The 138,803-nt window shown below is 43.2% G+C and overlaps 14 protein-coding genes across 22 annotated transcripts; 4 read left to right on the top strand and 10 right to left on the bottom strand.

Annotated features, from left to right (window-relative positions):
- Positions 1-10,854: 10,854 nt before the first annotated feature.
- On the bottom strand, positions 10,855-14,403 carry LOC133960762 (uncharacterized). The gene is made up of 2 exons (XM_062395599.1): positions 11,364-14,403; positions 10,855-11,033 (listed from the first exon to the last, which is right to left on the bottom strand). The coding sequence occupies exons 1-2, from the start codon at positions 14,191-14,193 to the stop codon at positions 10,855-10,857; spliced, it is 3,009 nt and encodes a 1,002-aa protein (XP_062251583.1). The 5' UTR covers positions 14,194-14,403.
- Positions 14,404-17,081: 2,678 nt separating this feature from the next.
- Positions 17,082-19,303, bottom strand: LOC133961068 (zinc-binding protein A33-like). Its single transcript, XM_062396013.1, has 2 exons — positions 18,942-19,303; positions 17,082-18,854 (listed from the first exon to the last, which is right to left on the bottom strand). The coding sequence occupies exon 2, from the start codon at positions 18,835-18,837 to the stop codon at positions 17,455-17,457; it is 1,383 nt and encodes a 460-aa protein (XP_062251997.1). The 5' UTR covers positions 18,838-18,854; positions 18,942-19,303; the 3' UTR covers positions 17,082-17,454.
- Positions 19,304-24,195: 4,892 nt separating this feature from the next.
- On the bottom strand, positions 24,196-28,752 carry mettl13 (methyltransferase 13, eEF1A lysine and N-terminal methyltransferase). Its single transcript, XM_062395085.1, has 9 exons — positions 28,493-28,752; positions 27,841-28,113; positions 27,279-27,747; positions 26,986-27,185; positions 26,713-26,902; positions 25,774-25,938; positions 25,429-25,641; positions 25,193-25,324; positions 24,196-24,664 (listed from the first exon to the last, which is right to left on the bottom strand). The coding sequence occupies exons 1-9, from the start codon at positions 28,643-28,645 to the stop codon at positions 24,375-24,377; spliced, it is 2,085 nt and encodes a 694-aa protein (XP_062251069.1). The 5' UTR covers positions 28,646-28,752; the 3' UTR covers positions 24,196-24,374.
- Positions 28,753-28,813: 61 nt separating this feature from the next.
- Positions 28,814-30,638, top strand: itpa (inosine triphosphatase (nucleoside triphosphate pyrophosphatase)). Its single transcript, XM_062395086.1, has 8 exons — positions 28,814-28,958; positions 29,147-29,204; positions 29,288-29,352; positions 29,436-29,509; positions 29,593-29,624; positions 29,734-29,846; positions 30,096-30,172; positions 30,363-30,638. Exons 1-8 carry the CDS (start codon positions 28,896-28,898, stop codon positions 30,496-30,498), a joined length of 618 nt encoding a protein of 205 aa, XP_062251070.1. The 5' UTR covers positions 28,814-28,895; the 3' UTR covers positions 30,499-30,638.
- Positions 30,639-33,272: 2,634 nt separating this feature from the next.
- rangrf (RAN guanine nucleotide release factor) lies at positions 33,273-35,713 on the bottom strand. 3 transcript variants are annotated; one of them, XM_062395082.1, is made up of 3 exons: positions 35,585-35,713; positions 34,553-34,751; positions 33,273-34,393 (listed from the first exon to the last, which is right to left on the bottom strand). In XM_062395082.1, the coding sequence occupies exon 3, from the start codon at positions 34,389-34,391 to the stop codon at positions 33,822-33,824; it is 570 nt and encodes a 189-aa protein (XP_062251066.1). In that variant the 5' UTR covers positions 34,392-34,393; positions 34,553-34,751; positions 35,585-35,713; the 3' UTR covers positions 33,273-33,821. The 3 variants fall into 3 exon arrangements, with proteins under 3 accessions (XP_062251066.1, XP_062251064.1, XP_062251063.1); XM_062395080.1 differs by having other exon boundaries at positions 33,273-34,416; positions 35,457-35,624; XM_062395079.1 differs by having other exon boundaries at positions 35,457-35,624.
- vamp4 (vesicle-associated membrane protein 4) lies at positions 35,697-45,832 on the top strand. Of its 2 annotated transcripts, XM_062395083.1 has the most exons (9): positions 35,699-35,838; positions 36,294-36,405; positions 37,828-37,929; positions 40,237-40,283; positions 40,482-40,532; positions 41,857-41,957; positions 43,967-44,046; positions 44,310-44,361; positions 44,471-45,832. In XM_062395083.1, exons 2-9 carry the CDS (start codon positions 36,403-36,405, stop codon positions 44,494-44,496), a joined length of 462 nt encoding a protein of 153 aa, XP_062251067.1. In that variant the 5' UTR covers positions 35,699-35,838; positions 36,294-36,402; the 3' UTR covers positions 44,497-45,832. The 2 variants fall into 2 exon arrangements, with proteins under 2 accessions (XP_062251068.1, XP_062251067.1); XM_062395084.1 differs by lacking the exon at positions 36,294-36,405 and having other exon boundaries at positions 35,697-35,838.
- Positions 45,833-49,576: 3,744 nt separating this feature from the next.
- On the top strand, positions 49,577-57,231 carry myoc (myocilin). Its single transcript, XM_062394879.1, has 5 exons — positions 49,577-50,309; positions 53,336-53,401; positions 53,485-53,577; positions 55,804-56,015; positions 56,098-57,231. Exons 1-5 carry the CDS (start codon positions 49,823-49,825, stop codon positions 56,677-56,679), a joined length of 1,440 nt encoding a protein of 479 aa, XP_062250863.1. The 5' UTR covers positions 49,577-49,822; the 3' UTR covers positions 56,680-57,231.
- A 422-nt stretch (positions 57,232-57,653) lies between these two features.
- Positions 57,654-80,344, bottom strand: prrc2c (proline-rich coiled-coil 2C). 3 transcript variants are annotated; one of them, XM_062394877.1, is made up of 34 exons: positions 79,933-80,344; positions 74,469-74,638; positions 74,165-74,339; positions 73,916-74,025; positions 73,478-73,603; positions 73,090-73,370; positions 72,343-72,422; positions 71,837-71,982; positions 71,490-71,577; positions 71,095-71,266; positions 70,370-71,012; positions 70,105-70,277; positions 68,710-68,962; positions 68,395-68,605; positions 65,780-68,311; positions 65,013-65,176; positions 64,756-64,910; positions 64,247-64,646; positions 64,055-64,140; positions 63,766-63,960; positions 63,426-63,680; positions 63,241-63,333; positions 62,995-63,096; positions 62,718-62,889; positions 62,321-62,527; positions 62,039-62,160; positions 61,751-61,959; positions 61,391-61,622; positions 61,190-61,300; positions 60,793-60,987; positions 60,597-60,724; positions 60,301-60,427; positions 59,967-60,209; positions 57,654-59,871 (listed from the first exon to the last, which is right to left on the bottom strand). In XM_062394877.1, the coding sequence occupies exons 2-34, from the start codon at positions 74,581-74,583 to the stop codon at positions 59,620-59,622; spliced, it is 8,553 nt and encodes a 2,850-aa protein (XP_062250861.1). In that variant the 5' UTR covers positions 74,584-74,638; positions 79,933-80,344; the 3' UTR covers positions 57,654-59,619. The 3 variants fall into 3 exon arrangements, with proteins under 3 accessions (XP_062250861.1, XP_062250860.1, XP_062250862.1); XM_062394876.1 differs by having other exon boundaries at positions 79,955-80,344; XM_062394878.1 differs by having other exon boundaries at positions 60,597-60,694; positions 79,955-80,344.
- Positions 80,345-84,973: 4,629 nt separating this feature from the next.
- LOC133960544 (flavin-containing monooxygenase 5-like) lies at positions 84,974-91,011 on the bottom strand. The gene is made up of 10 exons (XM_062395225.1): positions 90,934-91,011; positions 90,380-90,757; positions 89,633-89,821; positions 89,291-89,456; positions 88,793-88,935; positions 87,761-87,957; positions 86,678-86,825; positions 86,372-86,579; positions 86,218-86,290; positions 84,974-86,112 (listed from the first exon to the last, which is right to left on the bottom strand). Exons 2-10 carry the CDS (start codon positions 90,509-90,511, stop codon positions 85,698-85,700), a joined length of 1,671 nt encoding a protein of 556 aa, XP_062251209.1. The 5' UTR covers positions 90,512-90,757; positions 90,934-91,011; the 3' UTR covers positions 84,974-85,697.
- An 850-nt stretch (positions 91,012-91,861) lies between these two features.
- LOC133960243 (flavin-containing monooxygenase 5-like) lies at positions 91,862-99,301 on the bottom strand. The gene is made up of 10 exons (XM_062394724.1): positions 99,043-99,301; positions 98,083-98,232; positions 95,882-96,070; positions 95,080-95,245; positions 94,816-94,958; positions 94,494-94,690; positions 94,189-94,324; positions 93,585-93,804; positions 93,291-93,363; positions 91,862-92,302 (listed from the first exon to the last, which is right to left on the bottom strand). Exons 2-10 carry the CDS (start codon positions 98,212-98,214, stop codon positions 91,927-91,929), a joined length of 1,632 nt encoding a protein of 543 aa, XP_062250708.1. The 5' UTR covers positions 98,215-98,232; positions 99,043-99,301; the 3' UTR covers positions 91,862-91,926.
- An 882-nt stretch (positions 99,302-100,183) lies between these two features.
- LOC133960712 (flavin-containing monooxygenase 5-like) lies at positions 100,184-110,957 on the bottom strand. Of its 4 annotated transcripts, none has more exons than XM_062395520.1 (11): positions 109,905-110,957; positions 108,188-108,331; positions 107,835-108,023; positions 107,577-107,742; positions 107,301-107,443; positions 105,558-105,757; positions 105,001-105,234; positions 104,178-104,299; positions 104,023-104,095; positions 103,821-103,890; positions 100,184-103,740 (listed from the first exon to the last, which is right to left on the bottom strand). In XM_062395520.1, exons 2-11 carry the CDS (start codon positions 108,317-108,319, stop codon positions 103,384-103,386), a joined length of 1,686 nt encoding a protein of 561 aa, XP_062251504.1. In that variant the 5' UTR covers positions 108,320-108,331; positions 109,905-110,957; the 3' UTR covers positions 100,184-103,383. The 4 variants fall into 4 exon arrangements, 3 of the variants coding, with proteins under 3 accessions (XP_062251504.1, XP_062251502.1, XP_062251503.1); XM_062395518.1 differs by having other exon boundaries at positions 108,188-108,344; positions 110,006-110,957; XM_062395519.1 differs by having other exon boundaries at positions 110,006-110,957.
- A 145-nt stretch (positions 110,958-111,102) lies between these two features.
- Positions 111,103-115,435, bottom strand: LOC133960713 (flavin-containing monooxygenase 5-like). Its single transcript, XM_062395521.1, has 11 exons — positions 115,414-115,435; positions 114,745-114,887; positions 114,319-114,503; positions 114,062-114,227; positions 113,649-113,791; positions 113,351-113,550; positions 113,074-113,209; positions 112,762-112,981; positions 112,603-112,675; positions 112,104-112,356; positions 111,103-111,975 (listed from the first exon to the last, which is right to left on the bottom strand). The coding sequence occupies exons 2-11, from the start codon at positions 114,878-114,880 to the stop codon at positions 111,826-111,828; spliced, it is 1,662 nt and encodes a 553-aa protein (XP_062251505.1). The 5' UTR covers positions 114,881-114,887; positions 115,414-115,435; the 3' UTR covers positions 111,103-111,825.
- A 176-nt stretch (positions 115,436-115,611) lies between these two features.
- On the bottom strand, positions 115,612-121,984 carry plpp6 (phospholipid phosphatase 6). The gene is made up of 2 exons (XM_062395862.1): positions 121,353-121,984; positions 115,612-119,344 (listed from the first exon to the last, which is right to left on the bottom strand). Exons 1-2 carry the CDS (start codon positions 121,831-121,833, stop codon positions 118,977-118,979), a joined length of 849 nt encoding a protein of 282 aa, XP_062251846.1. The 5' UTR covers positions 121,834-121,984; the 3' UTR covers positions 115,612-118,976.
- Positions 121,985-122,806: 822 nt separating this feature from the next.
- prdx6 (peroxiredoxin 6) lies at positions 122,807-128,245 on the top strand. Its single transcript, XM_062395572.1, has 5 exons — positions 122,807-122,980; positions 124,135-124,291; positions 125,535-125,678; positions 126,919-127,065; positions 127,922-128,245. Exons 1-5 carry the CDS (start codon positions 122,889-122,891, stop codon positions 128,045-128,047), a joined length of 666 nt encoding a protein of 221 aa, XP_062251556.1. The 5' UTR covers positions 122,807-122,888; the 3' UTR covers positions 128,048-128,245.
- Positions 128,246-138,803: the final 10,558 nt, after the last annotated feature.

The following is a 138,803-nucleotide window of genomic DNA, read 5'->3' as shown; positions in this document are numbered from 1 at the left end:
CTTGTGGGAGGAGAGCAACACGGTCCCTCGTCGTACCACACAGAGTCTCCTTGCAGAACACGCAGACTCCGCCACAGGATGCATCATTTCATTTAATGTCACTTTAGAGCTGTAATTTTTTCCACAGACTATTATGAGTTAGTGTGTGGTGTGTTGAAAAGAGGATATCAGAGCAAAGAAGTGTAGCAGCAACATATGGATGATGTCATGATTCATGATTCATTAATTTCGCAAAACACGACTAGTGAACGCAGCTCTTGATCCACTTTGTAATGGAACAAGATGGCCTTGATTTGTAACATGTGAAAACGTTGCTTATTATTAAATTGACATTGTGAAAAAAACACAGTTGAACACAGTCCTAAAAACTCACGGCTGAGGCCCGCCAGTCCCCTTAACCTCAATCAAGCTGCACACACTAATAGATATCACTTATATAGAATTTTTTTTTTTTTTCATAAAGATCCATGAATTTTTGAAGGGGAATCAAATTGTCACAACCTGGTCTAATATACTTACTTTAGAAGTATTCGAGTGGTGCACTCCACAAGGTTGAAACGGATCATTGGCCTTTTAATAAAATCCAGTCGGTCTGTTTGGTGTTTGTAACTGAAAGCAGCTCTTTGGTGGTATTGGTCAGTCTCCACTAATTCTGGTATGTTATCATGTATGATCCAGAATAATGTAAAGAATTGCATTCAGTCAAGCTCGTACCTCTACCAAGGCTCAACAGTCACAAACTAAAACAAGCTTCATAGCAAAGGCTACATTAACTACACTGGTGGTAGTCTCAGGTTAACAGGATCTGCATGAATTACATTCATTTAATGATGTCTGAATCTTTACATCAAGAATCACACGTTATTCTCTGAGAAATTAATAAAATTCACTTGGATCCATTTCTTGAATTGGATTCACACCTAAATGTCCTTCCACATTCTTCCTCCAGGTTCTGTGGTAACCCGCCTGGTAGTTTTTGCATAATCCTGCTAAAACATAAAAACAAAGCACTAGGGACCTTCAAACACAGACACACTCACACACATGCTCTCTTAAAAAATAAAATGATTTTCTCCTAAACTTTTATGATTGAAATGCCCTCCGTCTCTGTGACTAATCCCCTCATCGACTCTCTCACAGTTTCCCCAGCCTCTTTTGTTCTTTCTATCTTTTCTCTCACTTTCCTCCTCACACCATCTCTGCGTGTGCTTTCGGCTGTGGAGCAGAGTGAGAGACAAAGCGAGGGCTCTGGAGCAGGCTGTGGCCCATCTGTTAAACATTTTTCTTTAATCACTCCGTTGTTTCTTTCCTCCTTTTGTTGTTGCCTTCTCACATTCAGAACACATAGCAATTAACCTAAAAAATGTGAAACCTTTGTGTGTGTCTGTGTGAGAGAGAGAAAAGAAGAGAGAAAACAGACGGACAGCAACAGCAGAGAGCTCTGCAGGAAGATCAAGAAACCGGCTCAAATTCAGTTTGGGAGCTTATGGCCGGGCTAGAATGGGTGAGGCTAATAAGTCAGGGCGTGGTGGCCAACAGAAAGGGAGCCAGGCCAAAGATTACAATACTGGAGGGCTCTTACACCAAGATCAGGACACCAACGTTTGTGAGCACACGTTCAAATTGTTCTCGTTGCTGATTATTCACTAAACATCAACATGTTTTTTCTCTGGTGCGCTTTTGTCATCCTCTCACCATCTCACGGCCACTGTGACTTTAATCTTTCACTCATATTGAGGCATTTCAGCAGAGGCCTGACTGCTTTAAATTTGACTTTCCTGAGGTTTTTGATTACTGTCAGACAGGGACAAAAACCACTGCAATGTCTGCCCCACACACACACTCTCACACACACACACACACACACACACACACACACATGTACATCCACACACTCACACACATGCACACAAGCACGCACATAAATACAGAAAGAGAAACAGAGAGTTAGCATGCAGGAAAGGGAGGGTGGGTTGGGGTTGGGGCTGGGGGGGCGCCATAGGACAGACTTTGACACATTCCTGGCCGATGGCTCTGATACTCTCTCTCTCGCTCTCTTTCTCCCGCTTCCCCCCCCCCCACACCCCCCCTCTACCCTTCCAGTCCTTCTTTCTCCCTCCTTCTTGTGGTGAGTCGAGCAATTCTTTCCAAACAAGAACAGCCTCATCTCTGATCCAAACTCTCTGGCTTTGATTAGCTGCTTAATGAGCCTGCCGACGGTATGCTGTGGTCAACACACACACACACACATTGGTGAAAGCACACACTAATACACACAGACACACAAAGCCAGTTTGTGCATCTGAATGCAGCGTTGCACAGAATTATAAACAAAGCCCACATGCTCCGGTACAATCAGCCGGGCTCTGGGGCTGCTCCAGCACCTAGACACTCTCTCTCTCTCTCTTTCGCTCCTTCGCTCATGCTCTCTCTTTGTCTCTCTGTCTTACTCAATCGGCTTCACACACAACCAGCTAACTCAAACCCTGGCTTGCCTTTATTGGCCTGGCATTTACTCTGAACACACACAAAAAAAAGCACAACACCCACTTCAGTACCCACTGGATATCCTCTCAGTCCTGGTGGCGAAGTTGAATGGGAGAGGTCAAGGGAAGTGCAAAATCTCTTTCCTCTCCTCCTCCAAAGTGTCCACCCTTGTAAAATATCACTGAGAGAAGGTGACAAGAGCACTACTCCCTTTTCTGTCTCGTGCACGTACGTACACACACACACACAAACCTTAACTCGGCGCAATGAGAAATTTGCTGGACATGAAGCCCCTCTCCACATCCCTGAGCTGTGATTTGTCCAGAGGAAGCAAACACATCTTCTCCTTCTCCTGGAAGAGACAGAATAGAGAAAGATAAAGTTTGACAGAGGAATGCAGAGTAAAAAATATGAAATCACAGAGAGGTGTTGATACAAGGAAACCAGCAACAGAGACTGAAGATGGTTCACTAGGGGGCTTTAGCTGAAATAGTTGTATGTCTGGTAGTACCTTTTTTTCCGTCTACATCTAAAGAGGAACGAGGGGTGTGGGACAGTGAGGCGAACAGGAGTTGTGGAGCGCAGAGCGAGCAGACCATCCCAGTTCAGATGATGCCTGCAGACTGATTCATGCTAACAACCCACTAACCAGTGACAGAAAGACAATGAAAGAGAGAGAGAGATAGAGAGAGCGACAGGGAAGGGGACAGAGATACTATAAGTCTGTGGTCTGTGACCTCCACGGGGACTTATGAATGACTGAGAACGGCCGGAGTGAGGAGAACCAGACAGTATGGAGGCAGGGTGCAGAGAAATGAACCAGGGCGGGAGGGAAGGAGAGAAGGAGTATGAAAGAAGAAAAAGGAGGGAGAGAGTCCGGGCCCACATGTGAAAGTCATTACTCAGACTCAAGCTCTAACACAACATTTCTGCTAAAGTGAAGCCCCCCCCCCCCCCCCAATCTCTCTCCCCTGGCCTGCTCCCTCGCTCTAGCCTCTGAGAAGGGGGCTTCCAAACGGTTGGTTATAGGAAAGGCCATGGATGAGGAATAGAGAAGGAAGAGATGAAGAAGAAAGGTGTTTTCCGGAAAAACGAAAACTAGAGTGTGCCCGCTGAAGGGAGCATCCGTAAAGCCCTGGATGCTGCTCGTGTTGTGCGCCTGCGTTAGAGCACGTGCACACATGTGGTATTAGATGTGAGCGTGCCGCTGGTAGTACATTTCCCTCTCCCTGTGCTCCCCTGAACCCTACGACTCTCGTCCTTCGTTCCTCTTCCCTTTTTTTCCTGAAGGGGCCCACTTCCTGTAACAGAGGATGAAAAAAAAAATGACAGAACGCGATTGGCGCCCATGGAGCAACATCTGGGATCGCTTTAGACGGAGGGGGAGGAGACTGGAGAGAGTACAGGGTGCTCTGATGGGGTAGAAATAGAAAGTTGAGATGAGGAAGAGAGGAAGAGGAGGGATGGAGGTGGACAGAGGGAGGTGATTTTTGCTCGAGCAGATGAGGAAGGGCTGAGGAACATGGAGAGCGGGAGAGAGTGTGTGCAGGAGAAGCGGGGAGAAACTGCAGACCACTCCAAAGTTGATTCCCAAGGGTCCCATCAACCCATATATGGCTGCTAAGTTCCTCCCTAAATCGCTTTGCTTCTCTCACTCCCCTTATTTCCTGATGCCTTCCCCAAGTGAACAGGCAGATCCCTAGCTGAATGAGTGAGTGTGCCACGTCAAGACTGGATACTACGCCGCAAGCCCAGCGGACGGCCGACCCGAGGCCCAAGAACGTCTCCACAAGGAGGGACGCCGGTTGGAGTGGATGTCTGATGCACGTGTGAGACCCCTCGCCCTGCGACCCATGGCTGACACAGGATAAGGGAGAAGAGAACGACGGAGGAAACCTTTCGCTGGCTCGGCCGCCGCCACTGGCAGGACTGCTAGCAACCAGAGGTGGAAAATGTGAGGAATGGTCCTGCTCCGTCATCCCAGTGTTCAGACTACCTGTTCAGGATCTTACTGGTGTACAGTAGTCTGCACATTGGTTAGACTGTGCAAGGAAGAGCTACCGCAGCGAGACTCAGGTCAAGATTCAAACCTGCATGTGCATTCTACTCTGAGGCTATAACGGTCTATCATAGGGTTCTTGTATTTTTCTGATGATTCTCATTTGCAGATGTGCAAACGTCATTAAATATACAACCAGCTTTAGTGTTTTCAAACAGTTATACCTCTACCTTAAGTCACACTTTGTGCCATTCATTGTGTAGCATTTGTCAGCTCTAATTAAATTATTGGAAGGTGATATATACATTCAAGGCAAATGTATATATAAGCTTTAACTTGTTACTGATGGGAGGCTCTACACTTTCCGTGTTCTGAATCTCTGCAGCTGTAATTGTGTTGATAACTCTTGTGTTCACAGGCATCGCCGCAACGTGTGTGTGTTTGTGTGTAGGTCATATTCCCACTGGTGTCAGGGTGGTCGTGAAGCATCATACATCAGAGCTGTGGTGTCTGAGGCTTCGTCTCCTATAGACTAATGGATTAGAGATATGGAACAGGCCTCACATGCACGTGCTCGAACACGCACACGCACACGCACACACACACACACACACACACACACACACACACACACACACACACACACACAGGGGAGTGTAGATAAAGTGTATGGGCAAGAACTGTCTGTTTTTCTTCAGGCTGCCTGGCGGAGACCTGGCAGTTGAGGGGGAAAAAGGAATGTATGTCTGTTGAGTGTGCTGTGGAGATTTAACTCCAATACGAGGTCAGTGCAGGGTAAATGTTGTAGCACACAGAAAGGTGAGTGTATGGATTTGAAGATGATAAAAAATAACGGAGTGTATAGAAGCGAACCACACGAGGATGGAGAGAGGAGTTGGGAAGGGGATTTGATGGGGGAGAGGGGAGAGGGGCATTTGGTGCGGAGGAGTTGAGAGGGTGGAGAGGAGGGGTGGTGGTGGGGGGGAGTCAAGGGGGGAGGTCTGCAGTGTAGAAACAGCCATGTGGGATTTCTCTGGGCAGATCTTGGAAGCTGGTGTTTGGACAAAGCTTCAGATTTTCCAGCCAGGAATGTGCACAGTCCCAGGGAGACTGCCAACCACAGAAAAGGGGGAGAGAAATTAAGGGAGGAGGGGGCTAAGACAGAGCGAGGGAGAGAGAAAGAAAGAAAGAAAGAAAGAAAGAAAGAGACAGAGGGAAGAAGAGAAGGAAGGAGGAAAAGCAGCAGAGGTAAAGAAGGAGAAAATAAAGGGGAGGAGGGCAGCAGTCAAAAGAAAAAAGAAACGTCTGTAGAGGTATAGCGCGGGCGGAGGGAGAGAGAGAGAGAGGGAGCGGGAACTGTGAGAGAGAAGAAGCAGGCGCTCAGTGTTTGACTGCGTATGTGTGTGTGTGTTTGCACAAACACAGATGCATGTGGAAAAGCAGCCGATCTGATCTCCTGTGATAGTGCGGGTGACTGACGATGCACTCAGGCCTCACAAACACACACACTGCTGATAAATCTTCCAACACACCATAGATAATGATGATTAGTCCCAATTAACCACAATCAAGATTTGCACTTTCATCCTCGTGGTGAAACATACAGCGTCCCCGACCGCAGACCGCCAAACTCTGATGTGGTCCCCAGATGTTTACTTGCCTGTCTTTGCGTTGTTTGTCACAGATGTTGCCGAGTCTGTGTGAGTCGATTTGTAAACGCTTAGTGAGTGGATGACACAAGAGGAACCCTACAACACCATGAGTGTACAATCTGCATGCCTGGGGGCTGTGTCTGGGAACACTGTGTTCAAGCGATGCACTGTTTGTCTGAAAAAGTCCCCATGTGTCTTTCTGAGTGCGTGTATATTTATTCTTTACTTTTTTTGCGTGCCAGTTTGTTTACATCAGAGTGCTAGTGTGTACTGCCTGATGTATATACAAGTCCATCCACTGTGTGTGTGTGTGTGTGTGTGTGTGTGTGTTTGCTGCGTGCATGTGTGCGTCTTTTCGTTTGGCTTGGGACAGCTCCAGCTGTGTCAGAGTGAGCCGCTCCAAATGCCTGAACTCCCAGAAGAGGAAAGAAAGGGGGGGAGAGAGGGGGAGAGCGAGCGGAGAGCTGGACGGATTGGGGAGGGGGATCGGCGGAGGGATGAATAGGGGAAGTGGAGGGGTTCGGTTACAGGTCCAGGTGGCGGGAGAGAATTACAAAGAAAACAGAGGACCGGGGTTAAAGATGCTCTCTTGAATACGCATTGACCCGTGTCACATGACACACAGCTTCCACGAAGACTGGGCTGTTTATCTTTAGCCACAACATGGCCCTCGAGTCATTTATTTACATGCTACAGCTGCATGTCTACAGGGTTGGGATCCAGGTACAGGTGCTTGTTGGGATCCATGCGCCACCCCCTTTCGCAGTGACAAAAAGTTGTGATGGGATGAGACTGTTGTGGTGTGTCTGCCTGTCTACACTTGCTGTGCAGACCTTCTGCTCCTGTACAGCAGGCACAGACAGGCAGACACATGGCAGCCCCACTGACGTCAGAACAGAGGGACACATCTGCTGACCCCCCCAAAAAACTGCCGAAGCCATCACGAGATTCTCCTTTCTTCCTGATTTTCAGATCACTTCAGAATCACCATGCTGAATTATGTGTTAATAAACTTTTGACCACCCTAGTAAACTGCTGTGTTACAATTTTGCTATATTCTTATAGGAGTCAACATTAAAACTCATCTTGGTGTCATCCTTTGGTTTTAAAGCATGATAAAAAAATAAGGAGACTAGAATGACACTCAGAAGAGCTCATTCCTCCACCAAGACCCAACAGTTATCTTAATGTAATCAGGCTGCACCACATTACACACACACAGATATTAGCCCTCTAAATATGCCTAAATATGATTGTTTAAGAAAGTGAAAAATTAAAGGGATCTACACCAAAATGTGATGGGTTCATCCCTAACATACACATGCACAAAATGTCACATTCTTGTAGACATCAATTCCCTAAACATGTCAGATTTGTTCACCACGATCCATTAATTATTCTCTGATAAATGAATGAAACTGTTGAAAAATGTACAAAAAATACAGGCAAAAAAAAAAGGGATCCAAGCAAAAATTCGGTCATGTCTCACCTCTCCACAAAAGTTCATGGAAATTGGTTGAGTCATTTTTGGTGGATTCCTGCAAACTAATGACAACCCACAACCAGCTTTGTCCCTTCCCAGTGCCCACTCATATTTCCAGGGGTAGTGAGGCAGTAGTGAGTGAGTAGGTTAACAGAGATTGGTCGCCCACTAGCCTTGAAAGAGGGGCCACACCATACAAGTTTTTTTGTTCATCATATTTATAATAATTATTATTATTATTTTCACCTTGTACACTTTTATTGTACTGTTTTGTTTATGATTTATAAGAATATGACAGTATTATGTTTTTTTCTACCATCAACCTGCAGATAAAAACTAGCATGCATCATTAAATCTGACCCATTATATGATGGACTCCACTACCCTTTTTAATTAATGTGCTCATTATACTTTTTAAATGCATGAATACGAAAATGCAGAAGTTTGTGTGGGTGAAGCTGCTGAAGTGAAGTTAATCCAACCGCTGCAGCGAACAGACACCAAAGATGAACTTTGTATTTCATCAATTAAAGATAACACAGACAAAATAAACAGTAATTATATGTTCAAAAGACGTCGTAGAGACAAAAGTGAGAGTATCAGTAACACACAGCATGGAACATGGTCAAGTTCAAATCAATTGTTTTTGGTATTATCATCATTGGTGAGGATAAGGAAACTACAATAATGAAATCTTCCATCTCACTTTAGTCATCAAAAGTTAATTCATATAAATATATAATGATTTTTCTAAAGATTACTTACCCTCCTTAGTTGACTACAGGTAAGACATATGTTTCACTTTTAACACTAAATATATAGAAATAATATCAGTGATACTTGTGATTGTGTTTGATTAATTAAACTATAACACTTGGCCTGTTTCTAGATGAAACATGGAGAACGTCACTAATTCAGCATGTACTTTATTATTTGTTGAATTGTGTGTCAGCTATGACCTTCACTTTAACGCACTCAAGAATGGTGGCTAGTGGGTAATGTTAGCTAACAAGGCTAATCCTAACATAGCTTATGCTAGCGCGGCTAATGCTACCCAGCAAGCTGATGCTTAGTTTGCTCTTTAACCAAACGATGTGAGACCAGAAACATTACAATGAGGTTGTGATGGAAATTCATCTTGAGATTTGAAATAATGAAATTCTCAGACCGGAGTTGCTTTTGAGTCTTTATAATAATAAGCTCTGCAGAGTTTACACAACAAGCACGGGTGCTCAAAATGGAACAACTGGCTGTAAGTTCACAGAAGCCAGAACTTATACAAAGAGGCGTTTCATAAGACATGATATGAAAAAAAAAAAGAAGACATGAAAGACATGAGATCATCCTCTATCTTATCTGCTGTGTCCTTCCGTCCCCGGTACCAGTTAGATGAAAAACCTCACCCTACCGTCCCTGGTACCAATTAAGGAAAAACATCAACAAATAAGGGCTCCATCCTGTCAGGTAGACAGTATCACAGCAGTGAGACACTTAGTAAGGGGATATCCAATACCTTAGACACTGGTCAGTGATATTTTCCATTACACTCCCCCATTTGATCATCAATAAAAAATATGATCACTAACGAAAAATAATCAAGAAACATCATAATCAACATCAGTAACAAACATCAAATCATAGAAGAAAATCATAGAGTCTGCAATCCTATATACAGAGTCACTGGCGATGAGGCCACAATAGGTAGCCGTTGCTGTTTTTGCGGAAAGGAAACAAAAAAAAGTTATTTTCCTGTAATGGAGCAAGCGTTTAAAATGAAAAAATATGGAAGGAAATCAGGTCAAACAAAATCATTTTCTCATTAACCATTATCAAAATGTAACATACTGTATTGATTGGCAAAAGTAACTCATATTAAAATGTAATAAAATGTTAAATGTCAACATAAAGTATATGTAAGGTTGAAAATATCATAGGCCTTAAACATGGGGTGACAACCTCTGCCCTAAACCCTCATAAAGCGTAAGGAAGAAAATTACTAAAAAAAAACCCTTTTCACAGGGTGAAAAATAAGTAGAAACCTTAGAGAGATCCACATGTGAGGGATTCCTCACCCAGGACAGACAGAAGTGGTATGTATATATTATTAAGTATGTACAAACTTCATAAAGTAACACATCAACCTTAAAAATTCAGAGATTTAAATTAAGGCATCATAAAATATGAAGTTGAAAGGATAATTGCAATAGCTGTTTTTGTCTAGTGAAATCACTCAGAAACACATACGCAAGCTGGAGGGAGAGTATCAGTGTGTGTGCTTTCAGTTGAAGGCGTCAGCTGGTCCGATGGAGATGGTACTCGTTTGCAATGGCTGGCGTGGATCCAGGTGGCTCTTTCAGCAACTTTCACGGCTGTGTAGGTTGTGAGCAGTATCTGGTAAGGCCCTTGCCACCTGCGTGAGCGCCAATTCTTTCTCCGGAAGTCCTTGACCACCACAAAGTCGCCTGGCTGGAGGTTATGAAGCGGTTCAGTAGCTGGATGAGGAAGGGAGGAGGTCACCTGTCTCCTGATGTCTGAAAGAGACGAAGTTAGGTTAGCACAATAAGACAACATGTTATCATCACACAAGTCTGTGGATGGAAGCGGAGAAGATGGAGGAGCCACACCAATGTGGGGAGGAGTTGCAAAAAGAATCTCATAAGGTGAAAGATTAGACCTTGTTCGTTTTCTCATCCTCATGTACATCAGCACCAGAGGCAGGACTTTTGTCCATGCAAGACCTGTGTCTTCACAGCACTTTGCAAGTTTAGTTTTGAGTGTGCCATTCTCTCGTTCCACAGCTCCACCACTGGCTGGATGATATGCACAGTGTGTTCGCACATCCATACCTAGATGAGAACCGAGTTGTTTGACAGCTTCGTTTACGAAGTGTCTGCCGTTGTCACTGGAAATCCTGCTAGGAATTCCCCATCGTGGAATAATGTCTCTTAACAATGCTTTGGTGACCACACTTGCAGTTTGTTTTGAGGCAGGGAAAGCTTCAACCCATTTTGACCACATGTCGACCATCACTAAGCAGTGAGATTTACCTTCTGATGGTGACAGCTCTATGAAGTCCATCATCAGATGTTCAAAAGGTCGAGTTGGTGGTTGGTGAGCTGCCTGGCTGGTTACAGCCACTGGCCTGCCAACGTTGTGTGTGGCGCAGATTACGCATGCCTGACAGTACTTTTGAGCATAGGTGGAGAAACCTTTCGTGAACCAATGTTCTGTTATCATAGATAACTCCCCATTTTAGATGTGTGATCTTTGCCATGAGATAACTTAGCATAATGGGGAAAGAAATGTTTTGGCAAACAGGGTTTGTTGTCAGGACCATACCACACACCAGCTTGGAACATAGCACCGGACTTCTTCCATAGGGAGATCTCAGGAGGAGTAGCAGTGGACTGTACTGCAGAAAGAGAGGAGGACATGTCAGATGTGAGTGCAGCCAATTGTTTGTTTGAAAGAGGAGGTGGTAAGCGAGCTGCAGCTTTAGCCGCTGTGTCTGCTTTGGCGTTTCCCCGAGACACCACATCCGTAGCACGTGTGTGTGCAGCACATTTGCATACAGCCACCGTTTTTGGGAGCAAAATCGCAGATAGAAGATCTGTGATGAGACCATGGTGTGCTATCTTTTTACCAGAGGATGTGAGGAAGTTTCTGTGTTGCCAAACGGCACCAAAATCATGAGTTACACCGAATGCATATCTGGAGTCAGTGTAGACTGTGAGTGTTTTACCAGTAGCCAGTTTGCATGCTTCCGTGAGTGCGATGAGCTCTGCTGCCTGTGCTGAGAGGTGATGAGGAAGAGAACTCGAGACGAGGACTTCGCTATCTGAACAAACAGAGAAACCAACACAGTTAGTACCAGAGACAGGGTCACGTGAGGCAGACCCATCGACATACAGAATCAAGTCAGAGTTAGAAAGAGGTTCGTCAAAGAGGTCAGGTCGTGGGGAACACTGGACTTGAAGTTCAGCCACACAGTTGTGTTCTTCCCCGTCATCCGGAAGCGGAAGAAGCGTGGCTGGGTTCAAAGTTGAACAGCGTTTCACTGTGATGTTGGGCATGTCAAGAAGAACAGTGTGATACCGCAACCAGCGAGCAGCAGAGAGATGTGAGGTCTTCTGTTCTGTAAGAATGAGAGACACAGCATGAGGAACAAGGAGTGTCAAGTCAGAGTAACCTACTATGTCTCGTGAGGCAAGAACGGCTTTTTCACATGCGGCCACTGCACGCAAACAACGTGGAAGGCCAGCTGCCACCGGATCAAGTTTGGCAGAGAAGTAGGCGACAGGGCGAAACTTGTCACCATGCGACTGAAGGAGGACGGAAGTCATGCAGCGGTCTCTCTCATCCACAGCCTGAACAAAAGGTTTGTCAGGGTTAGGGAGAGCAAGAGTGGGAGATTGCTGCAGCGTCTTCTTCAGTGTGACAAATGCCTCGTCTGCCTCTGGAGTCCAAACGACACGTTCATGAGGAGTGAGTGATTTGCCGTGGTACAGAGCACCTAAGGGGGCTTCAAGAAGAGCAAAGTCAGGAATGAACGTTCTACAGAAAGAGCATGTGCCGATGAATGACATGAGTTGTTTCTTCGTCAAGGGTTTTGGCATGTTAACAATAGCTTCTACTCTCTTATCAGACAGGGATTTGCCATCTTTGGTGACGACATGACCCAGAAACGTGACAGTTTGTTGTACAAACTGTAGTTTGCTGAGACTGACTTTATGGCCCTCACGAGCCAGATGCCTCAGCAAAGCGATCGTATTTGTTTCACATTGCTCCTGTGTGGGACTGGCAATTAGTAGATCATCAACATACTGCAAGAGAGCTGAACCCGGAGTGAGGATGAGGGGTTCAAGACTGTTCCTGAGAGCCTGATTGTACAATGACGGAGACTCACAGTAGCCCTGACATAAGCGTGTGAACGTGTAGGCCTTGTTTTCAAAATTAAAAGCAAACCAGTACTGGCTGTCCTTGTGGACAGGAACACTAAAAAAAGCGTTGGATAAATCTACAACCGAAAACCACACTGCATTAGGCGGAATTTGGGAAAGCAGTGTGTATGGGTTGGGAACAATAGGCGATCGAAAAATTACAGCATCATTCACAGCCTTCAAATCCTGCACAAACCGCCACTCAGTAGGTTGACCTTTGTCTCTGATCTTTTTAACTGGGAACAGTGGAGTGCGGACCGGTGAATCAGGGCAGGGGACAATTACTCCAGCCTGCAAAAAGGATTCAAAAACAGGACGTATCCCCTCCACTGCTTCTTGTCTGAGTGGATATTGTTGTTTACATGGCCTGTAATCAGATTTTGGAGTGATTTTGACTGGATCACAGTTTCTGATGAGGCCCACATCATATTTGTCCTTTGCCCACAGTGTTTCAGGCAGATCTGAAAGTAAAGGAGAAATGTCAGAGGGGCTAGACAACATTGCATAAGAATGAAGGTGATTTTCAGTCACAACAAATGAGCGTGTGGCTGGACAACAGAGGGTTGGAGACATTTTTAGATCAAATGCACTCAGACTGGGGGAATACATTACGTCAGGCCTGGTTGTGGGTTGCCAATCAACGGCAGCCTGGCATGATCTGACAAATGGGCCTAAGTCTTGCCACTTGTCATCATGAGACTTGGAGAGCGGGATGTGAGGGCTGGAATTCAAGACGTGAAACAGTGCCAACTGTTGGTCAGTGAGTGAGACGAAAGCTGCACTTCTGGAACCAGACCAAAAAACATTGGACACTTTCAGAGAATCGTCAGAAAAAGGCAAAAACAGAGATTCATAAACGTGATCTACTGTGCTTGTCACATGTGAGGTGCAATGCAATGAATCAGTGTGCATGAAATCCGAAAAAGGAGTGACAAGAGAGTGCGACGTGGAGAGCAGATCAGTGGAGGCATTTATAGGAAGTTGCCACTGATATGCAAACATCTGCTCATGTGTGGTCTGAGACATTGTGAATGTGGGTGAAGAAGAATTGTGTGTAACCGTCACTCCTTCAGAGGAGGATACTAAGTTGAGGCCTAACACAATCATCAAATCTCTTCCTAATAGATTAATTGGGCAACAGGGAGACAACAGAAAACCATGTTCAAACTTTATGGGATGTTGTTGATGTTTGTCAAACTGAGCGGCGCATTTGAGAGGTTTTGTGAAGTTTTCTTTTACAGTGGCACCGCTGGCACCTTGAGAGAATATAAAGCGACCACTCATCTCAGGAGATGTGGGCAAATCTGAAGTCCTAACCACAGAATAACCTGCACCAGAGTCAACCATGAAATTAAGTTTGTGACCGTTAACACACAGTTCGAGTTGTGGCATTTTCTTAAAAGCATCACTATTGTACTTAACATAAGTACCACAAAGTTGTGTGTGATCTGGTGTGTGTGTGTGTGCGGTTAATTTGGCAAGCGGTTCTTCATTGCTGTAGCTTGTTTGTATGTGTTCGGTTAGTTTGGCAAGCGAATACTTCATTGCTTTAGCGTCTGTGTGTGTGTGTGATTCACTTTCCTTTCTTTGATCCTCGGTGGGTTGATTGGTCGTCTCCTCCCCGTCTGCCATCTCCTCCCTTTCTCTATTTCAGTCGGCGGTGAAAGTTCTTGTCTCTCCCTCCTCTCGCCGGTGGGGGCAGTTCTTCGCCCAGTGTCCTTTTTCTCTGCAGATCATACACTCATCTTTGGGAATTTGAAATTGTCGATAGAAGCCTCTCCCACGACCACGTCCACGCCCGCGCCCCCCTCTTCCTGGTTCATTGAAGTTGGCTCTGCTATCAGCGTTATCTTTGCTACTTGGCCTTGACAAGGCTGAAACAGCCTGCATCATGGTTAGCTGTGCTTTCTGGAGCTGTTGATCCTTTTTTAGTTTTTCTCTGTCTTTGGTTTCTTTGTGTTGGCGTTCAGCATGTTCAGCATGACGTCTGATCTCTGTCAAGCGAGCATCCTCAAGCCCGATGCAGGTGTTGCCTACGTTTGCCCGTAGTGGGGGGAACAGACCATTCAGGAAGGCCTGTTTCAGATGTGTTTCATAAGCCCCTGGCTCATTGCCAAGGTCGTCCGGTATGGGGATGCCGCTGTGTTGATTAAACAGGACAGTCAGACGTGTGAGGAAATCTCCTACGGTTTCGCCTGGTTGTTGTTTGCACCCCGTTATTTTGGACATGTCAATTTTATTGGGGAAGGCGGTCTTCAGGGCGTTGAGGAGTGTGTTGAGAGCGTTGACATATGCTGCATTCCCCGCATCCTCCCAGTCTGGCGAAGTCAGACGGAGGTCACCTCCACAGTGCTGACGTATTTTTGCAAAGTCAGTGGGGCCTAATTTCTTCATTAGAAGTCGTCTGATTTCAGACACTGTTGGCATGAATTCACGGCAAAATGTTTCAAACTGGAGGGCAAATGCTGTGCCAGAGTTCCGTGGGTCTGGGAGGTGATTCAGTGCTTCGGTCATGTCTGCGTCAGTCCAGGGGCGGTAGACGAGGGCTGGGCCGGTTGGTCCCATGACATTTATCATAGGAGCAGTTATCACTTCTCCCTGCTGTTGACGAGTTCTATTTGCAATGGGAGAGAAGGAATCAGAGCCCAGAGATGAGGAAGAGGTGACGTTATCATTCAGTCCTCCAGCTGCCCCGTCTCCATAGACTGGCAGAGCGGCGGGTGGAGGCTGGGATTGGCCTGAGAGTCGATCGGTGGAGTCTGGTATCTGCACATCATATGGAGGGGGATTTTGTCGTTGGGGAGGAGGGAGGCAGGCGTCGAGGAGAGGCCCTTTAAACCCTGTAAGGGGAGGATAAAGAGATGTATATGATTTCTTTTCAACTTTCTTTTCAACATTCTCAGTTTCCTTCTTGTCAACCTTAGCCATCTGTTTAAACGTTTTTTTCCTGTCCCTACACTCTGCCTCTTTTTCCCACATTTCAAGACACTTTTTATTGTCTTCAATGTCTTTCAACATTGCGACCTTGACCTTTTTCTTGCTTTTTAACTCTTCCTCTCTCTTGAGGAGTTTCTCTCTCAAAAGTTTAATTTTTTCGAAACTGAATGACCCGTTATGAGGAAAACCAAAGTCTCTGGACCATACTGGAAGATATGTCACACTTTCCCATCCGTGCCTTGCAACCATGGCGTCCACAATAGGACCCTCTGGGTTTTGAAGTCCTTGACTCCCCTTGTTACCCATCCTGTCTGGTCTATGAAATTGGCTTATCAACAATTTTCATAACCTTATTAATTAGCTGTGTGAAAATGGACTCAACAGTTTTCACAACACTCTAATTTAAGACGTGGACGTCTCCACGAATCCTTGTTTCTTTCTCTGGCAAAACAGGAAAAATGCCACAAGAATGATTGCCACAAAATGGGTCAGATTAACAATAATAATCCACAATAATCCAGAGACAATGACTAATACACCTGTTCCAAATAAAACCCTTAAATGTTTGATTTCTTATGTTTGATTTCGTATTTGAGAAATCACCTTAACAGTCACAAAAATCAGAATTTCAACATCTCACCAGATTTAAGATGACCAAAGAGAGGTCTTTGGATCCCTGTGAAGAAGGTCCAGAGCCCCAGTTTTTTCGGTCCTCTCTTCTCTTCAGTGTTGGAGGTAGAGGCAGAAGATTTTCTCTCCTGGGTGATCAGCCACCGAAGACTTCTCGGGTCCAGACGATCTTTCAAGGGATCCTGTTCGTGACGCCAAAAATGTGATGGAAATTCATCTTGAGATTTGAAATAATGAAATTCTCAGACCGGAGTTGCTTTTGAGTCTTTATAATAATAAGCTCTGCAGAGTTTACACAACAAGCACGGGTGCTCAAAATGGAACAACTGGCTGTAAGTTCACAGAAGCCAGAACTTATACAAAGAGGCGTTTCATAAGACATGATATGAAAAAAAAAAAGAAGACATGAAAGACATGAGATCATCCTCTATCTTATCTGCTGTGTCCTTCCGTCCCCGGTACCAGTTAGATGAAAAACCTCACCCTACCGTCCCTGGTACCAATTAAGGAAAAACATCAACAAATAAGGGCTCCATCCTGTCAGGTAGACAGTATCACAGCAGTGAGACACTTAGTAAGGGGATATCCAATACCTTAGACACTGGTCAGTGATATTTTCCATTACAAGGTCAAAGTGTAATTCTGTGTGAAATGTAATCACAGTTAACTGAGGCTCCGCCAGAGTCATGATGTCATCACGTTGTTGACTGAATTTACCCTGAATGTAGATCTCCAGCTCCAGACCAGTTTGTGACATCAGCATTTCTACTAATTGTATTATGTTGCTCACAAACAGGAGTCAATACACCTTCAGCATTTAGGAGGAATTTAAATGTTGAAGCTGAACTAAACCTCTGTTGTTTTGTTGTTGAGGAATGACTGAAAACTCTTTTACAGACAGAATCATTTTGGCTTCATATTAACATGTCAACTTAAAAATGGTCAAAACTCTGTTTCTGTCTCATAGTTTTTATTATTTTGATCACAATATTAAAAAAACATCACTCGGCTGCTGTTAAATAAACACTTTTCATTTTGGCTTCATCACATCAAACAGACTAATGTTCATATATGTTGCTCGACTTCATGGATCCACACAAAATCTAAATGACAAAAAACAGTTTCCATGAAAGTAAAAAAACAAACTAAAGATAAACATCAGAAAATAATTAAATCTTTTTACACACGTGGACAAGTCGACAGAAGAAATAAAAATGAGTGAGAAGTAAAAGGAGAAATAAACAAAGCTTTAGAATAATGAGTTTAACATTTAAATTCAGCAGATTTCTCTTGAAGAAACAAACATGAAGAATAAAATCTTTATCTCTAACTGCTCTGATCAAGCATCACAGAGACTTTCACAGGTAACAGTTTCAAGGGATCTCCAATGTTAAAGTATGGAAACATCTTCTGAGTGAAAGTGTGTGTCATGGTGTGAATGTGTTTGTAAGTATCAGGATCAGAGAACGACAGTTCTCCTCTGTTCCAGTCCAGTTTCACTCTGATCCTCTGGATCTTCTGCACAGAGAGATCAGATAATCCTGATGGTGACACTGCTGAGTATTTACCTTCATGGTACAATATTACCCATAATCCAGACTGTTCGTCTCCCTTCCTCTGGACAGGCTCTGGTGCCACACCCAGAGACCAGATTGTGCTGTCTCCAACCAGGACGTCCCAGCTGTGAGTCCCTGAGTTAAAACCCTCACATCCCAGGACCATGAAGTTTTCATCAAACCTCTCTGGATTGTCAGGAAGCTTCTGTCTCTCTATTTCTATCAAACTGGTCAGATCTTCAGACAGGACGAGTAATGGATGAGCAGAGTTTGGGTCCAGAACCACAGGATTGTAGGAGACCACGTCCTTCATCTTGTTCCAGATGTTGAAGCTCAGGTTGCCCAGATGTTTGGCCTTGTCTATCAAAGCTCCTGACGCCAGCTGTGGATCCTCCAGCAGGGGGCGCTGCTTGGCTCGTTCCACTGCAGCTTTGTAGTTGAGCAGGAACGAGACGTCTTCAGCTTTCAGCTCGTCCTCTGTGGTTCTGATTGTCTCTGAAAGAGCTGTTATGTCTCTGCTCAGTGCCTCAATCTTCGCCTTCATCGTCCGACTCTTCTGCTCCTCTTCCTCCCTCAGTGCAGCTATCCTGGCCTCCTCCTCCTCCTCCAGAAACTGATGAAGCTTTTTAAACTTCTCCTTGATCTGCGTCTCTGTGAGTCCGGCCTGGAACTTAATGTGTTCTGCTGTTTGTTCAAACTCCACTTTAACACGTTCAAAACACTGTAACTTCTTCTTCAAGGGCTCCAGAGTTTGCTGAACCTGCTCCTTGTGTTGTTGTGCAGCTTCATCGATGGGTCTCAATCTGTGGTCGGTGTGTTGTTCTGAATCTCTGCAGACGAGACACACAGGCTGCTGATGGTCCACACAGAAGAGTCTGAGTTTCTTTGAGTGCAGACTGCAGAGAGCAGGTGAAGAGCTCTGATCGCTCTCCTGTAAAAAGGTCTCACACAGGTTCTTTAACGCCAGGTTACAAGGTGGTTCGTCCTTTGAAGATCTTCTCTTACAAAGTGGACACTCTTTTACTTCTTTGTCTTTCCACCAGCTCTTCACACAGTCTTTACAGAAGCTGTGGCTACATGACAGAAGAACAGGATCTATGAAGACATCATGGCAGACGGGACAGTAGAGATCCTCTTCTGATCTGGAAGCCATCGAGTCTCCAGGTGAAGCTGAAAACAGACAGTCAGTCAGTCACAGCTCCACGAACTTCACTGAGGTTCACCCCCCCTCTGAGTCGAGGTGTTTGTTAAACTCACGGTCAGTGTGTGGAGCGTCGGCAGGTTGTAGTTTGACTCTTCTCTCCTGTAGCTGGACTCACTCAGGACTTTTGGTCTGGTTTGGTTTAGTTTTGTTTGGAAGGTGAATGTGATCGTCTGGTTTTCAGCCTGCGTCTCTTCAGGGAGGAACAGATGCTTCCTGGTTTCTCTGGTGTGTCAGGAAACGGTTGTAAAGAGTAGTTCAAGCCTTGGATTTGATAACGCGTCAAAAGTCATTTGGCAGCAACAAGCTCACACAGACAAAAGACTTGGTTGTAAAATAGCTGCTTGAATTTGATCGTTATCTGATCAGTGTTCAAAGTTCAGATGTCTTTCTGCAAAAGTAAAGATAGGTAATGATAAAATATTAATTTTGTCAAGAAGAGGGGGGGAGGAGTCTGTGACGTAACTGCAGAGCTGAAGTCACATTAAAGAGACAGAAGCAAAGTCATAAGTTTGACGAAAATAAACTCATCAAATTTATGAACATATATTTTCTCTTCTAATGGGACCTATGATGAATATTCATGTGAAGTGCTGCAGGTGATGGAAGTCCTTTTTCAGGGAAACCATGTCTAAAATAATACATGAGATGTCATGATGAGAACCAGGATTTACAAACATGTATCTCAGCAGGTTTGTTGAAAGTCACATTTTGTGGATTGAAGCTGTTCCAACACATCAGCCTCCAGGGGAGCTTCCCTCGGACCTGCACACATTTATTTCACACATCACATTTTTTCCAATGCTGCGTTGATGTGGATGGTTTAATCTCAATGTGCGTACACACACACACACACACACCTGTGACCTTTTCCCAATGGCAATAGCAGTTTGAACATATTTTGGCAAAAGGTTGAGCTATGGCTTTAACTGCAGTGTCTCCTGGAGCAATGGAGGCTAAAAATACAACTCAGCAGTGTGAAACAGCACGAAACTGCCTATCACCACTTCCTCTTCAGAGTGCGAGGATGTGATCGGAAGAAAAGATACAATAATGTTCGTCGGATCACATCAATTAGTTCATGAAACAGGATTAGCACCTAAACACTGCAGATAAGACCCAGATGACTAGAGTGATAAATGATTCACTGGCCAACATGTTCAATAAGATAAACGGCCGGCGTTTATTCACAGGTAGGATTTACACTCCTGGATTTAGGGAAGAGGAGGAACTGTTGAGTTTATTCATCTGCTCAGCGCTGAGATACGATTATCATCAGAGTTTCATTCTTTTCTCTCCTTTTTTAGTTTTAGTGCTGCAGACGTCAGGTGAAGGAATCGAGGCCCAGAACACTTTAAATTAGTTAACAATAAAACAAATAAAGATTTTCCATAGTCAAGTTCAGAAGTTGTCCTGTCCAACATCCTGTCCACTGTCCTGTTTTACTCCTATCAGACCTGCTCTACTTCTGAGAGAGGCAGGTCCATGTTTTATGTGCATGAATTAATCTTCATGATGTACATTTCATAAAAAGAACTTTTGAGATGCCTCCTGGTCAAAGCTCAGTGAAATTTGTTCTGCTCTGTATGAATTCCATGATGTCTTCCTCCTTCGGTCAGAGACACATCACCATGTACGACGTGTGTGTGATTCCCTGCAGCACAAACATCAGCAGGTCTGTAAAGTGGAGGTGAAGCGACTCTCCTGGAAGCTGGAGCCTTTTTATCTCACTTCCTCATCAACGTCGACATTGACCTGCTTTCAGGGTACGGTAAGGATACGTGGAAGTCTTACATCTTAAATCTTCATAACCAATCCATGTATAGTTCCATTCATAGGAATTGATTCAGAACCGGATATCCATTATTGAAATGCAGACGCAAATCATCTAAACAGCTGCTGAGGAAGCAGGTCAATGGCGCAGGGAGCTGATGGTAGCCTGACCTAACCAGGTAACGTTGAGAACGTAACATTGGTTTATCAGGCAGAAACATTTGTACAAAGAAACTTGTGATAACTGTGCCACTCTGTGACTCCACCACAGTCACAGGAAGCCAAATGAGTGGACTGAGACAATCAAGAAAGAAAAAAAAAATTGTTTGACTACATTCCTGTTCAAATTAACACACCAGGAATGAAGATTAATAATGAATAATGTATAACACATGGGGCAGTGACGTTACTGAAAATGAAACACAAATTCAAGACGAATGGGAAAAGTTTAATTGAGACTCATGCTCACATTTTGTACTACAATTAACCCCTGGAATCTAAAGTGTTTTTTAGTTTAATCCTCAGGAATATTGGATTTTCAGAGCAGAGACTGGAAATGATTTTAGGGTTAGGGTTAACCCTAACCCTAACCCGCCTGTTTGGACTGAGCGGTTCTCTTGGCCTATGTTAATGCTCCGAAGCTATCTATCTATCTATCTATCTATCTATCTATCTATCTAGAGAGAGAGAGAGAGAGAGAGAGAGAGAGAGAGAGAGAGAGAGAGAGAGAGAGAGAGAGAGAGCCTTATGTAATAGCGTTATCCTAAATAGTGTTATAACTTGTTGATACACTGGTACTGGGCTTATTTCTCGACTGACCAAGTCAATAAGTGTCATACTCTTTAGCCTTGATATTGGGTTCTTCATTATGGCTTCAAAGGCCATGTTGTCCAGATGGAGGAAAGGAAGACAACAAAAAAAAAGAAAAGTTACATCGGCATCAAGGAAATAAAGAAGTTCCTCTCTGTCCTTATATTCTTTTCCTCTTCAATTTCCCTCTAACTTCGATTAGTTCCTTTGAGTGGACAGCCAATGAGTGACTGACTGACTGACTGACTGCAGCAGTACCTTGGTCTTGTGTGCGGGATCATCAGAACTATTTCAATTATCAATAGTAATACATACACTTCCAATCAATGACACTTATGTAAAGCAGATACAATGCATTTTCTGATGTGTCCTTGGGAGCTCTTGTCAGAGTTTGTTCCATTATGACTACACCATGCTAGCAGGAAACAAGTGTGTCTGTGCAACAGCAGAGAGCATGTGGTAGACAGCAGGGCCAAGTCCCCTATTTAGTACAGTAATAGATGTAATAACACCAGGCCCCATATCTAATGTTTAAGCTCTTTGCTGCACAAGGGCAGTTCTTTCAGTGGGCTTCCATAGCTAATGCATTAGCACTGTAAGAGAAGCATGAAGGAGCAAGCACCTGGTGCTGCTTTACGGAGCTTTAACCAGTCTGGTTCGCCCTCTTTCTTTCTCTCTCTCTCTTACTTACACTTACACTTACTTACTTACTTACATATGCTGACCTTGAAACCAGCCAACTGAATATGTTAGGGCCAGACTAAATGTCCTTGCAACGTTAAAATGTCCTCACAATGATGGTATTACCCAAAATTGGCCCTCATAACTAAAGATAGACATGTGCACACACACACAGGCCTTATTCAGACCTGGTATTAACGTCTCAGGTGATCTGAACAAAGACTGTGCTCAAGTTCAACACTAGTGGTCAATGTTGATATTGCAATGTGGCCCAAACTCAACTCTAAAAAGAATGTGGCCACATGATCAGATCTTAAATTCGATCTCAATGTGTCTTTGGTGCGTTCACACATGTTCTCAAAGCTGTACACTTGTGATCGGATCAGCTGAGACTGATGTTAAGACCAGGTCTGAACTGGGCCTCTTACTGGTGTTGACAGACACAATGATAAAGCCGATCCTCTCCAAAGAGTCAGTGCGACAATATCACAACTATACATATTTCATACACAAACATTTCAATGTAAGATGATGGATGAAGAAGGTGTAGTGACACATTCTCAAGACATGTTAACAACACTCTCTCTCTCTCTCTCGCACGCAAGCAAACACAGACACACCCACACACACACACACCTACACACCCACACACACAGACAGATTAAATGTTAAATAGATTTTATGTGGAACATACACAAACGCAGTGTTTGACCATGTGGGGAATGAATTCGTAGGTTGATGGGGACAGGAGAGTTGTCCTCATTAGATCTGTGCGTCTCTGCCTCTAGGTCCTTGTAGAACTTCTTTCTCTGACATTGGAGTTGTGCCATAACAGCCAAGTATAATTTGGTTGAACAAGTGAAATATTGTACTGCCATCTTGTGGCAGCTTTACATAACAGATGACCCAAAAATGAACTTTAGAAACGAGTGTGTTGAATCCATCGGTGTTGGCGTCAGGCAGCGGGAGGATTAAAGGTCTGCAAGTGACAATTCCTGAGCTCCATGGAAGAAGTGTCTGTTGGAAAACACAGCCTGAACTGATGCAAGACACATGCAAACACTTGTATCTGATATGAATTCATAATATAGTCTTGGCCTGAACATTAGCTCCACATCCACCATTTTAACTTACATTTACATATTTATACATGCTCAACTTAATCTACATGCAAAGATACGACCATAATAGTAAAATCGAGTAACTAAACAAGTAAATGTCAAAATGAATATTTAAATATGTAAAAAAAAAAAAATAGTTAGGTGTTGAAATGGGCTACATATATATATATTTCTACATTTGTATATTATTTAAGTAGGCGGGGTTAACTGTGTCTCTAGTCAGACCGTTTATAGTAGCAAATGAGAGGGTGTCATTCAAAGTGTATCATGGTGTGGACAGCTTGACTCTACATTCTATACTAGGACCACACTATACTTGTTCCACACAGAGGTGATTAAAAAGTATTGTTATGTCACCAAACAACAAACCGAGGGGGCCAATCATGATAATGGTACAGCTGAGGTTAAACTGCTGTTCTTAACCTTAATAATTTAACATTGACTTTCACTTTGTGCAACTAAAACCAGCCTGGCTTCAGACGGAGTCAACACCCCCGTCATAATTAACATACTGACACAGAAATAAAGAAATACATTATTATAGTGTTTATAGTAAATAATATAATATAATATAATAATAGTACAAATACATATTCATAATATATATAAATACACAATTGTGGGAATAGATAAATAGATTATTAGATAGAGAATTACACACATAACCTTTTCCTCAGCAAACTATATGCGTTTTTAAATCTATTTATTAATTGACTTATCTATTCCTGCATATACATACTTTTTATTTTGCCCATGTTCTGTGCCCTTGATAGAACACAGACAATCCACATGGCCCATTCTGAAAGTACCCAGACTGATCTGAGCTGCTTCATTCTAGTGCAATGAGTCAAAGAGCAAGAACCATGTTCTGTACCGACAACTACTAGTAACTTGGAAGAGAAACTATAGTTTTATAGATACATAATAAAAACAACAATAAAATAATTTATTTTTTGTAGAAGCACCACAATAAGATGTTAAGATAAAACATTCTTTACTTGTAATTGCATGTTGATGTTATACATCATATTACTTTACAGTTGGCAAAGACAAAGTACTTATTCCCATATTTCATCACATTCACCATATTGACACAAACAAACGTTATTCTACTTTAAGGTCTTTTAGCAGCTCTGCAATGTCTATATGTGCCTTGTGGTCGCTGCTGCTGCTCGAGCTCAGGGCGCTCTGCAAATTCTTGGCAGCCAGGTTCAGGGACTGAGGGATGCGGGCGCCGTCCAATGCCGCGTTTCCTCCACGAGAGCACAGCAGGACTTCGTTGACCTCCCCTTCAATCTTTCTAGAGCGAATGCTGGGGAACAAGGTGCTGAGACGCTGCAGCACACTGTTCCTCAAGGCCGAGTCACGACACACGAGATTCAACATGAACATGCCTGGTTGAGTGGCCGGGAGAGACAAAAAGGGAGAAACTTTTAAATATAGGAGAAACACAAATATCGTTCAAATGTTTTATAGCCTTTTAATTACATCGACCAAAAAGGTTATGGTTTCATCCCTGCCCCTTTGTTTGTTGCTTGATTTTATTTGTCAGCAATACTTCAGAAAAACTCTTTGGATAAAGGAGTAGATGCAGGAATATTTGTTCACTTTCTTTAACATGGTGAGATAAGGTGATTTTTGTTGATCTCATGGAAATAATTCATGGCTCGTGATGAGTCAGGCACATTTAGGGGTCAGATTTCTGTAAGAATGTGCAATTTGGTGCAGCTTGGTTAAATTTAGGTGGACTGTTGGGCCCTTGGGGGAGAAATGTGCTCTACTGAGTGCTATTCTAGTTGTTTACTGAATTTATCAGCAGGAATGCTGCTGATAAAAAAACTTCTTCCCACAGAGTATTTGTCACCGTTTTATGGAAAACTTGACAGATACATATTTTGTATTCATTAGTAATGGAACTGTACCTCTGGGCGTCAGCAGGCTGCAGACCTTCTGCAGGATGGAGGTTTCCACAAAGGCACCAGGGGGACAGCTCATACCCACAGTGCTATCTTTATTGTCTACATCAAACATGATGACGTCAAACAAACCTCCACCTGCACAGATAAAAAAAACAATGTCACTTCTTTGTAAAGTTAATATATTGACTGGTCCAGCTTCACATTAAACTGCCCTCTTTCCTCCTCCCTCCTTCACTGACCTTCCTTGTCGAGGGCACAGATGCGATCAAGGCCGTCCCCGACCGTGACCGTCAAACGATCGTCCGGTCTGAATCCGAACCATTGCTTCGCCACTTCCAGCACAACTGCATCTAATTCCACAACCTCAACGGTGACATTGGGCACAAAGTCCCGCAGGAACTGAGGCAGACCTCCTCCACCGAGACCCACCAGGAGCACCGACACTGGGACGTCTGCGAAGGGAGAGAAATGTCACAGTGAAGCTCAGTCAAGTGGGATGTTTTATGTGAGAGGATGAAAACCTGTGTCTGTTTTTTCTTCCTCTGCCACAATGACATGACTGTAAGGTTGTAAGCTGAACTGACCTTTGCTCTCTGGCGCGCCCACCCCGAGCACGGTGAGGCCGGCCACCATGACCTCATGGTGAGCGCAGCAGAGGAAGCCACTATCCACTGACAGAGAGGACGAGGACGTTGTTGGAGGAGCAGCTGGCTTGGTTTTCTTTTTGTTCCTCTTCTTCTGACTTGAGGCTGCAGGGACACAAATATTCATTTATTCAAACCGTATACTTCCTAAATAAATGATTTAAACTGGAGGATCCAAGACCCGTTCGATAATTCCGGGTCCTGGGTCTGTTACAAATGATGTGTAATTACTGATGGGACTCAAGAAGACCCGGCTGGAGAGTGTAGATGATAGCTAATTAGCAACAGTAGCAGCCCAGGAAAAATCTGTATTCGTAAAAGAGCTATCTTTATTTTACTGCAACAAAACTACAATGATTATTGTAAAAAATGTGCGTTTTGTCATGTCACCGCAAAAATAAAAGGACTTTTAATCTGAAATCACGAGTGGATTAAGTTAGCAAAACTGGTATTTGTATCACCAGGGAAGGATAACAGAAAACCTGGATGTATTTTACGAACTGTCTTTGAGAATGAATTATCTTCTTCATGGCCAGGCACACGGGAGACGGCTGCTAAAGTTACAACTGGTACGACACAAAGTTTGGTTTTAACACCTTTTGTATATCGCAACTTGTTAAAGTAATCAGATGTGAAATCTGTTGCTATCGGGTCTGTGTCTCCCGGCCGGGTTGAGGTCCAGCAGTACTCAGCTCTGCATGGGTCTGGGTTCCACCTGTCGAATGATAGACTGGTCCAGTACGGGTTCATTTCTGAGGGAATTTTTGGACCAGCAAAGAACTCCAATTGTGGGTAATGCTTAATTGGTTAATCCGTTGTAGATTATAGAAAACTATTTGATGATAAACTGAAAGACAAGAGGAAGGAAAAATAACTGACTGGTCTTTGAGGAAACAAGGCGGCTTTCTGATTGGACGAGGGCGGCATTAGACAGAAAGACAAGCCTGCGATACAGCTCTCCGTCTTCTCCTTTGACATTCTCCACACAGTACTCTCCGCTCAGCTCGCTCACTCCCCTGCTGACCTCCTCTCGCCAGCCCAGGTCTCCTCCTACCGACAGAAATGGCACCTGGGTGGGGACAAAAAAATCTAAATTAATTTTGGTAAGATATCTTATAACATTTAATGGCGTCTCTAAAAGGGAATGTTTACCTGCTGATTGGCTGGCATACCCGGAGGAGCAAGGTCCATCACCATTGGAGAGAGTTCTGCTTGGACAGCTTGCATGTCTGTGTACTCCTGATTCCTGTGCATTGCCACAATAACCAGGCGTCGAAAGTTAGCACTGGCTGCCAGCTGCTTTTGCCCCTCGCTGGAGCAGTAGAGCCAAGCTGTCTCGCTGCCTTGAGGCACTGACATGATGAGCAGAGGGAAGAAGGGGTCACACAAGAACTGAATACAACTATAGGAAGGTAGAGACATGATGAAATTATGGGAAAACTCACCAATAAATATAGCAAAATGGTTTGATCTTGGCACCTTGGCTCCTGGGGAACAATCTTGAACTGTGAGTGTGTATCTGGGAAGGCCAGTTTTGGTGTGGCAGAGAGTGAGTGACAGGTTGGAGCTGGCGTCTGTGCCTGTGCGGAGCTTTTTTCTCAACACAGAGTAAGCCTGGTGCTCCCTCACCGCTGACAACAACTCTGAAACCTGCGTGAGACGCGTTGGGGCACCATCCTCCCCGAGACACATCTCCAGGATGGGTATTGGCATCGGCTGACGAAATTTGGTGCAGACCAGAACAAAGACGGGCAGAGAGAACGAGTCCTCTTCTTTTCCACTATCCCCTTGCAGGCAGTGGAGCCTCACAGCCCACCCCAGCTGTACAAAGTGCTCCACGGCCAACTTGATCACACTCTCCTGAGCCAACGTCACACAAACATACCGGCCTCCGACAGTTAGCACACGGCCCACCTGCGGATACGAGCAAACTTCTGTAAGGAGAATGAAAAGCTGTATGCGGATGATAAGATATCTGTGCAGATAACAGCTTATTGCTTTTATTACCTCGGTGAGCATGTTCCTGGCCAGAGCTCCTTCCTCCTCGGAGGCCATGGCATCCAGCGTCCCTTTGTCAAGAGCAGCCTGGTAGCAGGCGTCCTCATACAGGGTTTGCGTAGCATCCACCTGCTGGAAGGTCAGTCCTGGCCGGCGCTCTGCATTTCGCTGGTTCATATGAGTCACCACTGTCTCACTGATGTCAATATTAGTCAGATGTTTGTAGCCGACATCGTAAAGCTGCTCACTCAGCTCAGAGTTACCACAACCGACCACCAACACCTGAAGGACAAGAAGATACATATTTAGCTATTGTCACTGGCCTTGCAATATGCAGAAATGATACTACCTAAAAAATAAGGTTATTTATTTATCATATTTTTAAATATTAAAAATACTATTTTTCTTTTGATAATTGAAATGCATTTATGGTGATACACTTAACTACGCCAATATTGGATCAAATGTATATATGTATATATAATGTATATGTTTTATATATCAGTGTAACTTTTCATATCCTATGCCTGTACATATCCTATAACTTTATGTTCTATACCTAGTAATATCCTGCATCTAGACACATCCTGTACCTGTATATATCCTGTACCTGTACACATCCAGTACCTGTAGATCACTTGCACATAGACGTCATGTTTACCTGATCTTGTACTTTGATGTATTTGTGCAGGACCCCGCACAGTGTGTTGTAGTCTCCATACCACTCAAAGGCCTTGTCCCCTCTCTTCTTGAAGAACCTCTCCCAGTACTCAGCAGAGCTGAACTCCTCCGCGGTGCGAGGTAAAAGACTCATTCTCCACTAACAAGTTACTCTTTACTGTGTTTTGTTATTTTCCTGTTATTTTCTCCACATGGCACTTCGCACTGACTTTTTACTCCGGACAACTTTGTTTGATGTACCACTCACTGATTGGTGGGGGCTTTGTAGGCGGAGCTACAAACTATCTGGTGATTCGCTGGAGCTCCCTGACGGGATTTTATTGGCCGCTGCTTAGCCGGAAGTGCTCGTTCCAGCTCTGTTAGTCGTCCGGGTTTCGCTCATCATGTCCGCGCAAGCAGGAAGATCTGTAGTCTTCGTGACTGGAAACGCGAAAAAACTCGAAGAGGTCAGACTGTCTAAAAACATTCGTTACATATATTAATTATTATTTACGACTTTATCCTCGTTGTGCTTTTACAGACTCTGCTCGACACACAGGGAGCACGAGCTGTAGTCCAATCCAGAAGTCTGTAGTTTCACAATAATCTATAAACAGTCCTGCTGGATTCACGCTTTTACCTTCACATCCATCAGGTCATTCAGATCCTGGGAGACACGTTTCCTTACAAACTAGTGTCAAGAAAGATCGACTGTAAGTATCAAACTTTAGAGATCACACTTTTAAAGAATTACTGATTATGATTCATGTAATAATTGATCTGTTCCTTTGTCCAGTGCCTGAGTACCAGGGGGAGCCCGATGAGATCTCCATACAGAAGTGTAAGGAGGCTGTAAAAGAGGTACAGTCACCACACTTTAACTTCTGTGTATAGGCAGCGCGTGTGTGACATGATTGAGATGTGTGTTTGTTTCTCCCCCGCAGGTCGATGGCCCGGTCATAGTGGAGGACACCTGTCTGTGTTTCACAGCGTTAGGAGGCCTGCCCGGTCCTTACATGTTGGTATACTAACCTCTTCAGCTGTTTATCTGTCATAGTGGTAACGCACAGTAATAATCACAAGTGATCTTTGTTGTTGTAGAAAATGGTTCCTGGATAAACTCAAGCCAGAAGGTAAGAGTGAAATACTGCACAGTTATTACAAGAGAGAACTTTAGAGCTGGATATAAACATGAAGTGGGTCGTCCAGCATCTCTAATCAATACTTAATGTTTTGTTGTAGGCTTGTTTAAACTCCTGGCTGGGTTTGAGGATAAATCAGCGTGGGCCCTCTGCACGTTTGCTTTCTGTGCTGGTAAAGGCGAACCAGTGCAGCTCTTCAGAGGGAAAACAGAGGTCAGAACCGGTCTCTCTCAGTGTGTGTATACGTGTACTGTGTGTGTGAACTGTCTTTGTGAAAATAATTTTGATCCTCACTTTCTGACCTACTTTCAATGGGCTGTTTTAGGATTAAGATTTGGTTTTAGGTATAGGGTTAGAATTAGATTAGAGTAGAGTAAGGCTTAAGGTCAGGTTTTCAGTTATACAACATGTATATAAGTGTGTTTAACTTTACCTTTACTCTTTTCTTTGGGATATTTTTAGGGGCACATTGTGGAACCCCGTGGCCCTCGAGACTTCGGATGGGATCCATGTTTCCAGCCAAAGGGATATAGCAAAACGTGAGCAAGGATTGAATTTCCCTATTCATGCCACAAGGGGGAGTCAGATGTTAACTCATTGTGTTGGGGAAACGACGTAGCTAGAATTTAATTTCTAGGTTAGTTTGATCTGTGGTTGCCATTATATCTCATTTGTTTCAACGTTAAAAAGACTCACACTCACTATTAATTATGTTGCTCCAATCTACAGCTACGCTGAACTGCCCAAAGAAGTGAAGAATTCAATATCTCACCGCTACCGAGCACTGGCTGCCATGTCTGAGCACTTCTCTCAAACCAAGGATACCTCACCAGAAAACAAGAAGAAGAAGGAGCAGGAGGATTAAACCGTCACTTTAGGCGAAGTTTCTAGTTTCTGCGTCAAACCTCAAATCATCAGATTTGCCAAAGCAGAGGATACTTCTTCACATTAAGAATCTGTAGAATATGTTTTACAGTATTTTTAATAAACCTTGCATTCATTTCTCTGTGATGCTGACTTCTGATTTGTAGTGAGAAATTTGATCAGTTGAGTGTAGTAAAAAATATCTTTCCTAATTTATGGGAGGATAACTGAAATTGCTCCAAGCTTTTTTTGCCATTGTTGTCCAGGGCATACTCAAGAGAGATTTTTGGAATTTTTACTTTCAAAGACGGACAAAGATAGACTTGGTGAATAACATAAATCATGAAGGGAGGAGCTCAGAGGTCCTGATGAGAGGAGCAGACGACTCTGGGGCCAAGAACGGCTCCTGGACCTGGCAATGAAAACACAGGGTTGTTCGTGCTGGAGTCCGAAGAGTGGGGAAGTGGGGCGGGGGTGTGGGATTGGTGGAGAGGGAGATGATTTGTGCAAACACAACAGTAATGACACGGGGAGTTTGGGTAATAAATGACCCTGGGACTTGAATTCTTTGAACAGGAACTGTGCATACACCTGTGACAGATGCCTCCCAGATGTACCGAAGCTCCACAACGTCACACATCCTCCTGGTGAGACCAGGAGACAGGGACAAAAAGAGGAGTCTACTTTATTCAGCACAGATTACACCAGGCTGTTGATAACATTCAGCCAGTGAAACCACCACTTCTTGAGCAAAACAGAAGTTTTTGTTTGTGACAGAACTGGATTTCTGCTTGTTTGGACATCCAGTTTTGTTCAGGGACCTGTCCGGAAGCTGCCAGTGGTTAGGAGCAGGAACAGGAAAGATGTATTTGTCTTCATCAGTGAGACGTCACTTCACATGTCAGCAAAGTTTTTCTTAGCAGAACATGGCAGACGAGTGCCAGACTTCGGGTCACTGGAGGTCAAAGACATCACCACGGCTCAGGCATCCGTCCTTTCCCCCCGGTGACTGAGAGTAAACATCGTTACTCTCGGTGCTGTAGATCCACAGGGGGCCTCACATACTGCAATACAGAGAATTAAGAACCTTTAACATTTACAATGTCGGCTGAATTTAAAAGAACATGCTGTTATTCTCTGGCTCCTTTCTTCACAGCATCATCCTTTTAATGCCATTCTCCCCTTTCTCCAACCGCTGGATAAATATGAGTGTTCTTTAGTTTTAATAGACCCACTACAGGTTCCAATTTTAACTCTAAAACTATTGTAACTTAAACTTTTAAGACTACCTGTCAGCAGCATGCAGAGGCTGAAATCACTGTGAGGGGATTTATTCAAAACTGATGAAATTTTGGTCGTCAAAGGTTGCTGTGGACACACATAGCACATTTTTTGTATAAGCTACTTTGAGAACGTCTCAAAAGAATCTTTTAAAATTTGGCAAAAATGTTCACTGATTAGATTTGTGTCCATTGGTCAACGTGGCAAAACCTGTTTTAGCCCCTTGAACATATCCTGTGTGCCTTTAAGGGATTTCTTCAAATCAGTTGTCACTTTGACTCACACAACCCCAGTGTGTTATTTCTAGTTTTTTTATGTTACATTTTCACAGTTCATCATTTTAACCCAAAACAGGATACACATTTTGCCTCTTAAGCCAACAGAGTTTCTAGTAAATATTTATACAAGATATTTTTCAGCTTAAAAGAACATGAGCTCTGCCACTGAAACCACATAACTGCCCAGTTAATGTCCCGTGTCTCTGTATGGAATGTCTTCCACAATATTTTTTCCCCCAACTTTCAAATGAAACAACAGAAACGGTCATTCTTTCGTTAAACTGTTCATCACTCTGTATAAACATGTTCATGAGAGAAATATCATGATGTAAACAGTTTGAGACCGCTCCACTAGGAGTATCCCATAGGGGCTTTTTCAGGACCTGGAAATAGTTTTATAATGTTAGGGGAATTGTTTCCTCCTGTGAGCTGCAAGTCAATTTTCCCAAACCCTCGTCAGGTTTGAAAAGACAGGATGTTTGGAGACTTAATTACAACCAGAACCAACAGCAGCAAATTATCCAAAGTAGACAGAGGGAGACTCTGCTGTTGTGACACAGTGAATGTTGTGGTGAACGAAGGAATGTGCTGCACTGGGATGCCTGAATTTATGAGATGTTAACCTGACGTGATTGCTCCGGAGGATGAGGAGGGTTTGATGTGGCTTTCAGGAGACAGGCTGTGCTTCCTCTTATATGTTACACAGCTCTGACTGGATGCCAACGCCTGCAGAGATGAGTTTGGTTTAACAGCAGACTGAAGTTAAAATCATTTAGAAATCAAATGGCAGAGCGAAATGACTTCTTTTAAATTTAGCATGACTTTGGACTTCAAAAGTTCAGAGGGCTGGTTTTGATTTCAAAGCAACGATTAATAAAGGCCATTTTATGATTTTTATTTTTTTACTTCACCAAGCTAACCCTTAAATTAAGTCTTTTCATTCCAGGGTTCTGGCTAATGGATTACTCCACCATGAGGCCACTGCAGTAAATGATGGAAACCGTTGACATTACACATATTTCTGCTATGACCTGTCCTCTCAATTTTCACTGTTTAACGACCAAAACCCAGGTCCCACCGAGGACACTGGTGATCCCTCAATATTACCTCCAATATAACTGCAAGCATACCTCTGTAAGCATGAAAACACCCGAGGATGGCGGCAGAATTTTTGTGCTGCACATATCGGATCATATATTATAAAGAAATGGACAAATTTCACAAAAAGGATCCCAATCTTTGTTTTGCACATTTAGGAGAACAAATTTGTATTCATTTTAATATTTTACTACATTTACTGCTGCGTCGATTGTGAATTTCCTCTACGGAGGATCAATAAAGGTCATATCATCTTATCTCAAGTCTTGGGAAACAAAAGTGGAGAATCTGCATGTCTGATATTTGTCTGAAATCTTATCTGCAGGTTAAACTCATTCAAATTATGAATAAGCCTTACTCAGGCCATCCAAAAATAATGGAATAGTCTTTTTCTTTTCTTCTTAAATGTATTATGATAGACATAACTTCACGTTGTGTGATCATTTGTTTTTTTCAGTTCATTTTCAATGTACGACAAAGTCAGAGGTGGAACAGAATGTGTATTCGGAAAAACTGCTTGCAAGTCTTCTGGGCTGAGACTCAAGAGCATCCCACAGGTCTGTTTATCATGGGGCCTCAGGATAAGCACAGTCCTGGTGGGTTTGAATGTAGCACACTAGTGTCACAGAGATAGAATGAATGTAATCAGGTGAGGATGCCAGTGGTTCTATTCAAACAGCCCGGGGTTGTGCAGAGTCAGAGTCTGCAACAAGCGCTGAAAGTCCTGCAGGCTCCACGGCAGTTTGTGTGTCTCCAGAGCTGCTGCACTAGTGCTGTCAGGGCTGATGCTCTGCGGGTCATTGAAGGTGATCAGGACGTCTGTGGAGAACTGAGGCAGGCGGAACACACCCAGGTGGAGGGTCACCGCGTTCCTCGCCTCCTCGTTGAACTTGGACACACTCTGCGTCCCCGTCAGCATCCAGGCTGAGCTGCACTGGGACAGGGACAGGTCCGATTTGGGCAGAGCCACAACACTGATCACCGCACAGGCCCCCGCCTCCAGAGCTTTGTTGCTGCCTGCGATGTCCTCAAAGTGATACCTGGCGGAGTCCTGGTCTGCCACCTGGGCCTGGTACTCCACCAGCTCCACGATGAGGCTCTGGTCGGTGTGAGTGTGGGCGAACACCTCCTGGTTGTCCGGGATCTCCCTCAGCTCGCTGATGTCTGTGGCGGTGTGGGGGATGACTGCTGACAGTGCTCCTCCAAACAGAGGATGAGGCTGCTCCGCTCCCTGCATCTCTGTGTGAGGACAGTGAGGGGATCTGTACAAACAACAACCGACACTGGTCTGCTTTCAACTTCCTGCTGTTACTAACCCTATCCCCGGTTTATATGAGAAGTCTAGAAATACAACAAGTAGCTGGTGAACAGCGTGATACACACAGACCCGGGTCTTACCGACTTGTCACGTTGTTCTTCTTTCCTTCTTCGGGCTGTTGCGTTCTTCTTCTTCTTCTTCAGAGTTTCCGGAATGCAGTGGCCTATAGACCTCAATGCTGCCCCCTACAGACCAAGAGTGGATGTTGCTTTGGACCAGTGGTTCTCAATTGGTGGGTCGCAAACCCAAGAGTTGGTCGCAGGGGCCCCTTTGAGTTGTCTGTGTGAAAGAAAAAAAATGTTTTGGGGGAAAAGTCATGCTCTTAAATGCTGTACTTTTATTTTGAAGGACTTTCCCATGAGGCAGCACCAGACAGAGCCCTTGCTGTCATGACAACAGAGTATCAGTTGTTAGCACCAAAGTAAGCAGTTGCAAATAAAACAAAAATACTGCAGCGACTTCATTGAATAAGGGTTTACACATATTGACGACAGAGAGGGACCAAAACCCCAGTGTGAAGGATGACGCTTACAAAACAACAGTTTCAAGGGTTCAAGGTTAGAGAAATTTTAGTTGTTTGGTCCTTTTGCCGACATTTTATATATACAAAACACTTGTATAGAGCACAGACGTTTAGACAAAGCGATATAAATATATAAGAAATACGTAAAAAAGGGTTAGGAGCAAATAATGGACTCAAAGGTTCAAAGTTATTGACTAGATTGTTTTGTAGTCCCAAATGACTCCTATCTGTATATTTAGAAAGAAAAACAAAAATAAATGCATATGGATTTGGATCTGAGGTAATCATGTATTGCTCTCCGTAAGGTTTGTGTCGTTTTTTAATCATAAACTACCAGTTCAGTTGTTTCCACATTTTATTGTATGGGTGAAAATACATTAAATTAAATCAATTGTCCAATTTTGACACAAGTAAAAGTATTTATACAGAAAAAGACGTTTCCCTGAGAGTGATATACTAACATTATCTTATATTAGACGACTTGAGTTGATCTTGTAATTGGTTGCGGTGAAGCTTAAAAATGGTTTGATGAACATTATTTTGGCAAATAATAATCATCATCATCATAATAATCCTAATAATTCCCCACGCTGTCAAACATCTGGATCCCTCTCCTCCTCCAGCTGTGTGTGGTTGCCGGTCAGCTGATCCAGGCTGAGCCAGAGAGAGGGATAAGCCAAGCGCTAGCATCCATGGTGATAATCCAGCCTCGTCGTCCGGACAGCGCGTGAAATGAATGAGATCAACTTGTAAAAGACGCTTTGACGCCGCGGAGCCTCACCGGACTAACACCAGAGTCCCTGTGTCCAACACCGAGCTTCGGATCTTGTAGGAAAGCAGCAGGTAACTAGCCACGTTAGCATCCTTAGCTTAGCTTGGCCGGGTAGCTAGCTTGACAGTGAACCAGGCGGCCTGTCTGAAACAGCTCAGCGTGAGTTGTTAGTTAGCTACATTAGCAAAGGTTCGCTTTTATCACTCTGGTGTGGCAGAGGGTTGGAGTGGGCGAGCCTCAGTATTTGCTCTGTAGCTCAAGCTAACAGGCAGCTAAGCTAGCTAACTGCGTTGTTATCATTCCATAGATGTCAGCTTCACTGTCACTCCCAGCTCCTCGCAGGGGGGTTCTTTCTAACGCAGCAGCATCTTCCCACAGTCATCCAGTAGCATCTATTTAACTGTCTTCCTTTATTTTCTTATGACATGATTCTGATTTAACTTCTCTCCTTGACTTGTTTTCTAAAGTCCCACTTGGCCTCTTTCTTTCTGTGTCTGTGTTTGTCTTCATGCTGCCACTGGTTCAGTCCTCCTCTCTGCTGTTTACTGGAAGCTTCCTCTGAAAGACCTTTTTCCTTCAGCAGTGCCAGAAAAGGACGCTGCTGAAAACCCCAGTGTCAGACTGAACTGGATTCAATGGTATTAGTTGCATTGTTGCACTGAAAGATGTAGAGAGAGAGAGAGAGAGAGAGAGAGAGAGAGAGAGAGAGAGAGAGAGAATCTGCAATGTTTCCTGTTTCCTTCCCCCCCATGGGTAATAAATTAGGAGCTGAGGATCATTATTCAGTTAAGCGTCACTGGGACCTCGTTCAAATCTGGTATTAACATCCGCCCGGATGAGCACACACAAACACACAACGCACCCAAATGCGTCTTCAATGTGTCCTGAGATTCAATCACACAAAACCACATTACGAGGTGGTCTGGGAAACATGTGGCCACATTATTTGGCTCTGTGAACGCAAATGCATCCTGGGCCACATCTGAAAGGCCGTCCACTCAGCTGAGGTCTGAGCCCCTGGCACTTTCACAATAAACACGTTTATACTCTTTTCAGTGTCCATGCTTTGATTGTTTTTTGGCCACAGTATCAACACTGATCACCACATAATGATTGATAGTGTAGTTTATAGTAGATTCATTTAACCACTCCTGACCCCCCCCCCTCTCTCTCTTCACCTCTCTGTCTTGCTCACTCATATCACACACACACACACATTGACCACATGCCCATCTGTAAACTGAGCCTGAGTAAAAACAACATCATTTGATCTTTGTGACAACAAATGATTAATTGTATATAGAGTGGGAAAGTAAGATCCATTCACAAATGAAAACAGGAGGCAGATGCAGATGCCAGGTGTGAACACATGTACTTAGCGCTGTCCACTTCAGGTCCCGTCAGATCTCTCAGGACACATGGTAATACCAGGTCTGAATATGGCCAGAGTCCCTGCTGTGTTGTGTCACATTGTTTGGAACATGTAACACACCAACACAAACTCAAGGGGGTACAGATGGAAAACCATTATGTTGTCCACAGCCGACATTGTCAGGTTTTTCACTCAAAGACACAGAGCAGTGATGACATTTCCTTTCATACGGTAGAAAGTGAGACTTACAGACGGCTCACAGCAGATATATGAGAAATCAAGACTTGTGTATTTTTAACTGACAAGATATTAAACTGTTTTTCACAGAAAGTGATGTTTTTTAAACATGTTCCATTTGAAAGTAAGTCTGCCGGAGAAATGAAAGGAATCCTCACTGTGACTAATAACAAAGTCAGACAGTCTAACAGGCCAAGTTAGGGCCAGAGTTCTCATATTGCTTGATGATGACCAGACTCTTTTATGCAATCATTACTATGTGAATGAATTTTGTTGTTGTTCTGCTCCCAGCCGTGGTCTGGTTGCAGTTATGCCTGAAACTCAGATTACGTACTTCCACCTGCCAATAGTATAAAGTACTTTCGTTCAGCAGGCTCAGTGCACTGTCTGTTTGTGTTCTCTGCTTCACAATGCCACAGACTTTAACAAATCTTTTCCTCCTGTCCTCCAGAGGGAGCCAGATCAGGAGGAGCAGCCTGAAGCCACCATGCCCCCCAAGTTTAAAAGACACCTGAATGATGACGAGGTCACGGGATCTATCCGCAGTGAGAGGGTGAGACGCACGTGGAGGGAGGGTGGGGCCATGTTTCATCTCAAACGTTTTTCACCATATTGCTCCGGTCTGTGGGTTGAACAACATGTTTGCTTGAACGGAGTGTGCAGCAGTCTCCGAAGCATCATTTCTCTCATTTGGTGGGTGGGTCAGAAGTGTTGCCCAATCAGGACACATTCGGCAGGGTTTGTATAAACACCCTGGATTCTAAAATCCTCTACAAATGGGCCAGCTGCAGCTTAGTGTTTGCGTCAGTTAAAGACAACAAGTAAATTTTGAAGTATTACACATGTATTTAAACCCACGTCATCTGGCTCATACCTTTCTGAACACAGCCAAGACTTAGTTCAACACCATCATCAGGACACGGGTGATTTCTGAATATGTTAAGAAACAGACAGAGTCAGATGTGTTGAAAAACAGTCTGCGGATCTCTGCAAAATAATGAAGGCATTGATTCCTTTTACACAATAATTGCAAGTACATTGATGTGCTGTGAGATTTCTTTTTAAATGTCCAAACAGATAGAAATGCAGAATTTTGCCGTAAGATAGTTGGTTCACCAGACTAGTGGAAAAACTGAGGGGAGAGTAAAGGAGAGAATAAAAGGGAGTGGAGGAGGTTGGGGAATTCATGGATGGTAACGTGAAGAATTCCCTTGGCCAAATTTCTGGAGTTCATCAAAGCAGTCACCCACCTCCACCCCGCTTTGTCCTCTCGCTCATTCTTTACTTTATACCATCATTTGTTTCCTCTATGGCATCTTGTTTACTCTCGTGTTGAAGTGGGATCAAAGATAAGCCTACGGGGGAGAACAAAATGATCCCTTCCAACTAACCTGCTTCTCCTTTAGTGCTCCACCCCCCCGTCCTCTGATAATAGCTAACAGTTCCCTTCACGTTGCCCATCTTAGACCGAAAGTAAGAAATCACACAGAAGGAGACTATTAGTGCCTCAGCTTATAAAGTTCCTTATGATCATGTGGCCCCCATCCCCTCAGCGTTCTTTGCAGATGGCCGTGTATTTACAAGAAAATAAAGGCCTATGTTGGCATGGCGGCGTCCATGGGGTTTCCTCTGTGCTGAGTGTCACGTAGGATAGGAGATGAATACCATGACAGATGGTTTTGGATATAACTGAAGCTGCTTTTAACAAGAACTGCACTCCAGATAATCCCCTAAAATCTTTTTCAATGGACATTCTCTAGAGTTTCTCTTTCCAGCTCTCTACTAACAACTACGGAGAATGTTTGAGTGATCCCGCACTGAAGAAAAGTCTCCGGAGGATTCACTTTGAGAAAATTGCTGTGTTGATGACGTTTCTGACAGGGAACAGATGCAAAACTAACCAAAAATACCCCCAAGAGAATAGAAATATCTCATGATGAAAAAGAGGTGTCATAACACCACAGAATACTCAAATAAGGATGTCGACTTGAAAAGACAACAAAAGTTGAGTGGTAAACAGAAACAGTGTAGTTAATGTGTTATGTGATGCCTCCTGCGTGCTGTGCTGCACCACGGTCAAGGTCTGAAAACAACAAGGATTCTGCTGACTTTGTGAAAGAGTCCAGCATCCTAACTGTCTCCTCCTGTGAGAATTTAATGCAGCTGTCCTCACTCTTTCTCCTATCTGATAATGTCCTTTTAAGATCACAGAGATCTGTCTTTTCTTATACCTGAATCTGAAGTTGTATTTTGGAATTAAGCAAACAGTGTCCAGTGTCAGAATGAGATGTTCAGGTGTCTCAGCCAGCAGAAGAGGGTTGGATTATATTGAGCCCTGGCAAGCACAACAACTTTATTGGTAGTCATCAAACCTTAAGTGCACTACAATAATAATAGTGCATTTGGACCCTATCTGCACATCATCTGAATGGCACATCAGTTTCATGTCTGCCAGTCAGCAGCACCAGTTGCGAGTGCCAGGAATGTACTCTCTACATTCTGGTTCTGGAACTGGCCTGAACTTGATCGGAAACATTTCCAGCTATAAAACACTTAATTCTGGCCGTTTGTTTTTAAAGTGTTTATCCACAGCAATGGAATCAATGACACAGTGTTGGTGGCAGGGTCATTACCCCCGAAATACAAAGTTGGTGTCAGACAAACACAACTTTCTAAAAACCAGTGGAAATGTTGAATGGTCGTTCACAGTTCTTACACAGATACTGATCTCAGAACAGCAGAAAAAGCTTGATTCTGCAGTGAAGCCACCGTCCCTGCTCTCGTCACAAGACCTCCTCTGAATAATATCAATATCCAGAGTTGATCCTTACTTGACCTGTGACCTTTTCCTCTTTTACAGAGGAACCTGCTGGAAGAGGACTCTGACGAGGAGGAAGACTTCTTTCTGTAAGGATAAAATGTATTTGGACACTGAGCTTATTAGACCAACAATAGATATGTTAAGTACATTTTACACAGCAGAGTCACAATTAAACACAATTTGTGAGAGCAGTAATACAGAGTAACAGTACATAGCACAGGCCTCAAAGAGTAGAGTAAAGTTGAAAGTTGGTAACCTTGGCTTCGTTGATGTGTGTTTTCCAGGAGAGGCCCCACAGGACCCAGGTTTGGACCTCAAAGTGACAAAATCAAGCAGTAAGTACAAACACATTCCCCATTACAGCAAAAAGCCAGAGGTCAGAGCTGTTTAACCAGCGCTCTTAAAATTTGGTGTTGGTGTTATGTAACCGTGGCTCAGCGTGTTTACCAGAAGCCGTAGTTATTAGCATATTGTGTAAGAGAGGCCGTCATGTGCAGGTTATTGTGTAACCTTCCCAGGACACCTCTGTCCCACTGCAGTCTGTTTCCACATTAAACTGCAGTTACAGACAAGCAGGAGAACAGAGGAGGTCATTGTTGAGACCGTCTGGCATCCAGATTTGTTTCTCCACGCTCTCTTCATACTTTACAATTTGTCGTTGTTGTTAGTGCCAGGCATTACTGATTCCAAGGATGACTCATGCTCCTCACCTCTGTGTGTGTGAACCTTTTGAGGTCAGGTCCCTCAAAATAGTAAATGTGTGTTTGTGGCAGCTGTCCCCCACGTCCTCAATGTTTACTATGGCTGTGTATATTCATGTTTCTAATACAAAGCTGAAGTCCAGCTCTGACAATCAGTGGACTGATGGTGGAAAATGTGATATTCTATTAGAGTAAACAAACCCTTCCTGCTGACCCTGCATCCCTCAAACGACTCCTGCTCAAGGTTACTTTCAAATAAGATCGTCAGAAGGCTGATATGCCCTGGTCATGCCACGCTCAGGTACGAGTTGCAAGAATAAAGCAATAGAGCAGATTTTTATGACGGGTCGATGTAAGGCTGAAAATCATCTGCCAGGCTTTTTATTGCCCAGCAGCTGGACAATGTTAGATGTAGAGGGGAGGATATTGCTTGAAAAACAGGTGCTCTGTGCTGCGAACCATAACAAACCAAAACCAGAACTTTGGCCGAACAAACTGTAGTTTAGGCCCATGTCTGACCAGACTCGTGCAATAAATGCAGTGTCGACTTTTAATGAATTAAAAAAAAGGTGCAATATTAAGGGCATTAGCGTAAGAATGCTTCCGTTAAAACTTTTTTTTTCAACTTCTATTCGTGCCAGATGTCGTGAAATTCCCTGTAGGCCTGATTTATCGAGTTCTCCACAATGGGATGGATGTGAGCTCCGTGACCTTGACCTTTGACCCCAAAAAATTGAATGAAAGAGTCTTTGTGCCAAATTTGAGAAAATGCCTGAAAGGTTGTTTTCATGAGAATGGGATGACCAGACAACCCAAAAATGTAGAGCCTCTGCCGGGCCACGGCTTTTGCTGGAGCTTTGGAAAAGAGCATGAATTCTTGACAAATTCTGCACATTTCCCGTTTCATGATTAATATCCATTATCTACGATTCGGTCTCACGCCTACTCGTGTCCGTAGGGTGCAGTCGCAGGTTGACGAAGTGATCGATGTGATGCAGGAGAACATCTCAAAAGTGATCGAGAGGGGCGAACGTCTCGACGACCTGCAGGACAAGTCGGGTAAGTCCCACCTGTGCAGTGTGTGTGTGTGTGTGTCTGCATGGGCAAAACAAGTGTTTTTTGATTGGCAAAGTAAAATGACGCCAGCACAAACTCCACAGATAGCTCACACATGGTTTTCACATGGCTCTGTGGATCATTAATCTCACCTCATGTGAGCTTTGTAACGGGAAATTTACTTTTGTTAATAGCACAGTTTGTGCAATGTGCATCCAATTTAAAAGACAAACACAAGTTAATGATGCCTATTGATCCTAAATGTGAGGAGTGCACTTGACTATAATGTCATTTCAAATCAGTGGTTAGATCTCAAACCTGCCTGTATATGAGATAAACTTAAATATTTAATATATTTATTATAGAAACTTAATACAAGAGAAAAGACCAAATTGAAACAAGACCAGTCAAGTGATCAACTATTTGCATTAAATATTTTGAGCCCAAAGAGGATACAGCATGTTGTGTCTGAGTTGATTGATGCATTTGCATTTTATTGTTCTTTAACCTAATCACAAAAAGTAGTTGAGCAGAGGCTCAAACACACGCTGCGACTAACAAGATGGCTTGTGTCTGAGCAACAGGCCAAACAGTCCAACTGTCAAATCATGACATAAGAGCAGAGCAGTCACCTTAAATTCAACCAAGCTGCAACAAGTGGATTCAGTCTCCTAAATGTGACAGAGTTTTGCTCCCACCATAAAATGTCAAAAAGAACCCTATCTGGTAGTATTAAAGAAAGATATACAAGTTAAGAGCCACCCCATATCGATTTGGTCCTCTCTTGACCAATGCATGATCTGTCCACCATGTTTTGTGAAAATACATTCAGTCGCTCTTGCGTAATCTGACAAACCAGCAAACCGACAACCGGACAGGAGTAACACAACCTCCCTGGTGGAAGTAAAAATTGTCGCACCTCATTTACATTGTGTATTATTTGTCAAAAATTTGAGGTACATATACGTATCCAGGAGTACTAAAACTTTAAACAACCTTGTACAACTTTGGTGGAGCAGGAATTTGTATGTGTGAGAGCAGTTGTTTACAGACCAGGTTTAGTGTTTTATCAGGTTGTGTGTGTCTGAAAGCTTTCTCATTCACACAGCTCCACTTTTTTCACTTGGTGTATATCAAGCATGTGTGTGAAACCTGTTAGAGTCACCCTGTTACACAACTTTTTACACACACACACACACACACACACACACACACACAGGTCTTCTTCTCTTTCTCCTCCACTGATGAAGAGATGAGGCTTGTTGTCCAACAAGCCTCATGTGTAGTTTGTGTGTGTCTCTCAAGATTTGTATTTGTCAATTGCACAACAATAACATTAAGCAGTCGCTGGCAGTACATGCAGCTCTTAACAGTAGATTTTATAGGAGTATATAATATCATGTGATTGACGTGTGCAGTCTGCCCCTCTGAGCCGTTTACAGGTAAACTGTTAACTGTTAAATTCCCCCCGATTAACAAGCATCTTCTCAGAGGTCCCGTCTGCGTGCTTCTCTTTGTAGTAGCGACAGGTCGTTAAAGACACATGGCCGAGGAAACCGCACACAGATGACAGACACAAAGGGTCCAAAGGGGGACAGGGGCTTGGACAAGTAGGACACCGCACGCTAGGGAGCCGCAATGTTCCTGTTAACATGAATAAACATCAAGTTAACAACAGTATCCAAGACACAGAAAGACAGAGGGGCGTGCACGAGCAGTTTGGATCTCACAGCGAGGACAGAAGGGAGGACGCCGGTGGAAATGTGTTTCTCCTCCACTGGGTGTAAATTTGGCATCGTGCTGTTAACGTCAACAGAGTGAACGTTTAAATCTTCACCAGCAGCCTTGCGTAACTTTAACACATTAGAATATCTGCACACGCACAGCACAGGGCCACACAGCTCGAGTAACCTCATTTATAACCTCAAACTGCAAACAATAGCTTGTTTATTGTTCACTTTGGTCTCTCTTCTGCTTTCTCTGTCTCTCTCTCTCCTCATGTGATCCTCCAGAGAGCCTATCGGACAATGCGTCTGCCTTCAGTAGCCGAGCCAAACAGATGCACAGGAGGATGTGGTGGAGAGACATGAAGGTGGGCTGTGTGTGTGTGTGTGTGTGTGTGTGTGTGTGTGTGTGTGTGTGTGTGTGTGTGTGTGTGTGTGTGTGTGTGTGTGTGTGTGTGTGTGTGTGTGTGTGTGTGTGTGTGTGTGTGTGTGTGTGTGTGTGTGTGTGTGTGTGTGTGTGTGTGTGTGTGTGTGTGTGTGTGTGATCATATGTCCCTTTGGTTTTTAGTTGTGTTGTGTTGAACTGTCAGAGATGTTTAGTATTCTAAAGGGTTTGTGATTTCTCCGACAGATGAAGATGATTATTGCCTTGGTCGTGGTCGCTCTCCTGCTCATCATCATCAGTGAGTATGAGACCAACCCCCCCCCCCCCCCCCCCCCAGCAGTGTTCGTAATGACTTAATGTGCTGAACTTCACAGTAAATATTCTCTCTGTATCGTTTTCTCTTTCAGTACCGGTGATCCTGCGATATCGCTAATGTCTGAGAAGGAGTTCAGGGGAGAACCTTTGTCTTCCTAGCTCCTTCTTCCACCTCTCCCACCTCCACCACACTTCCTCTCCTCTGCACACAGTCCTCCACTCCTGCTAGTGGGTGCCAGCCAACCTCCCATAACCCTCCCCAGTATTAGCCTGTGTACCCTCAAGGCTCTGACCTCGACTTGCCCTTAGTACAGATCTTACCGTTGGCTTTGCCACCAAAGACTGCTGTGAGATCAGCACTAAGGCTCTGTTAGACCCCTGGCTTGAAACTTTGCTACCGAAAGGGAACACAGCGGGTAAGAAAAGGGGGGAGATATTTTAATGCAGTGGGGGAGAAAAAAATGCCTCTCAGAGCTCTAGTCAATCAGGAGGATCGTTCCATTCCATGATACATATCACATGTCTGTCAGAACCTGGCTTTGCGTTGAAAGCAGGGAAACTCCAGGTCCTGTGTATTACATCATATAGATATATATACTGTTAAGGCAGGTAATTCATGCCAACCGTCTCTTCTTAGTTTAGCTGGTCTGAATCTGCCGCGGCAGCTTGGTACAAAGACGCTGTAACATCGACCAGATGAATCTCAGATGTCCCCCCATGATTCTCTCTGTGTTGTCTTTGTCCAAAACAGACGAGGAGAATTTTTAAAGGGAAGATTTTATGAACACAATTACATTTCTCGGTGTTGACACCTGGCAGGAACATCTGAGGTTCATCTGCTCAGTCAAAGGTGACTTCTTTTTAATCTACATTATTCTTACCTCCAAAAGTTTCCACATTCCTCCTCAAAGTCTGTTGTACTGTACAACAGCACCATGTTAAACCAAAACATCAGGGTTATGAATGTCTCTTAGCCACCTCTCACCTTCCCCCTCCTGCTGAGCACTGGGCCGGTTTGATTAGGCTGTCCTACTTTCCTGCGAGTGACATTAAACCGTCTCTCACTGATGCTTTTATTTCGGTAATTTTAGTATGGCTTCTTTTTTCGCCATTCTTACGTTTCCTGTTTCTGCCGGCCGCTCAGTGTGGTGCTTTGTACGGACGCTGGTGCTCCCATCGCCGCAGACGGGACACTTTGTCTCTGTGCACTGTCACGTTTAGGCTGTTTTTAAGTGCTGCAAGTTTAAAACTGTGAAACACACATAGGCGTCTTTGTGTCTGGGTTGATTAATTGTATAATAAAATTAAACTACATTGTCATTTTATTTTTTGTATGTAATTTATTTTAGCTGTAAATATTGATTCTGTAACGATGTACAATATTCTGGCATTGCATTGGAAGACTGTGGTATATTGATCATTTCTGCTCTGAAATAAAGTGGTTTTAAAGGGCACTGGTCGTGTTTGGAAGTAATTGACCAAATCGCAAAAGAACAGTGAGAGGAATCATGGAAAAACTGGAGAGGAAACCGAGGAGTAATTGGGGTTGATGGAAAGATGGATAGCTGGAGGTGAATAGGGAAAAACTAATGGTCATGCCATCCCTCCACGCTGGACCGCTACGACTTTCTCTCCCCTTTCTTTTATCTCTTCTCATTAGCCGACCGTTTTATTGCTCTGTTATTTCACTGACAGCGGCAGAGTCCCAAGATGGCACTAAAGTTGCAGGGCCCGAGAAGAGTTATTGTTCTGACAGACGTGCGGCTCCCGCCCTCACAGGACAGGAGACGCGCTGCGACAGCTCTGCCACCGCCGCTCAACCCTTCTGAGGGAGTCGATCATAAAACCACACAGTTCTTTTACTTCTCCATTGATCTAAGGCAGATGGCCTTCCAGCCCGCACTCATTGCGGCTGCACGTGGCAGGAGGTGCCGGATTTATTGCAGCTTTTACCATAAGGAGGTCATGTCATCTCTTTCAGAGCTTTCAAGTGCAGATGTAGCCTTGATGCCATTGGTTAGCTGAGTCCTGCTCAGTGACATCAGGTAGTATCGTCCTGGTTGGGCCTGTGGACTTCATCAGATCCATTTCATGGAACTGTACGTTCCATCAGAGGCAGTGCTGGATTAGTTTTGGGACTATTTGTTCATTTCCCTGCACGTCGACAGGGCCCCTGGCATTAGCTGCTTATTAGAGAGACGATATCCAAGAAGCAGAAGTCTGGTCCAACATTTAAATGCTTTGCACAAGCCCCCATCATCAACACATCCACTATAATTCTATTTATAGAGTGCATGTAACTCAAACTACTACTGTATATATATAACTATAATGAAAGTGACCAGTAACTCAACTTACACTGTGTTTCATTAAGGATGGGGACTTCTTTACATATATGTTCAGGGAGTGTCCTCCAGGAGCCAGATTCTGGTGAACGACTGAATCCAATCTAAGATTTGTGAGAACAGCGTCCCATAAGCACCCTTGATATTTAATGTGACTTTTAAAGTTAAATAATCAATCTGCCCTGAAATGATAGGGACAAGGCTCTTTATAACAGGACTGGTGTATTCTGGGTAGGAGAAGTGGTTGGAAGGTTTTTGTTTTTAATCATATTTGCCTTTAATATAATGTATATAGTTTTAATGTCTGTTTGACCATGTGAGGTTTTTTACTGATGCATTTTTGACTCTGATAATTGAAGTCCTGGTTGGACCAGCAGCTGGAAAGTGTTACAGCTCTCACAGACAGCAGTTAATATAATAGTGCACATTATTTATACAACATCTCTTAAAATGCTTTTTACGAGTTAGAATTTAAGGCAAAAAATAACAAACAATTAATAGGTCTTAAGAGCACATAAGATTCAGTCACTTAGATCAGAGGCAGAAAAAAAAAATAGATAAATAAACATATGAAATATATTCATAAAATATGAATAAAAATACGAATAATAATAATATAGCTTTTTTGCATAGCTAAAGGTTAAAAAGTCGTTCAAAATAATCCTGGGAGGTCATGAGAAAGTACACTTGTAAAACGGTGTCATTAAGAGGGATTCAGACAGATCTCCTCAGGGAGAGCCGGGGTCCTTTAACAGAAACGGCCCGATCACTCTTGGTCCTCAGCCGAGACTGTGGAATGGTGAGCAGGGCCTTAGCTGAGTACCTCAGGTTACGACTGGGCTTAGGTGGATCTTGAGAGCGGGCCTTATAAAAGTCAACAAAAAATCCTAAAATCTATTATAAAATGTACCTGAAAAGAGATAGAGTTTGATTCTGGTCACGACTTTGTCCATCCTCAAGCAAAAGGAAAATAAATCATTCCCTGTCATGCTGAGCTGTATTTTTGTACACCATGAGACATTTTTATCCCCCCTGCCTCTGCTGACACACCCGCACTGGCAGCAGAGGATGTTTTGATCCTCTGGTAGAAGCTCATGCTGGATGACTTCAGATTCCGGGCATAGCAGTGGTTATATGAGTCATATTAAAGTGAAATAAACTCTCAGTTGAGAAGAGCGGACAACGTGCCAACCAGCATTAGTCAGTCTCCCACACACCCTGTCCAGGGGAGACTGTTGATCGCACACACCGAGCGATGGATGTGTCAGTAGCCAGAGGAAGTGGAGAATAAATCTCCAGACCATCTAAACATGATACTGTGATATTTTTAAACACATCTCGTCCTTTTCTCGAATATTCCCACTTTGAAGTTGAGCCTCTTCCTCACTTCTCCTACTTTCCCATGTGTTTCTTTCCTCACTCTTCTTTTATGCCTCCATATCTGTTTTCATGTGGGTTTGTTCTCTTTCCATCTATTCCTTCTTCAACAGCTCTATTCCATCATGTTAAACACATGTCACACATTCACCTTCCTCCCTCCCTTGAAGATATTACCCGTTACAGGATTTGTCCACACCTTGAGATTTTGCAACACTACTGTTTTGGAAATCAAACTCATCCATTTGTCTTTCTGTCCTCCCAAAGTTAACTTCGCCCAGATGAATGTCTCTGGCACAGGTAGACATGTGCAGAGACACGAGGCAGGAGGAGCATCAACCTGCAAGTAGAGGTGTGTTGAAGTGTGCGCACTCCCCCCCTCTGCCCCCTCAGCCCCCTCTGCCCTCTGGCCTCTCTCGAGTGAGGCATCTGCGTCAGGTGATGTTTTACGGCTCGGGGGGGGGGGGGACCTGGCGGAACAGCAAAGGTGGATGATTGAGGAGTTTGAACGCACACAAGAGCGAGGGGACACAGAGCGGAGATTCAGAGAGCCCCAAACAAAGAGGCAGGATGTGAAGGCAGGCTGAGAGACGTGAGGCCGGGGATTAGAAAGATGCACCCGCGGCACACCTGCCTGGTTTTGCGTGTATAACAGGGCGTCTCACTTTCAAATCTTTCATCCTCTCTGAAAATAAACAAGCGCTCATCCGATGTATCACGTGACTGCGGGAGCGAGCCTCGGAGGCTGCGGTTCGAGCTTGTCTGTGATATTGAGTTAAAGAAAAGAGATGAGAGGCCGACAGATCCATCCAGGCAGCAAGTGGAGGGAAGTGAGCGCAGATGCAGATGACCCCCGACGGCTCAATCCTGTTGTCTTAAGTATACATTTCGAAACGGCGGTGACTTGAGTCTGGGCCCACGTCTATGTTGGGGATCGGGGTGTGTGGTCATTGATTGACCTGTAACGCGGACCCTTTGTAACGGTGGCCCTTTTGGCTGCTTGTGTCACATTCAGGCCCCCTACCGACACGAAAGAGGACACCGGCTCCTCAGGAGGTAATCGTATCCGACGAGGCCCAGCTCCCCCTGCCACGCCGGGGCCAATGTCCTTCAAATCCCTTCGGACAAATGGGTCGGCAAATTTGAATATCAGGGCGTTTTTTTACAGATAAAACACAAATGGATGAAGACGTTGCAGGGGGTGAGTGTTGCAAATAAAAAGCCAGACTCCAAAATCCTATACACGGGGGTTTTGCAGAAAGTTAAACACACTTAAAATTTGTGTAAAAATGTGATGTTTTTACTTTACTTCTTTCATCCCCCCCCCCCCACCCCTACACACGCACTTGCCTCTGATCCCCACCCTCCCCTTTAGTCTTCTCCTCTGCTCCCCTCCCTCCCTTCCACCTCTCCTCTCTTCCCCTGCTTCCCTCCGTCCGTCCCCTCCAGATTGTATAAATATCTGTGAGCTGTCGGAGGGGAGCTCAGTGTTAAGAGAACCTGTCCACTGAGGAGAAACGACCCAGAGAGGGGAGGAGAGAAGCAGCTCGTAACAGCAGGAGCACGAGAGACACCTGAGAGAAACGAGAGCAGCAGGCATCACCTGAAACTGGGAGTTTTTGTGAGGAGATTTTTCTGAGCTGAGAAATAAAGAAGTCTGGACATTAAAAATATTGTTCATAGAATTTTAGGTTGAGTCTGTGTTGAGGGACAGTCTCCGGTATGTTCCTCCTGCTCTTGGTGTGTATGTGTGGTCTTCTGCTGCGAGGTGATGCACAGGACAGAGCTTCTCTCTGGAGGGGAAACGACCGCAGCGGGCGATGCCAGTACACCTTCACTGTACCCAGCCCTGCGGAGTCCACCTGCCCACAGACCAGTGGCCCGGAAATGGAGGGCCTGAAGACCAGACTCGAGCTGCTGGAGGGGCTGGTGTCCCGCCTGACAGGTGGGGGCATCGGGGGTCCCCAGGTGTCGGGGGCCAGGGCCCAGGCTGAGCTTCAGGAGGCGCTGGACCGGGCTGCGGGGGAGAGGAACCTGCTGCGGGGGGAGAAGGAGCGTCTGGAGAGGGAGCTGGGGGCACTGCAGCACAGGATGGAGGAGATGAGGAGGGAGATGGAGAAGCTGAGGAGCAGACAATGTCCTCTGCAGACCCCCATAGTGCCGCCCAGCTCCTCTCTGCAGAACAGTGGCCCGATGAGACCTGCTGCGGGTGAGCAATACACCCACACAAAAATGTGCAATGCGTAATGAAATGTATAATTTAGAAATAGTTTGTTTCACTGTAAATATTCCATTATTTCAAGTGTACAGCTAAATAAAATAAAATGGATATTGTTATATTGTTATATAAAATCTGCCCTAATCCTATGTTAATAAGATGTAGAACTCCATGTCCCAACGACTGTCTCCCTGATGAAATATATGTTGTGACTCTGACTAAAGGATGATGGGTTAATTGGAGCACTGAAGTGATATAAATGACATAAATGTCCTCTATGTATGCTATACCATGTGTGTATAGAGCCACACAAAACTCCAGTGCATAGCTTTTGGGTCCCAGGTATGTGTGTGTGTCTGTTTCTGTGCATTGGTAAAGCTCAGATTCCTCCTGACCCCACATCCACCCATAAAACGAGAAAAAGCAGGGGGGAACACTGTGTGTACACGACACATGTACCTGCTTGTGTGCGTTCCACTTGTGTAGTTAACGTCTTGGCTGCCCTATGAGTCTGCAGAGACACTTGTCTCAGGTTTCCCTGCTTCCCGTTTCCTGCCTACATTTAGGGGTGATGGAGGCAGGCCATGGAGGGTCAGCTCAGTATTTATGAGCAGATCCTGCTTTGTTTATGACTGGTGTTTCCCTCCGCGTGGTGAGCAGGGTGCGAATAACCCGGCCGGGGGAGAGGGGCGGGGAGGGGCAGCTGAAACGTGATGCACACCCTTGAAGTGGCGAGTCTCACCCCGGGGCTTTTGATGACGCCTGGTGGGTCAAGGCTGATGAAATGTGGGGGTTGGAGTCTGAGAACATAAAACCATCAGGGCTCCAAAGAGGCAGTGAGGTAAAGCTCTGGTATGTTGTGTGTTTGCAGTGGCCAAACGTCCATCTAATCAGCCTCCATGCTCCTCTTTTCCCCCACCATCTCCTGTGGGTCAGCAGCTCCTTGGATTCTCTCAGTTAAGCCCGCCCTCCTGGCTCTCACAATATGTTTCTTGTAAAAGCCAGGAGTAAATCCTTCTTTTTTGCCAGCGCCCCATTCACCGGTTATACTGTGCATTAGGAGAGCCCATCTCCTGCATTCTCCAGGTTATCTGCTGAGCTCCTCATGTTTGCACCTGCAGACAGAAATACACAGAGGGGGCCCCTCAGGGTGACAGACACATGTAGAACAGATCATAGTAAGAGGAAGACGTACAGCACCAGAGCAGAGAGGAGCTGAAAGGTCATATTTAAGAGTGAGGATGAGTTTGAATTGTTGCGAAAACAAGACTTGTCTCTCAAAGTCTACCATCTGATAAGTTGTTATAGTTTATTATGACTTTAGAAGTAAAAAGACAAAGAAAAACATTTACACTGCAACAACAACTAGAGAGAAGATACCTCTGCGAAGGTTAACGCCCTCGCTGACTGTTAAAGTAAGTGAAAACAAATTCTGGTTCCGTTTATCTCCAAACTTTAACAGATCCTTCCAGAAAATGTTGTGGGAATCCTGCTCAGTAGAGCTCATACCAACAGATCCCTTATTTATTTTTCTCGCGTCAAATTTCACACACTCAGAAATATCAGTCCCCTAACCAAATCAGAGTCAGTTAAAATCTCAAAGTGAAAAAATGTACAATTCTTGGTCCACAACAAAATGTCACTGCTTCTTTCCCACCTCTCCACAAACTCCACAGAAATTGGTTGAGTAGTTTTTGCGTAATCCTGATAAATATCAAACAAACAAACACAAAAACAGAATGTCCATGTGGAGGTAAGAAATCAACAAACCTGTTCATTGTCCTCTCAGGGAGACCTGGGCTTCATAGCTCAACAAACTAAAACTGTGACATGATGCTGACAAGGGTGAACAGTGAACAGAAGAAAAAGCTACTTGAAAGGGAAATTGAACTGGAATTGTTTTTACTGGAGGACTGTTATCATGGCCCAGCAGCCTGAAAGAGTTCTCGTCCCAGAGCAAGTACGTGACGTTAACTTGGAGCCGAGCCTGCTCCCAACACTCAGTGAAATTCACCGTGACGTTCAGATGTTTTCTTTCGACGTGAAGCAGAAGGAGACATAAATAATGTTCAGTGAACTCCTGTGATGTCTCAATCACCGAGCTGATCGAGGGCGTCCATCTATCGTGACTCCTTCTGGAGGAATTGGCCTCTCTGTTGATTGTACGAGCTTTATATTCTCCTCTCCACACAAAGGGCACATATGGCACACACATGCACGCACGCACATAAACACACACCTATGGCTTTTACAAGTATTTTTCTGTTTGCTACACACTCACAGCGAATTTCTCCTGGTGTTTGTCATCTGCTCCGTTACCAAAGCTCCCTCCTCCTCTTCATCAACCGGGAGAATCAGCAACAGCCTCCAGATGCAAACGTTTAGTGTTATCTGCATCATTGAGGCTCATTATCCACCTGAAATCACTGGACACTGCACAGAGCACGGCAGGCACGTGGCCACCCGCATACTAACAGTCGCCCACAGACACACAAACACACACCACACATCCATTTTAATGATCCATTCTTATTTATATTCACAGTTTGTAGTTTTTTCCAACAGTGTTTCACACAGTGTTTGACAGTTTGTTTATATTTGACACAGTAATGACTTCCTGCAGGAGAAGGAGAGAATAATCATAGATCAGGAGAAATGAGAGAAGAGAAGAGGAGACAAAGAGGTGATATCTGAAAGTGTTAGAGGAGAAGAAGAAGAAGACGTCTGGTTCGAAGTTTTGAAGATCGGAAGTTGACAGTGTCGGGGCGGGATGAGGTGTCAAGTTAGTCGTGTGTGTGTGTGTGTGTGTGTGTGTGTGTCGTATGTGTGTCGGGCCACCGACTGTCTGACTCCAGAGCAGCTGGGAATCCAGTCAGGGCAATTTGTTTCTTGCTGTCCCGTTTACTGCTGTCACTACTGTCAGAGCCACGTTTGGGAGTACTCTGCAAACTATTGTGTGAGAAAATCATGACACTGTGTGTGTGTGTGTGTGTGTGTGTGTGTGTGTGTGTGTTTAGGCTCCAGTCAGATGGCTCACCTGATGACCCGGCCCAACAGACAGGGGGACAGCGGCAGTCCGAGAGGTGGGATATATCTTTTCTGCAGAATCACCTCAGCTTTACTGTTTTCTTTTCTTTCCATCTCACTCCGTGTCTCCCTGTTTCAGACCCAGCGTGGCAGTTTGGACACACAGGTTTCCAGGAGCTGAAGGCCGAGGTGACGGAGGTGCCAGCTCCTGATGGCGCTGATGACAACACAGGTCACCCCTATTTCAAACTATCATAAGAGATATACTTTAAATATCCATGGTTTCATTCTTAATCAGGTCAGAGTGACCATGAGCTAAGTGGAGTCTTTATTGGAGATTTCTTCCATTTGAGGCATCTGCTTACTTCCATCCTTCTCAGTGACTTGTTGAAGCCAATTTAAGTGTACACATATCTGCATAACTCTGGATTTTATTATACTGTTCACTTTTCAAGGTCCAGTGTGTAAGATTCAGGTGAAAGGGATCTAATTGCAGAAATTTAACATAAAATAATTCTTGTGATATGTTCTGAATTGTACGAATTGTCGTTGTCTTTACCCTAGAATAGGCCCTTGCTATTTCGATACTTTCTATTTGTACATTTCTTTTGATTCTGGATCCACACTCAGATTTGATGTGTTCTTCCCTGACTCTCCCTGACTTTCATGGAAATCGGGAATTCTGCAACCTGAAAAACCAACGCTCACACACACTACAATTTGACAAACATTTCCTGCAGCCAGTTTCATGCTACTCCACTGACCGACAGTTGGTGGCGATAACACAAAGACAGCGTAGAAATGTTTAAATGAAGAAGACCCGAAGGCTGTTTGTTACAATAAGTAAGACGATTTCAAACATGTCAGATTGTCCGATTTTCAAATGGTCAGAAGAGCCAAGATCCTGTAGAACACTATGATGATCCTTGAAATTCCAGAGTCTTGCCAGCTCATACTTCTGTCACTCAGCCCCCTCTCCCCCTCTCCCCCTCTCCCCCAACTCCCTCTCTGTCTATCTGACCCTGCAAACATGACACTCAACCCCCCCCCCCTGCTGAAAGCCTCAAAGCAAATACTGCTATTAATACTGCAGCATTTGGGCCGGGACTACCGGAGTCGTGCCAGTTTCTAGGTATGAGGGCCGCCCTGAGTTTTCGTTGATGTCTCGTAAATGGGCTCTAACAAGGATGTCAGCCACACACACACACTTAAACCTTCCCCTGGTAGGTCCCCCCCCTTCAGCAGGTTTCATTGATTGGGCAACCATTAAAGGACATGTGGAGTCGCCACGTGAGGTCACATGATCTCTGATGAGGCTGTGCCACACGGAAGCTCCATGGTAATAGGTGTATTTATGAAGCATATTCCCATCTAACCCTAAATCCGGTGCTACGCCCTGGACCTGAGAGCGAGGGTGTATTTTAGGAAGTGGTAAATATACGGCCTGCCTTATCGTTTTCTTAGTTAGAGAAGCAGAGATGAGACGTAGTGCAGCTGCTGCCCTGATGGTGGCACCTCAGACAAAGTTGAAGTGAACAGGCAGCATCTCTGGACCGGTTGTCTGCTTCAATGACGAGAAACATTGACATCATCACAACTCCTTTCAGCTCACACATGACCTCCATCGTCCCCCAGCCATAGACATGTACCTGTAGTTCCCTAACCCTAACCCCCCCGAGGACCACTGACTGTGTCCTGAAGTCACCTTAAACCAGAGGCCCCCTGAATGATTTCAAGAAAGATCTGCTTCTTAAGGATCGTTTCCTCAGCTTCGACACTAAATAGCTTCATGACATCTCAGGGACACATGACCATAAGCTCTGAACCACAGACGGCAGTGCCACGGAAATCATTACTGAGAGGGGAAACAACAAACCTACCAGCTCCTCCCCAGTTTCACACATTGGAACAGTCATTAGTCTTGTTGTGTGTTCCCAGTATCAGGTGGGCAACAATAAAACAGTCAGTGTCTCTGTGTACCGTAGATTCATAAATCACTAGGATAGGTGTCAATTCTTTGATTCAATTGAAATATTTAAAACTTGTACCTAATTTGATCTGTGATTTTCCTTTAATCCCTTCTTTTCATTGACTGTCTCCATAAAGCTGCCCCTACAGTTCACTGTGTACAAACAGCTGTTAACTACACAGCGACAAATGCACAGACTTTGACAGTGAACCTGAGCGAACACTTATGTTCAGCTCAGCCTCCGACACCCACGTCAGTTTGTTGGTTGGTTGGTATTTAAATAAATTCTTTGCTCAAAATATATCTCTTCGAACTGATGGTTCTTCAACTTGCACCTTTACATCCTGGGCAACTTTGCTTAATCCGTGTCTCTGTTGTGTATGCAGTTGTGTGGCCTTTCAAACTTCCCTTGTGTTTAGTCTGAACAAAAAGACTTGTATTTGTTAATATCCTCCCCCATCTCACATGTCCTCTCCTTCCTGCTCACAGGTTGTGGGGAGCTGGTTTCAGTCGGGGAGCCTGTCACTCACAGGAAAGCCGACAACATAGCAGGTAAATATGGTGTTTGGATGCAGGACCCTGAGGCCGTCTCCCCCTATGGACCCAACATGGTCTGGCGCATCGACGCCATTGGCACTGACGTCAGGCAGCTGTTCGGGTATGAAGACATGGAACAGCTCTCCAAAGGCTTTCCATCCAAGGTGGGTTTCACAGGGCTCATACTCTTTCATGGCAAAAAAGCCCAGAAGATCTTGGATCATAACTGGTTATTGTCTGTGACAGGTGCTGCTGCTGCCCGAGCTGGTGGAGAGCACTGGGGCCACTGTGTACCGAGGCTCTCTCTACTATCAGAGACGCCGCAGCCGCACCATAATCCGCTACGACCTCGCCTCTGAGAGCACCGCAGCCCGTCGTGACCTCCCCCACGCCGGCTTCCACGGCCAGTACCCCTACTCATGGGGGGGCTACACGGACATCGACTTGTCCGTGGACGAGCAGGGGCTGTGGGCCGTCTACTCCACCAGCAAAGCGAAAGGGGCCATCGTGATCTCGCAGCTGGACCCCAACACCCTGGAGGTGAAGAAGAGCTGGGAGACCAACATCAGGAAGACCTCTGTGGCCAACTCCTTCATCATCTGCGGGAAGATGTACACGGTGTCCAGCTACGCCGCACCCACCACCGTCATCAACTACATGTACGACACCGCCACCAGCCAGGGGAAGACCATAGTCATCCCATTCAGGAACAAGTACCACTACAACTCCATGGTCGACTACAACCTGGCTCAGAGGAAGCTGTTTGCCTGGGACAACTTCCACATAGTGTCCTACGACCTCAGGCTGGGTCCCAAGCAGGTCAACTGAGGCCGACCCCGGTGACTGCCGAGAGGAGACGTGTGCTCACCTGTTCCTGCTTCAGAGACTCAGAGCATTAGAGACAAACGTGTGTGTGTGGTAGCAGCAGTTAGAAAGACAACACACCATCAGTATCCAACGTGTAGAGGAGCTAAACTACTGGAATCCACAAAGGAGTGAAGACGTTTGAGGAGCAGCGCCCCCTGCAGGTTTGCCTTCTTTTTTCTCAGCAGGAGGACTCTTGCTGTGGCACAGTCCACAAATATGTTGGTAGAGGAACTATTTTTGTACCGCCTTTGAGTCAGATTATTATTATTTTTCTGTTTTCTGTGAAGATATAAGCACACATTATATTTGAGGTATGAAAGATGGAGAATGGTTTATCATCAGCAGCTAGTGGGATAATTAAAGCATACGATTTACAACCCAAACACAGTACCATGTTTCACCTGTTTTATTAAATAAAGTGCTCGCTCACTCACTCAGTATGGATTATTGCATGCACTTGTACATTGTTGATGTTCAAAATCATGATGAAATAAACTTCTTCCTAAATTACAAGTTAATCTGGTTATTATGGCATTTTACACCTGACATTATAGACTATTAAAACCACTTCATTTGCAAGCTATACTTTTGTTTTTAAACAAATCTGGTTGGAGATATTCACAGATTTTAAGTTTAACTGAGGGACTAATTGGCATTTCTCATACTTCTTGACCTCAATTAGCAATTTAAAAGTACACTAGATGATTATTTTTAATTATCAGTAATTAAATAAAAAGAAAACAGGGCTTAATACATGTCACTCATTTCCAATAAGCATCGGGCATTAGTTAGTAAATTATATGTACTTTCTGTATAAACGATTAATAATGTGATCAGGTCTGCAGGCGTACACTTTAACAGGTTCATATTTTTGATTAGACGCGTTGCAATGGTTTTCCACAGGGTTTGAAATCAAACTGTTACAGGAGTCTTAATGATGCTAAAATAGTTTCTTTAATGAGGATAAACACAATACATACTTTAATCTTAAGTTAAAACCGTATAAAATCCTAGAATAAATGTTATAGATTTGAATCTCATGTGATTTATTTTTACTTGGACGCTAAAAACCCTTTGCCTCATCTGAATGTGGTGACTACTTCAGTCGGAGAGGTTTATGTGTTGCAGTGCCATCTAGTGTTCAGAAGTGAAGTTGATTCTAGCTCCGGTATAAAGCAACAACTGCTTCAACTTAATTATGGAAAAAGCTTCAAGTAAAAACCAGGCCTCACTGGAAACAGATCAACAGTATATTATTTTTATTAGTTTCTGTAACCAAACCAAGAGAATGTAAATAAGACCGTACATCTTTTAATACAGCGATGAAACCCCTGTACAAGTACAACAAAAAAAACAAAAGAATAAAAAAAAAAAAAAAAAATATTCATAACCCACCCTCCCTCCCTCATCCAATGCAATGACACTTCCCCCAGCTGGGGTAGATGTGTGGAGGACTGCCCCCCCCACCTCAGGGTGCATACCGCTGTACGTTTCTGAAGGACCCTCGTCACCACAACCCCGAGATGAGAGCATTGTGGGTGGGACAGCCGGCCGAGGTGAGGCAGAGACAGAAAACAGCACTGATTGCTCTCATCAGTAAAGTCAACAAAAACAAAAAGTGTCCTTTCTATCCATTGTTTTCTCCGTTCTGTCCTGTTCTTGTCCCCCCCTTAATGTGGGGGATTGACACACGCACTCGCACTGGAAAGTTCTCTATTGTTTAACAATCAACTCTTCGCCACTTCTATAACCTCTAAATAGCCCTATCCTGCTTTATTCTAGCTAAGGACACTGAATTCAGTCAATAGCAGCAGATCTGGGTGCTTTGCAGTGAAGTGTGTGTGTTTGTGTGTGACAGCGAGGATGGGTGTTAAAGCAGTGAAAGGTTGTGTGACAGTAGCCCCTAAACTGGAACAGCTGCCTGTAGTGATCATACATCCTCCATGAATCCTGTAAATCCACTCAAAACCCTGCTGCCAAGGCAACAGCAATCCAAAAGGCTGCAACATCTCTGCGCTGCTTCAACCTTCGGCTAAATGTACAGGAGGGTCCAGATACGAGCTCCCTCCTGTTTCTACTACAACCCGACACACTCCAACACGTCAGTGATTCTCAGGCAAGAAGATGAGAGCAGAAGGCAGGAGAGCAAAGGCTCACAGGCAGACTAATCAATAAATCAATCCTTTACGTCAATCAAATGCTGCAATTTTTCACATTACCATTCTGATCAAACAAAAAACAAAATGACAACATAATTTCTTATTTCACGTCTCTGTGCGGTGACTGTGGGTGAAACCGTTGAGGGAGCGTGTGCATGAGCACAAATCTCTGGATTGGTTACGATGGGTGATTGGGCAACAAAAAGTGTGCTTCACTACATACACTGAAGATTGTTTGGACTACAAAAACATCTGCTTCATTCTTTCGTTAACGAAACAGGTCTCTCCTATAATATGCACGACACTATTTGGGAAAATAAAATAGGTACAGAAATCGAGAGCTATAAAAATGGCAAACTCAGCAGCAAATCTCATCTCAAATTTTCTCTCTCCAACTCTCCTCTTATCTACCGTCACAGTAGATTTCTGTTGAACAACTTGTGCGGCCATTTCGTCGGCATCTAAACATGATGGAAGAATCCAACTCAAATGCCCCAACCTACAGTGGGACAAGACGGGGGGAGAAAGAAGAGGAATAGGAATATATATATTTATATATACGCAGGACAGTGCCTACTCTCAGTAACCACTACTGTTTGGATCTCTACCGAACTCATCCTCCTCCCCCAATATGTCCCCCATGGCAGATATGAGGTGGTGACTGAGTGAATGGGGCTAGATTCTCCCTCTCCTCCGCTCTTCCATCCATTTGTATAGTCATCCGAAAACGGTCGGGGGCTCTTTACTTGCCCTCTTCTGGTTTGATGGCCTGTGGTTTTATGGGGCCAGTCCTTATGGGCTTGGCCGTGGAGATGGGGGGTTTGTCAGAATCGGGGCGTTCGCCTCCTGCCTGATGGTTTTGGGCAGAGGTGTCCAGGGAGGGTTTTCCTCCCTGATCAAGTCGAGCAGCTTTGCTGGCTTGCGTTGCCTTAAGCTGCTGCTGCTCTGCGAAGAACTTCTGAGTGGACTGGAGCACCTCAGCCCGCTGCTTTGCCTAGAGGGGGATACAAAAATTGTCAACCCACCCATCTCAGATTGGCCAAATGAACAAATCAGTATGACATAACAGATCAGAAAATTTAAAGAGACCTTTAGGTCCTGTTCAGCCTTCAGAGACCCATGTGCGCCTCTTGGAATAATCGAGGGACCAGGGGGTCCTCTGGAAAGATGCTGGCTGTGTTGTGGATACTGGGGTCGGGGATGAGGCATTAGCCCACCACCCACATTCGCTGACATTGGAGGGCCCATGGGAGAGCGCTGAACACCCCCAGCAAATGAGTTAGCGTGAGGAGGTCGAACCAGAGGAGAAACTATGTTGGGCTGAGAGAGCATCTGAAAGGAAGAGGGAAAATTAAATGCATCAGTTTACAAAAGGTTCATTTAAAAAATACTCAAAATTCAAGTCATGTAAATAATAATATACCTGAGGGTTGAACTGTCCAGGGAAATGCTGCGCCATCCTCATCCCAGCAGAGTTGGGCTGAAACTGCTTCTGGTACAATATGCTGTTCATCTTACTGGACTGGCTGCTAGGAGAGGTGGAGCTGGCCCTGCAGGCAAACAAGCAGGACATTTATAATCGTCTGTACAAGATTATAATAAAAACACAACTAACAATGTGCATAATATCCTGGAAATAAAGTTTGCCACTTCAACTTGTTCAGATTGTCAATTTTTGACCTTTGTCAGTAAGTGCAAGGATGTGGTTTCGGGTTGTACCTGTAATGACTGGAGTTGGGTGTTGTGCTCCTGGCTCCAGGAGGAGTTCCAGGCTTCACGTCCATCCCACTGCCAAAGAGTTTAAGATCCATGTCCATCTGCAGCGCGTCATAACACAGGAGCATACACTTTTAAAAAAGTCATAACCAACCTCTTGAATCAAACAGAGTCACACATGTACACACTACTACACTACCTTGCTGGTGGGTGGCGGCATCATGTTGTGGCTGGGGCCCATGATGCTGCGGTACGCCTGGGACACTGGCGGCTGTCGGTTGATGTTGGGGGGCTGGGCCTGAGGCGGCGTGGGGGGCAGTGCCAGGAGGGGCTGGCCTCCGCTCGAGCCAAAGTTCGACATAGACATTTGGGAACCAGGGTGAGGGACCGTCACCTTGAGGGAAATTAGAGAAGCGCAAGTGTTTGAAACTGAGAAACAATCGAACAATTCACAGATTTATCTAACCAGCAGAAACTTGCGCTGTTTCACAACATTGGAAATCAAACAAGTGGAAGTTTGATAACTGGTAAAATGAATAAAGCGCTTCACAAGGATTACAAACATTCAAATGCCATTATGTTTTCATGCATGTTACCTGTTGCATTGCTGAACTGGGCGACTGAGTGTTGCTGTAGTAGCTACTCTGGCCATGTTGTTGCACCTGCCCCGAGTACATGTTTGAATGCTGATTCATCCCCTGTCGAGCCTGAAACAAGACACGTGTCAGATGGAAGACGTACAGTGGTCTCAGTATTTTATGGCAGAGAGAAATGTTCCATGGGAGCGCTCTGGTTACCTGCAGCAGGTGTGTGTCAATGAGCTGGGAGCCTCCCATGCCAGAGGGCTGGTTGAGCTGCGGCTCAAACAGAATGGGAATGTGCTGAGTGGATGACTGCTGCTGATAGGTTAGGCTGGACTGAGGCTTGCCCATGTCAGGTGCTTGCACGCTGGCGTAGCTGTGCAGGGATGGTCCTGACAGCATCATGGAGGCCTGTGACAGGCTGTTCTGCATGAATGCCTGCTGAGACCTGAGGGAAGACACATCAGCAGGATCAGATGACAGGAACAATGGCGCCTCGGAGCAGCGAAACTGGCCCATCTGTTTGTTTCTGTTGTGAGAAGAGAACTCAATGTCCTGCGGTGTGTCTTGTGTTACCTGTAAGGCTGCAGCGAGGAGCTGAACAGATCTTGTGGCTGGGACACTGGAGGTCCAGCGCCGAGTCCTAGCTGGGGCTGGTGTGTGTGTTGGTGCGCATGTTGGTGCGCATGTTGGTGTTGGTGTTGATGTTGGTGTTGGTGCTGATGCTGGTGCTGACCCTGCAGTGGAGCGTACATGGGGATGGGAATCTGCTGCACTGCTGTTGGCTGAGGAGGGCAAACAGGTTATTTCTATCATCAAGGTTTAAGCATTCCTGCACTGAATTCTGAAAAAGTGAAATGCTACCTGTGAGAGTCCAGGCTGGAAGCCTTGCTGCTGTGCCAGGGAGGGAGGAGCCAAGCGAGGGTGGGGGGTGCTGAAGAGGTGACTAGTGTCCATGTAGAATGCTGGAATCTGAGCTGCAGAACCTGGACATACAATAAATATAATATTAGTAACTAAAAGCAGACATGCACGGTTCTTCAAATAGGAACATTTAGATGAAACAAACTGAACTATCGGGGCTATGACGATCTCCACTAAATAACGATGATTAGAATGCAGGAAACATTGCCATGTCAATCTCACCTGCTGCAGACTGGGAGACGTAAACCTGTGGGGTCTGCTGCTGGGGCAGGAGGGCAGGCACGCAGCCCAGCTGAGAGAAGCTGCTGCTACTGCTGGAGCACAAACTAGCACCCTGCAACTGTTGGGGCTTCACCTTGCAGATGTTTGGGGGGTCAGAAGCTGTGGTGGTCTTGGTGCTGAGCGATGACGTGGTGTAGGTGCCAGAACCTGCGGGGTGGAGGTAAACATATGGTGCAGACAAGAAGTCATGATGGGTGCCTGGATACTACTGATGCACAACAGGAAATATGTCAGAAGAAAATAAATCAGTAACTTCAGTGCTGAACATCAGCAGTGTGTGTGTCAACAAACAATATGGAGGGAAATGTATGCTAAATGCAAGTAGAGCTGTTGTTACCCGTCAGTGAAGTGCTGGGAGTAACAGAAGCCACAGGGATCTGTGGCATGGAGGCCGAGGAGAAGGAAGAGTACGAGGATGCACATGAAGTGATGGGGGATGAAGAGGAGGTGACCGCAGAATTCTTCTCCAGACTTGGGGAGTTCTCCCAAGCTTTACGAGCAGATTCCATCTGTACAGGAGACAGAAAGACGTCAGCACTTAAGAAACGTTAGAGGAGAAGAGTATTTCTTAGGGAAATGAATGTTTCCTAGAATGTGTTGTACTATCTATGTACCTTTAGCGTTAAGTCAACAGTAGCAGGGGAGACAGTGCTGAGGCTGGAGCTCTGCTGCAGGGTCTCTCGCCTAGGAATGGGCAACGAATGAGGCATTGCCACCTAAGACAAGAAAGAAAAAAAGAAAGGAAAACACACAAAGAACCATTTAGAGAATGTTTAAATGTTTTTTATACACAACTAAGTGTACGGATTTTTTCAAATCAAAATGAAAGATGAACAAGGGTTTTTCAAGTGTCTACTCACATTTGTCACCAAACTTTCTTCTATTTTGTTGACTCCTGTAGGAACACTGTCAGCCAGTGAGGAGGAGGGGGCGGTGTAGTCAGTGACAGATTCCTGAGTTGGAAACAAACATTTATAATCACAAACTAACATGTTATACTACAAGTATAGATAGTTGGGTGACAGTAATTGTGACAGTGAACTACCTTTGAGCTACTGATGAACTCTGCTGAGGGGACTGTAATCATGCCCTCGATGTCTCCCAGCTCTGGAACGCCAGTGTCACTGGTGGGAGGACTGGGTTCTGTGACTCTGCTGACACCTCCTCCAGGAACTCCTCCCTCCATGCCCTCGCCTTCTACTCCACGTGCGTCTTTGGCCTTACGGTTCTTTAGTGAACGCTCTTTACCTATGGGACCTGGCTTATATTCCTTGGTTTCCATTGGTTCCATTTCAGGAAGCTGGGGAGGAAATGTAGTCTGTAGCAGAGTTTCAAAAAACTAATAGGAATTGGATTGTGTAAGCATGAGCAGAAAGGAGCGTTACCTTCTGTGTTTTGATTGGGCCAGCTCGAGGTTGTTTCTGTCTCTGTTCTTTGGGAGCAGGGAGTTTGTTTTCAGAGCCCATCTCCATCAACGCTGGAACTCCATCACTGTCTGTGCTGCCTGCAGATGATGGTGCTCCAAACTGAATACTGTCGATTGCCAACTCTACACTGCCCTCAGCTCCTGGCTTCACACCCTAGAAATGAAAAATTACGAAACATTTAAATTTCATGATTCGTCATACAGCAAGTGGATGTTGCAGTCACAAAACACAGGCACATTTTGCATACCTCAGAGGAGACAGTGCCAGTAAAGGAGGTGAGAGGTTTGTTCCAGGCGCTCACAGAAGGCGGCTGAGGAGGGCTTATTGGACCAACTGGAATACACAGATTGGAGTTTTAGAAAACGGGCCAACAGATTCACTCCTGAAGAGACATTTTGATAAATACATTACAGTCATCAACCTATACATATCTACTCACGCTTCTTCACATCAGGAAGGACAGTGGAGCCCGCAACCTTGTTGTCCCACAGCTCTGTACCCATAGTAATGTGCGTCTGGGCGGGAACGGGGGGAAGGTTTTTGGAGGTGAAGTCCACAGCAGCAGGGGGGATAGTGGGCAGAGGAGCCACCGTTCCTTCCAGAGTCTGAGGGGATGCAGCAGGCTGGGTAGGCGGCAGGTGAGGATGCTGGGGGGCAGCAATGGTAGGCTGCTGTTGGGCCTGGGGAATAGACACTGCAGCAGGCTGAGAGGCTTGCTGTTGATGTTGATGATGATGCTGCTGCTGCTGTTGTTGCGATGATTGTTTTTTAGCAAATCTTGGTGGCAGCTTTCCTCCTCCCCCTCTGCTCTTCTCACCAGAGCCCTTTTTACCCCAGTTCTGTAAGAGTTGTAACTATATTAATACAATATCTAAAAAAACACACAGCTCCTTCTTCAATAAAGTACTGCTGTCAAATGAGCAGTGCAGGGTAATTCCCTGTTCCTACCTGAGGTGTCTGCTCTTCCTTTTTCCGTTTCTCCTCATCCTGAAGGCGTTTTTGTTGCTTGCGGGAGACCACCTCTGTGAAGCCGTCATCATTGGTGCTGGACTGAGGGTCCTCTGTGGTGGTGACCTCTGGTTGGTCGTCAATGATCACAACACCTACAATGAACAGACAAGAAAAACATGTTTTTTTAGATAACAAACATCTAGACGAGTAGATTCGAGGCCCAACAGTATCAGAAAATACATGCATTTACTTACTGGCATAATTGTTGAGATCAAACTGAGAAAGAGCATTCTCCTTGGGCTTCTTAGGGATCTGTTTGGTCTCATCTTTGCGACGGGCAGACTGCTCTTTCGAAGTTCTTTGGGCTGCTCCTCCAGCAGTTGATGCTGTTGCCTCCGAGTTCTGGTGGGCTAGAGGGCTGTTTATTTGTTATGTTGAGAGACAGAAGTAAAAATTTAGATTAATCACAAGACACTCCGTTACAAACCAGTCAGTGACATCAGTACTGATCTCAGAGTGGCTGTAAACAAGGCCTGAGAAACCAACAATGCTCATGTGTAAAAAAAGGACTGACTTGGGATCTGAACTAATCTGAAAGACTCATTTGCAAACAGAGAACTAAGCCTCTATTTCTTTTCACTTTCCTCTGACTGAAGTAGGAGTAAACAAAGAAGCTACTAGACAGGAAGTGTTGACGATAACAGAAAAAAAATGTTCAGGTACAGAGTCTATAAATACCAACACACTGACGCCATATTTCACCACATTTCAATGGCTAATTATAGTACACTAGAGGATAATTCTTAAACACATTCCAATCTTCACAGCTTATCGATGTATGTAGATTGTTCTTCAGTATCATTTAGTACGGTCATTAATTGGGCGGAATACTAATCAACAATTAGTTTACAAAAGTTTTATTGTGTGAATAAATCTGCCATTTTATTCTGGGCAAGTGTTAATGGAAGCAGACAGAGTAAATGCCTTAAATAAGACAAAAGCCTGATTGTTTTAAACTCACCCTTTGCGCCCTGCTTTGGGCCCTCCCCTTCTCTCCCCTTTGCCCCCAGTGTAGCCCCGGACTGGTTTGGCTCCACTGTTGCCTCTACGATTCTGTCTCTCCGCCGGCCTCTGACTGGAGAAACTCCTCTTGGCTGCAGGAGCAACTTCACGTTTTGGAGTCACCCCTCCTTCAGGTGGGCTTTTATTGGGGGTCAAAGAGCCCTGAGGAAGTGTGGGTGCCGCAGCAGAGGCAGCGGCGGCTTCATTAGTTGCCTCCAGTGCTCCTTTCCTCTCTTCTCGCTCTCTCCTTTCGTTGAAGTCGCTGCTTTCAGAAGCAGTCTCCCATTCCTCATTGGCTTGATCTGAAGAGTTCTGGTTGGACAGATCAGGGGACTTGGTACCGACTGCAGCGATTGTGGGGCTGCTGGTCTCAGGTAGGGACGCTTCTATAGTAGAGGGCAGGTCGGGTGCAGGCATAGTTGCTGCTGCTTCTGCAGACACAGTAACAGGGGTTCCTGGAGCTCTAGACAGGGTTGGGGAAAGGGATATTGGGGCAGACCTAGCAGAAGTAGCAGGCACTTGGGGTAAATGGGCAGGTGGACTTGAGGCTGTTTCTCCACTACCTATCACGGCCGCCTCCCGCTCCTTCAAGCGTCTGAAGCGGGGGGGTTTATCTTGCCTGGGGGGGCGTGCTGGTCGGGATCTACGAGGCCTTTCTCTGCTACTCTGTGGTCCGTCCACAAATTTCTTGCCCTCAGACTTAGGTGGCCGCCGGTCATTGGGAGGATTGTCATATCTTTGAGCCGATTCCATTTCCTCAGGCCTAAATGTCTCCATGGGTTTAGAGGGCCACTGTGAAGAGGACTCTCTGGACATTGGCCGTCTAAGAGGGGCAGGGCGAGGGCCACCACGTTCCCTTGCTACACCTCGTCTATTGTATAATCCACCTCTCCCGCGCCGAGAAGGTTCTCCTTTAGGAAGGAATCCTGGCTTGGGCCTATTTTCATCATCCGCTCTGAATCCAGCCCTTTCTCCTATGTGAGGAGGTCCAAAGCCTGGCTTGTGGGGCCCAGATCGGACCTCGCCAGGGAGTTCTCGTCTTAGTGGACGGCTAGGTTTGGTGCTAGGTTCGCGGTCAGAGGGTCCGGTATCACTAGCAGACTCTCTCCCACCTTCACTTTCAGAATCTGTATCTGAACCCCGTCGTCGTCTGCGTTTTGGAATAACCTCAAAGTCTGAGCTTTCACTGCGAGTTTCACTTTCTTCCCTATTGCGAAAGGCAGCAGCACCTCCCACTGCAGGTAAATCAGAGCGTGATCGGGGCTCTCTATAAGGGTACTCCGCTCGACTCCTGCCGCGACTCCCCCTGTTGCGACCACTGTAGGTACCTCGGTAGCTGCGTCCTCTAGCGTAATACTCCCCTCTGCCACGTCCTTTGAAATTTGAGTCAGCAGGCCACTCTCTATCTCTGTCCTTGTCCATGTCCTTGTCCATGTCCCTGTCCCTAACCATGTCCCTGTCTCTAACCATGTCCCTGTCTCTAACCATGTCCCTAACCATGTCCCTGTCCCTAACTCTGTCCCTGTCACGTTCTCTCTCTCGGTCCTCCCGTCGATAGGAACGCGGAGGAAGATTGGACTCTTTTCTGGAAGGCAATTTGGGTTCTGGATGTTTGTCATTGCTGGGTGGTTTGTCTGCCTTCTCTTCCTGAGAAGAAGGCAGACAAGTAGGAGGCCCCGATGAAGGCTGAGAGTCTCTAACTCTCTGAAGGCCAGTCGATGTTTCCTCAAGCTCTGTAGATTCTCTCTTTGCTTCACTCTGAGGTCTGCATCCCTCAGACAAAACAGCAGCTGCAGTAGGAGCCTTGGATGACTGATCTTTTTTGGATCTTTCGCCTCTTTCTCCTCTTTCCCCTCGTTCGTGACGCTTCTCTCTCTCTTCTCTTTGTTCCCTCTCTTCTTTCATGTCCCTTAGGACAGGTTTCTTTATTGGCCCAGACCTGCGGAGGGGTCTCTCCCCACCTGGTCCTTCTCTGCGTCCAGCCCCTGATCTCCCTCCCCAGCGCAGCTCAGCCTTCTGCTTGCTGGGGAGTGGCAGAGGCAGCTTCTCTTGTTTGTGTAATCCATCAGCAGGAGGTGTAGCCCTGTGGTTTGTCACTGTAGCCTGGGAGTAGAGTTCATTTTGGGGCTTATCTTCAGCCCTTTCCCCTGTGTCCTGTGGCTCTAGGGACTTTGTTCCCACGGGTAGCCCATCGAACCTGGGCTCATCAAGCTTGAGGGAGTTACTGGAGCCCTGGGAGACGCTCCTTTGGAGCATAGCTTGACCAAGAGCCTCTACTTCTTCCCCACTCGGTAGGCCTGGTTCCTCAGAATCAAAAGCTGAGACTACAGGGAGGTCTAGAGGCCCAGATAAGTCCACTGGGCCCTGGGTAAATGTTGACAAGGACTCTGTAGGGTCCCGGAAGAAGTTACTCTTACGAGAGTCCAATCCACTATGTTCCTGGGGGTATATAGCTGGGAGAACTCTATCCAGATCCAGACTAGAGTCGATTCTGTAAAAGAAAAAACTAGATGCATCATATGTTTAAAGTAAAGGCTTTCATGTATGCCGAACAGTCTCATAAATATCCTTTACCTCTGCTCGTTGGTATCATTGCGTCCTTTTGGAGGAGTAACAGAAGGTAAAGGCTCTGATTGTGGGTATGGGTCCGATCCCCATACCATCCGTGAGTCTGAGGCAAGGCCATGGTCACGAATTGGCCGGGTCAAGTGGTCAAAGGAGTCTGAGCTGGAGCTGGAGTTGTCACCAGGCTCTCTGCGCACAATCTGCTTTGGAGGCATTCGCCCTGAAATGCATGAGTGACCTTGAACAGGCAGTCTTACACATTTCATCACAAACCTATGTAATCATACAGTAAAGTCTCCATTCATATTCAACACATCTCCCTACCAGGGTGAATATTAGTTGGTATGTCCATTGGAGGACGTCCTGACATCATGCGAGGGTCCATGTAGGACTGCATCATTAGCCAGCGGGGGTCAAAGCCCATGGAGGCCAGATGCTGGTGGTGGGGGCCCATAGGTTGATACATGGAGCGCTGTTGTTGTTGCTGCTGCTGTGTAGTTGGAGCAGCGCCAGCACCTGATGGGGACACAGAGCCCCCACTCTGCTGTTGCTGCCATTGTTGCTGCTTCATCTGCTCCTAAAAGACGAAAGTAACAGTAAGATGATTAAAGTTCATTGTTTTTTTTAAGGATATACACAGTACAATATAGTAGGGCAGTCAAATTTTCCCTATTATCCTATTTGAATTTCATTCATTAAATTATTTGTATAATTAAAGTTCTAATTAAATGAAAATGTATTATTATGCACCATGTATACAGCAGGGAGGCTCCTTTAGAGATTCAGGGTCTCACGTTGGCATCACACCAGTAACAGTGCATCTTTTAATTGAGTTGCAATGTCTTTACCAGTTTGTCACAGACACATGATTTCGGGGGCAGATTTGTTTTCTTGGGAATGCTTTTTCTTTTTTGTATGCATAGCGCTCTTTCTTGGCAGAACGGTTAACTAAACCATGTTGTTAAATGTTAAAAGAGGCACCTTGTTTGGACGCTATGTAAGTCGCTTATATCCAAAGCGACTTACAATATGCACTATAATATATATATATATATATATATATATATTTTTTTTTTTAAATTGGTTTTAAGACATCTTGTTAATCAAGGTGTAGTCTGAAGAGATGTGTCTTTAGCCTGCAGTGGAAGATTTGTAGCAAAGGGTCATGATTTTGTTGAGCAACCGATTGGCAGATTGGCAGATTGGCAGATGCAGAGTGGACGGGCTGGGTGGTAAGGTTTAACCATGTCCTGTGTGTGAGCAGCAGATCAGTGATGCAGCCGACCCATGTTCCACACCTACTGTGACCACCGCACTACATTTCCAACGCATTTATAAAATGAATGAAAATAAACATTTGAATAGTAATTAAGCATTCAAAAAGTATTGATTTTTTTATATTCAAACACTACTGTTCAACCACAAGACTTTACATATGTGCATTAAGAACTGAAGTGTCTTCAAAATACTGCTCTCAGTACACTAGCCCCCCACATGCACTTCAGGCCTGATTCGATGAGCAGATTCACAATGAAAAAATATGTTAATAACCTTTAAGGTACTTCTTACATTTCTTAAGTGGAAGATCAAACTAAAAATCAACATCCAAGTCCCTTTCAGATTCAAGAAAAAAGCCCACTACCTAGTGCCGGCCCCCATTGTTTAACCAGCAACACTCAGCTCTTTGTAACTGAAGAAGCTGAATGCGGACACTCTTACCTGCTGTCTGAGGAAACGGGGTGGCAAAGATTTTTGAAACTGTTTGGAATAGCCTGAGGTGAGAGATGGACGCATAGCAGAAGCTGCTTCTCCTTCCAGCTGTGGGGGTGCCACGGAGACATCCTCACCAATTGGTGTGTCCATGTGAGGCAGAGACAGGTGGGGCTCATCCACTGCAGGAAAACAAAACCAATAGTATTGGGATTTATGACTGAAACCATATATAATTTTCAGACAACTTCGAGATGAGGTCAATATTGCTCACCTCTGTTGTCCTCTATGTTGAAATAGTCTTGGATAGGCACTGTTGTCCGTTCAGCCTGGTCTTCCTCCATAAGGGGGCCGACCTCAGCCAAAGAGCTCTCTCCCTCATTCTCAGGTTCTGGAGCAACGACCACAGGTCTCTGGACGGGAGGGCTGGGCTGAGGAGGCAATTGAACCTCCTCCTCGGCACTTGGTTCAACTTTCTCCCATTCTGGCTCTATCCTCTCCATGTCTTGATCCACCTGCTCTGGGAGAGGAGCTTGCATTGGTTCTTCCGATTGTGAAACTTGGACTGAAGGTACAGGACTGGGTTCAGGAGTGGGAGCTGATAAGGGGGCAATCTCAGGGGCAGCTTCTGCCTCATCGGTGGTGGACTGAGTCGGGGAGGATTTGCCCTCAGTTGCCTGGCGGTGTTTTTCATTGAGACGTTTAAGTTTTTCTGCACAGGCCGCAAGCCTCTGTTCATCCATCCGCCGCTCCTCTTCATCTCTCCTACGCCTTGCTCGTTCTACAGCTTCAGAAACTTCTGAAGGCTTCTTGCGCTTCTGTCTCCAGGCCTCAGGGTCCTCATCGGCACCAGGTGCTGATGCAGTCTGTGGCTTGTTCCCCCGTGGAGCTGCTCCACTAACAGAACGACTCCCACCCTGGAGAATAAAATATATTATTACCAACACAGACTTCTCATATTGCTGCTAAATTGATCAGGGTGCACTTGTCCAGCTTTACCTGGTAGTCTTGTGAAGCAGTTGATTTACTGTACTGCCCTATACTGCCAGGTGATGGCGCTCTTGGATCTACGTTGTCTGCCCGTGAAGTCTTGTTGCCCCCACGGTCTTCAGACCCCTCATGACCTTCTTTTGGCCGAGGTCTTATACGTTCAACTTTCCCCATCAAACCCCTGAAGAACAATATCAACATGGATTAGAAACAAACTGGTTCTTCTAACTGGTTTCCTAAAGTTGATATTCAAACTGTAGTTTTATGGAAACTTTCTGCAGGTAGGATATCTACAAATATAAGAAACGCTTTGGTTAAAAAAAAACTGTTGTGCATACTAAGGACTGAATTGGCTAATTACAGAAAAGCAAAGCATGTTAAAATATTAAGTTCAAGATACTCACCAGTTCTCTCCTTTTTCTTTAGCAGCTTGGTTTTCCTCATCATCACTGAAGTTTAGTTTCTCTGTGTAGTCCACCTCCATCTGAGCTCCTGGAATGAGAACGGGAAAGGGTTGATGTTCGCTGTTGGGCGGCTGTGGCCTTCGGCAAGATGCTGAACCCCCGAATTGTCCCTCATAGAAAAAAATGTGCTGCTAATAGATGCACTGTATGAATGTGTGTGAGAATGGGTGCACGTCAAACTGTCATGTAAAGCGCTTCGAGGTCAAGACAAAAAAAAGTGCTATATAAATCCAAACCATTTATTTTAAACACCACTTCTTTTTTTTAAATAATGTTCTGTTACTAACCTGCCCAGCCCTCGTCTGTGTCAGCGTCCAAGATGTCCAGCTCCTTCAGTTCTGATGCACTGATGATTGCAGGCCTGTCTGGGTCCAGGCGCCAGGCCTGAGGCGGGGCCTGCTGGGGTCGTGCTGAACGGGCACCTCTGAGAGACCTGCAGAGATAGAAGAGACAAGGTAATCAAGGGACAAAATGAAATTACTCAAATGAAGTAAGTGTAATCAGTCTGACATATACCAAAACTTTAATGGGGGCAAAAATCATTTGTTGTATAAAAGATATGAACAACAGTATTCTGTGTGACATTGTCATCTTGCTCATTGTTAACGAGACCTGGGTGAATTTCATTTTAAAAGTACTTGTTTAATTAAACTGACTAACTGGTTTGTTTGTTAATTATACAGGAAGAACACAAATTAGGATCGGTTTGTTAAATGATCAAATTAAAGACAACTAAAACATGCATCTTTTCTTTAGAAGTATCTAGGGCTTAGTCATTAAGATGTGGACTCACTTTGCTCCATCTTGTGGTACAGGGTATCTGACGTTTGCTTGCCCGGTGCTTGCAGACAATTGAGGATAAGCGTGGAACATCTAAAAAACACACAGGATAAGGACAAGAAAAAAACTACAGCTAGATACTGTGAGGCCAGAAATAAACTTGCTTTTAAAAATCACACGTTCACATCCAGCTTGTTACTAAAATGATCCCTCTTGAGGGCATAGCAGAGAGTTCAGACCGTATAAAACTACTGACTGCATGTTGCAAGTTGTAAAATCTGTAAAATTGGTCTCAGTTGACCAGTGATGTGAAAATTCTGTGGCCAGCTCAATGTACTGATACACATTACGCCGTCTGCCCTGTACCTACTTGTATTTCTGCTGGACAGAGACATAACAGTCTATGACTTGTTTTACTCGTTTTTGCAGGTTTCCACATCGACGTCTAGAAATACTGTTGATTTGTCACTGCGCAGTGGTAATTAAACCCCTCCCCTCAGAAACCACGAAAAGATACAGGCTTCAGTTATTGACTTGTCTATAAAAACGTATTAAATTTCCCCTGCAATTCATATGCTCATTGCATCTAGCGTATGCATAGCGTTATTTTCTGAGGACAGAAAGAACCCCAACTCTAAATGAATGCTGGCTATGTAAGGCAGCCATCATAGAAACTTAAACCTGCAATTAAAAAAAAAGTACATCGCTGGCTTAACTGTGATATTTCAAGTTCTGTTTCCAATATTAAACTGGGACTTACATAGGGTGGCATCATGCTCCTGAAAGCAGGATCGAATTGAGTTGGCACCCCAGCAGGAGGTTGCTGCCCCCCATTAAGTTTAGGCTGAGGAGGCCCAGTTGGGGGAAGCCTCTCCCTCTGAATGTCGGCGGTCACATCTCGGCCGGGGTCGTCAGCTTCTACAGGTGGTGTGGTGGTATCAAGGCTTGTACTTCCCTCCTCCGGAACCCTGTTATCCATCTCAGGAGGGCTGGGAGCAGTGGTCAAATTCCTGCCTCCGCCCTCCCTCCAACTGCCAACATCTACCAGGACAAGGGGAAAATAAGTATTTTTGATTTAATTTGGGTTCCTGAAGACCAGGGACACAGAACATTAACAGTGATGTTGATTTGCACGAGTGTGGGTGTACTTTGAGGTCTGAGGCTGGGGCCAGGTCCATAAGGCTCCTCCTCTTGACTGTCCCCTTTCTCCGCCTCACCAGCTGCTTGCAAGCTGGGAAACTCGTGTTGAAACTGGCTGCTCACACGAGGAGCTCCTGCACAACACATGTATGTAAATCACACGATTGATGATAATATTGTGACTTGCAGAGCACCACTGAAAGATCTAATCCCCAGTTGATGTACAGCACACCCTCCAACCTATCCGTGAATTTATCAGTAATCAAATGGTCTGCATCCCATTAAGACAGCGGAGTGGTGTTAACAAGTTGAAGATATTGATTCCGTTTGTTTGGACGAGTCGCAAATGTACTTTACAGTGTCAGGTGGAACCACAACACTATAACAAAGGTAATCTGTATTTTATTTAAAGGTGTAAAAGGGGAGCAAGTGGAGAGGATATTTACCGTCAAGCTGTGTCTGCTTGCTGTTGGCCCAGGACCGGCTGCCCACAACAGGCAGCTCCGGTGGCGGGACCACAACTGGTTTGATCTGCGGTGGGGGCGTATCCTGTTGCCTGTGGCACACAAGACACTCATAACTATAAAATCTTCATCTAATTTAGACATTCTATTATTCCGTTGAGATGAGCATTAGTAAATGGGATGTCCCCTTGTGTTAGTATTTGAACACACAAGCTTAAGTTACTAATTTACCTCTCCCCCTCTGCCTCGTTGCGGGACGCCCAGCCACTACCGTCTTTGGGGACAATATTGACGTTGGGGTCGTTTCCCTTGTTCTCTGCCTTCAGGCTGGGCAGGTTGGCTGGAGGGGGCATGCGCCGACTGGAAGCCACCTTGCCCAAACTCTGGAGCCCATGTCTGGCAGCCACTGGTTTGAAGAAACAGCAAAATTAAGGTTTTAACAATGTCAGGCCAGGAATTTGACTATTCTTTGAGTTGATAAAACATCTACAGCACACAGTTCTCTCATTAACTATTTTTAAAGGAACCCGCTTACCTGCAGTTTTCTGGGTTTCCAGAGATTTGCCCTTGTAGGTATTGAAGAGGTTAAGGGTTGCATACTTTGTTTTGCCATCCTTTGCCTTTGTGCTCTGCCCTGACTTCTCGGACATTTCGCTGGATCCTCATTGAGTCTGGTCCTTTGGCCTCGCCCCCAGAACCAGCCTCCTATAGAGCAGAAAGACGACAATGAGATTTATGATGAAACAGTTTTATTGTAACTTGGCAAAACACTCGAATGTGAGTGAACAAGTGAACTAAGCTGAATGTCGCAGCCAGCACTTTCAAGTAATGGTATTTAAAGGGCTGTTTCTAAAAACAGTTTCCATTCAGTTAAACAGAAACATAAGTTATAACACCCAACAAGTATTAAGTAGGCAAACAATTTGAAACAGTTTAAATTGAAATCATTCCGTCTCCCGGTACAAAATATGTTTGGTTTACATGGCAGACTTCATGAAGGATCAGCCTACTATCCGAATATGGCATTGGTTGACTCCAGTAGTTGTACACCAGCTTATTCTGACTAAGCCTATATTCATCACCATATGCACTTTCAAAGCACGTTGTGTATTTCACCTTGGTGGCTCTCAATGTGTGTGCATTAGCATGGAGAAAGTAGGGCTGCAGCCCCACTTTGACAGGTGGCCACAAAACATCTGAGAAGCAACGTGCAAGCAGTGTTTTACATTGACAAATGTAAATTTGTTTAATTACAGTATTTCTGGTGTCAAGTAGCAATTTGTATTCCTTTAGCTGACTAGCTATGCACTTAACTATTACATATGGCATATGATGGTAAGTGAGATGGTGATGCTGAAATAGGACACTGATGGGGTTGGATCAGGATTTGGGGTTAGCATCAGTTTATTTTTTATAATTATTAAGCAAGTATTTTGAATTAAGCTGGAAGACCCACTGACTAGTTGAGTGGGGGGCAGAAGGGAAATTCTGCCTAATTTAGGAAATTGAGGGATTACAAGAAAAGTGAGTAAGAGTGAGTAGTACCAAGGACAGAGCACGTTTAAGCAGCAGTGTCTTTTGAGTCACACAGGTCATTTATTATTACCGTAGCAGTGGGGGAACTGTGTCTGTGTGTGTTTGGGGGGGGTGAAGCTGACAGCTCTGATGAGCTCAGTCTCGAGCTCTAACTTGGCCTTGAAACTCTTTTGCAAAGCAACATCTAGTGAAAGGGAAATCCTTGTCTTTGCATTAAATAACAATAAAAAGGCAATTGAGACACAAATGATCTGGATTAATTCATTGTTGAAATTCCAGGTTGAATGAGGATTCTGCATTTGGCCGAGCACAAGCCTGTGGGAATTATTACACAAATCTGTCAAGTGAAACAGTTGCATTAATCGTCATTTAAAATCAAGTTTAAAACAAAAATAGTCAGGTACAGTAGTGTTGCTTGAAGGATGGAGAAAATTTGAATTCAGCGAGAATACTTAATTTTAAAGAACTCTCTGGAGTGAGTCTACCACATTAGAAAAGAGTCTCTTTTTGGCCGTTGAGGGTGTTAGATGCCCACACACACACCACAAGTTATATTAAATGACTGACAGCAGTCAATAGGATTTTACTGTGGACTATTCTGTAGATATTTTTCATGGGTAAGTAATAACCTAATGTAGGGGTTCGGGGTAAATGAGGGTGTACACAAGTGACTGATCTATACCTGTCTGTCCGCTTGTGTGTGCCTGTCTATTTAGACAAATGACAAATGTGTTGAATAAGTACATAATAAAAAAGAATCATGTAGGAGGAAATAAATAAATGTATCTGGGAAATTGAAACTCGAGAAGAACAGTAGGAAAATGTAAGGTATTGGATGCAAATTTGATCATTTATATATTTTCTGGCATGATTCACTCGCGTTGAGCGAAAAAAATAGATGCCAAAACCATTGCTTCAGAGTACGAGCCGGCTGCAATATTTCGCTGCCGGTGTGAACAGCTACCAGTCCTGTTTGTTTGTTGAAATACGAGATTTGTTTTGGTGGCCAGTCCAGGCACGTGTGCATGTTAGTTCATGCCAATCCATCGCCATTCTGATTAGCAGTGATGTAAACAGAACACCCTGGTGGACACACACCATTTGGTCCCTTTTCTTCACCATGTGTCTATTAGAGCACAACCACTTTATGCACACCTGTTATTTGTCCACCGCAGTACTGTTAAAGGGACCACATTTTGCACCTTTCTGGGACTTGAGGTATTGGTCCCCCTAAGATGATATATCAGTGGTACCGGCTGGGTGGGGCTGAGAGACGAGTGTGATCCCAAATGACATCATACGGGTAGAAGTACAAAACAAGACGTTTCGATAACACATTTCTTAGAATGGACTGAGTGAAAAAGTCCGGAGTGACTGTTTTCATACTTTGAGGGTCCCTACTGAGCTCCTTCAAGTAATTACAGATGGTAAAGGCCCAGAAAATGTATTCAACACAATATGGGCCCTTTAAACCCGAAATGCTACAATTACACCCTCTTTTGACACACACAGCACGTCTATGCTAAGTAGGCTAGACATTGCCAACTAGCTATTAGTCATCATGGAAGTGTGCTGTGCTTGGGGATGCAGTGAGCACAGGCTTGAAATAAGTTTTAAAAATACATTTACTGACCAAAATGTCTCAAGCAGAGGCTCAAATACTGAAGAGAGCACATCCTGCAGATGGGATACGACTGATGCATTTCTCTGGTCTGCACACCAGCTAGCTGGAGCAAAATTTTGTCTAAGTTGTGCATTTATAGGCTGTTTTCACTGGGTTTCAAAGCACCCATAGATTGTATAGGCAACATGTTGCTGAGAATGCTAAGGGATGAGGGAGCTGTGTAAGATAAGGCTTTGGTTTTGATTCTGTGATGAGTGAGTGCAAATTAGTGAGCATAGGTCCGGCCATCAGAGGGATATGTGTGGGTGTGTTTGAATAACTGTACTACTACCTGTGTGCACAGATGATGTTACCTGTCCAATCACACCAGACCACATTCTGAGGTTGTCTTGGCCACATGTGTCCACATTATTTTAATGTGTGTGAATGAGATTGTGATCCTGGCCACATTGAAGGACTACTCAACTGACGTTCCCTGCTTCAGTGGAAATACCAGTAAAGGAAGCATCATTTAAACTGTAGCGACAGGCTATCAAGACATCATCCAAGACACATTGAAGTCAGATTCAGTGGTGGTCTGGGAATGTGTGTGATCAAATTCTTTTAGCTGTGTGAACACAGAGGCATCCATGGGCCACACTGATGGAACTCCTACTCAACTGACTCTCCACAGTTTCATTATGAACTGAGAATATTGTTACACTTGTACCCAGTTTGAAATACATTGATTTGTGGGAACAATCACAATATTGATTTTCACTTTATTTTTCAAATATAAATCGTAAAGATGTAACGCGACGAGCGTTGATTGTATCAGATCTGCTTGTTCCTGCTCTAACACCTGTACGCTCAGACTGGTTAAAAAATAATGCACAGGTTAATTTGCATATTGAGCAGTGAAAAGAAAACCAATCATAAGGGCTCACTCTGGGCGCATGCAAAGACACACCTGTGATAAGATTGCATGGCACATATATTTATAAAAGGTCTTAACAGGGCCATACATGCAATGAGGGGAAACCGAAGGGGCCGTGTACTATAAGTGTTGTCAGGTGATTGAGAGAGGGGGAGCAAGAAAAAAGATCCCAGATATGTCATCAAGCACACAAAAGCATCACAGCTCCCCAGTCTCAATCTCCACAACCCAACCTCCAGCACGGCCCTTCACCCCAGGGGGGGGCATTTCTTCTAGGCAAGAACCAGTTTTGTGTGCGTGTGCGCATGTGAACATGTTTAGAATATTTATCATAAATTTAGGCTGACTAACGCAATTAAAATTGCTGACAATCTCCCATGCATCAAATCAAGTGGCCAGTAAAATGTGTTTTCTCTGCTATGGGGACAAGGCTTTACAGCAAGAGATCCACCATCCTGCGTAACAACATCTTTGAGATTGTTGTTCACTTAAATCATGGAGCAATTATTTCATCGACATAGTGAAATATAAGCCTCAGAGCACTAACTTGAAGATCTGACAGGAGGTGAAAATCATTCAAGCCATCATTCCTCACTAATACTACATGACCAGGCCTGTAAAAAGAAAACACATCATACACAGTCCCTACACTACCTAATTATCCTCACTTGTATCAGGATGGGTGCAGGGGGATCCTCCCCACATCTCTACCGCTGCTTACCATTTTTAGCTCAATTTTATTTATTCGCATGCAAAGCGAATAAATATTATGGGGGGGGGGGGGGGGGGCACTTAAGATTATTGTGGGGCTCCTGCACCAGGCCATCAATACCACTGAGATGGTCTCCCCTGGGAGCTGCTGATGATGATTTCACTAAGCACATGAGAAACTGGAGAGTGGCCGAGTTCTCATTACCATAATGTAAATTTTCTCCCTGTTCAATTTTATTTGTTAGTGCCAATTCTAGTTTGAGATATGCATTTGGGACTCCTTAAGGATACTTAATTAAGCTGCTTGTAAAAGGCAAATTTTACACCCAAATCCATCCATATTCAAGTCTGTATGTTGAGGAAAATAAAAAGGACACTCAAAAGGAGCTTCTTGTCTTAAATCAAAACCTGAGCTTTCCTGTAGATACTTAGATACCACCTTCAGATCACTGATACAGCCATGTTGCTGACTGTCCGATCAATAAACTACTACTCAAATCAATACATGTATGAATGGCCTCCCTAAAACGAGCCAGATGTGGATCCGTTTGAAATGGAGGCTTAAGGAAGAACAGCACCATGTTGCTTAATGATAAATCACACGGGGTTTTAACACAGAGTCCTGAAAACAGTCACACAGTAAAAATGTGATACTTTAAGATCACATTTGTTGGATAGGCAGGGAGGCGATGGGACTTGCAAGGGAATGACTGAGCTCTGTCCTCATGACTCGTCAATAGAGACGTGATCGCATATTGATTCTTTACAGGGATGTTTAGTCCCACCACAATCAAATCTTAAAGCGCTGTAGTATCGTGTCGTTTCAGCAAATCTCTGCCATTGATAAATGTGCAGGCCATCCCTCTCCATGAGTCGGACTCCCGGTGGGCTGGGTGGCTCATACCGGCTGCGGGCAGAGGCCCTGTGCGCCCGGAACTCAGCCACACCGGGCTCACAAACCACGTTCGCTGTGATGGGAGATAAACTCGGAAACCTCCCGAATCCGACCAGCAACCCGGATTCAAAGCTGCATAACGTGGAACCCGGCGCTCCTCGCGAGCAGGCCGCCGGCTCGCCTCGCTCGCACAGTTTCGTTTCTCTCGGGTCGCCATGAAACCCACTTCCATCCCTTCAGTGGCCACGGCGTGCTAACCAGCTAGCGTGGAGCGAAGAGCAACACATCAGCTGCCGGTGAACCCTCCAAATGCTCACCTCTCGCGGCGCTCACACCCACCTGCCAGTGGCGGTGCCTCCTTTGTCCTGTTCGGTTCCGGCGCGGCTCCGCTGGAAACCCGGTGTCGGCCTGGTTCGCGGTGGAGTAAAAAGTGTGTCTCGCCGGCGGATTACAAAAGCTGGCTAGCCCGCTAACCCAGTTCGGGCTAAACGCTGGTTAGCTACTTAGCTCGTCGGCTGCCAGCAAAACCGCTCTCCACATGCACGGCTCCTGTCTCGTGGCTCCTGCGCCGTCTAGAGCCGCCTCTGCGTCCTCGTGTGTTCGGCAGTCACTGCGAGAACCCGGTCCCAAGTCGTCCCGTGATTCCGTGTCTGTCCCCGCCCGTGAACTCGCGCCAGACCGTGTTCCTAGTTGAGTGAGGCCCCGCTCGCGCCTCGGCCTGTCTCACAATCAAAGATGGCAGCCCGGAGTTGCCAGATTTATGCCGTTTTATCCCCCTAACGCTGCCTCTGAGCCGCCGTGCAGGTGCTCACTCACACATGAGATACCGTTACCACGCATTTTTCTTTAAACAATAAAAAAAACTCTTATTTCATGTTGACATGAGAATGATGGAGCTGTACTAAAATAGTGTTATGAATGAATATATACTTAACCACATAAAGAGGAACACCTATAGTAGTAATACCATATATGATCCCGATTCATTTGATATGCAGACATGTTGTTAGAGATCCGACAGTGAGTATGATATCAAACACATGTTCACATATATTTCTCTAGATTTAAAACAGGGATAGATCCTGCAGGGTCTTTGCAGTAACACCAACAAAAATTAAAAGCTGGAACCCAAACACTCAGTTGTGTTTGTTTTGTGCCAAAAGTCGAGGACGCAACAGTTGTAATATTTTCAAGGTTTTCAATCAATTTACCTGACGCTTTTGATAACCAGTCATTGATAACACAACAGTTTAATTGCTACGAAATGTAGCATCATAATTAAATAGAAAAACGTAAAATAAGTAGCTACAGGCAGATTGACAGTAGGTATATTTAAAAGTAAAACAGAAACGTAAGTGTTTATAAATTCACAATCACTTTGTGATAATTTTATTATATCATACTGCGAAGATTTTTTGATGTCAGCCAGAGTAGTGAATGGCGAATCTACTCTTTAAGTGCTGTTGGTCTGTCTTTGACTCAGGAGCATGTTGTTTCCATGTTAATATCAGATGAATGCTGGTTAGAATCCCACTGACTCGGTCAATGTGTATGGTAGAACATATCGAGTGTGTGTTAATGCAACACACGGTTGCATTAACAAAATATATTTTCCAAAAAATTACAAATATTTTGTAATAATGGTCAAATAAAACCTTCGATATTCCTGTAATGTCATTCACAACACAGGACTCTCACAACCTGGCAACCCGAATGCAAACGAGTCACGCGTGGACAATTCTTGTTCCGGGATGTACCGGCGGTTCACGAGGGGCGCTTAGTTTAATTTAGAGTCCACTCTGTCTTTCTGTCTGTCTGTCAATACATTTTCTTGATGAATTGGAAATATAATAATAAAACAAAGAAGAAGAAATATCTCCTCAATTATATGAACAGCTTTAAGTGAATATGTACTAGAAACTTGAATTTAACTCATAACAATTGTCAAGTAACAATTGTCAGTTCACAATGTTAGCCACACATTGACCTAACGATAAAATCAAGCTTTTTTTAAATTTGTATTATTATTGTAATAAATCTTAATATTATTACCAAATCCAATTTATTGAAAATGGTGTGAAAATGGAAAACACATTGTATTAGTTTCACTCTTACATTTGAAAAAAAATGACAACAAAAAACCTAACACTAATGGACACATTCTCCTACACTAAGAGAATCGGTATTGATTTGATGTAATGATATCAGATTTCCGATTAAATATGTTGAGTCCTATTGCTACAACTGTACCATGATTTAAAAGAAACCAATCCAGATTGCTGTGTTTCACCTCATGAGCTACAAAGAAAGAGGGACTCCTTTAATCACATGTTCCACTATGATTCACAAACAGACTTTACACGTAACGTCTTCTGGTTTCATTCAAGCAAAGAGTAAAGTTCTGAAGCCACCGTTAGGGGGCGTCATTGAACAACATGCATTAATTTTGTTTGTGGTGCAGCCTAGATAGTGACGTAATCTAAATCTGCCAGAGATTAAGTGGAATATTATATAATATCAGTATTTTGTATAGCTTTTGTCACTCATTCTGGCTGAGATAATTTTTTGTTTAAATTACCAGAATTTAACAAAACAGTAAACTAAATGGTTCATCTGGAACATAAATAATCCTGACTCATTGACTTTATACATTTTTACCCTTGACACATTTACACGTGTTGTATTAATATTAAATATTGCATATCTGCGGTGTCTGTGATCACTTTCTTAACTTTAAGCACCAAATTCCATACAATTAAGTCAGCAGTGCGTCATACAGCCATAATCATGTCAGAAATGAATGTATGAATGAATGAATGTATGAATGAATTGTTATTAAATGCACATCACTCTGTTCATCTTAGTGTAAGAACGAAGTCTGTTTATGCTGGGAACAAAATCCTCTTTAAATAAATCCAGATATGTAGTGTGCAAGGATTCCTTCCTCACATGACCTGATGTTATGAATCAGATGTGACTGTAGACCTCAGCCAACCACCAAAGGGCAATCAAGATGTTTTGGCTTCAACTTTCAGAGGCTGTCGTGTCACAAGTCATTGATACGTACAAAATCCAAAACCACAAGTTGTTGAGTATAAGAACAGCTTTACAGTAGTGTTAGTATAGTTTTGTTTCTTAATTTAAATAAATGATGTGTTAGTTAACTGTACCAGATTTATTACAAATATGAGAGTAATAAATAATATGGCTTCAATTATTATTACGTGTTGCGACTGTGTTAAAGTTCAGTGTGTATATCTGTGGAAAGAGTACTACAGATTATCTTACTCATTAGCAGGATAAGCACCATAAACCTGCTTCTGGTTTAAGAAGACCTTAATGTGTTTGAAGTCGGTATGAAAGCTGTTCTGTTGTTACAGTGTTGTGTAACCATGTTGTACAGAGTAGGCTTGTTCAGTGTGTCTAAGGTTGATTTTTAAATAACATGGACGTCCCTTTACATTGCCACAACACTATCACTTCTTGCAGCGCTTGAGTAAACTTTCTGGTTTATAGTCAGTATAGCTGAGAAGCAGGTTGGTTGGCAGTGATGATCGATCAGGTCGTCATGGAAAATCCCAATCAATCAAGCAAAATCTGATCTCTGCTTTAACCTGCAAGACTTTGGTCTGGGCGGCAGAGAGACAGGGAGAAAACAGTGTTTTCTCTGTATCTCAGCAAGAAACGATGGTGGAGCTGCACACAACGTTAAAGTGAAAGTTTGTCAGCCTCAAAACTGATTTCCTTTTATGGACGTCAGACCTATTGCCTACTTTATATCACCACCTGGATGCCCTCTGCCATAGTTTCTCACAAGTTAATAATTATCTAGTGTATAGAAATAGACCTGAGGAACGGCTCAGACGCCACTCCACAATTCCATAAGCTGTTTGGTGAAGAAAAGGAGCAGGGATGTTTTTATTGAGTACTCAATTTGAATTTAGATTCAAAAGGGATATTAATTATTCTAGTTGCAATGGGTTAGGGTTAGGGTTATATTTATAATTTATAAAATATTCCTTTTTACATGACAAGCTATATTATAAATATCATTTTGAAGTAGAAGGGTGCTCTTGCAAGGTTAAAAGAGTGTTACAAAAATTCCCTGGATCCACCGCAAAATTTGAATGGCTCTTTCTTGGGTTATGTCCCTTGATTCAACAATTTTTGAGTTATCGCGCTAAAAGGCATGCATACAAACACCACAATCTAGAATAAAGCAAAGTTCAAGCACAATACAACAAGGTGAGGCTTTATATTACAGCAGGTGAGTAGTTAGATCAGAGTGTTTGGAGAAAATATACATAAACAAACCTTCCACTTAGCAGCTCGAAAGGATGTTTATCAAAAGAAATCAGATTGGGAGGCAGAAGGATAATTTGATCTCAACCTCAGTGATTATAACATGGGCTGAGACTAATGGGTGAGAGCCTCACTTACTACATGTAGTAACAATTCAACATATTTCGGGGCATCTTGTTGCAGAGTGGCTGATTATTTAAGAGGATCATATCTAAGGATGTCCATAACATGGTTATCAAAAAGATGGAATTCTACATTTAACCTCTCACGCAAGAGGCTTCTCCAGTTCTTACTGACTGGTGAAAAGACCCAGATATCTGACCTCTCAAGGCCCTGGAAATCAGTTGTTCCATTAATAGGCTCCACAAGGCAATTGTACTAGTGGCCATTGCAGTTGAGTTTATCTAATTTGCTCTTTGGCCCAATGACACCAGATTTTGTTAATAGTTTGTATGTGGATGAATGACAATAATAGTAAACTTGAACTCGACTTGAACCTGCAAGAAGCCACTTACATGAGAGCTGAGACGTCCTGAGATAGACTTTAAACAACCAGGTCCAGGCTTCGGAAGAATTTGCCTCTTTTTAAATCCCTAGAAAAGCGGTAGGACTGATTTGAAGTTTCCTCAATAACTCATCTTAGGTGTCTTGTTTATATGTGTGTTTAGAGGAAGGTAAATACAGGAGGATATTTTTGCCAAAAGGCTAATAAATGAATGCATAATTAAGTGTGACTGAACTTAAACAGTCAACTTTGACATAACTGTAAAAATATTAAAATTATTGCTAATTTTGTAAGCATTAAATATCTTTGTTTTGATGTCATTGTTCATGTTGAATTTTGTGTAGTTGTTGAAGTGTATGAAGAATATTTAATGAGAATCAATAGGCTAAGCAATACTTCAGGCTGGTTGGTGGAACTAAAAACTACTGAGAGATACAACACGGAGGCATGAGCAAACTCAGGGCAACAGAACAAGAAGTGTGAGGTTAAACTATTAGGAGACCAAAGGACTGGGACCAAGGTGATTTAAATATACAAGGGAGGCAGAGCGATTATATTTATATATTTATTTAACAGATTGATTTTAAACATAAAAATAGTCATCGAGAGGAGCAGGCAGGATACATTGAAGGAAGGGGGGAAAGGATTGGACAAAGAGAAACAGCAGAAGATTAAAGGTAAAAAATCAACGGGTCATTAGCCATTTTTTTTTGTTAAGATCCTCACAAATGAAAAAACAAAGTAATTTCAAAAACGAAGAACCTCCCTGAAAACGGAATTTAGAAAGAATGTGATTTAGGATAATCCTAAATCACTAGGATAATCCTAAATCACTAAAAGTGTTGTAAAACCTATTGGTAGGTGTATCACAAAAAATCTGAAGGTGTTCTCTGGGGGCAAAAGCGTCATTTTATTTGCGTAAAAGATCAAACAAACTTATATGTTCATACACTGTTTTTGAATATGAGTCAGAGATTAGCAGTATGAGTACATAGGTTTGCCAAGAAAATCAGATGGTAAAGCGCTTCTCTGGTCTTGATGCCCACTCAAAGCACTTTACATTAACGTTACACATTCAGATCCATACAGTGCATCACTTTTCTCTATGAGAAGGGGCATCTGGTCAAAGCGCCAACCATCTGGTTAGAGGACAACCGCTCCGACCCCTGAGCCTCAGCCGCCCAGATTATTACAAGAAACATGTGTAAAAAAATTGGATGAACAAATGTGTAAAAAGTGATCCGAGCTGAAAAGGAATCAGTATGAAATTTCAAATCACTGTACAGGAAGGTACGCTCTAATCTGGTCCAGCAGGGCAGTGGGATCTTGTAGGAAAGCAGGAAGGTTGTTCCTTTGAACGTACGCAGCCACGCCCACAGCAGCAGCTGACAGAATCAGAAGCCACTTGTATGACCTCTTGGGGTTGTGATCATCAGAAGGTCTGGTCTGCATGGGCTTAACCACTCTCTCCCACTGAGTGAGGATGGCCTCACGGGCCCCGGCCCACTTTCCTGGCCCTCTGAGACGATACTGGTACGGCGAGCACGGACCGAGCAACACGTTTAGCGCCAGCCTGGGATCGGTCAGCATTATCTTTAGGACGTTTGGCCGAACTCCAACCTGTTCTGCTAACTCATCCATGTAATCGACATAGTCTACCTGGATGGTGTGTCTCTGACTGGCCACATACCTGCAAAAGAAATTCCTGCAGGTCATGTCGTGGAATTCAAAATTGGACAAATGTAGATATAAAATATGTCAGTCATCACAAAGTTAACCAAATCCACTGCTGTACCTTTTGGCCATGGTGTCCTGTTTGCACTGGACATCGTTTAGCATGGCTGCCACTGAGGGAAGCTTCGCGCAACCTGTGGGAAAAAGCAACATTTAGATTTCTTTTTAAAAAAATGAAATACGTCTGAAAAGGACAGAAAAAGTTGTATCTTTACCTTTAAAGACACGTGTGGCCCATCTGCACTGCATCTCAGAGATGGGCATGATGGCTCCCAGTGGCTGTACCAGACCAATGATGGCCAGTGTTGGACGGTCCAACTCAGGGGGAAACACAAACTTGTAGAGAGATGCTTTGTTCTCAGACACCGAGACCACAAGTGAGGCCAGGAACGGGAAGGAAAAGCTGTAACCGGTGGCAAACACCTGTAAGAAAAGTGACTCACGTTGGTCTGACACCACTTGGCAGCGGTACTGAGCAGAGGTGTAACTGTGAGTGTGTACAAACAACTATCCCAACCTACCACCAGGTCAACTTCTTCCACTATGCTCCCATCGTCAAACTCCACAGTGGATCCTCGAAATCTGCTGATGTTGGGTTTCACCTGAACCGTTCCAGACAGGATGCGGTTGGGAAGCTCATCATTCACTGTGGGATGTTGGCTCCTCAGCCTGAGATATGTTATTAGATTTGTGGTTAGTTATGTATGTTTTTTTCTAGATGACAAATAGCAGCATGATGATCAGAAGGAAGATGCGGATGATTTTGCCATAAAGTCATAGAAATAACAAGTCTTTAATGTTCATGGACTTTAAACTACAGAAAATGCATCAAATGGGGACTAGACTACTGAAAACAGCAGCCGATGTTGAGGAATTTTGGAGCATCCTCACACATTACTCCATATGCTACTATATATTATTGTATATTACCCTTAGTCTGTACAGGAGAATAGTGCCTATCTAATTCCAAACACACTCCATTCTCTCTCTAAGCATTACCAAAGGTCAGGTTAGGGCCAACTAACGGTACAGTCTACGTTGAGGGACTTTCATATCTAATTCAATTGCGCCAGACAGAGAGGCACCAACTTCAACTCCTTTGTGTATTTCAACAGGGGCAAGACATAAGGACACAATGTGATTTAGGAATGCATAAACTAGGCTTAACTATCCAATAATATGTCAACACCTACATTTAACATACAGAGTGACAGAAAATTTAGCCATTCATGGATGTGCTGTTTGAATGGGTGACGCAAGTAGAGGGAGATATATGGGGATGTTGTGGGAGACATCTTCAGACTTGGGGGTGACAATTGATCATGTAACTCTGTCAGCGTTTGTATATTGTTTCACCTTCTGGTCTCCTTGATGCATCAAGTCTACATTAAATTATTCTGCATAAGACATCAGATGCTGCCTGAGTTCACCCTTTCACCAGCTTCCAGAAAACTTCCCTAACATTCGATATATCTTCTTCTGGACTAATGCAATGGACATTTTCACCCTCAAGCTCTGCTGCTTACACTACTAACACATGCTGTAGATAAGAAAGAAAGGCTGCTTAGTCACATTATGTAGCTGTAAAAAAGTGGATCCAGTACCTGTGCTTTGGCTTCAGATTGTACAGACTGTGATCAAATCTTTTGTTGAGCCTCCTCTCTCCAATATCACACACAACACTGTTGGGAAGAATCTTCTGTATAGCTGTAGACACCCTATTAAAGAACAAATCAAGGGGTATGCCATTGTCCCAAACTCTGTTCAGAATCCAGGCTCCTCTTCGAGTGCTCAGGTAAACCTGAGGAGAGAACACATGGTAGACAGTCATAATCATACAAAATCCCTGAAATATGAATATGCAAATTTGACATGTACAACTGGAACTCCAAAACTCTGATTTCAATTGGTCAACATCTAAATAATACATATTTAAATAAATCATCTTAAAATTAACCAGAGCTAAATAATTATGATTTAAACCAGTTGTAAATAATTTGTATTTAAATAATACAGACTCAAATAATACAGATTTAACCAACCCTGATTAAGATTCTGGCTCATTAGGATGTTATCCTCAGATGAATCTCAGAGCTGATAAACTACACAAAGGAATTCAACATTACAACTACAAGTTCCTGAGTCACCTTTAATTATCACGTGACCTGACAAACTGAGAACTTTTGACACAATGAAAAACACATGTTTCCTGGATTAAATTTTTTTTTTTAAAAAGTATTTCACATAAACCTGTGTCCCTGCCAAATTGGTATTTTAATTGTATTGCTTTACCACCGATATTGTTTCTATTAGGAAGCTGCCTCTGAGCATTTCACCTAGTAGTTGTATCCAATTATTAACTCCGTGTCCTTGTAGCCTTGGGGTCATATCCGTGTTGTTTTCTAACCCCACAAACAATCACACAATCAGGTGGAACATTATCTAATCAATGTCTGTAACTGAATTCAAAGGTGAACAATATTCCAATATCACCTAAACTGTCTGTTATTCTGAATATCTTCTAGATCTTGACTGCAATGATGAGCCGCATGGCTGTCAGTGAAATAATTTCTTTATATGACCCATGACGTTATAAACATTTAAGACATTTACATGAATCAATATCTCAGTCCAACCTGTTTGCTGACTCGGCTCAGCTCCACTGCTATGTCTCCGCCAGAGTTTCCTATTCCAACCACTACCACCTTTTTATTCCTCCACTCCTCCGAACTCTTGTAGTCTCGACTGTGGATATACTTTCCCCCGAAAGTTTCAATGCCTGACAAAAAAAGAAAACAGAATTGTAACAGCCGCCCATAGAATATCTACTGTATATTATATGAGTTTAATGGGTTGATGTGTGTTTCTGTGGCTGCAAACTGTTCCATTCATCCAAAGGCCAGTTTAGACCTGGTATTTACATCCATCCTGAGACATACAATCACAAGTGGACAACTCTAAAAGTGTTCAAATGTGTCTTGCATGTGTCTTCTGTGACCACCTGTGATTGGATCTCAACTCCCTGCTCTATATGCAAATACATATGCACGTTATTTATTTTCCTGATGACCAAAGGCTCCTGCAGGGAGAAGCCCTCTCAAGGAGGAGCGTTGTGGTATCAATGCCATTTGTACCTGGGAAGTCTTGGAGCGGCAAGTTGGGGTGGCAGTGATGTCCAATACAGATCATCACAGCGTCAAAAATGTGTCTCTCTCTTTTGCCGTCCTTGGTCTCTATCTCAACATCCCACTGGCCTGAGTGAGAGAAGTCGGATCGCTGCTTCACCATCAAGACTCGGGTCTGTGAGTCAGAGAGACGGAAAGAGTTCAAACACAGACTCGTCTTTAAGGAATGGTTACAAATATTGACTATAAATGTAATTTTCTGCTGTGTTTAATTGAGAAGCATTTCAGATAGGAAACTAAAGGGGAGACCGGTGCAACAGTTCAGATGAAAAGAAAGTGAGGACTCCTTACATTGAAGCGTATGTGCTTGGTGAGCTGGAAGTGATCAGCATACATCCGAAAGTAGTCCATGATGAGCGAGTTGTGCATGTAGTTTGGGAAGTGTGCAGGGATCGGAAAGTCGCTGAAACACATCATCTCCTTGGAGGTGTTGATGATGACAGATTGGTAGATGCTGGCCCTGTCCGACTCCGGGTTCTCCTGCAGAACAGAAAATCAAACAAATTTAGGGACATAACTGATCCTGTGTCAGGGAAATTCACTTGTTACAGCAGCGGTAGCGGATTTAGAGGTTACACATCATGCAATCGGGTTTCTATCACTCATTGCATGGTCAGGTCAGTGATGTCATACAATTAACCTTGTTGGAGTTGGCGCCCAAGGTAGGTAGGGGTAGTGGGGGAATCGAGAGGGATGTATGGGAGGATTTGAATGTCTTTGTTACTGTGTTGTTCTTGTCGTGTGATTTATGCAAATCTTATTAATATTTTTTTATTAATATTTTATTTGTTGTTTTTTATTATACATTGATCCAGAGTGCCACACAAGGTCGAACCCCTTTTGAGCAGCAAATTATCAAAATACGGTCAACAAGAAAGCAAGTGAAAGTACAAGATAGGAAAAAAATAGGCTATAAAATCAAATGAAAAAAACTAAATAATAACTAAATCTAAACAATAATAGTAACAATAATAATAAATTCAACTGACTGATAGTATGTGGCAAGTGAGACAGTGCAGCCTGCCCCCTGTGACCCACCTTGAACCTCCAGAGACCACCAATGTCATCGCTGCTCTCATAGCACACAGGTTCGAGCCCCTCGTCCAGGCAGCTCTTGATGGCGGTCAGACCCGAGCTGCCTCCTCCGATCACTGCCACACGACGACTCATCCTTCAGCTCAGTGCAGGAAACAACGAGGATTAGATCAGTGTGGAGGAGTCAGGTCCCAACACGACAGTGTGTGGTTGGATGACACCTCAGATGGTTTATATACCGAGCAGAGGGTCTGCGCCACTGGACTTTGGACTTCCTCTGCTTCCGTGCGTTTCCTGAATGATCCGCACAACCAAACCTTCACCGCGAGCTGGAGGTTGGTCGCACTTTAGGTGTGGAACACGGTGACCCTCCGACCCGAGCTGCAGTTAGGACGACAACCCACAAAGTGCTGTTGACTTAGTGCTCGGGCGTTGTCTTCAAACTCAGAGCAGAGAAAAGATTCATCTGGTGCTCTGATCCCGATCTCTTTACTGTCAACAGCGCACGCGTGTGTGTGTGTGTGTGTGCACGCACGAAGATCGCGCTGATTTCTTACCTCTTTTCTCTCGAGGAAATGTTTTTCTGGTGCTGCCCACAGTTCGTGTGTCCCACACTAGAGGGAGTGAGAGAGGAACGTAGCTCGAGCTGACCCGTGAGACCCAGAGGAGGAAAAGTAAACATTGAGTCTCTCTCCAAATATGAGGTGGAAACAGCAGCTGGAGGCTCGGTGGGAATTGATGATGGTCTTCACATGTGACCCAACTTCGCAAACCTCAATCAGTATTGCTTAAATCCTGGCTGGGGACTTATTAATAGTGGATCATATCTCCTCTTGTGAACAAGTAATTATCTGTCAAAACATACATTGTGAAGCATAAATCATAAAAACACATCCTGTCATCATGCAGCCAACATAAACTCTGAGCCTGTTCGAACCTTGTTTTCATGCATGGATTCCTCTCTTAAAACACACAAGTTAATAATAATAACCATTATTAAACTCACTGCTTACAAATGTAGACTACAGGTCATGGACATGTTTTGCAAATCAGCTCTTTGTTTGTACAAGGAAGGAAATTTAGCTTAGTGTTTGTTTCCATCTGCTGGGTATAAGAGCAACATAACAGCCCACTGTAATTCTTTACTGACAGTATGCAGTAGATAATAAGTTTCAGTAATAATAAAATAATAATAATAATAATAATAATAATAATAAGAGTGCTGACACATAATGAACACATGAACTGCTGGGTATCCTTTCACTTATACTCACTAATCATGTGTTGCCGACCTTGATAGTTTGTTCAAAATATATTTTTTTTGCATTTAGAGTTTTTAAAATAATTTAAATGATGAAGTGCATGTTAGATTCTAAGTTAACCATTCTTTTTGACGGACATTCAGCTCATAAATTATCTTAATCTCACATCCAACATGCCAAAAAGAAACTGCCATGGTTATTTTGATTTTTTTTATTTCTCATTCAAACAGTCTAAAAGCACGATATGTCAACCAAACTTTGAAATGGACATATACATAACCATGCAGCTCACTGAGCAGAGGAGAAGAAGCCGAGTGGCTTGTTATAGCAGAAGCAACACAACATTGTAACACCTGAGAAAATCAGTACGCTGCTCAGACTGGAGGAAGGTCGGGGCTCTGGTTCTGGTACCACTCGGGTCCTGAAGGGTTGAATCACACGCTCCCACTGAGTGAGAATGGCTTGACGGGCACCAGCCCACCGACCCGGTCCAGTCAGACGGTACTGATATGGAGTACATGGACCAAGCAAAACCTGCAGAGCCAGTCTTGGGTCCTTCATCATGAGCCTTGGTATGCTTGGACAAACCCCTACCTGCTCTGCCAGAGAGTCCAGGTAAGCTATGTTCTCCACCTGCAGGGGGTTACGCTCCGAGCAGGCATATCTTAGGGAGGGAGATCAAAAAAAATATGAATGAACCAAAAATGTGTTTCAGTTGCTTCACATTTGACAATAAAGGAGGAAGATTTAAGACATATTTGCTCAAATGATGATATTATCAAAATATGGAGGTGTGAATTTACTTGTTTAATAATCAAATTCTCCTTTACAACAAGTATAAGTGCCTCTGTTCAACCAGTGAAAGTAACCCATGATTTTATTTATAAGAAAGTGAGGGGAAAAAAACCCATTGAGAAATGAAATTGCTGTTTTGAATTTGAAAAATGTTCTTAAGTTGTTTACAACTCATTCTGTGGAAACAGCATAACAGTAATATGATTGAAGTGTGTTCACATTTTGGGATATTAACTTTCCTTTATTATGTGTCAAAGTGTCAGTGACTGTGACACTAAGCGGTTTCTGTTTTGTCTATTCCTCTTGCATTGCATAAATACATATTGTTGCTTTAGCTGCTCCTGCCTCAATTGCCTGTGTTCAGCACGTTGAGTCCAAAATCAAAAAAAAATCAATTAGTACATTAAGGTAATTTTATGTTTCTGTGCCTTGCTCAAATTATATAATGCAACTGTCAGTATGACAATAGAATTTGCCATGGTTTAAAACAATAAGGCGTAAGCAAAAATTCAAGCAGGTCAAATGATGAAACAGCAAATCACATTCAACAGTTCTAGGTTTTGACCAATCAAAAAACAAGAAGTGCTGTCCCTCCCTTTCCTGTAATCTGTAATGTCATGTTATGTGAAACATTAAATTTGACTTTGTAGTGTTTTTAACCTAAAGGCCTCAGTATGATTGGCTCTGTGCAGCAGAACCGACCAGTAAAACCGAAATATGGAAACTTTTATGTCTAAGGTGGAATTGTTTAATTCCCTTTACATCATTTAAAGTACTTTCTGAGCTAAACACAAATCATCTGAAATGTTTTAATCCGTCAAAGAACGAGGCTACAGTAAGATAAGATCATTTCCTACCTCTGGTGCATTGTTGTGGTGTCGTGCTGAATTTCCTTCACTATAGTCTGCTCTGAGGGGAGGGTTGATAAACCTGCATGGGAGAGAATCAAATCAAACAAACACAAAAACACACCAAAGCCTAAAGAAGACACAGTTATCCTGGTGCTTCAGGAGATTTGGGTATCGCTGTAGCTACTAACTAATATTGTCAATATTCAATTTGATGATTGGAAGCAACAGTCTAGTTTGAATAAGATGTGCATGGTTCAAATATCACACATATTGCAAAATGCTTTTCCCATAATCCTTTACCTTTAAAAACTCTAGTAGCCCAGCGGGCCTGCATCTCAGCCAGTGCATTGACAGCCCCCAAGGCGTGAATGAAGCCCACCACCGCCAGCGTCGGCTGGGTGATTCCAGGAGGGAACACGTGTTTGTAGAGACGCAGCCTGTAACCTGAGTTAGCCTGCAGGGCTGAGGGCAGGAAGGGGAAGCTGTAGTTGTAGCCCGTGGCAAACACCACCACATCCACCTGTGTGAAACAAATAGAACACTTTAAGATTGAATAAATTATCCCATCAAACCCGCCCCCCCCCCCCCCTAAAATAAGGTTATACTTGTGTAGATGAAGAATTTGTGTGTGTATGTGAGCATCTTATAGTTTGTGCTGCCAACTAAATCAGATCTGCGGTTTTACTTTGAAAAGTTGAATCCAGATGGCGTTGAATAGAACAGGGTGTTCTTCGCCCTTTGACTATGAGCATTAAAATGATTTTGTTGTTTCGCTAGTCAGAGACTTGAAACCATCACGTTTTGTAGAAACATGTGTTATATGACACATTTTCTACATTATGTGACATGGATAAGGCACATACAAAATGTTGATCCACCCTCTAAGAAATGTTCTAATACTGACCTGGTCTATGACGCTCCCATCATCAAAGACCACACTGGAACCACTGAACTCCTTCACGTTGGATTTCACCTGAACACGACCTGCGAGGATCCGAGCCGGCAGCTCGTCGTTTACAAGAGGAATCTGTGCAAAAAATCTGCCACAAGAAAACAAACCCGCACAACAATCGTTAAACTATGAACTCACTTATGGCAAGGCTGCACAAATAGCAAAGGAAATATGTCTGTTATTGAGGGGTGTGATAAAATATAATCAGTGAACATTGATCGTTCAATGAAATAAATGTATCTGAAGTATCTTGATACCCGTGTTTTGGTTTCAGGCCGTATAGTTTGTGGTCAAACGCTTCGTTCAGCTTCTTCTCCAGGATACCGTTGATCCACGAGGGGAAGAGCCTCCGTATCATCAAATGCATTCGAGAGGTCCCAACAAGGTCGGCAGGGAATCCCCCCTCTGCCACACGGCTGACCACCCACGCACCGCTCCTCGTGCTAAGGTACACCTGCGAGTCAGGTCACACCAGAGAGAGAACATATCAATGTGCTTAGTACACTTTACACTGTCAGCAATTGGACACTGTTGTACTTGAAATTAAACCAATACTTCACAAAAGAGGTATTTCAGTACCTTCTCAGCAACTCGACTGATATCCACAGCAATATCACCTCCGGAGTTCCCAATCCCAATCACCAGCACTCTTTTCCCCTGCATCCCCTCAGCACTGCGGTATTCCCAGGAGTGGAAATGTCTTCCTTCAAAGCTCTCAATACCTGAACCGGTATAAGAAGAGAGATAACTTACCATATTAAGCTGTATTATGATAACATGCACAACAACTGCAGTGTCATTCTTGCTAATGTGAAGGGGAGTACTATTATGAATCCTGGTTACCTGTGAAGTCCTTGAGTGGAAGGTGAGGCTTGGTGAAGTGTCCTGTGCAAACTATCACTGCGTCAAAAACACGAGTGTCCCTCCGACCCTCTCCGCTCTCCGTCTCCACCTCCCACCGGCCGGTCACATCGAAGTCTGGGGTCGGCTCCATACTGAGCACGGTGCTCTGGGACACAGGAACCCACCGTTTAATTAATGCATTCTAAGCTTCCGGCAATGTATTTATATTGTAATCCAGTTTAGGAATATACATCTGAAAATTACAGCTAAACATAAACAAAACCAAGAATTTCCACCCTATAATCTTATAAAAACATTAGGATTATAGGAAACATCAAAATACACAGGGTGGTTTAGGACATTATGATTTAAAGGGGACATATAATGCCCATTTTACCACAGTTGATATGGCTCCTTGTGGTCTTAATGAAATGTCTGTAACATATTTTGGTCAAAATACCACAAGGATCATTTAAAACAGCACTCTTTTTACCCTGTCTAAAACAGCCCTCCTCAGAGTTTTCGGGACGGTAGACATGCCAGTAACATTAATTAACGTGTACAAGCACTACAAAAGTGAAATTTTCATAATATTTCCCCTTTAAAACTAAGTGTGGCACTATTTCTGTTGTCCAGGGAAGCACTCCAAATCATCACTACATAAAAATTCACCAACTGATTCTCCATAACCACCAACAGACTCTCTAACTGTCTAGTTTCATCATTTTCACCTTCAGCATGATTCAAAGTCCTAACAGACGTGTGTTACATTATAATAATTCTCCTCTCGGTAATGACTGACCTGGAAGTTAATGTGTTGCAGCAGCTTGAACTCCTGCACATAGAGGCGCAGATAGAGCAGCACCTCCGAGTGGTGCATGTGGTTGGGGAGCTCAGCAGGAGGAGGGAAGTCACTGAACGACATCATCTCCTTGGAGCTGTTGATGACCACCGACTGATAGATGTTGGCTCGTCCAGGCTCTGGCTTCTCCTGAAAACGATTAAGATTAAGATGGACACGAGATTCAGATTGCTCCGTCTGAAATCCAACTCCAATAACGGGACTTTTAGAATACTAGATCACTGCGGTGCCTGTCTGGTTGGAGCATGAACTGTAGATATACACTCCTGATCAAAATCTTAAGACCAGTTAAAAAATTGCATGAATTTGCATTTTGCACTGTTGAATCTTAGGAAGGTTCTAAGTAGAGTTTCAAAATGCAAAAAGAAGAAATGGGAACAAGAGACCAAAAGTTGTGAGCAGGCAATTTAACTGAAGTAGGCTGTTCATCAGCTGATCAAAAGTTTAAGACCACAGCTAAAAAAAAAAAAAAAAACCTCCTAAAACAGAAATTAAAGTGTCAAAAACTGACTCAGTAATGAGTAGCTCCACCATTATTGTTGATCACTTCAAAAATTTGTTTTGGCATGCTTGATGCAAGTGTTTCCAAAAGGCTAGTGCGAATGTTGCGCCAAGTGGTGAAGATGGCTTCACGAAGGGCATCCACTGTCTGGAACTGAAGTCCATTTTTGTAAACTTCCCTTGCCATCCATCCCCAAATGTTCTCAATTGGATTAAGATCAGGGGAACACGCAGGATCGTCCAAAGGAGTGATGTTATTCTCCTGGAAAAAAGTCTTGGTCAGACGGGCATTGTGAATTTGAGCGTTGTCCTGCTGAAAAACCCAGTCGTTACCACACAGACGAGGGCCCTCAGTCATGAGGGATGCCCTCCTGCAACATCTCCACATAGCCAGCTGCTGTTTGACGCCCCTGCACAACCTGGAGTTCCATTGTTCCATTGAAGGAAAAAGCACCTCAGATCATGATGGCGCCCCCTCCACTGTGCCGCGTAGAAAACATCTCAGGTGGCATCTCCTTGTCATGCCAGTAACGTTGGAAGCCATCAGGACCATCAAGGTTACATTTTTTCTCGTCAGACTATAAAACTTTCTTCCACCTTTGAATGTCCCATGTTTGGTGCTCCCTTGCAAAGTTTAAACGGGCAATTTTGTGGCGTTGAAGGAGACGTGGGCTTTGAAGACATTTCTTGTTTTTGAAGCCCTTCCTTCGCAGATGCCGTCTGATGGTTATTGGGCTGCAGTCAGCACCAGTAATGGCCTTAATTTGGGAGGAGGATCGTCCTGTGTCTTGACGGACATCCATTGGGATCCTCCGGCTCAGCGCCGGTGAGATTTTTTTGGGTCTAGCACTTGATTTTTTTGTTCCATAACCCTGAGGATCTTTTAAGAAATGCAAATGACTGTCTTACTGCGTCCAACCTCATGCGATGGCATGTTGTGAGAGGCCTTGTTTATGCAGTTCAACAATCCTACCACGTTCAAAGACGGTGAGCTTTTTTGCCTTTGCTATCAAGAGATCTTCACAGTGTGATTACTTGACAGGAAATTACATGGAATCCAAATTTTTGCACAGATTTAGGCTTTTAAAGGCTGTGGTCTTAAACTTTTGATCAGCTGATGAACAGCCTATTTTAGTTAAATTGTTGTTTTCAATAAATTGCCTGCTCACAACTTTTGGGCTCTTGTTCCCATTTCTTCTTTTTGCATTTTGAAGCTCTACTTAGAACCTTCCTAAGATCCAACAGTGCAAAATGCAAATTCATGCAATTTTTTAACTGGTCTTAAGATTTTGATCAGGAGTGTATTAAGTACGACCCTAATTAACGATATCAAGCTCAGTATGTTTTTTATTGTATTATTAGAGTATAAATGAGCTGAGCTGGATTTCTGGTGTGAGCTCAAATTGTTGTAGGGAGGTCTATGATCTATTTTACTGTGTGTTTGCATTCAATCCCATGTTAACATGTTCTGCTTTAAATAAGAAACATTATTTCCAACAATTATTTAACATTTTAATTGCTGATTTGTCCATATGATAAAACAGAGGGTTTCCCTTTCATTTACTGTCCTAAACAGACTAAGAATCCCATGACCATGATTGACCATGATTACAGTTGCGTGATAGAGTGAATATATTCACCTTAAATCTCCATAGTCCTCCGATGTCATTGCTGCTCTCAAAACAAGTCGGCTCCAGGCCTTCATCCAGACAGGCCTTGATGCTGGTGAGACCTGAAGGTCCTGCACCGATCACTGCCACCTTCTGAACCATACTGGAGAGGACACGCAGCTAACGACCATAGGAACGAGGGAAAGAGGGACAGTTGTTGTTTTGTACTGCGATGTGAAGCCACTTCATGACGAGTGTGTTTTGTCCTTCGCACCCCATTGTTTTCCAGTCATTGATTTGCAAAAAGTGTGATTGGGTCAATCAATCAAGATAATTGCGTTAAATCCAGAATGAGATGAATGAGTATACTGATCAAGGGGCGGATCCATGACTTACTTGCTTCAATATTGTGTGATAGGGCGTTTTTTAAAGTTAAATGATTTATCGTTCCTGATGAAAAACTCAGACATGTTCTGGGGACGGATGAGGGTGTGAATTTAAATGTGGCTACGCAAGGGCAATGTTGGGCCTTGTGCCTGGTGACATCCCAGTTGAATGAAGAATGTAATCAGCAGTAGACAAACCATAATTAAAAAGGATTCTCAAATAAATCTCTCAAATAAAGAAATGATTTACTTTCTACGATGCTATATTACTCTCTTCTGGTTCATGTTTAGATTTTTTATAACGTCATCAAAACAAGAAACTGCGAAAAGGTAATAAATGATTGTTTTCATATTAGACTCACATTCCCATAAATATTCTGTATGGTGTGTACACACATGTAAGTAGAAAGTGTGAAGCACGACTTAGACTAACTGTGCACCTCTGTCAACAACACAGAAACACATACATCCACTTGACTTTCACCCAATTGCAAAATAGCTGTTACTTCCAGAAAAAAAATGTCACTGCTTTGCACCCCAAGTTATAACAGACTGTAAAACATTCAAGCTCACATCTTCTTCTTCACAGCGAGAGAGGACTCACTTAGTACAATGTCCACCTTCTCCTTAGTGCAAATGTCTGCTCCCCCCTGTTTACAGATGATACGAGTTACACAGTGATGTTTTGACCATGTTTTAACCTGTCTGACTTTCCGGACGTTCACTCCCATTGGCCGATTATCATTTCAGAAGCATGCTCCTCCTCTTCCGCTTCCGTCCTGTTACTGTTTTCAATCCGCTTTGCTGAGGCGGGAATATGAGAGTGACCTCTGACCAGGCAGGGTTGATGCTGAAAATGACAAACTGGGACTGAATCATTACACATTGCACATATTACTGTGGCGTTTCTTAGCTGTTTTAATAAAGCCACTGCTTCTCCACTTGCTAATGTCAAGTATTATCTGTGCCCCCTCCTGACCCTGTGGTGGCCGAGGAAGACATTCAACTTTAGACAACGGTACATGAGAAATAGATTGAATGTGCAAAGACGTAGGGGGCAACGTGCTCATCACCTGACGACACTGAGATCATGTGCTCTTTGTTTGTTATTGGTCTCATTGAGGAGGGAACAAGCCAAACAATTAACGATTAACAATCTGAAAGATACTGGTATTTTTACTAATTAGTAAGAAGAAATAATGAGGAAAAACTATTGTAATTTTAAAATTAATATACATATTTTGAATAGTTATCAACATTCAAAAATATGCTATAATTTGTATTTGAGTACATACAAAACTCTGAACATCCTTGTAGCATATAAGTAGAAAAAATATATTTTTCTTTGGCAAACCTGGTGTCCGAAGCCTCATCTATCCCCTCATTTTTGTTCTTAACAATTAACAATGGAAAAGAAATTAGATGGTAGAATGGATTGAAGCTTAATTTTAGTGAGTATTTTTTTAAACAATCCACACCCACTGTTCTACATAGGGTTATGATCACTCTATAAGTGGATATACATTTTTATTGTATATCCCTCTCCAGGTTGATAGCATCTTGGAATGAAGTTAAGATAATGAAATCCATAGGTACTGTCAACATTTCATAAATCTAGGAAACCTGCTGATTGAAATTCCTCCTGATCTCCCATCCAATGAGGCATCTTGATATATGTATCTTAGGAGTACTTCAAATGTACGCTCTAAATTGAAATGAGGAGATGAAAAGAAAGAGTCTATGAGTCTTATCAAGTAGATTTTATATCACAAGGAAAAGCGATACAGCATAAAGCACAACCCAAAATATTTTAGTATGAAAAAGAGAACTCTAATAACCCAACGTTAAATGGCAAATATGAAACATTTTTGTAAACATATTTATTGCAAATTTTGTGACATATCATCAGACATCAGACAGGAATCATGCTGAATTGAAATCTGAGCTCCTGCTCCAGCAACATTAAAGAAAGTGGGTTCCCTTTTGAAGATGACTTTCCGATGCAGAAGATAACCGTTAGCCTCTCGGCTCTCAGCCTCTTGTAGAATTAGGGTTCAATTAGAAAGAACAGTCGGCTACCACTCGGAAATAAACATGAAATCAATGATGCATTATCTGTTAAATTGAGCAACATGTTAACAGGGTCTGGAAGTCACAGAGATCCAAACCCAGACTGTGGACTGACACTTAAGATTTAGAAAAACACATATATATGTTACACATTGGATCATACATTAGCTGATCAGTTCACAGTGTAGGACTCTGTAGAAATGAAAAGCCAAGAGGTGGAGAAACATAGAAAACGAGGGGGGTCAAAGTCTTTTAAAAAACTGTTGACTCTTCAGTATGAACTTGTTGTCCTCCAGCTTTTGCTACACTTCCTCATTTAAAAGCTTGTCCGAGTAATGGGCAGTCAGCTGTTTCTCACAGTTTTTCCCTTTCAACTTTGATACAGATTTCTGTCTTTTATTTAAATGACCTCTCCTACTCAAATTTTTTTTTTTTACAATGTCTTATTTTTATTTATTGAATATGATTTTTATTCTAATATTTAATTTTTCTCTTAATCATTTGACCTCTTCTACCCTTTTATACTTGTATTAAATATTCTATTGTTCTCGAAATTTAGTTTTAAACCATGTTTTTAGATATAAATGCTTTTCTATAAGTTTTCTCTATAGGAGGATAAGAAGAAGAAGAAGCCATGCATAAACTTTTTATATAATCTATGGACTCAACCCAGGTCATGAACTAAAATTGGAGGTTCAACTTCCTTCTCGGTTGTGCTGCGGCTGCAGCTGGACCCAACTTGTTTCAATCCCCTTTGCCATGTTGGGAAAAACGAGAGCAACCAGACAGAGTTCACGCTGAAAATGACAAAATTTGGACTGAATAATTAAACATTACACATAGTACTGTTGATGCAAAACAAGTCCCACCCAACACGACTGTGATCGATCAAACCATAACAAAACAAACCAGAGTGTGTCTTTCTTTTGTAATCCAGGATAATGATCAACTCTGACCTAACTTGACAAACTGAAGTGTGACACGGCGGTTAAAATATCACTGCAGTGGTTAAAGTGGGGAATTATTTATGCTTAAGATTACGATGATGGCAAAACAGGACAAAGTGCAACTATATCAAGAAGGTTGGGCTTCTTCAAGAAGATAAAGAAAAGATGAATCTAAGTTGAGAGAACAATCTAAGAAAAGATTCCATGAAGACCATCAACGTAAGCAGATGTTCTAGAGCTTTAGGATATTTATGTTGTGTACCTTACTGGTCTAAGGGCATCTAAGAGCATATCATATTTGTATTACTGTGGTCACTGGTCCAGCCTCCCTGAAGACCGGGGGTCTGCACGAGAGAATGTGGATTTAATCAGGCTTTTTATTTCTTTATTATTTTATCTTTGATATATTCATACACCTTAGATTGTTTTGCAGATAAATCCATTTGCAGATAAATTTAATTATTTACTTATTTACCTACTTTCTCTACTTTGTTTTTTAACTTTACTATTAGACTTTTTTCTATCTCTGGTTTTATTTACTCCTCTGTTAGTATTTTATCCTTTTGTCTGTATTTTACATTTATTCTTTCACATCTCTGTTAGAATTCGAGCATTATATTTCCCGGATTAATATTAGTATTTTATTTTGTATTTATCTTTCTTTTCATGCTCTAGGTGTTTTCTATTTTCAAATGTATAGTATTGATGACTGCTGACTTCCTCCCAATATTTGTCTTGTTCTGGAAGCATGGATGGGAGTCTATGGATCGCATGGGTTTGTTTTTTATTGACTCTGTAAAGCATTTTAGAGATTGATTGATTGATGTAACTCCACTTTGCGTGTGCATCTCCATTTCATGATAAACTACGTACAGACCAAGTGCATTTGGTGCTCGGTAGAACAAATTTGGAACTGATCACTGTTAATTAAATTTTTGAATGCATATTTCATTCAAGGCAAGTGCATTTTATTCTATCACAAGTTTGTTGGCAAATATCTTTGATTCAGTACAGTGAGTCAACTGCAATAAAAACACTTAACAGTTACATTAACACATAATTGTCTAAATTCAAATCAAACACAATAGCAGAAATATAACGAATAAAACAAACTTGTGTAAGGCTCTGTAAATCTGTGATTAGGAAAAAAGGAGTCCCCATAAATCTTACATCTCAGGAATAATTAATAACAAAATTGACAATATTCGGGCAAACTTAATAGTTTTTATATACGTAGTTTATGTATTTATGTTTGAGACTTCCTGGTAATCAATGAATCAGATAGTACAGTTAAACGGCAGGGGGAGACTGAACTTCATGAACAGAATTAAAACAGTAAGGCTTGTCGTGCCATCTGGAACATGAACAGGTAGAACTTGATCGTGAGGGTATTCAAGGCGAGGAGTAAGTAATACCTTGAGCACTTGTGAAAAGTAGCACCAGGTACAAAAGGGGAGTTGCAGGTAAAGTTTTACCTGCAGGAGTAAGGCTGGCTGTGTTGTTTTGTATCATGGAGGTTGAGTGAGACAGGTGCACACCTCAAGTCTGGTAAGAGGACAATAGCTTCAGTGTGTGGTGATTTGTGTTATCAAGGTATTGAATGTGTGTGACACATTAATTTGTCTCACGTATTTAAGACCTGTTTCCCAGCAGAGTTTATCCTGGCTGAAAGTAGGTCAACATATAATGTATTTAAGATTTGGTCATGGAATTAGCAGTGACTTTATGGTAATCAAATGATCCACAGCTTCAAAGTGAGACCTAGTCATTTCAACAACCGGAATTATAGCACATGAACCAAAAAAGTTGGATGAATTACTTCCCTACTTGGGAAATTGGACCATTCAAGAGGCACTTGAATCCAGCAGATAGATAAGTGGCTGTGCACAGAGCCGCCTGTAGCATGAGAAGCGTCATGTTCTTCTGGTTTAACCAGTATACCAGATGTCCCTCAAAAAGATCTTAATCCTCTCAAGAAACCTAGCTGCACCTTGCAGCGCTGGAAGATTTTTAGACAGAAGTACAGCAATCATCACACCTCCTCCCAATGTGAGCAGCCTAGGGAGGGAAAAGACAGATTTCCCAGGCTCTGGTTCTGGTACAGCTCGGGTTTTGAAAGGCTGAGCAACCCGCTTCCACTGAGTGAGGATAGCGTGTCGGGCTCCGGCCCATTGTCCAGGTCCAGTGAGACGAAACTGATACGGAGTGAAGGGACCAAAGACGACCTTCGCCCAGAGCACAGGGTCTCTCAGGAGTAGTGCCAGAAGGTTCGGTTGAACTCCTACCTGTAATCGTAGGTCTAATATGAATGTGTCTTTCATGTGTACAAAGTAGCACAGGTTCGCCCAAAGCAAACTGAACTGACCTCCTTGGCCATGAAATCCAGGTATGTGACGTAATCCACCTGGAGAGCAGCCTGTAGTGGGCAGGGCTGGCTGAGACCATGAAAGAAAGGAAACAATTCATTTGTATACAATAAAAAACACAAAAGTTTGAGTTTCATTATTTTCTATCACACACAAAAATAATGATGGCCATGGTAATATCATTGTGTCAATGATCTCTACCTTTTCATGAACATCTGTCTATCAGACTCAATGACTTCCAGCATCTTCTCCTGAGAAGGAAGATGACTCGAACCTTGAAGGGAAACAGCACAGAGTAACACATCATGCTTATTAGTCCTTTTTGTGTGAATTTGTGTGTAAAGCTGTGTATTTACCTGAAAAGACCTTGACAGCCCACCGTGCCTGCATTTCTACTGTGGGCATGATTGGTCCACTTGTACGAAAAGATGCCATAATGGCCAGTGTTGGGTGTTGGAGAGAAGGAGGGAACAGTCTCCTGACATCAAAAATAATTGTTAAGAGATGCTTTGAAATTATGAAATTATATTACAACATTAAGCAATAGCTCCAATTAAATTAAGATCATCATACATGAGGGTTCGATGTACTATTACAGTCAAGTAATTATTTTTGGTGTACTGTGTAATGACGCATCTCCACTTCCTCCCTCCCTGAAGCCCAAATCTCTGGATTCTACCGTCTTGAGCCTGAGTATGTGCAGTAGTGATCTTGGAACAGAGATGCTGTATCGTCCTGCCGATACACATGCTTGACCAATCACAAGTCAGTCTTAGCTGTCAATCATGATGTTTCACCCGGTTTTTAAAGCAACAAATAACCAGAAAAAGTGTGATAAGAACTACCTAATATGACAGATAGCAGTTTTGAGAATTTTTTGGGGACTTGTACCTTTACTTTTAGTTTAATTCATCTTCCATCCACCAACATGGAGGAGTCTTCACTTATTGGGAAGTGGAATGTCATCCTACTTTATACACCGTCTATGGTTTTCTTGTGTAATTTAGTTTTTACTATATGTTATAAAATGTCCACAAACAATGTCATTTTGTAAAGATTTTGTGAAGCTAATTTTCAGAAAGCATTAAAAAAATTAACATTATAAAATGTTGCATATAGACTGTCCATGGACAGGCTTCAGAGAACAAGTTATCAGTTATATCTTTACAACACACTTACTTGTACAATGTCAACTCTCCATGAGTCCCCTCAGACAAAGCTGGAGGCAGGAATGGAAAGGTTCCATTATATCCAGTACAGAAGACCACAGCATCGATGTTCTCCTCCACTATGCCATCTTCAAACACAACTCCCGTTTCCACAAACCCTTTCAAGTTGGGCTTCAGGACCAGCGCCCCTCGAAGGATTTGTCCAGGAAGATCATCATTGATCAAAATCCCTCGGTCCAAAATTCTGTGAAAGTGATAAAATGATAAACTTGGAAATAAAACTTTTTCCTCATATTACCGACTGAAACAGGCCTCACATAAGCCTTTTTTAGGCATTGACTGGACATTTTCCAGGGTTTTCCTTTCATGGTGTAAAAAGTCCACTGGGTTTTTGTTTACACCACATCAACACTGGCATTGGCCCTTACAGTCTCGAATCGTGTTATCTTTGTTGCCGTTCTATACAACTAACACACCTCTTTCTCATCGTGAAATATTAGCATTCTTCCAGTTTCAGATCCTTTGTGAAATTCAAATTTCATCAACAAGTAGGTAAAAAGGTGTCACCTGTGTCTGGGCTTCAGGCCGTACAGTCTGTGGTCATATTTCTGGTTCACTGCTCGCTCTGCTACCCAGTTGATCAGGGTCTGGGGGACGAGCTGCTTGAGGATATTGATGCGTCTGGAGATGTTCATCATGTCCAGAGGCAGACCACTGGTAGACATCCTGCCAACCACCCAGGCCCCTTCTCGTGTGCTGAGAAATGTCTGTTAGAGAGAAGAAGAAGACGGTGTATATTTATGCATATATTCTGTAGATAGAGTAAAGATGAGACATTTAAAATGATTAGTGACACTTAGGGTTGCAAAATTCCGGGAATATTCAAAGTTGGAAACTTTCCATGGGAATTAACGGGAATATACGGGAATAAACAGGAATTAACGGGAATAAACTGGAAATGTTGTGGGTAATTTATACTAACTGTATTTACCTTGTCATATAAAGACATAAATATAAACATTTTGTTTTGTCATAGGCTGATTTGAGCCCTGAGGAAACTTTGGGCACTAGACTATATGCTTCTCCATCTTTGTGTCATTCTTAACATAGGTCTTTGCACAGTATTTGCTAATGTACACAGCCTTTCCTTCTTCATTGAAATATCTCTACACATGAGATAGTGCATGTGGCATTGTTCTGTAGAATAAGATGAGAAAAAAGTTTGTAAAAAATCTCTTATGCAATGCCAGAGATATAAATAGTTGGCAAAACATTTGTATTTTACAATTGATGGATAATAAATAGAAATAGGCTAGATGGACAGATTAACAATCCTCAATCAGAATGCTAATATATTTTCCCCAGTAATATCTTCGAAACTTAACTGACTACTCCTGTACACTCCAGCAGGCCTCAATAGCCCTGCTGTAGTTTGCAGGATGCTGGCAATTGTCTGTGCATTTGATGGAAGGATGCACAGTGGAGGGTTGAAAATTCAACATGCAGTGTGTGCTGCATTCCATATATCTTTAAAATAGAGTATTGAATGATGTTTTTATTGCTCAGGGTTTAATTAGTGTATTTTTTCAAAATTGACAAAATTCCCGAACTTAACTTCCCATGGAATGTTTCTGGAAAGTTGCCGGAAATTTACTGGAAAGTGTCCACCCCTTTGCAACCCTAGTGACACTGAATGGCAGTATCCTGTTCCTATCATAGACCTTAAAGATGAACAATGTGTCTCCACTCCCTCCTGCTAAGTAGAAAGGATCTTTCTACCAAGTTTTCAAGTAGTTTTTGAGTAATCCTGCTAACTAACAGACAAACAACTGAGACAAATCCTTTACCTCCTTGGCAGCGTAATTTAAACCCATTTAAGAAGAACTAGCTACAATTACAGAAACCATCTTTGAGAAACATTGCTTTGATAAGTACTTTGACTTTTCAGTTTGGTCCATGTCCTATCCACTAGTATGGAGTATGACTGATACTGCAGCCTGCCACCAGGAGGCGATTGAGATACTTTGGCTTCACTTTTGATTAGCAGTCACGTCGTCCATCTTTATTTAAATTCTATGGTCTCAATACAGTTAAATAAAAAGGGATGCTGATGGATGTGTGAATAGAAAATGTCTTCTACACTATTTTGCCATGAAACTTTACACTGTCAGAAATAATAATGTATCTCTAAGGATATACTTCATTACAAAAATCTTCAGAATTAGTTCAAAGCCCATAACAGTTTCAGGACCATGTGTATGTTGTCAAGAAGCATTGGAGACAAGGCTTTTCAGCTCTTTTCTGACTTACCTTCTCAGCAGATCTACTGATGTCCACAGCAATGTCCCCTCCAGAATTTCCCATGCCAACCACCACCACCCTCTTTCCTCTCAAGGCCTCTGCATCTTTATATTCCCAACTGTGAAAGCACCTGCCAGTAAAGGTCTCATATCCTGGAGGGAAACAGATGGTGCAGTGGCAAAAGAAGACAATAAAGTGTGCTCATTCCCCCCCAAAAAAATTATTCCACTTTATATCCCTCAGTGTGCTTGATAATACTGATATATCAGCGGTTTGTTGACTGACCTGGAAAGCCGGACAGGGGTAACGTTGGATTAGTGTAAAGACCTGAACACACCAGGACAGCATCAAAGACGAGCCTTTCTTCCTCTCCATCCCTGTTCATGGTCACTACGTCCCACTGACCAGACAGAGAGAAATCTGGTCTTTGTGTCACACGCCTCACCGTGGTCTGATGAGTGTGCGCAGTGAAACATGTTACGATTTTTGATGCTACATAGGTTTGTGTGATCAATCCGTGACACTCTTGGCGCGTTTAACTACCTGAAAGTTGATGTATCTGAGCAAGTGAAAGTGCTCAGCATAGAGGCCGAGGTACTGCAGGAGCTGTGAGTGGAGCATGTAGTTTGGATAGTCCTCCGGCATGGGAAAGTCACTGAAACACATCATCTCTTTTGAGGTGTTGACCACCAATGAGCGATAGATGCTGGCTCGCTGCGGCTCAGGGGCCTCCTGATGATATATCAAGATAACAAAAAGAAAACAATCACTCTGATGAAGACGTTTTGGACCTTTTATCCAGGGACTACAAATTATTTCTATGTTCAAGCTACGCAAACTTCTATAAAGAAAGATCCATATGGGGGAGGCTGTGACAAGCTCAGCTCAGCTCTCACCTTAAATCTCCACAGGCCACCAATGTCATCACTGCTTTCAAAGCAGACAGGCTCCAGGCCCTCATCCACACAGATCTTGATACAGGCCAGACCTGAACTGCCTGCTCCGACCACCGCGACCCGACGAACCATGAGTCAACGCCTCTGTAGAGAAGGACTGAATCAGAAAGAGTGTATGGCTCCATGGATCAGTGAATTATGATATGATACTTTAGTCTTATTTTATATTGGTACATAAAAGGGCTGTCAAATGATTTCAATTTTTGAGCAAACATTGGATGATGTTATTTAGAACATTTTTTCAATCAAACTCAAAGAAACCTTTTTTCTGAACAATTGGGGCATCTTAGCCTTTGCTTCTTTTTTTCTGACCTGACTGCGTGTGTTGCTCAAAGTGAGTGAGTGTGTGTGTGTGTGTGTGTGGGGGTATGTGCACATGGAGCGGGTCACTCTGTGCATGCGTGAACGGGTTAATATTGAAAGCCCTATAAACAGCCCAGGAAAAATTAGAAGACCACTCCAAATTTGTCTTAATCAGCATCTCTACATGTATGGCAGCCATTCCATTCCCAAAAGTAATTGGAATAAAAAAAAAGAAGTGACTATTGACAATGCCAAAACAGTTAAAAAGAAAAGTTTTGATTGAGGAAAAGAATGGTTAAATTCTGGTTATACTGTCATAGTGATACAGTGAACTTCATGTTGCTTCCTTACTTAAAATATCAAAGACGGCGGTTCATAAGAACAAGGTCAAGCAGCAGACATCAGGGACAGTGGGACTGTTAGAAACCGTCTCCTAGAAGCAGGGCTGAAGTCGTGCAAAGTTAGAAAAAAGCCCTTCAGCAAAGAGAAGCAAAGAAGAGCCAGGCTGAGGTTTGCAAAAGACCATAAGAATTGGACCACATAGGACTGGAGTAAGGTCATCTTCTCTGATGAGTCCAGTTTTCAGCTTTGCCCAACACCTGGTCATCTGGTGGTTAGACTGAGACCTGGAGAGGCCTACAAGCCACAGTGTCTCCCACCTACTGTGACATTTGGTGAAGGATCAGTGATGATCTGGGTTCTTCAGCAAGGCTGGAATTGTGCAGATTTTTCTTTGTGAAGGACGAATGAATCAAGCCAAGTAGAAAGTTGTCCTGGAAAAAAACTTAACTTCTGCTCTGGCAATGTTCCCCAACTATGAAGAGTGGTTTTTCCAGCAGGACAATGCTCCATACCACACAGCCAGGTCAGTGAAGGTGTGGCTGAAGGACCACCAGATCAGGAGCCTGTCAAGGCCACCCCCACTCTCTAGACCTAAAGCCCATTGAAAACCTCTGGAATGTGATCACGAGGAAGATGGATGGTCAAAAGCCATCAAACGAAGCCGAGCTGCTTGAATTTATGCACCAGGAGTAGCATGAAGTCACCCAACAGCAATGTGAACAACTGGTGGAGAGCATGCCAAGACGCATGCATGCTGTGATTGTAAATCAAGGTTATTCAATCAAATATTGCATTATTTGACCAGTTGTCATTTTCTGCAAAAAAAAAGCTCTACATGACAATATGAAATTTAGAAATGAAGTTTATAGAATAAAACCAAAACTTACACATAGCAATAAATAGCAAAACCAGAGAAACTGATCATTTTGAAGTAGTCTCTTAATTTTTCCCAGAGCTTTACATATACATCCTGCATCGGGCCAGCCCTCATGTTCACACTTGTTAATCTTACTTGGCAAAACCCCTGTCCGGTCAAATACCAGCAGCGTGCTCCTTATAACTTAGAAAACACAGCGCACCGTGCAGCCCCCACTTTACAAATAGTGTCCTTACCTTTAAAAGGGGATAGGAAAGAAACGAAGCGGACAGGATGTTGCTGTCTTCAGGTCCAAAGTGTAATGAACAAACCGCACTCACCACGCCCCCTCTGCTGTCCGAACCCGGAACACCGGGGTGATCACAACCTAATCTCTAGATCAAAGCAATAGATTGTTAAGGAATGTAAGCGTCTATCTTACAAATTTCAACATTCAGTGCAAGGTGTTCGTCGATTACATAACCATTAAATCAGTATTGTATTGCTCCTCTATGTGACTTTAACATCTGCCCATGGGGAATCCGAACCCAGCTCCATAAATTGTCCACTGTTGGTTTTACCCAGTCTGAGTATGTGTAACTCATTAGAGGTATATTGATCATTATATTATGATTAGTGTTTATTTTTCTGGCGTCAGTGTGTTTTTTATTTTTCCCTCAGGTTCTGGGACTGTCATCAATAAGCCACCCAATTATTTTGTTTAGAATCAACTGCTGCTTTGACACAATTAAGTAGAAGACTGGTGGTGCAGGTGTAAATCAGAAACCAGAGAGCGATCAGAACTCCTCCCTTCAGAAAACTCCAAAGTCAATACTGGTGAGATCAGTCTCAAAACATTTTCAAAATAAAACAGGAAGTCCGATAAATATCGTGCTGCAACAGTAACTCAACTGGTACAATTAACCATTGTTGTTCTCTACCCTCCACCTGGTCCTTTGGATATTTCTTAGAGGAATTAGACGATCCCACAAAATCCCAGAAAAATAAGGCCCTCCCCTTATCCTTCTTGGTGACTTCAACATCCAGACAGGGAAGTAATCTGACCTGATTTGACTTTCTTCCTTTGCTCTCTGATTCAGTCCTTCCCCTCCGACTGACAAAGCTGGTGACCTCTTTTTCACAAGAAACTGCTCTAGTAAACCATCCCCTGAAGAAACCCACACTCAACCCGTCTCAAGGGTGCACAATTTCCTAGTGTGTGGCCAAATAACCCAGGGACATAAACAAAACAAGACTTTCTTCCAAATAACAATGACTTCCTCGTCAACAGCTCAGAGTGTTTATCAGCTACGATTACTTCACAAGTCTTTACCTGTAAATAATAACACCCTGATGAAATTTATGAGGTTTATTCCCATTGGAAAATATGACCTATTTGTAGTGTGAAACAACACAGAGATGACAAACAATAGCAAGACGGATTCAGTGGATCTATCCTCTGACAACTGTGTTCATATGCAACCAATTCATAATGTCTTTGTTACTTCAACTGCCAACTCCAATGCAGGAGGTAGTGGGACTTTAATGTGGTGCAGGGGGTGGGGAAGGTTAGTGGGTTTGAGAGTTTGAGACTGGGACTCTAAAAAACTCTTTCGGTTGCATTTTCCAGTGGTCATTGTTTTCGACTGTTTTACTGCAAACAATGGATTTAGTTGGTAACAGGAAATGTTGACTGCAAACGTAGTAATAACAATAATACAGTTGGTATTCAACAGTTTGTCTTGAAAATGTAAAAAAAACAGGATTTGTTTTGAATGCTTTTGAAATAATAATGATTCTTTTTTTTTTTAAGAAAGTGTTTAAATACATCAAATATATAGGTACAACTAATGAAGACATTACCCCAAAAGTCATTCCCATAATCACAAGCCAAATAGCAGGATATTATGACTAAGCGGATTTCTCAGTGTTTCATGGATCCAAAACCGCAGCTACATCATTCGGTTTGTGCGTTTCTGTATTTTTATATATTTGATATTATATCTTGTTAAGGAGTCTGGTGCTATTTTGGCAGCTTTCAATGCTCTCGATTCGTGTGACTGCAGTCCACGGAGTATTAGACTGTCTTTGGATGGAGCTTGGACAGCAGGTTGGGCAGAGCAGTCGGGTGGTGCACATGGACGTAGTAGGCAGTGGCTCCTCCAACCATGAGGCTCAGGCTCAGCTTAAACAGGCGGCCGGTGGTGGACGGCTCATGCTCCACCAGCTGGAAGAGATGGAGTAAAGTGTTTTTACATTTGGATACTGTACTTTATGTTTAGATAATGTAAGATGTATATTAAGCATCACACATAAAACGTACATAATGTAGGAGAAACAAAATGAATTTCAGACCTTTCTGGTTTTCAGGGGCTGGTACATGCGGTCGAACTGGGTGAAGATCGCTCTGCGGGCCCCTTCCCATTTTCCTGGCCCCATCAAGCGGTACTGGTAGGATGTGACGGGTCCCCAGAGGAGCCTCTTAAACAGAGGATAGTCGGTGAAGAAGAGCCAGAGGAGACTCGGGAACACTCCAATCTCTCCAGCTAAGTCGTCCATGTAGTCAACAAAGTCCACTTGCAGGGGTGTCAACTTTGATACAATAAAGCTGTGGGGAGGAGAAACCAGTAATGAATGACAAGTTATAAGTTAAATGTAAAAACATTAACAATGTCAGTGTCTAGTCATGCTGACCGCTTCTTCTGCCGCCCACAAGTGCTCAGAAATCCATTCAACCCCATTATTGTAGCTTTAATAACACAAGTTTGAGCGTATCTGTGCTTCATCCTTATAGGATAGAAAACGAATGGACAATATTGGTTGTAACATTATTGAGGCAAATTAATAGTTTTACTTTTTCTCAATGTCCTTGGTGTCCCTCTCCACAGCCTTGATCATGGCCTGGTTTGAGGGCAGCTTCTTATGTCCTATGGAGAAAAAAATCAGTGGACAGACGGAGGTCAATTTGCAGACATGGACTTTAATGGCAGGTGACGAACTGGAACCGCCTCACCTTTGAAGACACGTGCGACCCAGCGGGCTTGCATTTCGGCCTGAGGCATGATGGCTCCAAGGGCATGGATGAAACCCACAACAGCCAGAGTTGAATGCTCCAAGGTGGGAGGGTAAATGTGCTTGTACAGACCCACACGGTGCCCTGACTTGTACAAAGCACTGCTTGGCAGGAAGGGGAAATCGTAGTTGTATCCTGTCGCGAACACAATTATATCCACCTGGAACAAAAAAGGCAGGAAGATATTGATAAACGTCCATTTTCTACGTTGTAAGTGAGAATTCATGGGTTTGTCTTGGGTCAATTTTGGACCTTTTCCACAAAAGTGCCGTCATCAAACACCACGGTGGAGCCACGTATCTCTTTCACATTCGGCTTGACAGTGACCGCTCCGGACAGGATCTTCATGGGCAGATCATCGTTGATCACTGGGATCTGACTGAAGAGCCTGGTGAGGCAGCAGAAGACAAAGATATTGGTGACAGGGACAGACGCAGAGTATCTCACACTCCAACACATCACACACAAGGGGTTTACGCCTGAATACCACAGAGCAATATCCCGTGTCTCTGTCCCGACAGCAACCTACCTGTGTGTGGGTTTGAGGGCGTACATGGTGTGGTCATACATGGCATTGACTTTGCCCTCGCCGATCCAGTTGAGGATGTTGATCGGCAACAGCTGGAACAAGATGTGGACGAAACGTGTGTTGTACTTCATGTCCACAGGCATGCCATTGTCAGAAACCTGGCGGATGACCCAGGCACCGCGACGAGTGCTCATATACATCTGCATGAGGAGAAGGAACGACAGATCACAATCTGCGCCAACAATCACGAATCAATGTCCAAACCAAAGTCAAGCACGATAAAAAGTGAATTCCGAACCTCCTCAGCTACTCTGCTGCCCTCTGTTGCGATGTCACCTCCGGAGTTACCAATGCCGATGACCACCACCCTCTTCCCGTACATGTCCTCAGGTCCCTTGTAATCCCAGCTGTGGAAGTACTTCCCCTCAAACTTCTCAATTCCTACAACACCACACATTTATTGTGTTACTCTACCTGTTGTCCTCTTAGTGAAATCTTGGAAAAAAGTTTGCGTGCACACCACTAAACCACAGATTGATAGTTATGTTATTCCTTCCTGTTATTAGGATGTGTGTTGGAACAGATGTATGGTCTCATGTGAAAAAACATATATTGACAACTAAAATGTTGCTGAAAATTCCTAAATGTCTCAGACGAAAATAGAATGATCTGTCAAGGCATGGGAAAGACTTATGATGAACATGTCTATACCTGGGAAGTCTTTGAGTGGCATGTTGGGATAGGTGTAGTGACCCGCGCAGCAGATCACTGCATCGAACACGTGACGCTCCTCCTGTCCATCTCTGTTCTCAGTCACCACTTCCCACTGACCAGTGCGGGAATAATCCGGCCTCTGTCTGACACTCTTAACCGAGGTCTAAAATGTTAGAAAAGTAACATTTTTTAATATCTTTTGGACTTCAGCAACAGAATATAACGAGCCGCGTGCTTCTCTCTGCCCTTGTTACCTGGAAGTGAATGTGCTGCAGCAGTTTAAAGTGTTCTGCATACATCCTGAAGTATTTCAGGATTTTTGAGTGGTGCATGTAGTTAGGGTAATCGGCAGGGATGGGGAAGTCACTGTAGCACATCATCTCTTTGGAAATGTTAATCGTGAGGGAACGGTAGATGCTGGCTCTGTTTGGCTCTGACACTTCCTGCAGAGAATTACAAACAACGAAAAGAAAAGCAAGGAAAAAGAATAATAATGATATGAGAATGGAACAGCCGCCAGTGGCAATTTCAGGTTCTGTATCATGCCCAAGGAGACTTGATTAAATGTGATGTGCTGTGAGTCCATCTGAATTAAACTACAGAAGAACAGCGTTGACTTTGCTCTGTGTTCAACAAATTGCCACTGAAATGCTTTAAGACAAATGGTTCTGAATAGTGACTTGCCTTGAACTTCCACAGTCCACCCATATCATCGCTGCTTTCAAAGCAGGTTGGCACCATGCCCTCATCCAGACAAGCCTTAATGCTGGTGAGACCGCTGGGGCCGGCCCCGATCACTGCTACTTTATGCACCATAATTGAACTACAGGAGGAGAAAAGAAACAGTGAATCTGAACAATCAGATCGAAGTGTGAAATAATACGGGTCTTCAGTATTAAAATATTTTCAATTCATGTCTTGTATCTTTCTTAGACATTTTTCTTGTGTGGTTCTTTCACTTAATTTAGTAGATGTTTAAAGAAGAAATTATTATTTAATGTCATTATTAACATAATTAGGCTGTCCCTTGATATTTTCTATCCTGCAGAAACCTTGGCTGTGGAAAAAAACTTGACTAATAGATTCATCCAAATGTATACTTGGATCTGCACTATGTTTAAATATTGTGCCAAAAGCTACATTTAACAAAAAAAAAACTGATAAGTGATACAGCTCAGACTTGTGGATCGTATCAGTGCAAAATATAAAAAAGTAAACTTCTCTGCCCTGATAATGAACTATTATCAACCTATTGTGCAGTTTATGATAACCCAATTTGAATTTCATTATACCTCTTTTAATTCAATGATGTCACGGTTGAAAAATATGCATCAAGTTTTTCTTCCTACCTTAATCCTTGCGTGTTGCTGAAGAGTGACAAGGCTCTACGAATCACAGACTTTTATATAAACATTAGAAATAAAGACGTCCTTCCCCCCTCCCCCCCTCCCTCCATCAACCAAAAATAGTGTGTTTTCTGCGATAGGACTAAAGTTCACTTTCGTTCCGCTGACTTTAAAAAGATCATCTAAAAGACTTGAGACTGGTTCAGATTTCTTCCCAATTTAATTAAAATCCACCACTACAATCAAATTATCCGGGAATAGCCATTCAGAGAGAATGGAACATAACACAGTGGAATCTCATGTCATTACAGAAATATGTACAGGATACGCATTAACAATTTATATCATACAGCAGGCAAGACTGTGTGCAGTGAAGTATTTTGGAGCTGGCTTCATGTTTCACAAAGTGGGATTTACCTGGTAGCGGAATAAATCAAAATATGCATCTTTCTTAAGGATGGTGTACAAAGGTGGAATGTGCAAAATCTATCCCTAACACAAACACACGGAGCCTATAGTAAACATTTTGTCTGATATTTCAGATTCTTCTCAATATCAACACGTAAAACAAGAAATAAATCAATCATAAAAAACGTTTGGTCATGATGATATCCAGCATATTTAGATTTGCCACAGAAGTGCACTGAAATGAAAAGGCTGCAGGCTGCCATCGCAGTATCTTTCCACCGATGTTGGGGAGATCATTGGTCACTTTTTGGAGAATGAGGGCACAACAAGAAAGAGGTCAATAGAACAGTGTGTGAGTGGGCACCAGTATATACAACAGTCTGTTAAATTAAGTTGGTTCATACCAGATATCAGGATCAACTGGTTCACAGGTTAAAAACCCTTTCATAAAGTGAAATACAATAGTAGTAAAAGCTGCACACACACAAGAGAGGAAACATTCGATCTGTCCACTGAATTGTAAACAGCTGATAAACAATTACACCAAAACCAAAAATTCACACATCTGAACAAAATCCTCTATAATAGACAAAGTAAAAACAGACCAGCACACATGGAAATTAAAATGCACCTGCAGATTTACAAGTTGTGGTCTCTGGCAGTGCTAAAATGAATGAGTGTGTGGGTGTGAAGTGCGCAAGTGGTTGTGCATCATCTTAACAACTTGCGTAATACATGGTTAGAACATTAACGTTGAATCTCAGCTTTGGCACTGAACTCCCAGTCAGTGGGTTGGTGCGTGGATATGGTTTAATCATCAAACATGCTGACTCTAGGCATTAATGTGTGAACCTGACGACCAGTCAATGAGACGAGTGATGGGAAAGATTAACTAGCAGAAATAGTTACATAAAACATGCGAGGAGCAGCAGACATGGCCCACATGGTGACGTTCAAAGAGTCATGGTGACGTTCAAAGAGTCACTTCTTCGTTAATAACTTGCAACAGTTCAACACTAACAGTTCTTGCCTTTACTGATTATTGCCTTGAGTCTGACAACTGAGAATAAGTATTAAACAGAGCTAACTTAAACACAGGAAAAAGCATTCAACTCTAAGAGGGAAAGAGCGTTTGCCATCAGGAGCCCAAGGCTCTGGAATGAATTGCCTGAGGAATAAGGCTGTCTAAGACTGTTGTCTTCTATGTTTCCTCAAAAGGCATATTCCTAAATTTACTTAGGATGCCAGGCTGCTATTGTCCTTTAGACATATATTACTATATTAGTATATATTACTTATATGTACTTATTTCCATATTTTAAGCATTTGTTTTGCTGTGCAGAACCTTGTACTTTGTATTTAAAAGTGCTCCATAAATAAAGTTATTATTATTATTAGATCTGTCCAACCGTTACTCCACAACTTCACATATCATATTCAAGTTTGTGCATTAGACACAGTTTCCACAGAACTATGGAATTCAGAAGAAATATGCAGGCTAAACTTGGGTCTTATTTCGGTCTGGGCGATAAACTATCACAATAAAATTTTCATCAAAATCACTATGACAAAAGTCAATATACATGTATATATATATATATATAAGTCCTTCGATGTACATCAAAAGCGTAAAAGATGAAGAAAAATGTGGTCAAACCGTTGTTAATCTTGCTTTTTGATGCTTCAGTTCGGTTGCAAAACTCTTCACTTCTGTCCTGATCTGCCCACTGATCCATGAACCCAAGCAGAGCACCAGGACATCAACAGATAATATAGCTGAGATGTCATCAACCATAACCTGATGGCAACATTAAAACTGCCATTTTTTAAAGTGGAAAACTTTAAAGTGCCACTTCAGCCCCACAACAAATGTTTTTTTATTATTTATCATAATCTGTTAATTTTTCAATATTTCCTTAATATTACACTATTTTCTTGGACAGAGATTTAGTATGAGAATTATGACTAAGTTATATTATCCTCAGTCATTGAGGTATAATGTAAATTGTATAGGTAATTGAATTTGCTTCCCTCCGCCGAGGACTGTGTAACTTGTTTCATTTGTGTCGAATCAGCTGATTGAACCTGAACAGTCACAGATCCCATTTCGCTTTGTCAAGATTTTTTGCTTTTCTGTGACTCCGACTTCACTTGTTTGCCTTATAAATAAAGTTCTTTAGCTTCTAACAGCAACCAACAAGACAAATCATAAATATACAGCCATTATTTATGTTTTGAAGTCAAGCAGCAGATCTGTTACCCCTTTACCATCAGCCAGGTCTAACAGTGGTGACCCCTCTTCAGGCTGTTACACTTTAGTAGATGAAAAGCTCATTTCTTTTCAGTGACGATGTGAAGAAAGGTATAAAGACATAAGTCCACTCAATAAATAATATTCCTTCCTCCTATTGACAAATGTATTGTACAGTAGTTCTTCAACCTTATTAAACTAATTGAAATGGACTGCGGAGTAGAGGACTCCAACACACACACACTTCTCCTTCTGACTGAATAAACTGTGAAGAAAAATATATAATTAAAAAGAAAGATAGAAATATATATATATTTCTATCCTTAGACCATGGCACATTTTTTAATGAATTTTGATTTAATTAGTGATTCAAGACGGTTTACTTGTATGACGACAATAAAGTGCATGATATCAAGTTATTTATGTGCATGCCCTTATAATGATTAAGTTTAGTTGGTTTTCCATCCAAGTTAACTAGTCATCTGTTTATGTGATATACTTATTATTGTGTGATATTGTCAAAGCAATAGGAATAATAAAGTGATATGGATGTATGAATAGATGTGTTCACTTGAAGTGAACAGGAGCATGAAATAAACAGCGAATGTAAGCTTGCAGCCAAACTAATTTCAAAAGTTAAAAACAACTGTCGCACTTCAATTTTCATATTAACCATGAATCAGGTCACCTGATGGGGCTTCAGGAGGTAAACTGGTCAAATCTGCCCCCTTCAGGTCTTGTATGAATAAAAAAGAAGCTTGATTTAAGACAACAGAAGAAGACAACTATGTGTGCTGGAGATCTCCTCTCGAGACAAACAACCGTCAATCATCTCATAAAAGGTGTGCAGGTGCTCTTACAATCAAGATTTAAACTGCCACGTTCCCTCCTCCTTCAGTCCTTTGAGTTAAAATAACTGTCCCATCATCCCCTGCAGGGTCTGAGGGGAGAGCCACAGCATCTCCACCAGGTTGTACTGCCAGTAGCCCATCCAGAACCCAAACACCACGTCAGTCACGTTGTGCCTGCCCAGCATCACTCGGCTCAGCCCCACCAGGCCGACCCACAGCAGAACCAGGACCCTCAGCGGGGCGGCCAGCACAAGGTGAGTCAGGAAAAAACGTCCGCACATGGCGGCACGGGTGGCATGGCCGGAAGGGAAGGAGTAGCTGTCCACGGAAAAGGTGGCGAACATGTCCATGCGATTATGTGATGGCCGACGTCGACGCACCACTGCCTTAACAATGCCAACCAGGAGGATATCCAACAGCAGGCCTAAAAGACAGAAAGAGATATGTTACAGAATAATGTGTGAGGAATCTGTATTCATGCAATCACACTGATCAGATCAGTGTTTTTTGTGTAATCTTACATACATACAACAATAAAACAAACAAACAAACCACCCATGTGGTTATATCAGACCAAGCAACCTGGATAAAGACTTTTTCACAACACACACTTTGAGATCAAAACATGTCAAATGGAGGATTTCATGAAGTTCTTTTGCATTTGTGTCCATTTAAAATGTAGCATGAGAAATTAAAATCAACATGACTTTTTTTAAATACTGTTTGCTAAAGTGAAACAACATAGATTTAATCAGTAAGATGGAACTGAAAGGAATAAATGCTTCAACACAACAAATATGTAAAACTTGTTTTCTCTCGAGGTTGGTATATTTTCAAGACAAATTTGTTTCTTTCTCATGAATAGTGATTATAGTGCCACATATATACAGCATGATATTTGGTAGTGAACAGGGTTATCACTACCCTTCTTTACAGCATACTGGACTTTTTATATCGATGTGTCATCGCATTGAGCAGTGAGATTTATTAACAGTTGCTTCACTGCTCAAAATTGAATGCAACAGTCAGACGGCACTGTATAAATCCCTGCTGAGAACAGCAAATGGTTTTCAGTCAAATTATTATGCAACACTCCATTTTTATTCATGAGTGAAAACTCCTGCGGATGTTTAAAGCTGTGTAACCATCAGGCTCCAAAATCCTAAAAACATTTGCTGTAGGACCAGAGGCCATGTTTACAGAAATAACCCGTTAACTCCACTGAATCCTCGCATCGAGCTTTCGTATCACAGCAGAGTACCTCGTACACACAGTGAGTTCTTCCCTGAGCCAAACTGCATCTTTACACCAAGTTCCGTGGAAATCCATATTTGTGTTTTTCTTTGTTGTATCTTTCCATTCCAACTATCAACAGCAGGATGTATCTTGCGTAGACAAACCACATTCAGATACATGCCGGCTTGCCTCCAACCGCCTCTGCATTATTCACCTGTGAAGGTGTGTGACAGAACACGCCACTGGGATCAGCCAACACTACTGGAAAAGCAGAAAGTCCTGTAACACCAGCAAGAGTACCAAGATTATACATTGAAAACAACCACACCCCGAAACAGCACTATCCATGTCAAATCAAAACCACAGACTGTATAAGGAACTGACAGCTGCCCAAAGTTGAAGCCAAAATGTATGAACCCGAGGAGTTCACCCGGGCAAAGGGCAATAAAGGACGAACTGCAGCAGTAAATTAAAAGACCTCATTCAAACAATGTGATCAACTTCACAGAGCGAAAGATAACTGACAAACTAGTTGAGTTCATGGCCCTGGAGGCCCAAGCTGTCAGTTGCATGATGGGAAATTTGGAGCCACGGCAAGGTTAGCCAGGTTGTAATTACATATCTTAAGGTTAACCTGATCCAGGCCAAACAAAAATTACACATAATCGTCACCTCCATGCAGCGTTAGCAGGAGCATACAACTGTTAAAACAGGTTTTAAACGTGATCTTCTAGATGCACTGGAACGAGGTCAGTTCGCTGGATCAGCCGATACCCAAGGTTCATGTCTCGGGAATAATATTGGGAAGGGAAACATAGTATCTGTACCATTAACTCTGATGACCCGTGTTTGGTTTGGCTCAATCCTAAAAGACACAAACACACTGGAAGGTATGTTTGGTAATAACGATAAAAACAATAATAAAGCGCGGTGGGTTGGAGTAGAGTTTTGCAAAACACAATACAATCTGCTTATGTAGGCACTATATCGCTGGATCTGAAGCATTCACCTGTTTGCCAAGCTGAGGGATGCAGCTGACCAAACAGATGTCATAGGACAGCTGAAGAAAACACGTGTGTTATGGGAAGTGGGGTGAAAACAGCTGGATGCAGGCCAGGGTGGTGACCATGTGAAAGGGGGAGGCCTCCTCTAGCCCCCTGTCAGACGGAGACATGTTAGCAGAGATGTAGTTTTACCCATGAAGAGGTTGAGCATGACTTCTTGTCCTGCAGCAGTGTCGCTCTTGTACAGGCAGTAGGCGGTCCCCACCAGCCAGGGGATGCCGTGTCCGGATATCTCGATCAGCTTCATCAGGGGACGCATGCTGCCCCACGACGAGTCCTCGCAGGCGCACACCCCCAGCTGTTTGGACAGCCACAGGTCGATGGCGAGCAGGGAGCTGAGCGCTACGCGGACGAAAGACGGGTTCAGCCGTATACCGTCTTCGTCCGGTGCAGAGCCCGTGGAGGAGCTGGAGCCCCGGCGGCGCGTGGGGCTCTCCGAGGCCCGGAGCCGGGCCGTGGTCGGGTCGGAGCCTTGCCGCTGGAGCAGGTGCGGCGGAGGCGAGGAGCGGTTCAGCGGCTTCGTCAGTGACTTGAAGTCGTAGCGGCCGTTGGAGCTGCCGAACACCGGGCTTCCTCCGCTGCGAGCCGGGGTTTTAGCTTTAGGAGACGGCATGTTGCCTGTGAATGTACCGGTGTAGACTGACTGTGGAGTGGGAGCACCGCAGCGCCAGAGGTTCCGCAGTACCAGAGGTTCCGCAGTGATTTGAGGGTCTATCGCGTCTTCAGCTCATCTGCTGTGTTTTCACTATTCACATCCCGGCTGCCGTAGTTTTCACCAGGAAGCTGGTTGACCCGGAAGCACTGGTCGCTTATTACTCATATAGTTATTAAAGAGCAATAAGTATTATTAGGAAATAATCTCTAGTGTATACTGTATGTATAGTCTTACGTTAATATATGTATATATCTACATATAAATATATACATTCTGAAAATCTAGTTAATAATAATGCCATTATTATATAATGAAAAAGTAAATGTCATCAATATCTGTATTTAATAAATATATAAAAATGACTGCCTCATCACCTAATTCTTTATTTTAATATAGTGTATGCATTGTGGACTCAAAATAAACTATAATACTCGATACAGATAAATATACTTTGATATATAGTTATAGGTAAGATTAAGGATTTAAGATCAACTCATTGTCAGAATTTGACTTTGAATGTGTATTCTACTTTTTAATTTAAATGCATTCTCCTGCATTAACTTTTCTTCACAAAATTTAAATTTCTAGTGAATATTTTTATATTGAACTTCAGACTGTCAATGATTTGTCAATAAAACTGAAGTACGAAGGTGACGCTTCAGTGATTGTTTGTGTATATGCATAAAATCAAGTCGTCAACTGACTGGATTTTACGCATTTGTAGCATCATGTACAGTACAAATTATGATATTGTTAAATGTTATGCCTTTGATACATGTCTGCTAGTCTGTAGAATCAATGAAACTGTTGTGCATATGACAATATCGAATCTTGAATCTTGAAATTGATTTGGTTGGTGGATGCATAGATATAGCTCTATGAGCTTACGTCACTGAGCTGTGGTCCCTCCCTTTCCGGATCTAGTCATATGGTGCAGTTCTCACCAAAGAACAAAGTGAGTCCTTCTCTGAGCTGCAGACACCCACACACCCACACACGCACGCAGCAGCACCATGCCTGGACTTCTGCTGGGAGACGTGTTCCCCAACTTTGAGGCCGACACCACCATCGGCCAGATCAAGTTCCACGATTTCCTGGGCAGCTCGTAAGTTCCAGGCCCCACCAACACACTGGCACGCTGCCTGCAGACTGATTAATTCTGAGTTTATTTAGTTTTTTTTTGGAAAACAGTTTAATCGGCCATGCAACGTTGCATTGACCCACGTGCTGTGTTTCTGTGGATACCTGTAGTCAGACCGGGGAGCTGACACGTGTCTGATCTGTACAAGGATTAAGTCTGAATAAAAAGAGCAGATCGCGTGATAGAGCCTGGACATAGATGAGCCTGGAAGTATGTGACGGTGACTGTGGAGTGACACCTGCTGGCTGAATGAGATTCTTACATAAGCATGAGAGGCGGATCAGATCAGGCATGTTCATTGGCTCATTTCAACTATAAGACAGTTCAGGCCTTTAAATGTTTAAAATGTAAAGGTATCACCACAAACTGAGTTGGGTATATTCTGTCTTTCCTCAGTGGTAATATATGTTTGAATGAGAGAGGCAAGCATCTGTTGTAATTGTGTCGTATTTTTTCAGCTTTTCATTGTTGTTCAGCAAAGACTGGTTTGAGCCCATTTGTGCAAGTGTAAGTCCATCAAATGGAAAGGTGGCATCTTAGAACAGCTAATGTCGACTATGTTTGATACAAACAGACGGTTTTGCAGCCGAATAAAACATTTTCTCATGTCACTCTTTAAATCAACACCAGCTTCCAGTGTTTTCCACTTGAACAAACCAATTCCATTCTAACCAGGCCTCTGGTCACGCTATGAAAAAGTTATCACAATATCTGTGAGGAGGAGCTCTTCTGTGGCCTCTACCTCATGTGACACTACATTACAACACAATGAGGACAATCATGCGAGGGAAGAAACTCATGTGATGTGTGACTGAGGTGAATTATCCTTTTAAAAAGTCAACCGTTGTATGACCCATTTCTACCTCTTCTAACTAAGGGGCCACAGTTCACACAGAGGGGGGAATTATATAATACTTTTTGCTCCATATATAGCTACTAACCTGAACCTATAGCAGAACGTACCATGGCCACTCCATTAAAATCGAACCTTTACACTAGGTCGGTATTAAAAAGAGTTACATGACCGCTGGATGACAATGACCCTCGTTCGTTCATAATACAGCTTTTCTCCACACTGAGGTTTCTGATGATTCTGATGTGTGTCCTTTCCTCTGCAGGTGGGGCATCCTGTTCTCCCACCCAAGGGACTTCACACCGGTCTGCACCACAGAACTGGCCTGTGCCGCCAAGGTCAGCGATGAGTTCAAGAAACGTGGGGTGAAGATGATCGCCCTGTCCATCGACAGTGTGGAGGATCACCACAACTGGAGCAAGGTCGGGCACACACACACACACAGACACACACACACACACACACACACACACACACACTTAATTACTCTACCGCTGATTGATTGAGGTCTATCAGAGGTTAAAAAACTAGTTTTGAACCGGTTAGACATCTGGGGGTGGAATAAATTAATTATAGCATTTAACATTCCTCTACTTTTATTATGTATCACTGACGTTTGAAGCCTGCAGGTAGGTTATCATCTAGAAACATTAACAGTAGTTGTATACATCACTGTGCTCCTATGGTTATTACCCTTTTACTCCACATGTTAATCTATTGTAGACAGGATCCATGTTTTATGTGCCTGCTTGTTGTCCTGTTTTCTTTTCAGATTCTTCTTTAAAACATATTTTGATGACAGGTTTTAGTTGGTTTGAGTCAAAGCTGCTCACAGACAAATCTAAACAATCCAGCATCAGATATGATGTTTGCACAACTCTCCACCGCTGTGGCTCTGGAAGATGATTTTGAATAAAAATGCAGTCTTCAAAGCCCAATGAGTTGATATACATTTTTTGTATGAGGTTTAAACTCAATAATCTTTATTCAGGCTTTTTATAAAATTGTAATGAAACAATCTAATTATATCAACTAAATCAAATTAAACTTGATATAACTATATTTTTCTGTATGTTTTTTATTTCCTTAATTTAATTAAATTTAATGCAATTATCTTACGTCAAAGTAATGAATTATTTAAATTCAATCACGTTTTAAGTTTTAAATTAAATAGGTTTCAAAGTGTCCTTCAAATCCAATCATGTAGCTGAATCGGTTCAAGAGGAAACCGCGCCATTCAGGAGGATAAGACACTTATACGCTCCGGAGTTTATAACTCCATGAAATTAGACTCAGTGTCAGTATAATTATAAATTCTGCATCAAAATCTTGAAAGTTCTGTAACTCTGCCTGTGTTGGTGGAAACTGAGGAGTCAAACCTTCATGGTTAATGTCCACCCTCCTCACAGACGGAATTCACTCTGTTTGATTTTGACCTGAGTTGCCACATTACAACATCGCCTCCTCAAACAGACCAGTGATTGGTCAAAGTTCAGAGGACCAGCGTCACTTTGTCGAACAGTAAATAGCAGATTTGGCCGTACAGTACCTCAGCATGTAGTTCACAGTGAATTGTAACTTATTGCTGTCGTTAAGTCAGGATGGAGACAATATGTAACTAAGGATGACACTGACAAAAACCCTGTGTCCCTTCTCTGTGAGTAGGATGTGATGGCGTTCAACAGTCAGGCTGAAGGTGCTCTGCCCTTCCCCATCATCGCTGATCATAAGAGAGTGCTGTCCGTGCAGCTCGGCATGCTGGACCCCGATGAGATCGACAAGGATGGATTGCCCCTCACCGCTCGCTGTGTAAGAAACCCCTCCTCCTGTTTACCTGTTCGAACACGCATCCTCTTCACCAGTGTTTCGTTATAAAAACAAAGACCAACAGACAGCAAAACTCAAATTAACAGAGGCCAAATTAGTTTGTCTTAAGCAGAACAAGAGGCACTACTTTCCTGTGAGTCTGTGGTCCAACCTCTTTTGCAGCTGCCCGGTATAACCGCAATCACTTCCTGCTTTTCCTCTTGCTCCTACGGTTCCACTCGTTCCGACTTCTGGCAAATGAACGCTCATGCAAAAGAACCACACAGATTCGATAAATACTGGTGTTTTCTTTCTGCTCTTCACAAGCAAAATGAAATGTCATCAGTCCTGTTGGAGCTGATGGTTCTTCATGGTGATCCCAGTGAAACCACACCAAGTTTGTCCTCACAGCAGATTTAAACAATATAGCTACATGCCTGAAAGCATTGGTCGATGTACACTAAATACATTTACTTAGATACTGTGTATTTTTTATTTACAGTTATCTTTCACTTTTACTCCATTCCATATACCAACAAATATCAGAACTTTCTACTCCACTTAATTTTTACAGTGCTGTGTGTTACATGTTCACGTCATTTTTCCTATTTTTTCAAATGATGGGGTGAAAACGAGATGGGAATTTATCTGTTGATCCAATTGAAGCAGGTTAGTTAAATTGAGAGTTAAGTGGGTTAGCAGCAGCAGTGACACCAAAGCCGAGAGTGATGTACTGTATTATAAGTAAATAAATACTTTCTTTTACTCAAGTAGAATTTTTTTTTTTTTTTTTTTTTTTTTTTTTTACTTTTTTAAAGTAAAATGTTTGTGTGCCTCCTCCAACATTGACTGACAGAGCTTCAGCTTTCAGAGGGGTGGGGGTGAAACACACCACTCTCACCCTCCAACAACCGGCATAAATTAATAATTTATCAAATCTAAATAAACATGTTCCTTCACAAAAAATGATATACATTTATTAACAGAAATTAAATATGTAATTAATGCAAGTATTTGTCGGCCACAAGCAATTTTCTTCCTCGTTTGCCTAGAATGTGAATTAAGTTAGAACAAAATGGTGCCGTGATTTGGTATAAAAAATGTATTTGATGAAAAACTATATGAATTGTTTAGGTGAGTAAAACATCATGTATTTGCTTGCTATAATGGAAATACTTGGATTAAAAACAGGATGTATATTCTGAGTGGTATGCTAAACCTTTGTGTGCTCCACCCACTTCAGGTGTTTGTGATTGGCCCAGATAAGAAGCTGAAGCTGTCCATCCTCTACCCGGCAACCACTGGGAGGAACTTTGACGAGCTGCTCAGAGTCATCGACTCTCTGCAGCTCACCGCACAGAAGAAGGTTGCCACACCGGTCGACTGGAAGGTACACACTCAAACTTTGTATTTGTGTCTGTCAGCTGCCTGGCTGATCATTGGAATCAACCAGATGGACGCACAGTCCTCAGATTCTGTCATAACACTTAGATGAACTTTGTGCACACATCAAAAACAAGGCGAGGACAGTGTGGACATCAGAACAATGTTATGATACACAGCCATTGCAGATGTAATATTATAATGAAAATAAAAGAATTCTCTTTTCAAATCTCTACACCAGTATAGAACTCATCAGTACTAACAGATTGAGCCAATTATGTAATTTTAATTATTTGTTTCTATTTCTTTTGAGTTGGTTTAGTCCAATAGATTTACTGTGCCTGAAGAAGCGACAGGTGCTAAGCTGACTGTCCTTACTCCATCCTCTTATTTTTTTTATGATTATTATTATTATAGTTTTTAACCTCTCGTCTTAACCTCAGCAAGAAAGCACCTATGAGAGTTTATGAGTCATATAAATGTCTGCCATTACCCTTTCCATCCCCCTATCTGTACTTCAAATATTTTTTCATTGTTGGATAAAGTGAAAATATTTTAATATCTCCAACAATTTAATTGTATTCAGATACAGTACAGACCTGACAGTCAGTCCAAATATTTCACGTGACCGGTGCAGACTCCCATGCTCCCTCCTCCAACACTATGAAGCCAACTGCCAACAAGAGTCCATTCACTCCCAATGGGAACGAGATTTGAATTCAAATTCATGCATCACATCCAAACCTTTTTGAGAGGCTTCACTAAACAAAATGACCGTAAGCCACATGACTCAGGGGCCGGATGAGGCTGCTGCATGAGTAAGGCTAGAACCATACTTACCTGTCCCTCTATGTCTCTTTCAGCCTGGTCAAAAGGTCATGGTCATTCCCTCACTCTCTGATAGTGAAGCTGCTGCTCTCTTCCCCAACGGTGTGACAACGAAAGAGTTGCCTTCTGGGAAGAAATACTTGCGCTACACTCAGCCCTGAAGACTTCATCCTGCTCTAACTTACAGCTCTTAGACTCCTTGGCTGTTGAGTCACATGTAGCATAGATGTACCTACCTGGTTCTCTGACGGGTGCGTGAGGTCGAGACACCTGCAGAGCTATGAACTAAATACATCCAGAGTGTCATCATAACGTGCCTTGTTTACTATTCCTAAAATAAAAAAACGTTTTCACACTAACTGTCTGAGTCTTTGGGCTGTTTCACAATTTAACAATAGTCTCTGTCACCACTAGGGGTCCTTCCTCGAACTGAAACATAAATGACACCCTGCTGCATTTGTATGTAGTACCATTATTCAGCAATAGGTGGCAGTATATGCACAAAGATTGGTTCAGCAATGATGTTTGACAGCTCGATGGCTGAAAACACCAACCTGCTCTCAACAATAGCTGTGAAAGGGAGTGGTACCACAGGAGCATGGCTAGTTTATTTACCTTTTCTATTAATGATAAATCACCTTGGCCACATTCACGCGACATCTACATTATGCCTCATATTTCTCACTGTAAACATTGAGCTCAAAAACCTTTCCGCTCAATACTTTTACTCATGTACTGCAGTTCAATGCAATTTTAAAGTACCTGTATCCATTTGCTGTTATACTATAATTCACATTTTGGAAGTAATTGGAATTAAAGTCATTATGTTTATCTGACACATCAGACACACACTAAGATCTCAGCTAAAAAACAAACATGATAAAGCAGTTACTCTGTTTAATATCAATTTGAAGCCTGCACAGATACATATATTCATTATTTGACTAAAAAATAGTAAAGATCAGGGAAAAGTCAGAAACATCCATGTATATTTTTCAGCGTTTTTGAAAGTGTTGATTTTCATCATTCATTTCATGATTATTCAGATTCATCTTGTTAATCTCAATCAAGTGCACATATTTAATTCTTTCTTCTCTAGAAATTTTAATGCAGAACATTCAGCTATAATTAATTATTTTTATATTTTCGTATTGGCTCGTTCAAGTAATGTCAAGGTGATAACATGTTAAGGTTTCATTTCACAAACAGCGCAGGCTTTAATAGTGATAACTACATTTACCCTCATTATGCTGATAAAACCAGAATGAAGTGAAATTACCTCCAGTAAATATAAACAGAAACATGTTTGTATGAATCCATAAAACAGCAATACTATCCCTCTGTATTTCAGAGGACCATGAAAGCCTGAAGTGAAGTATTATTTTTTTTTAAAGGCATGATGAGATGGTTAAATCGTCTCAGCAGGTCGACCTCAACTGTAGACAAGACATTGAAGCCAGGACTGAGGTGTAGGTTTCCCCTTTGAGTTATTCAACCCTTAAAACTTCACGGATGGGAATCGAATGAATTACTTCAAGTAGTCAGAGGGGGAACACTGATCGCACTCACCATACACACACACACACACACACACACACACACACACACACACACACACACACACACACACAAATCCACACGCACCGAAACTGTGGCCTTTGCATTCACTCTGAGTCTGAGGAATGCCGAGGTCAAACAGAAGAGATGGGATTGCACTTGAGCAAAGAAGGAGGCATAGTGTGTGCAGGGCCAGATACAATATCTGTGAGCCCTCCCTCTTTTCACTCCTGTCATACAGACAATTTGAACTGGAATGTTATTCTTCTTTTATCTTCATCATCAGTTTCTCACTTAACACAGTCCACCTACAAAAGCAAAGAGGTTTCCTTTCTGTCTCTAGTCTCAATTGCAGATGTAGATATTGGATAAAATGGCATCTATGTGCAGGTAAAAATGCGATGAAAGTACATTTATCAATCCGGGGACCCTTGCCATCTGCCTCCTCCGTCTGGTCTCCCTCTCTGGTGGCTACTTTGTCCCCAGGAGTCATCCACACATCACAACACCCACAGAGACGCACCGTACACAGATCAAATGCATTTCTCAAATTCCAGACGACAATAGCCTGTGCCAGAGCATGAGAACTGCTTTGGGTGTCAGACGCTGGCTTCATTTCCAAGTACCAACCAATCCCCTACCCCACACCACCTCTGTTTCTCCCCCCTCCCTGCCTCCCTCCTGTTCATCTGTCACTCCCTCACTTCTGGGCTATCGAGCCTGCTCACCCCACCTCGCCTCTGCAACACATGTAATATAACACCAGCAAAGAGCCAGGTCTCACAGGGCAAAACACACACACAATACCAGCTGCTGCGCTCTCTCTCACCCTCTCTTTCTCTCTCAGTGTAACACACACACACACACACACACACACACACACACACACACACACATACACACACGCATACTCTCTCTAGTTTGAGAGGAGAGGCCTCCTGTCAAACATGTCTTATCTCAGAGAAGATGTTTTCTTCTTACATGCACAAACACACACACACACACACACACACGCACACACACACACACAGCTCCAGTTGTCCTTGGGAATGGTGACCAGGAGAGAATGCACACCAGCTACACAAGCTTCATGTTTGTAGCTGCTACCGCAACATTCATGCATCTGGCTGCATTCAGAGACTTAAAGGAATGGTTTCATATTTTGTAGAAATACACTTATTTGCTTCCTTGCCAACAGGCAGATGTGTACATCGATACTATTCTGCTCAAACCACAGCCAGCAGCTGCTGAGCAGAGCTTAGGTTAAAGAGTGTAAACAGGGGGAAACAGCTTAGCCTGCATGGCTTTCTCAGAGGGCAACAAATTCATAAAGTACATCCAATAACATTCATTTGTATCTGTAAAAACGAGAATATGTGGGGATGGCACGGCAATGTCATGGTGGTGTCAAGACTCCAGGAGGTCACTGTAGTTGGCAAAGCACATAACCTTCTGTAAAGGAAAAATATGAGATTTTTTTACACATATCACAGAAAGTGAAGCCAATGCAGAAGTGCCTGAAACCTGAATTCTCTCAAATGGCCTGCAGAGGGCCACTCCGCTAGTTGCAAAAAAGTGTGTTTCTGTAGGAGTCTATGACAAAAGGGTTCTCTCTGGATTTATAATGTCGTACATGATTTCAGGCGCAATTTTCAATTCTTCAATAGGCATGGATGTTCACTTTATAAGTTAAAATTCCATTTAGTGTAAAATTGATGAAAAAGCATTAGGACGTGGATACCAACATCATCACCAAACAGCAGTTCACTTGTAGCCAATTGTTTTAAATAAAAATTTTGTATGGAAATGGATGGAAAAGATATGTTGTGTTAAAGATTTTTAGATGTATGGGTATATTTTGTTAGACAGAGCAGGGAAAACTGTTTTCTCCCCTTTTCTAGTCTTTATGCGACGCTAAGCAGCGGGAACCAGCTGCTGGCTTTAAATTCAGTGTTCACACATGAGTCTCCTCATCTGACTTTCGGCTGGAAGGCAAGTAAGCATATTTCCCAGAATGCCTTCAAAGGTGTAGCAGATCTTTGACATAGGGAGGTAACAGAACAAAAACACCATGCATGCACACACTCAGTGAGTACGTTTCTATGTTTGGGTGTTTATTCATGAGCTGGAGCTTTCTATGGAAGAGGCCATTATTCCCATGCTGTTTGCCAGGCTTTGACTTCCTCACCTGAAGCTGCCCATGACCTGCAGGTTAACAAGCCAGAGACCGGAGCTGCCACACAACGCCCACATGCGCATGTGCTCTCACATACACCCAGCTATGGCTTGATGCTTTCCAGACGCGCCCCCGGCCTCTCTCCCTCCTGCATCGCCTGGCACCCTCGCCTGCCCCACTCTCCACGTCTCCCACACACTCGAACACCCAAGTACACACTAGCACCTCCCCCACCTCACCCAAATGCTTATTAGAGTTTAGGCTTCTTCAGCAGAGACAAAAGCACAAAACAGGCAAGTCCTTCCCTCACTTTCTTCCTCATTCACGCCGCTGCTTAATCTTCCTTATTATCCAGAGCAGTTTCATTCTGAACCTCTGAAGGGTTTCTTCGATCAACTTACCAAGTGGGATAAAGATAGAGGTACTGAAGGTCAGACAGACAAACCTACATGTTGACCCGAGGATTCGGCTGAACTTTAAGGAGCACTGAGCTCCTCGCAGTCCACACTCACCCTTGAGCTCTCCTCACTCCCGCTAGTGCCTTTCAACAGACTCACACAAGCCTGCACATACAGAGGTGAAGGCATAGTGATAAAAGTGATGAAAGTGTATGATACGAGTGCAGAGATAAATGCCATTGTTTTGATGACACCTCGTAAATACGGCATCCAGACAGGCTATTACCGCGGAGCAGGTTAGAGCCAGTTAGTGCTGCGTACAAGCCGGGTGATAAATGAGAAGGTAAAAGTGCAATCACTCTCTGTGCTTATCTTTATCTCTCTCTATTAATATCACTGTCTTTCTCCTGCTTTTTGCTCCCCCCCATTCTCTCTATTAGAGACACATTGATCACCAGCCACTGGCATATCACCTGAGTAATGGCGAAGGGTGTCTGGGCTTTCAAACAACCCCTGCACAGCGCCAACAGCTTTATCACAGCGAAAAAGGCAAATGGCTGCTCACATAATAAAGCGATCCTCTTTATGTGTGTGTGTGCGTGTGCGTTTGTGATCATAATGCAGGGGTCTATGCCATTAAGAGGAGACTTCAAACCCAACTTAATGCGAAACACAGACCGCCAGCTAGGCCACAAGAAGAAGCACTACTACTCAAGACGCACTCCGAATATGTTGAAAGGCTTTACATTTTCAGCTTTTTGAGAAAAACGTGGAGGGAAATATGCTTATTTGCTTACTTGCTGGGACTACATCAGAAGATTGATACCATGTTTATTTCGGTTAAATTTGAGAATGAGTCGGCAGTCCGTTACCTTGACATAGCATTAAGACTGGAGACAGGGAAAACATGTTAAACAAAATGTTTAATTAACGCCAGCTTGTTATGTTTTTGATAAACAACTATGAAACTTATTTAGTAGTAAGTATTAGACGGGTCATCATCATACAGAGCTAGGCTAACTGTTTCCATCTGTTTCTAGTCTTTGTGCTAAGCTAAGTTAAATGTTAAGAAGCCCTGGCTGCAGCTACATAATTAACACGTAGATATATGAGACTGGTAATCGTCTTCTAATCTAGATAGGATGATCTCCACGTCTTCCCACCATCCACAAAGTAAGCCAAAGTATCCTGGGCGTGAAAGCTACCCTCTTGCACATTTGGGGCCAGCTTCGAACAAAATTGACACGGCTGACCAATCAGGAGTCTCAGCTGTCAATCGTCAACCTAAAATAAAAAATGATAATTTCTGAGAAAAGTTGTCTGATGTGTATTTTATATTATTTCTTTGGTCAATGTCCCATCCGCTGACACGGAGGAGGCAGGATTTATGACCTGCGCCGCATTCAGCCACCAGGTGGCGATCGAGACACCTTGGCTTCACTTTTGGGGGCCTTCATGATGGTTTGCAACACTTATGACATTTAAGAGGTAATGAGTAGAAAATGTATCCAGTGAACAAATTCAAGAACCAGTGACAATAATAACAAGCAACTTGACCATGAACAGGACCTGTTTCAATTCCTCCTCATGCTGTTGTCCTCACACAGAAACCTGACTCCAGCCGTACAGGAAAGGAGGTGGAGACGCCAAAAACCAAACAAAATAAAGCAGAACGGAAAAAGATAGAGACCCCACAATTCCAAAACCCTGTTGCTGTTTTTTATCCTCTGTGTTCTTTTCCACTGATGGTTTATTTTTCTTTAAGCAGAGGGCAGTCGGTGTGAGAGGTTAAAGGGAATGTGCTTGTGAAACTCTATCGCTGAGGGGAGACAGAGCGAGTGCCACGTTTGTGTGTGTGTGCCTGATGTCGAGTGCGTGGCAGTATGTGTGTGCTCAGTTTGATGTGGTGGAGAGAGTGGAGGAGGAGGAGGGGGCAGAGAAAGGGTGGAGGCTGCCGCGGTGAAATTGAAAAAGTGAGAGCGAGGGTGAGCGAGAGACGTTGAGGAGAAAAAGAGAGGTGACATGGCGTTGCCGTAGCAACTGTTTAGGGTTTGGATTGTTTTCCTCAACCATAATGGGCCTAGTTTGGAGCATAATGAAACCAGTCTGGCTTTCCTGGCTCTCACACTCCAGATCATGTGCGCTTACACATACACACACGCACAGACAGACACACACACAGAGCTGACAGAATAACAGATGTTTTGCTTTAGCACTTGTTTATGTTCATCCAACAGTGGGAGAGCAGAGCCATGGTTAACTCTCAATTAAAGCGATGATCATAAAACAAGCACTTGTAAACAAACACTGCCAAGCTAACCTTGAGCCAGGGAAGGCAAAAAGAGCCGTTGGATATTGCTATGATGACACAAATATATTTGCCTGTTCCTGCCTGAATGGCAAGAACAATGTGAATGTTTTGAGATGTTAAGTTCTCTCAAACTCCAGACAAGGTTCTACCTTAAAACCACAGGACGAAGTCACCGTGTCTTTGCTGCACAGTTTACCGTCCTCCAAGGGAGACCTGTATTCAATTCTGCTGTTCTAATGCAGCTTGCGGGTTTCACCCCACGGGGAACCAGGGAGTTTTCTGGGTTACTGCTTTCAATAAGTGAACTTATAAAACTTTGTGTGTTAATGGGGCTTTAAGCCAGAATATGTTACACATGGAGAGTAATAAGTCTCTGTGTGTGTGTTAAAGAAGTTTCAGAGGTGTGTGTCAGAGTGTGTGTACGTGGGTTAATGTCTCCTCTGTGTGAGCGTAATGAGCTCCCCTGAGCCCCCCCCCCCCCACACACACACACCTTCCATGCCGCCATCGTTCCCTCCCTTGTCCTCCTTTCCCCTAAACTTGGCCCTATTAACCCCTCAACCCTCATGTTTATTTGAACAGGGGATGGAGGGGAGGAAAGGTGACTTGATGGCCTGTACACATGTTTATTTATACATAGGTAGGGCTGACTTTACCAGGAGGAGGAAATTGGTTGTGGGGGTTGAGTTTGAGAGACATTGGTTCGTGTTTGGGAGCCACCACACTGCCACGCTTCTCTGTAGAGCAAAAATCATGAGAAAACAGCTTAGACGTCGGGTCAGCAGCTTCACACCTTGGACTGACCCAGTGGCCATGATGCTGAGGTGGACTTCGCCGCTAACACACTGAGAGGTCACAGGCTGTTAAGGGAGGCTGCTCATCTCCTCCAGCCTGCCCCAAATCTGTCTGCAGTCATGGGTCAGGAGCTGCCCTTTACTGGTGACTGTGTGGCTGTAGCCCACCCGAGGGTTAAGCTTTGTTCAACTTTGACCAAACTACACTTTACACTGTGCAGACTATAGTGTTCAAATGTTCTCTGAAAAACTCCAGCACCCTCCCATTGATTATTGTTGACATATTGACAGATTAAAGGCCCCTGACATGATTCTGAGACTTTAAGACACACTAAGAATTCTTCATAAAAAAACAAACACTTTAGACGTTAGATGAGAAGACCAAACTCACCCATGTCTGTAGTAAATAGTTGGCTGAAGCAGACAGTCATGAATCATTTATTTCTGGTAAGTTGGGTTTAAATGAGTTATTGATTCTATACAAATGGGGTGAAACATCATGATTGACCACTGAGAGTGATTGTTTGAGGACATAGGGGCGATGTTTAGCTTCAATTGTGCAAGATGTTCATATCCATTTTAGCCTGAAATTTCTGGTGTGGCAATTTTGTATGACGTCATGTCACCTTCACAAATACTAAACTTGACTTACCACAGACTTAGCCGAACATCCGATATGTGAGTGAAACGTCTCCACAGACTCGGGTCGTGTTCACTGACGGGGGATGGCCTGTTAGCCTGTTAGCCTGTTAGCCTGTTAGCTCAGGTGAAGCCGAGCAGGCAAACTGGAAGTGGAGTCACGTTTCGCTTTATTCGAGTCAAGTTGCTAGGCAGATTTCGTGGGGCACATCTGAAATTGCCCCATCTCCTAATGTTAACTTTGGCCTGTGTGGTTCACGCGTTTCCATGGCAACAGTCTTAAGCTTGGGCCGTTGCCCCCAGAGCAGAGACGGACGGCAAGAGAGAAGCTTTTCACAGAGCAGGCACAGAGACAGAAACACACACAAATCATATGACTCCAAAACAAGACTTTAATGCTTGTGACTCAAGTTTATTCACACACATAGACGCTACTTTGCATATTAAATAAAATAAAATATATTTTGCCACAAAGTACAGATGTATTGAGCTTTCTGTGAAACAGCGCCGTCTGGATCTGGTGGGGAAGTGCCCCACCTGCCCCTAATGTAGAAACGGCATTGGTTGACTGTGTTATTTCCATACTGTAAATAAAAGGTTACTTCCGATTTACTTAACTGAGACAGACTCTCATAGACACTGTGCCACAGGCTTATATATGTGGGGAATGTGATTTACCACAAACTTCATTCTCTAATCTGGACACAGAGTACATTTAGTCAAGTGGGTTGATTTCAGTAGCAGGGTCTCATTTGCAACTTTTTTGGCGGGAATTTTTTTTTTTTTTTTACACATCACAGTAGAGTAGCGAGTGAGGTGGGGGTTAAGGCTTCAGAATAGAGTGTGACCTCAGTGGGGATTTCCCCTCTGCCTGACACTCTCTCTCTCTGCTCCCTTGTTCTCAGCACCCAGTGCAGTATCCCTTCTCCCTCCACTGCCAGATAGGGGTAGCCATTTAGGCCTCTTATAGCAGGATTAGTGACATGCTTCCACCTCGCTGCACCTGATCTCTGTCTGGCCGTCTCACGCTGATGACATAACTGCTTTGTTACTGCGGGATTTAATGATAATAACTTATACAAATCTCTTTAGCTGTGTCTGAAACCAGCCACTCGTTCACCATGCCCTAATCACTATATAGGGACTTCTGTGTAGAGGATGATATTGTGAGCTTTCGGGAACTACTCAGCGCAGACTTCATTGTCGCAGGATTATGACAAACAACGATTATGACCTACAACAACAACAACAGTATAATCTAAAATAAATTTTGGTTATTTATTATTAGGTAATACGTTTTGGTAAAAAGCCTGTTGAATGACAATGAAGGTGTAAACTTGTTTAATACAGTTTGTGCTGTGATGTGCTGCTCTGCTCTTCTTACATATTTTACCGTTACTCACAGACTTGTCTCATACCGCTCATTAAGAACAAACATACAGTATCACACCATTATAAGGTTCGTACAAGGTACGTACACTAAAACAGACAGTTAAAAAATGTCTGTGAAAATACTGCCAAATATATCCCTGTCTTTCTTTATCCTCATGGCAATTCAGATATTTGGATTAGAATTAGAAAGAAGGGAGTCATCAGGGACTCAAGGCTGAGATGAGCTGCCCTTCATCTCTCTTCCATTTTTTCTTCCTGTCAATGCCACTAGCGCAATGCATGATGCTATATATTGCTTGTTTAGTGACCATCAGCTGTAAACTACCTTTCACTATGCACTGTGGGATACAATGAGTCTATAGGGCATTCTTTTTTTTTTTACTTAACATTCAGACAGCATTACAAAATGGTGAATTCACCGTAGATTCACCATGATTTCGTACACAAACTGATTCTGTCTTCCCTTGCTACATTGAAAAACAATGCTTCCCATGGATTAGCGTGCGGCAGGCCAAGGAAGTGACAATCCTCATGAAAACTAGTAGAAGCCCTCTGCGCCGCCTACCATGATAAATGCTGACACTAATCGACCTGATGGTGAGAGAGGGGGAGAGAAATGAAAAGAGAAACAAACACGGGAATGAAAGAAGAGAGATAAGACACAGAAAGAGAAATTCAGTTGAGACAGTCGGAGGCATGGTTCTGAAAATGTATTTTACAGACAAATGGGGACACTGAGCGACAGACGGCAGAGGTAAGACAGGGCGACGCCAGCAGGATATAGAATGAGGTGGATGGAGGTGAAAGACAGAAAAATCACAGGTCTTTTCAAGTGTTGCCCAACGCTGGTCAGGTCTCAGAGCTGCTGCCAGGGTGCAGTTCTCAGTGCCACTCCAGCACAGTGAGCCTTTGTAACTCTGGTCCTCAGTGGAGCTGAGGGCCAATCCAGCTGGCCCACACCCTGCCAGGTTCTCTCATGTCAGGCTCTGACAATCAGGCATGGTGAAGTGTACAGTTGGTGCTGGTTGATTTTGAGTGTTTCTTACTTTACCTCTCCAAAATAGCAACAAAAATCGACTTGATACCATTTACAGGGCAAACTGGGCAAACGCTACACATCACTGCTCCAGCATTTTAACAGCAAACAGATCCCCTTTAAATAGAGGTCTTTGTTTTAATGCGTCCATTGTGGTTACTACTCTGCTGGGAGCTCTAAATACGGAACGAACAATACTTATACTGTACCACATTGAATGGTGTTATATTCCAATACAGGCTCACCGTGATAAAAACCTCAAGCATGCCAGCTCAATATTTTAACAATTATGGAAAGTAACAAATCGCTTATAACTGTTGTTTGTTTAATTCACTTGTTTCCCTTTTTATTTCGTCTGATAAAAAAAAAATAACTAAAAGAACAAACAACTGCTGCAAGCTGTCTGTGCATATTTATCAGTCTTTGTCTTTGCTTTGTCACTCTGATTGATTGAAGTCCTGTTCTAGAACCAGGCCCTTTGGCAAATTCACATAATTTGGAGCCAGAGTCTGCACAGCAGTTGAAATTGTAGCTAGTGGAGACACATTAACAAAGTCCCACAAATACATGCACATGACCAATTGCGAGTCAGTCTCAGTTGTCAATTATGACAT

The sequence above is a fragment of the Platichthys flesus genome, chromosome 9 (assembly GCF_949316205.1).
Source record: "Platichthys flesus chromosome 9, fPlaFle2.1, whole genome shotgun sequence".
Classification (NCBI taxonomy): Eukaryota; Metazoa; Chordata; class Actinopteri; order Pleuronectiformes; family Pleuronectidae; genus Platichthys; species Platichthys flesus.
Note: the sequence above shows the minus strand (reverse complement) of the source record. Positions and strands in the feature narration are given on the sequence as shown.

What these genes read in the sequence shown, in the direction of transcription:
- prrc2c (XM_062394877.1), bottom strand. Translation starts at nt 74,583, where the DNA reads ATGTCCGAGAAGTCAGGGCAGAGCACAAAGGCAAAGGATGGCAAAACA. An exon ending in CCCCAGCCTCAGACCTCAAA is followed by an intron (nt 73,371 to 73,477) that starts GTACACCCACAC and finishes TTGTCCTGGTAG; the next exon opens with ATGTTGGCAGTTGGAGGGAG. An exon ending in ACCAACTAATATTCACCCTG is followed by an intron (nt 68,606 to 68,709) that starts GTAGGGAGATGT and finishes CATGCATTTCAG; the next exon opens with GGCGAATGCCTCCAAAGCAG.
- myoc (XM_062394879.1), top strand. Translation starts at nt 49,823, where the DNA reads ATGTTCCTCCTGCTCTTGGTGTGTATGTGTGGTCTTCTGCTGCGAGGT. An exon ending in GGACAGCGGCAGTCCGAGAG is followed by an intron (nt 53,402 to 53,484) that starts GTGGGATATATC and finishes TCCCTGTTTCAG; the next exon opens with ACCCAGCGTGGCAGTTTGGA. An exon ending in CCAAAGGCTTTCCATCCAAG is followed by an intron (nt 56,016 to 56,097) that starts GTGGGTTTCACA and finishes TGTCTGTGACAG; the next exon opens with GTGCTGCTGCTGCCCGAGCT.
- rangrf (XM_062395082.1), bottom strand. Translation starts at nt 34,391, where the DNA reads ATGCAGGGAGCGGAGCAGCCTCATCCTCTGTTTGGAGGAGCACTGTCA.
- mettl13 (XM_062395085.1), bottom strand. Translation starts at nt 28,645, where the DNA reads ATGAGTCTTTTACCTCGCACCGCGGAGGAGTTCAGCTCTGCTGAGTAC. An exon ending in CCAGGAACATGCTCACCGAG is followed by an intron (nt 27,748 to 27,840) that starts GTAATAAAAGCA and finishes TCGTATCCGCAG; the next exon opens with GTGGGCCGTGTGCTAACTGT. An exon ending in CAGCCTGCTGACGCCCAGAG is followed by an intron (nt 24,665 to 25,192) that starts GTACAGTTCCAT and finishes CCACTCAACCAG; the next exon opens with GCATGTTCATGTTGAATCTC.
- itpa (XM_062395086.1), top strand. Translation starts at nt 28,896, where the DNA reads ATGTCCGCGCAAGCAGGAAGATCTGTAGTCTTCGTGACTGGAAACGCG. An exon ending in GTAAGGAGGCTGTAAAAGAG is followed by an intron (nt 29,353 to 29,435) that starts GTACAGTCACCA and finishes TCTCCCCCGCAG; the next exon opens with GTCGATGGCCCGGTCATAGT. An exon ending in TCTTCAGAGGGAAAACAGAG is followed by an intron (nt 29,847 to 30,095) that starts GTCAGAACCGGT and finishes GGATATTTTTAG; the next exon opens with GGGCACATTGTGGAACCCCG.
- LOC133960712 (XM_062395520.1), bottom strand. Translation starts at nt 108,319, where the DNA reads ATGGTTCGTCGGGTCGCGGTGGTCGGAGCAGGCAGTTCAGGTCTGGCC. An exon ending in GTGGCCTGTGGAGATTTAAG is followed by an intron (nt 108,024 to 108,187) that starts GTGAGAGCTGAG and finishes ATATATCATCAG; the next exon opens with GAGGCCCCTGAGCCGCAGCG. An exon ending in ACCCCTGTCCGGCTTTCCAG is followed by an intron (nt 107,444 to 107,576) that starts GTCAGTCAACAA and finishes GTTTCCCTCCAG; the next exon opens with GATATGAGACCTTTACTGGC.
- plpp6 (XM_062395862.1), bottom strand. Translation starts at nt 121,833, where the DNA reads ATGCCGTCTCCTAAAGCTAAAACCCCGGCTCGCAGCGGAGGAAGCCCG. An exon ending in CATGCTCAACCTCTTCATGG is followed by an intron (nt 119,345 to 121,352) that starts GTAAAACTACAT and finishes TCTGTCTTTTAG; the next exon opens with GCCTGCTGTTGGATATCCTC.
- vamp4 (XM_062395083.1), top strand. An exon ending in CGACCTGCAGGACAAGTCGG is followed by an intron (nt 41,958 to 43,966) that starts GTAAGTCCCACC and finishes GTGATCCTCCAG; the next exon opens with AGAGCCTATCGGACAATGCG. An exon ending in TGTGGTGGAGAGACATGAAG is followed by an intron (nt 44,047 to 44,309) that starts GTGGGCTGTGTG and finishes TTTCTCCGACAG; the next exon opens with ATGAAGATGATTATTGCCTT.
- LOC133961068 (XM_062396013.1), bottom strand. Translation starts at nt 18,837, where the DNA reads ATGGCTTCCAGATCAGAAGAGGATCTCTACTGTCCCGTCTGCCATGAT.
- LOC133960544 (XM_062395225.1), bottom strand. Translation starts at nt 90,511, where the DNA reads ATGAGTCGTCGTGTGGCAGTGATCGGAGGAGGCAGCTCGGGTCTGACC. An exon ending in GCCGCTCCAAGACTTCCCAG is followed by an intron (nt 88,936 to 89,290) that starts GTACAAATGGCA and finishes TTTTTTTGTCAG; the next exon opens with GCATTGAAACTTTCGGGGGA. An exon ending in GGCCACACGTGTCTTTAAAG is followed by an intron (nt 86,291 to 86,371) that starts GTAAAGATACAA and finishes TTTTTCCCACAG; the next exon opens with GTTGCGCGAAGCTTCCCTCA.
- LOC133960243 (XM_062394724.1), bottom strand. Translation starts at nt 98,214, where the DNA reads ATGGTTCAGAAGGTGGCAGTGATCGGTGCAGGACCTTCAGGTCTCACC. An exon ending in GAGGACTATGGAGATTTAAG is followed by an intron (nt 96,071 to 98,082) that starts GTGAATATATTC and finishes AATCGTTTTCAG; the next exon opens with GAGAAGCCAGAGCCTGGACG. An exon ending in TGCAACACATTAACTTCCAG is followed by an intron (nt 95,246 to 95,881) that starts GTCAGTCATTAC and finishes CCTGTGTCCCAG; the next exon opens with AGCACCGTGCTCAGTATGGA.
- LOC133960713 (XM_062395521.1), bottom strand. Translation starts at nt 114,880, where the DNA reads ATGGTGCATAAAGTAGCAGTGATCGGGGCCGGCCCCAGCGGTCTCACC. An exon ending in GCCACTCAAAGACTTCCCAG is followed by an intron (nt 113,792 to 114,061) that starts GTATAGACATGT and finishes GTGGTGTTGTAG; the next exon opens with GAATTGAGAAGTTTGAGGGG. An exon ending in AGCCCCTGAAAACCAGAAAG is followed by an intron (nt 111,976 to 112,103) that starts GTCTGAAATTCA and finishes CATCTCTTCCAG; the next exon opens with CTGGTGGAGCATGAGCCGTC.
- LOC133960762 (XM_062395599.1), bottom strand. Translation starts at nt 14,193, where the DNA reads ATGGCAGACGGGGAGGAGACGACCAATCAACCCACCGAGGATCAAAGA. An exon ending in AGCATGCAAACTGGCTACTG is followed by an intron (nt 11,034 to 11,363) that starts GTAAAACACTCA and finishes CTCTTTCTGCAG; the next exon opens with TACAGTCCACTGCTACTCCT.
- prdx6 (XM_062395572.1), top strand. Translation starts at nt 122,889, where the DNA reads ATGCCTGGACTTCTGCTGGGAGACGTGTTCCCCAACTTTGAGGCCGAC. An exon ending in CACGATTTCCTGGGCAGCTC is followed by an intron (nt 122,981 to 124,134) that starts GTAAGTTCCAGG and finishes TTTCCTCTGCAG; the next exon opens with GTGGGGCATCCTGTTCTCCC. An exon ending in ATCACCACAACTGGAGCAAG is followed by an intron (nt 124,292 to 125,534) that starts GTCGGGCACACA and finishes CTCTGTGAGTAG; the next exon opens with GATGTGATGGCGTTCAACAG.